The sequence below is a fragment of the Peromyscus leucopus genome, chromosome 6 (assembly GCF_004664715.2).
Source record: "Peromyscus leucopus breed LL Stock chromosome 6, UCI_PerLeu_2.1, whole genome shotgun sequence".
Lineage (NCBI taxonomy): Eukaryota > Metazoa > Chordata > Mammalia > Rodentia > Cricetidae > Peromyscus > Peromyscus leucopus.
The window spans coordinates 80,932,871-81,075,565 of record NC_051068.1 but is presented as its reverse complement, the minus strand read 5'-3'; the positions used below and the strand labels follow the sequence as shown (position 1 = coordinate 81,075,565).

Here is a 142,695-nt window from a genome sequence, read left to right as displayed (position 1 = left end):
AAAATTAGAAAATATATAATATAATGCCTACTGTACAGAACACAGAGGAAAGAAAAGAAAGTAATTGGTTTCTGTTCTATAAATTTTCTATAGGATCTTCTACCTCCCCTTAAGGAAAACTGATTACCTTAGTGGGCTTCTATAGAGAAAACGTCTATTGGCATTTTATGAGGCATATAAAAAAGATAAGAGACACTTCTTTGTTCAAACTAACACTTAGTGACATCACCTGGTAAATTTTCCTACCGTGTACCTGAGCTTTGTTCTTAGGTCTATTTTGATCTTCACTCCCAACTGTTGTGAAATTCTAAGAAGTCACCTATCAAGTGTTACAAATTCATCTATCTCCTCATCTAAGTCATTGCCACACTCTTTCAATAGTAAGTTGTCTGCAGTCTTAGTAGCCAGCAATGGCCCCATCTGAACTATTTCCTACACAGAAGCTCAAATTATATGTGTAAAGCATAAATGTAATCATATATATTTTTAATAAATGAAACTCTTCATTGAACTGCTGTTTTGAAAATAAAATTCAGATACTTAATCTGCCACATCCTACAGAAAATGTCCATTCTTAACCTCTTAAACCTTATCTCCTGACATTTTCACTCTTGTATTTTGTGATTTTGTTACAGTGATGTTTAATAAGTTGTATTAGACTTTTCCTATATCTGTTAAATTTTCTAACAGTTCCCTTTGTTTGGCTAATCTTTCCTTCCTGTAAACATTTCCCTAATCTCTCAAGGTTTAGAATTACTAAGTCTTTCCAAGTATGAGCTATCATCCTAATCTCTCATTTGAGTGAGAGCTGAACTTTTAGTTTTTGCTGCCAGGAACTGAATCCAGGGCCTCCTGCATGCTCACTCAATGTTCTGACACTGTGCTACTGTCTCAGCATTTGGAGCTGAATTTTTGGGTCACTTTTCTTTTTCTATCTTTTCTTTTTTCCTTCCTTCCTTCCTCCTCCCTCTGTCCCCTCCCCTCCCTCCCTTCCTTCCTTTTTTGTTTTTGTTTGTTTGTTTTTTGAGACAGGGTTACTCTGCATAGCCCTGGTTGTTCTGGAACTAGCTCTGCAGACCAGGCTGGCTCTGAACTCACATAGATCTGCCTGCCTCTGCCTCCTGATTGCTGGGATTAAAAGTGTGTGTTTTGGATCACTTTTAAGGAGCAGGACACAGCAGAATACAGATGTAGTTCCATTTAAATTTTGAGACATTGTCTCTTTTATGTGCTTATGTTACATATTCATAAAAAGTTCTCAGCTACTATCACAAATGTAAGTCTTATATTGCTAGCTCTTAATCACCTTTTCTTGAGATACATTCTTACTGTGTAGCCTAGACTGGCCTTGAATTTAGTTCATAGTGCAGGCTGGCCTTAAACTCAGTATGTAGTTCAGGATGGCCTGAATTACAATTCAGCAGTGATTCTCCTGCTTCAGCCTCTCAAGTGCTGGAATTACAGTTATGTGCCATCATTACTGACACATTATCACATTATAATTATTTATTTTTGTCTATTAATCACCATCTTGATCAAATTAGAAAAGGAGATGAAGATATAAATTAACTATAAGTAAAAATAAGACCATGTTCAATGAACTATCAGGAATTGTCCAGAGGAAAAAAAATGAGCCCTCATAAAAGAGGGAAAGCAGTTTTTGTTGTCTGATTAAGACTTGGACTGGGCCCCTAACTGGATCAGGCCCTCTGAATAGGTGAGACAGTCAATTGGCTTGATCTGTTCGGGAGGCATCTAGGCAGTGGTACCAGGTCCTGGGCTCGTTGCATGAGTTAGCTGTTTGAAACCTGGGACCTTTGCAGGGACGCTTGGCTCAATCTGGGAGGAGGGGACTGGACCTGCCTGGACTGAGTCTATCAGGTTGATTCCAGTCCTTGGGAGAGACCTTGATCTGGAGGAGGTGGAAATGGGGGGTGGGCTGGGGGAAAGGGAGGGGGCAGAAGGGAGAGAACAAGGAATCTGTGGCTATTATGTAGAACTGAATACTATTGTAAAATAAAATAAAAAAAAGAATGAGTATATAAAAAAAATTAAAAAAAATAAAATAAAATAAAAAGAGAAAGCCGACAGAGAAAAAAAAAAAAGACTTATTCTAAAACCAGAAAAAAAAAAAGACTTGGACTGAGAAAGAAGAACAAAGCGAAGGTAAAGAAGAAAAGGTTAAGAAGAGGAGGTCTAGGAGGTGACATGTTCGACTAAAATTTATTACAAGCTTTCATAGACTGTTTCAAGGAATATTAAGAGGGAACACACTTTTAATCAATTATGAGGCAAATACAACTTTGATATTGACACCGAACAAAAAAAAATTAGAAGCCAATTTCATTTATAAGCATAGACACAAGAATCTTAAAAAAAAAAAAGAAAATGGTAAAAAAAATGTAGTAGTAAGTAAAGCAACTAAAATGAATTTATCTTAGGAATGTATGTCAGTATTAAAATCAATAAATTAAATATATTAAACAATTAAAGTGACTAGGCATCATGGTACAGTACATAATCCATCACTCAGGAGGCAGAGACAGTGAGCTCCAGGCTAGCCCGGGCTATATAACAAGACTCTGTCTGAAAAACCAAACCAAAACACAGGGGAAAAGAATTAAAGAGAAAAATTATATATATATATATAAGTTTCCATTTGTTTCCCAGGCTCACACAGTGCCAAAGTTCTCTTTTCTCTGCCATTTGATAGTGAGCCTTCTGTGGCGTGTTCAGACACTAGTGTGGACCAACGATAGGCAAATGTTCAGAGTACAATGTGGGTGTGAAATATCAGACTCCCCCTCAACAGTACCCCGAGTTCTGGGATTTTGTATTGTACAACGATACCTGTCCTATCTGGTCTTTGAAATCATCATACAGCTACTGTTGGTAGAACTGTAATCTGATACCAGCTTTTCTATCATCAAGAAGCCACCAAATAACCTTCAAAATATGGTAATATGTGACATAGTCTAAGTGTCAAAGCGAATCATGATTTATTGATGACTTTCTCTGTGAAATCAGGAGCGAGATCATCAGACTCAGTAGTAGAGTACTTGTCTGGAATGCATGTGGCCCTGGATACAATCTCAGTAGCACAAAAAGAAATAAGCCATTACCATACATCTGAATGGGCAAAAAGGGAGACAAAGATGAGGCATAAAGAACGGATCAAATGCGAATAACTGTTTTGATTTAACCACAGCATAACTACAAGGATGGGAAATCCAAAATCATTACAAGTGAAATGTGAAAAGTAATAAAGTTTAGCAATGGTGTTTGGTATAAAACCAACACAGTAAACAACAACAACAACAAAAAACCCAACTATGTTTCTTTATATGCCATATACAGAAAAGAAAGAGAATTTATTTTAATGGTATCAAAAGTAAAAAAGGACACAAAATTAAAGTCTGCCAAAGAAATATAAGACAATCACAAAGGAGATAATCAAATTTTATCAAAATGTTAAATAACAGAGATCTATCTTAAACATATACAATCACAGGACCTCTATTGACATTACTAATTGGAAAACTCACTATTTTCTATGTATCTATTCTTCACAACTTAGGTCATAGATTAAATACAATTCTAGCTAAAAACTTCAAGAAAATTTTTTGGTGGAATCTAAATAGATAATTCTAAAATTTATGTGAAAATGCATGGGGCCCAAACCACTGAGATGTCCTTCAAGAAAAGTCACAATTTGGAGTTTGTTTTAAAATATTAATCCCCATTATACACTTACAATTATAATATTAAAAGTAAATATGACTAAGAAGTTGTACTGTTTGGGTTATTAAAATACAGATAACATTTGTTAGCAAACTGAGAAAGAGGCCTGCATTGAAAGATGCATAAGCATCTGCATATAACAACTCCATCCAAACAATGGTGTCAAAGACTTCACAAATTTCTATTCTGACTTTTAAGGCTAGTAGTCCTGAAAGTACCCTATTCCTGTAAAATGCCATCCCAAGAAAGCTCAACATTGACTTGAGAAGTTCCTAGCCAAGTCTTCATGATAGATGACTATTCCCCTGAACTATATCTTAGAGCATTAACTTCAGAAATTTTGCAATTATAAATCCATTCTCTGTTCTTTGAGATGTCAGTCTTCTAGCAATTTACCTCAGAGAAAACTACTACATAACAGACGTCTTTATCAACATCTATGCCCCTGCTAAGGATCAGAGAACATCACTGAAGAGGAGGTGGAAAGAATGTAGTATCTGGAGTATTGTGAGGAGTGCTGTGAAATTTTATCTTTGATATATAACTCACTATTCACAGTAGCTCTGACTGCCTGCACAAGATCAAGTCAGTTAATATCCCAGCATGGACGGAACAGGCAATCACAAGGTTCCATCTCCAACTAAGAAGCTATTGACAGTTGATATCTGCTGCAGGAGAGAGAGTTTTTGTGTATGCACCCATATATAGGTGGTACTTATTTAATTTAGCAGATTATTAAGAGAAAAAATAAGATGCTAAAATATTTTGAAACAGTTCAGCATCTGTTCACATAAAATATCTTCAGAAGATAGAAATAGAAAGAATATACATCAGTTGACTAAATACCACATACAATAGAATTATTGCCACAATTAAAATGAATGTTAAAAATTAAAGAATTTCCCTTAAAGTCAGGAATGAAGCAGGACTACCACTACTCTAACCCAACATTCTGCTTGGACTCTTAGTCATAACAATAAAGCAAAAGAATAAAAAAAGGAATGTAAATGAGAAAGGAGGAAATTATAGCTCTTTATCCATAATTGATAGTATCCTGCACTTAAAAGACAAAAGTACTTCATTAGTAAGTTCTTGTATATGACAAATACTGTTAGCAAGGCAACAGGATACAAAATCAATATACAAAAGTCAATAGCTTTTCCATACACCAATAACACATTCGATAAGGAAAAACAGAAAAATAATTCCATTCACAATATCCATGCCTACAAAAAACCCTCCAAGAAATAACTAAGAATGCAGTAGATATACGTAATGGACTTTTAAAACATGAAAGAAAAAATCTGAAGAAGACATTTGGAGGTAGAAAGATATTCCATGTTCATGGATTGGCAGAATTAATATTGCAAAAGTAGCCATATCACCAATAGAAATGTGCAGATTCAAGGCAAATTTTAGCAAAATTTCAGTGATTTTTTCCATAGGATTAGAAAAAAACATAAAATTCACACGAAAGCACAAAAGTCCCCAGAGCACCCAAGCAAAAATTTAGATAAGAAGTATAATGCCAGAAGCATCACAATAGCCAACCTAAAATTATCTCTAGAGTCATAATGACAAAAACAGAATAGGAGTTTCACAAAACAGACATATAGACTGATGAAATAGAATTGAGTACCCATAAGCAAACATATTCAACTATATCTATCTGAATTTCAACACATTTGACCAAAGCATACATTGGAAGAAAGACAGTCTCTGACAAGTGGTACTGGAAAAACTGGATATCAATATGTAGAGAACTGAAACAAGATCTCTATCTCTCTATGCACAGAAAGAAACTGGAAAATGGATCAAAGATTCTAATGTAAGACTTGACACTTTGAAAGTAGTAGAGAAAATAATAGGAGAAATACTTCAAGATCTATGCTTTGGCAATGGCTTCCTGAATATGATTCTAATAGCTCATAAAATAATGGCAATAATTGACTACTGGGATCATATCAGAGTAAAACCCTTAAGTACAGAAAAGAAAACAATTAATAGAGTGATGAGATGATATCCATAAAGAAGAAAATTGCCAATTATTCATCTGGCAGAAAATTAATAGAAAAAATACAAAGAATCAAATTATTAATCACAAATTAATTTTAATTCAGTAAATATAACTAAGTTGAATAGATAATTTTCAAATGAAGAAATATAAATATTTAGTAAATATTAAGAATATAAATGTTTTGTATATAGATGAAATATTCATCTCTTTAATAACCATGGAAAAATCAAAACTACATTGAGATTCCATTTCATTCCATCATGATGGCTACCATCAAGAAAACACAAAACAACAAATGTTCTTAAGAAAACAGGGGAAAAAAGAACTTTTATATAGTTTGTGGGAATGAAATTTAATATGCCCTGATGTGGCTGTGTATTTAGTCTCAGGACAAAGTTTATTCTTCAGGACACCTGCCTAACCACAATGGATCAGTAATAACTGATGTGGTTCCATTTTGTACTTGTCTTCTCTCTATTTACACCCATCTTTCCTTCCTAAGTTCCTGACCTGCAGAGTTCAAGGTCTAATAATAGATTTAAAAAGATTATATTTTTAGAAAATTTCATTCAGATTCCAAAATTATATAAAACTCAAATCTTGATGATAGAAAGGGTATGCATAATCCAAGTGAATACAGAATTCTAAAATTTTGGTTTTAAATAAGACTACAAGATAACCCACAACATATTCTTTGTCTAATTAAAGCTAATTGACTTAAAATGATCATTGAAAGCAGAAAGATGTAGGGATTTAGATGCTTGAGATATATCAATGCCTATTGCAAAAATCTCTACTCTCAAGGAGCTCATGTTTTTATGGAAAGAGACCAACATTAAAAATAAAGTATTCTGGATATTTCACGTGGCCAGATGTATAATTTGCAATGTTTTTAACATTGGACAAAAGATTAATGGAGAATATATAAGGAACCCCCCAAAAACAGCAAAATAACACAAAACAAAAACAAACCTCCCCCAATAATAAAAAAACACAGCTAGAAAAGGATTCTCCTAAAAACACAATTAAAAATTGGCAATAGGGGCTGGTGAAATGGCTCAACATTTAAGAGCACACACTGCTTATCAAGAGATCACAAGTTTGTTTGCTAATACCCATATCAAACAACTCACAACTGCCTGTAACTCCAATGTAAAAAATAAAGATCCAACTTAAAAATCATTAAATGGAATAAAACAAAGCATACCATATTGGCCACTGCAGCTGTTGTTATTTTTAAGTGACTTCATTATTGGTATACAGAAAAGCTACTAATTTTTGTTTCTTGATTTTGTACCCTGCTACTTTTCTAAAAGTGTGTGTTTTGGGCTTGAGAGATTGCTCAGTAGTTAAGAGCATGCTATTCTTGCATATGACCCAGATTCTCTTCAGAGTATTCTCATTGCTGCTCATAATTATTCTCAAGTCCAGTTCTTGGGTTCCGGTGCCCCCTTCTGGTCTCTGTGGGAACCAGGACATGTCTGTTGCTCATATATACATGCAAGCAAAAACTCATATACATAAAATAAAACATACAAAAAGTTTTAAAAACTGTATCTTGGATAAAAGGTTGATAGTGAATTTTTGGGATCTTTTAAGTAGAAGGCCATTTCATCTGCACATAGGGATTTGACTTAATCCTTTCTTGTATTGGTGCTTCATTTTATTTCATTTATTTTGTCTTATTGAGAACTATATTGAATGAAAATGAAGTGATTATGTACCTCTGTATCATTTGAAATTTCACAGGAAATGCTCAGTTTTTCCCTACTCTTAGTACAATGCTGGCCATAGGTTTGACATATTTATTATGCCTTTATTATGTAGATGTATGTTCTCTTTATTCTGAGTTTCTTCAGGTAATTTCATGAAGAAATGTTGAACTTTCCATACTGATTGAAATGATTATGTGATTTGTGTCTTTATATCTATTCATATACTGAATCACACTTGCATTCCTCCAATGAAACCAAAATGGTCTTCTGTGTGTGTGTGACTATGATTGCATGCATGCTATGGCATGTCTGTAGGTCAGAGGACATTTTTTTTGCCATTGGCTCTTTCCTTCTACCTTTACATGGGTTCCTTGTATTGAACTCAGGTAGGCAGACTTGTGAAACACGTCCCTTGATCTTCTTAATGTGTTCTTAAACTTGGTATGCAAGGTGCTACCAAATATTTTGCTGTGTAAAGGGCTTGATACATAAGCCTGGTAACCTGGGTTCAATCGTTAGAACTCACATAAATATGGAAGGAAACAACTGACTCCACAAAGCTGTCTTCTGATCTACATAATATTCCACATCACTCACATGCACATTATGTACACATATATGTGCACACACATACACACACAAATAATAATGAAGATGTTAAATTGGTTTGTAAGAGTTTTACTGAGAAATTTTGAGCTCATGTTTATCAGGGAAATTGGTCTATAGTATTCTATCCCATGACTTTACATGATTTTAGTATCAAAGTAATATTGGCTTTGTAGGATGAATATGATAGTGTCCCATCTATTTTATTGAAGAGTGTGATGAGCACTGGAGTTATCTCCTTTTTAAAGACTTTTCTAGAATTTAATCACCAAATAATCTGATATTTGGCTTTTCTTTGCTAGGATATTTTTATTTCTGTTTCAAGGCTTTCATATGTTTGTTTATATCTTCTTGATTTAACATGTGTCTGAGAATGTATGCCTTCAAGACTTTCCAGATTTTTGCAATCTAAATTTCAAAATATTTCCTGATTCCTGTATTTCATTGCAATCTACAGTGACCACTTCATTTTATCTTTAGTTTTATCTTTTTTAAAAATTATTTTATTTTATATGAATTTGGTTTTTTGCCTGCACGAATGTTTGTTTACAACTAAGCAAGTCCACAGGAGATATTGGAAGTGATACTTCAATCTGAATATAGTGGACACCCAAGAAGACACAAAGAAATAAACAAATCCAGGAATGTTAATCAAAGAAGTCTCCAAAAAAAAAAAAACCACTACAGAAAAATGAAACAACAGGAATTAATACACATAACCAATAATAACTCTTGGTACTAGCAGTCTCAGTTACCCAATAAAGAGCCACAGACTATAAAATTGGATTAGGAAAGAGGATCCATCTATTTTGCTGCCTCTAAGAAAGACACTTCACCATCAAAGACAGACCAACACAGTAAGAATGTGTGAGTCCAATAGCTGATCACACCAATAAACATACCAGTTGGACAAAAATAAAACAGAGAAACATTGGAGTTAATTGATACCATAAGACAAATGGACATTAAGAAAGTTCTGTAGAACATTTCACCCAACACATTCTTCATACAACTGCCAACTTACAGTACTGTACCCAACAAAACAACCTGTCACAACTGATGCAGAAAAAGCAAAAGTAAACTAAAGCCACAGTTACTGAATGGAGTAGGAAATAAAACACATCTTTCTGTTCTTTCTATTAAGAATCTCATTTTAGCTTTAACAATAGGCACCTTCTTAAAGTATAAGGATGGAAAAAAGAATTCTAGGCATATGGGACATTGGCAGGAATTGCTACCCTAAAAGATGATGAAATAGGCTTCCATTCAGCTAGGCAGTGTCTCTTTTTATTGTAAAGCTGTTGCCATTAATATTAAAGATCTCATTGAACAGTATGTGTTGACTGCAGTCATTTTGGTATGTTGTTTTGCTCTTTTGGTTCTTTGTGTAATAGGAATTATGACTTTAGTTTTCTTTTTACAGTATTTGCTATGCATATTTCTCTCTATCCCAAGCTACTTCTTCCCATATTCTGTTTATGATTGGTCATCTGGATATGGATTCTTCTTGCCTATTTGCATCATGGAAAGTCTTTCTTTCTGAATCAATTGTGGCAGATAGTTTTTCTGGGTAGAGTAGTGCCCACACACCAAAGAATATGTATTCTACTCAGCAGCCCATGGAAACTTTCCTAAAATAAACCACATTCTGGACACAAAAGATTTTTACCAAATTCAAAAAGTTAAATAAATTTCATGTATCACTTCTGACCAAAAAACAATGTAATGTGGCACGTCTCCTGTGAATCCCACAGATCACCCCACCCCCAGACCTCCCTTGCCTACCCATCTCAGCACTCTGTCCCAGCCCCTAACCTGGATGGGCACCCCTGCTCAACCACAGGCAATATCTGCCAAAAGACCAAGCAGGCTACCTACAGACCATCCCTACTCTCTCTTACCACAGACCCAATTCTCAGGGTCACCTCTAGTTCTGCAAAAGAACACCAGCTGCAGCTTTCCTTCTCTACTGTGCACTTCTGTAGATTCTTCAGGTCATATGCTCATGACTTCCCTCCCATTCCTCTCTTCCATTCCTCCCTCCCACTCCCCCAGCAAGCATGCCCTAGTAAACACATCAGCAAACAGGTCAAGAAAGCAAGCAACACTCAGCAAATGTACTCTCTGAAAATCCAAAGAGGAAGTATAAACCAAAGGAAAAAACACCCATCCAACAACCACAAACCCAGAAAGCAGCACCTAGACCTATAACCACCCAAAACCCAGATGCCTAGATGCCAGCATTAAAAACACAATGAATAACAGTCATGGCAATAGTCACCGCCAGAGCCCAGCTACCCTACCACAGCACGTTCTAAATATTCCAACATAGCTTAAGCACAAGAAAAAAAACTTTATAAATAACTATATGAAATTGATACATGTCCTTAACAAGGAGATGAATAAATTCCTCAAAGAGATCCAGGAAAACGCAAACAAATAATTGGAGGAAATGAATAACTTCATTAAAGAAAGCCAAAGAAAACAAGCAAACAATTGAAGAAAACAAAAATTGTTCAAGATCTGAAAATAGAAATAGAAGCAATAAAGAAAACAAATTGAGGGAATTCAGGAAATGGAAAATCTGGGTAAGTGAACAGGAACTACAGATACAAGCATCACCAACAGGATTCAAGAGTTGGAAGAGAGAATCTCAGGCATTGAAGATACAATAGAAGAATGGATTCATTGTCCAAAGAAAATGTTAGATTTAAAAAAAAAAAAACCTCCTAACACAAAACACCAAGTAAATCTGGGACACTAAAAAAGATCAAACTTAAGAATAATAGGAATAGAAGGAGAACAATCACAACTCAAAAACCCAGAAAATATATTGAACAAAATCATAGAAGAAAATTTCCCTAACCGAAAGAAGGACATGCTTGTAAAGTACAAGAAGCATATAGAACACCAAATAGATGCATTAGAAAAGAAAATACCAATGACATATAATAATCAAAACACTAAATACACAGAACAAAAAAATATTAAAAGCTGCCAGGGGAAAAGGTCAAGTAATATAGAAAGGCAGACCTATCAGAATTACACCTGAGCTCTCAGTGGAGGCTCTAAAAGCCAGAAGGGCCTGGAACAATGTCTTGCAGACTCTAAGAGACCACAGATGCCAGCACAGACTACTAGATCCAGTAAAACTTTCAATCATCATAGATAGATAAAACATATTTCATGACAAAGTCAAATTTAAGCAATATCTATCTACATATCCATCCCTAAGAAAGTACTAGAAGTAAAACTCCAATCCAAGGAAGTTAACCACATCCATGTAAACACAGGCAATGGATACTCTCTCACAAGAAAAATCCAAAGAAAGGAAACACACACACACACACACACACACACACACACACACACACACATACTACCACCACCACCATAAAAAAAGAACAAATAATCATTGGATATCTCTCAAAATCAATGGACTCAATTCACCTATAAAAAAATTCAAGATAACATAACAGATAGGAAAACAGGATCTATCCTTCTGTTGCATACAAGAAACACACCTCAGCATCAAAGATAGACATTACCTCAGAGTAAAATGTTGGGAAAAGATTTTCCAATCAAATGGACCTAAAGAAACAAGCTGGTATGGCTATCTTAATATCTAACAAAATAGACTTCAAATCAAAATTAATCACGGAGAAGGACATTTCATATTTATTAAAAGAAAAATCTACCAGGATGATGTCTCAGTTTTAAACATTCATGCTCCAAATGCAAGGGCACTTACATTTGTAAAAGAAACATTACTAAAGCTTAAATCATACCTTGAACCCTACACATTCATAGTGGGAGAGTTCAACACCCCAAACTCACCAATGAACAGGTTGTCCAGACAGAAACTGAACAGGGAAATAATGAAACTCGGGACATTATAACTCAAATGGACCTAACAGATATCTACTGAACATTTTACCCAAACACAAAAGAATATACCTCCTTCTAAGAACCTCATGGAAACTTCTCCAAAGTTGACCACATACTTGGTCACAAAGCAAGTCTCAACAATACAAGAAAATTGAAATAACTCTCTGTATCCTATCAGACAACCATGGATTAGAGTTGGAGTCAACAACAACAGAAATATAAAGGCTACAAACTCATGGAAACTGAACACCATTCAACAGAATTACCATCGGCAAAGAATGAAAAAGAATACCTGCTTATGTGACTTGTGAGTAGAGTGTATTGGATCTAAGAAAACCCACTGTTCTTACCATTTTCCTAAGCAAAGTTGAAAGAGAAATTGCCTCTGTTAGTACAAAACACAGTGCTTTTCTCCTGAGCAAACCCCCCAATTCCAGTCACATTGGTAAATGCAGTTCAAAGAGAAGTCACCTCTTTACTGAAAACAGTGTGCTTCTTGTAAGAGAATTTACTGTTGTATTCACATTCATAAATGCAGTTGAATGACATTTTGCCTCTTTGCAGAGAGAGAGAGAGAGAGAGAGAGAGAGAGAGAGAGAGAGAGAGAGATACAGAGAGAGACAGAGAGACAGACAGAGAGACAGACAGAGACAGAGACAGAGAAATTAAAGACTTCAAAGAATTCAATGAAAATGACTGCACAACATATCCAAACTTATGGGATACAATGAAAGTGGAGCTAAGAGGAAAATTAATAGAACCAAGTTCCTGCAGAAAGAAATTAATGCTCATATCAGTCACTTAAGAGCACACTTGAAAGAGCTAGAATAAAAAGAAGCAGACACATCCAAGAGTTGTAGCAGGCAGGAAATAATCAAAATCAGGGATGAAATCAATAAAATAGAAACAAAGATCCCTGGGCACCAGCCACTCCGGGAAGACCCGTCCAACTCGGCCCCAGGTTCTGGCCACCGGGCAGGTCCCCTTCTAGCCCCACCGGGAGGGATCCCCTTTTTCAAGCCCCCCGGCAGCCCCTGCAATCTCCGCGCCCTGCCCCCATGCCCATCTGCCCGAGACCCCAGCCACTTCCTGAGACTTAGAGACCGGCCCCCAGCTCCCATCCTGCCCCCGACTTCCCTTCTGGACCAGAGAGTTGGGCAAGAGAACTCCCTTTTGGATAAGAGAGAGAGTCTTCCTGAATCTGTCAGCTCTTTCTGAAACAAGTACACTGATAAGACCAAGAAGGAACCACAAGGAGATGGGCAGACGTCAAGGCAGAAGTACATACAACAAAATAAAGAGCAATACAGCATCACCAGAACCTAGCCCACCTCCAACATCTAGACCTGAACACCATAAGTTGGAAGAAGCAGAAGAAAGTAGCCTTATGAGTAACTTCATGAAGAAGGTAGAGGCTTGTGTAGAGGAAAAGACAAGAAAATTGGAAGAAGGCTGTAAACAACTAGAGGAAAGGGCAAACAAATTAGAAGAAAACAATAAAGCCCTCCAAGAAAACAATAAAGTCCTGGAAGAAAACAATAAAGCACTGAAAGAAAATCATGAAAAAGCAATGAAACAAACAAAGGAAACAGTCCAAGAACTGAAAAGGGAAATTGAAAAAATAAAGAAGACACAAACAGAGGGAATGCTGGAAATAGAAAACCTGAGTAAAAGATCGGGAACTTCAGATGCAAGTATAACCAACAGAATGCAAGAGATGGAAGAGAGGATTTCTGGCATTGAAGATACAGTAGAAGAAATAGTTTCATCAGTCGAAGGAAACACTAAAGCCAACAAAGTCATGAACCAAAATGTCCAAGAAATTTGGGACACCAGGAAAAGACCAAACCTACGAATTATAGGGATAGAAGAAGGTGAAGAATACCAACTCAAAGGCACAGAAAATATATTCAACAAAATTATAGAAGAAAACTTTCCCAACTTAAAGAAGGAAATGCCTATGAAGATACAAGAAGCCTATAGAACACCAAACAGACTAGACCCCAAAAAAAGTCACCTCGACACATAATAATTAAACAACTAAATGTATAGCATAAAGAAAGAATATTAAGAGCAGCCAAGGAAAAAGGCCAAGTGACCTATAAAGGTAAACCCATCAGAATAACACCCGATTTCTCAATGGAGACTTTGAAAGCCAAAAGGATATGGACAGATGTAATGCAGACACTAAGAGACCATGGATGTCAGCCCAGACTAATATACCCAGCAAAACTTTCAATCATCATAGACGGAAGGAACAAGACATTCCAAGACAAAGCCAGATTTAAACAATACCTATACACAAACCCAGTCCTACAGAAAGTACTAGAAGGAAAATTCCAACCGAAGGAAGTCAGATACACACTCGAAAACACAGGCAATAGATAAAGCCACAACAGTAAACCTCAAAGAAGGGAAGTACACACACACTACCACCAAAAATAACAGGGATGAAGAATCACTGGTCATTAATATCCCTTAATATCAACGGAGTTAATTCACCTATAAAAAGACATAGACTTACAGAATGGATACGAAAGCAGGACCCATCTTTCTGCTGCATACAAGAAACACATCTCAAATTCAAAGACAGACACTACCTAAGAATAAAAGGCTGGGAAAAGACTTTCCAATCAAATGGTCTTAAGAAGCAAGCAGGGGTAGTCATCCTGATATCCAACAAAATAGACTTCAAACTAAAATCAATCAAAAGAGATCAAGAAGGACATTACATACTCATCACAGGAAAAATCCACCAAGATGAAGTTTCAATTCTGAACATTTATGCCCCAAACACAAGGGCACCCACATATGTAAAAGAAACATTACTAAAGCTTAAACCATATATAAAACCCCACACATTAATAGTGGGAGATCTCAACACCCCACTTCACCACTGGACAGATCTCCCAAATCGAAAATTAACAGAGAAATAAGGAACTTAACTGATGTCATGACAAAATTTGGACCTAATAGATATCTACAGAACATTCCATCCTAACAAGAAAGAATATACCTTCTTCTCAGCACCCCATGGAACTTTCTCTAAAATCGACCACATACTTGGCCACAAAGCAAATCTCAACAGATACAAAACAATTGGAATAACCTCCTGTGTTCTATCAGACCACCATGGTTTAAAGTTAGATTTCAACAACAACAAAAACTACAGAAAACCTACAATCTCATGGAAACTGAATAATGCTCAACTGAATCACCAATGGGTTAAGGAAGAAATAAAGAAAGAAATTAAAGACTTCCTAGAGATCAATGAAAATGAAGACACCACATACCCAAACTTATGGGACACTATGAAAGCAGTGCTAAGAGGGAAATTCATAGCACTAAATGCCCACATAAAGAAGTTGGAGAAATCCCACACTAGTGATTAATAAAATAGAAACAAAGAGAGCAGTACAAAGAATCAAAGAAACAAAGAATTGGTTCTTTGAGAAAGTCAACAAGATAGACAAATCTTTATCCAAACTAAAAGGCTGAGAAAGAATATCCAAATTAATAAAATCAGAAATGAAAAAGGAGACATAACAACAGACACTAAAAAAATCCAGAGAATCATTAGGTGATACTTCAAAAACCTGTATTCCAAAAAAAAAAAAAAAATGGAAAATCTAAAAGAAATGGATAATTTTCTTGATATGTACCACTTACCAAAGTAAGTCAAGATCAGATAAACAATTTAAATAGACCCATAAGCCACAAGGAAATCAAAGCAGTAATTAAAAGTCTCCCAACAAAAAAAAGGCCCAGGGCCAGACAGTTTCAACACAGAATTTTACCAGACCTTCAAAGAAGAGCTAACATTAATACTCCTCAAATTATTCCATACAATAGAAACAGAAAGAAAATTGCCAAATTCATTTTATGAGACCACCACCACCTTGATACTGAAACCACACAAAGACTCAACAAAAAAGAGAATTACAGACCAATCTCACTCATGAACAAAGATGCAAAACACTCAATAGAATACTTGCAACCGAATCAATGAACTCATCAAAAATATCATCCACCATGATCAAGTGGGCTTTATTTCAGAAATGCAGGGATAGTTCAACATATGAAAATTTGTCAATTTGATCCACTATATAAACAAAGTGAAAGAAAAAAAAAACATGATCATCTCATTAGATGCTGAAAAAGCCTTTGACAAAATCCAAAACCTTTCATGATAAAAGTTCTGGAGAAATCAGGGACACAAGGAAGATACCTAAATGTAATAAAGGCAATATATTACAAACCATTAGCCAACATCAAATTAAATGGAGAGAAACTTGAAGCAATGCCACTAAAACCAGGAACAAGACAAGGCTGTATGTTCTCTCTATATGTATTCAATACAGCACTTGAAGTTCTAGCTAGAGCAATAAGACAACTAAAGGAGACCAAGTGGATACAAATTGGAAAGAAGTAAAATATCATTATTTGCAGAAGATATGATGGTATACAAAAGCAACCTTAAAAATTCTACCAAGGAACTCCTACAACTGATAACACCTTAAGTGAAGTAACTGGATACAATATTAACTAAAAAAAAATAACAGTAACCCTCCTATATACAAATGATAAATGGGCAGAAAAAGAAATCAGGGATACAACACCCTTCACAATACCTATAAATAATATAAAATATTTTGGTGTAACTCTAACAAAGCAAGTGAAAGGTTTCTAAGACAAGAAATTCAAGTCTTTGAAGAAAGAAACTGGAGAAGATATTAGAAGATGGAAGATTTCCCATGCTCGTGGATAGGTAGAATTAACATGGTAAAAATGGCTATCTTATAAAAACAATCAACAGATTCAGTGTAATCCCTATTAAAATCCAAACACAATTCTTTATAGACATTGAAAGAACAATACTCAACTTCACGTGAAAAAACAAAAAGCCCAGGATAGGTAAAACAATCTTATACAATAAAAGAACTTCCAGAGGTATCACCATCCCAGATTTCAAGCTCTACTATAGAGCTATAGTAATAAAAACTACATGGTATTGGCATATAAACAGATAGGTAGATCAGTGAAATCAAATAGAAGACCCAGACATAGATCCACACATCTATGGACACCTGACTTTTAAAAAGGAGCCAAAATTATACAATGGAAAAAAGAAAGCATCTTCAACAATTGGTGCTATTATAACTGAATGTCAGAATGTAGAAGAATCAAAGAGATCCATATCTATAATCCTGCACAAAACTCAAGTCCAAGAAGATCTAAGACCTCAACATAAAACCAGATACACTGAACCTGATGGAAGAGAATGTGGTAGATTGCCTTGAACACATTGTCACAGGAAAGAGTATAGATGGAAGTTTTCCCATGTCCTGTCTGATCCTGCAGCCACCCAGTCCCAAGTAAACACAAAGAAGCTTATATTAATTACAAACTCTATGGCCTATGGCTCAGGCTTCTTGATAGCTAGCTCTAAAAACTTAACTCAACCCATGCCTAATAATCTCTATGTTGCTACATGGCCATGGCATGACCGGTCTCCTGGCATCTTGTTGCTCCTTGGTGGCAGGCTGGCATCTCTTCTAACTCTGTTTCTTCTCTCACTATGTTTCGGATTTTCCCACCTTGCTCCATCCTGCCCTGCTATAGGCTAATGCACCTTTATTTATTAGTCAATAGGAGCAACTCATATTCACAGCACACAGTAAGACATCCCACAGCACTTTCCCTTTTCTGTCCAATCAAAAAGGTTTTAACTTTAACATAGTAAAATTACATATAATAAAAGTTATCAAGCAAGACTTACAGTTATAATATCTAATCTATTTGTATTTGGCAAAATTAAAGAAAGTATTTTATCATTATCCTATTATTGTGAGTCTAACATTTTATATATAATTTATCTTTTATCATAACCAAGGAAAATTATAACTATCTAGTCTTCAACTCCATCAAAGATCCAAGAAGGATATAATATTGCCTGAGTAAACAGGAAGTGCATGGCAAGAAACTTCCATAATTCTAGAAATGACAGAAACATCTAGATACCTGGACAGTCATCCAAAGTACCTTTGTAATTTTGTGGAATTCATCTTTATCCTACAGGCCTAGAGTCTCTGGCAGACTTTTTAGTGAAGCAAGAAATTTGAAGGATTGTCTTGCCTATTGGCAAAGTTCATCAATCACCTCTCCCTGTGTGCTGCAGAATGTCTGGTGGTATCCTCTGAAGGACCATCTCACCTTGCAAAGTTCAGTGATCACTTTTCTATGGGTCCTGCATTTCCAGTTTATATAGCATCTTGTCAAACAGTTGGGACAAGGGCACTTTCGTGCCCAAATGGCCAGTTTTGCCAAGAAGATAAATTCCATATGGAGTGTCTTTGATGCCCATCTTCCTCTTTGAAGTAAAATGGTACTGCCAGGAGCAGATGTTTCTCAATGTCCAGAAAAATCTAAGTTTTAAAACATTTTAAATGCCATATTCTGTAGGTCTTTGAAGTATTTAAAGATTATCTATCTAACTGAAATATATCTATGTATACCTAGAAAAATTAATTAACATGACTATAAGTTTGATTATGATATATAACTAATTATTAATCTGTATTTCTTAATTATACATTATAATTTTAAATGAGTTGCATAAACATAACACCTTAAACAAGAGTAGAAATATATATATATATTTATATATATATAGTAAAACAAAATTAACTTTAAATTTGTATCAATAAACTGAAATCCATATCAATTTAAAATATTTTGAGATAAACTTGTTTTTTGGATTAAAGTAGATTCAATAACCTACCCTTTTATCCTATCATTTCTGTTTCATACATTGCTATATCATATCCACCTTTCTTCTTTTAGAAAGAGATTAACTATGACCAATAACAATTTGGAACCAACCTTCTAAACAAAGATAAACATCCCTAATCCATTTTTTTGGGGGAATATGAGTGTAGTGTTCTAGGCTACTTCCTGCTGGTTGGGGGTTCTTTAATCTGTCCTGACTGGAATAGTCTGTGAAGCTGCATCATCTCAGCCAGTTGCCTTGAAGCTGTTTTGGATGTTGGATCATTTGGAGACCTCTCAGGGGGTATTCCTTGATGGAACCATATTACCCTGGAAGGAATCCACTTCTCAATTTCTGTGGAAACAAAAGTAGAACCTCTTTTCCAAAGCAATATAACATTAGGCCAAAATTTTGAAGTCAAGATACCTTTAAAATATGCATGTAGGTTTAACTTAGTAGTCCGTGCAATCAAATGTCTCTCTGCAGTTAAAAATCCCCCCAAAAAATATAATACTATGCAGTATCCACATTCTTTGTGCAATTTCCATCCTTATGTGACTTAACTTTCATATTATTCTTATTGTTTCTTTAAAGACTTTATTTTTAAAGCTACCTATTTCTTTATATAACTGCCTATATTCCTTTTCCTCTCTCTTGCAAGACTATGTACATGCTTATACATATTGTAAACTGTTTAGAAGATTATCCACCTGAATTAGTCCTATTGTGTATCTATAATTATTTTTTTATTCATTTTACATACCAACCACCTCACAACCCTCCTCCCACTCCCCCCTACTTTTCTCTCCTCCTCCCCTCCTCTAACAGGGTAAGTTCTCTAATGGAGGGACATCTAAGGCTGGTATATTCAGTTGAGGCAGGACCAAGCTCCTCCCCACTTTATCAGGGGTGAGTAAGGCGTCCAAATGTTGGTAATGGGGTCCAGAAAGTCGGCTCATGCACCAGGGATAGATCCTGATCATACTGCCAGCGGCCCCTCAAACAGACCTAGCTACAAAACTGTCTCCTGTATGCCGAGGGTCTAGTCTGGTCCCATGCCGGTTCCATAGCTGTTAGTATGAAGTTCATGAGTTCATTTGAGCTTGGTTCAGTTGTCTCTGTAGATTTTCCCATCAATATCTTGACCCCCCTTGCTCATATAATCCCTCTTCCATCTCTTCAACTGGACTGCAGGAGCTCAGCCTGATACTTGGTTGTGGATCTCTGCATCTGCTTCCATCAGTTACTGCATGAAGGTTCTTAGGGTATTCACCAATTTGATTACCAGGGTAGCCCAGTTCAGGCATGCATACCACTCACTATTGCTAGTAGTCTAATCTGGGGTCTTCCTTGTGGATTCCTGGGAATTCCCTAGCACCAAGTTCCTCCCTTACGACATAATGTCTCCCTCTATCAAGATATCTCATTTATTGCTCTCCCACTCCAACCCCCACCCCAGCTTGACCATCCCATTCCCTCATGATTTCATCATCCATCACTACCCTCTACTGACCCTGCCCCATCCTCAGTTTACTCATTTGGATCTCCTCTGTTTCCCTTTCCCAAGGTGAACCTTACTTCCCTCTTAGGGTCCTCCTTGTTTCCTAACTTCTCTGGAGCTGTGGGTTGTAGTCTGATTATCCTTTGCTTTACATCTAGTATCCACTTATGAGTGAGTACATACCATGTTTGTCTTTCTGAGTCTGGGTTATCTCACTCGGGGTATTTTCTAGTTCCATCCATTTGCCTGCAAATTTCATGATATCATTGTTTTTTTATAGCTGAGTAATACTCCATTGTGTATATGTACCACAATTTCTTTATCCATTCTTTGATTGAGGGGCATCAAGGTTGCTTCTAGGTTCTGGCTATTATGAATAGTGCTGCTACAAACATAGTTGAGCAAGTGTTATGCTTGAGCATCCCTTGGGTATATGCCCAAGAGTGGTATAGCTGGGTCTTGAGGAAGATTGATTCCCAGTTTTCTGAGAAAACACCATACTGACTTCCAAAGTGGCTGTACAAGTTTGCATTCCCACCAACAGTGGAGGAGAGTTCTCCTTATTCCACATCCTCACCAACATAAGCTGTCATTAGTGGTTTTGATCTTAGCCATTCTGACAGGTGTAGGATGGCATCTCAGAGTCATTTTGATTTGCGTTTACCTGAAGACTAAGGATGTTGAGCAATTCCTTAAATAACTTTTAGCCATTTGGGATTCTTCTGTCGAGAATTCTCTATTTAGATCTAAAGCCCATTTTTTAATTGGATTGTTTGTTATTTTGCTGTCTCGCGTCTCGAGTCCTTTACATACTTTGGAGATCAGCCCTTTGTCAAATGTGGGGTTGGTGAAGATCTTTTCCCATTCTGTAGGCTGTCATTTTGTCTTATTGACCATGTCCTTTGCTTTACAGAGGTTTCTCATTTTCAGGAGGTCCTATTTATTAATTGTTGCTCTCAGTGTCTGCGCTACTGATGTTATATTTAGGAAGTGGTCTCCTGTGCCAATGCTTTCTAGGGTACTGACTACTTGTTCCTCTATCAGGTTCAGTGTAGTTGGATTTATGTTGAGGTCTTTGATCTACTTGGATTTGAGTTTTGTGCATTGTGATAGATATGGATCTATTTGCAATCTTCTACATGTTGACATCCAGTTATTCCAGCACCATTTGTTGAAGATGCTTTCTTTTTGCCATGGTATAGTTTTGGCATCTTTGTCAAAAATCAGGTATTCACATGTGCATGGATTAATGTCAGGATCTTCAATTTGATTCCATTGGTCCACATGCCAGTTTTTAAGCCAATACCAAGCTGTTTTTATTACTATAGCTTTATAGTAGAGCTTGAAGTCAGGAATGGTGATGCCTCCAGAAGTTGCTTTATCGTAAAGGATTGCTTTAGCTATCCTAGTTTTTTTTTTTTTTGTTTCTATATGAAATTGAGTATTATTCTTTCCAGGTCTGTAAAGAACTGTTTTGGGATTTTGATGGGGACTGCATTGAATCTGTAGATTACTTTTGGTAAGATTACCATTTTTACTGTTTGTTCTACCTATCCATGAACATGGGAGATCTTTCCATTTTCTGATATTTTCTTTAATTTCTTTCTTCAAGGACTTAACATTCTTGTCATACAGGTCTCTCACTTGCTTAGTTAGAGTTACCCCAGTGTATTTTATGTTATTTGTGGCTAATATAAAAGGTGATGTTTCTCTGCTTTCATTCTTGTCCCATTTATCATTTGTGTATATGTTTTTTTTGAGTTAATATTGTGTCCTGACACATTACTAAAGGTGTTTATCAGTTGTAGGAGCTCCCTGGTAGAATTTTTTTGAGTCACTTATGTATACTATCATATCTGCAAATAGCAAAAGTTTGACTTCTTCCTTCCAATTTATCCCCTCAATCTCTTTTTGTTATCTTATTGTTCTAGCTGGAACTTTGTCATATTGAATAGATATAGGAAGAGTGTACAGCCTTGTTTTTTTCCCCTGATTTTAGTGGAATCACTTTGAGTTTCTCTCCATTTAATTTGATGCTGGCTATCACCTTGCTGTAAATTGCCTTTATTATGCTTACGTATGTTCCTTGTATTCCTGATCTCTCCAAGACCTTTCTAATGAAGTGGCGTTGGATTTTGTCAAAGGCTTTTTTCAGCATGTGATGAGATGATCATGGTTTTTTTTCTTTCAGTTTATTTATATGGTGGATTACATTGAAAGATTTTTGTATGTTGAACCATCCCTACATCTCTTGAATGAAGCCTACTTGATCATGATGGATGATTTTTTTAATTTGTTTTTCGATTCAGTTTGCCAATATTTTATTGAGTATTTTTGCATCGGTGTTAATGAGGGAGATTGGTCTGCAAGTCTCTTTATTTGTTGCATCTTTGTGTGATTTAGGTATCAGAGTAACTGTAGCCTCATAGGAAGAGTTTGACAGCGTTCCTTCTGTTTCTATTGTGTGGACAATTTGAGGAGTATTGGTATTAGCTCTTCTTTGAAATTCTGGTAGAATTCTTCACTGAAACCATCTGGACCTGTGCATTTTTTGGTTGAGAGACTTTGAATGACTGCTTCTATTTTCTTAGGAATTATAGGTCTATTTAAATTGTTTATCTGGTCTTCATTTAATTTAGGTATATGGTACCTATCCAGAAAATTGTCCATTTCTTTTAGATTTCCAATTTTGTGGAGTACAGGTTTTTGAAGTATGACCTGATGATTCTCTGGATTTCCTCATTGTCAGTTGTTATGTCTCCCTTTTTGTTTCTGATTTTGTTAATTTGGATATTCTTTCTCTGCCTTTTAGTTAGTTTGGATATTGGCTTGTCTATCTTGTTGATTTTATCAATGAACCAAATCTTTATCTCATTGATTCTTCATACTGTTCTCTTTGTTTCTATTTTTATTGACTTCAGCCCCAATTTGATTATTCCTGGTATCTAATACTCCTGGGTTAGTTTGCTTCTTATTCTTCTCAAACTTTCAGGTATGCTGTTAAGTCACTAGTGTGAGATTTCTCCATCTTCTTTATATAAGCATTTAGCACTATGAACTTTCCTCTTAGTACTGCTTTTCATAGTGTCCCATAAATTTGGGTGTGTTGTACATTCATTTTCGTTGAATTCTAGGAAGTCTGTAATTTTTTTCTTATTTCTTTCTTGACCCAGTGGTTATTCAGGTGAGAACTGTCCAGTTTCCATGAGTTTGTAGGCTTTCTGTAATTTGGGTTGTTGAATTCTAACTTTAAGGCATGGTGGTCTGATGAAATATAGGTTATTTCAATTTTTTTTTTGTATCTGTTGAGATTTGCTTTGTGAACAAGTATGTGGTTGATTTTAGAGAAGGTTCCATGGGGTGCTGAAAAGAAGGTATATTCTCTTGTATTTGGGTGGAATATTCTGCAGATGTCTATTATGTCCATTTGAGTTACAACATTTTATTTCCTTATTTCTCTGTTAAGCTTCTGTCTTGCAGACCTGTCCTTTGGTGAGAGTGGGAATTTGAAGTATCCCACTATTCATGTGTAGGGTTTTATGTGTGATTTAAGCTTTAGTAATGTTTCTTTTACATTTGTAGGTGCCCTTGTATTTAGGGTATAAATGTTCAGAATTGAGACTTCATCTTGGGGAATTTTTACTGTGACGAATATGTAATGTCCTTCTTGATCTCTTTTGGTTAACTTGAGTTTGAAGTCTTGTTTTGTTAGCTATTAGGATAGCTACACCAGCTTGCTTCTTAAGTCCATTTGATTGGAAAGACTTTTCCCAGCCCTTCACTCTGATGTAGTGTCTGTCTTTGAAGTTGAGGTGTTTCTTGTATGCAGTAGAAAGACAGATTCTGTTTTTGTATCCATTCTGTTAGTCTGTGTCTTTTTATAGGCAAATTGAGTCCATTGATATTAAGGGGTATTAATGACCAGTGATTGTTAATTTCTGTTATTTTTGGTGATAGTGTTGTGGGTTTCCCATCTTTGGAGTTTATTGGTGTGTGATTATCTACTGTCTGTATTTTCATGGGTACATGTAACTTCCTTAGGTTGGATTTTTCCTTCTAGTGCTTTCTGTAGGGCTGGATTTGTGGATAGATATTGTTTAAATCTGGTTTTATCATGGAATATTTTCTTTACTCCATTTATGATGATTGAGAGTTTTACTGGGTATAATAGTGTCTGCATAATGTCTGTCCAGGACTTTCTGGCTTTCAGAGTCTCCATTGAGAAGTCAGGTGTTATTCTGATGGGTCTGCCTTTATATGTTACTTGGCCATTTTCCTTTGCAGCTCTTAATTTTTTCTTTATTCTGTATGTTTAGTTGTTTGATTATTATGTAGTAAGGGAACTTCTTTCTTTGGTCCAGTCTATTTGGTGTTCTGTAACCTTCTTGTATCTACACAGGGATTTCCTTCTTTTTGTTGGGAAAGTTTTTTTCTATGGTTTTCTTGAATATATTTTCTGTGCCTTTGAGTTGGTATTCTTCTCCTTCTTCCATCCCTATTATTCTTACGTGTGGCTTTTTCATGGTGTCCTAGATTTTCCTGGATATTTTGTGTTATGACTTCTTTTGGCTTTAGTATTTTCTTTGACTGACAAATCTATTTCCTCTAGTGTATCCTCCATGCCAGAGATTCTCCCTCCCATCTCTTATATTCTGTTGGTTATGCTTGCATTTGTAGTTCTTGTTCATTTACTCAGATTTTCCATTTCCATCATTCCCTTGGTTTGTGTCTTCTTCATTTTTTTATTTAATTTTCAGGTCTTGTACTGTTTCCTTCACCTGCTTAATTGCTTTTTCTTGGTCTTCTTTAAGGGATTTATTGATTTCTTCCATTTTTTGTCTTTTATTCAATTTCTTTAAGGGAATTTTTTATTTCCTCTTTGAGGCCCCTATCATCTTCTTAAAGTCCTTTTCAAGGTTATTTTCTTCTGATTCTTCTACATTGTGATGTTCAGGTCTTGCTGATGTAGAACCACTAGGTTCTTTATGCCATATTGCTCTTTATGTTGTTGAATGTATTCTTGCATTGGCATCTACCCATCTCTTCCTATTGGCATCATTTGGTGCAAATGATGTCTATGTTTCAGGGAGTCATTCTTGGTGTAATTGGAGCTGGCAGAATCTGTGTCTCAGGGAGCAGCTCCTGTCTTGGAGGATGGGTGAGTTTGGGGAGTGGACTGGGGCTTGTAGGTTACAGGGTACAGTGGGGAATGATGGTGATTGGGCTTCCTGTAGGAGTCCCACATGCTGGCCTGTAACTGTTTGTGTTCCTGGGCCTAAGACCTAGAGGCTGGGGTGATCTGCTAGGAGAACAAAGACTCACTTCTTGGTCCAATTGGAGCTGGTTGAGTCTTTGTATCAGGGAACTGGTTGAGTCTGTGTCTCAGGGAGCAGTTGCTGTCTCAGAGGATGGGTGGGTTTGGGGGATGGTGGGTTGTGGGTTACAGGGTCTGGTGGGTGATGGTGGTAGTAAAGCCTGCTTACAGGGGTCCTGCCTGCTGGCCTGCAAGTGTTTGTGTTCTGTAATCATTCTTTGACCATTGATTTAAACTTCAGTGTGGCTAGGACCAAAGAGGCAGCCCTGCTGCTGGCTCTACCCCACTTGAGTTTTCAACATGGCAGAGGTACATTTACCTCAAGCTCTGGGAGCCATGCTCACTGCCAAATCTGGGAAGCCATGTGTCTATTCCTTCATTAAGCAGTGTGTAGCCTAGAAACCTTTTTTTTGTCTGTTCTAGCAAAAGCTAAATCTACCACACAGTGTGCTGTGTGGCTTGGAGATGCCTCTGTGTACCAAGGCTGGAATCTACCATGCTGTGCTCAAGCTTGAATACAGCAGCATCTCTGTACAGCAGCATCTCTGTACTGTGGCCCCCACAAGACATACAAACTAGGAAGCTGCTCTAAACTAGGAAGCTTAGCTCCATTTTAGTAAGTTCTCTCAGGTTTTTGGTGGAAACTCTTGCCATCATGTTTGCTGTGGATATAGCTCTATATAAATAAAACACTAGCCAGTGACCAGGCAGGAAGTATAGGTAGGACAAGAAGAGAGCGAATTGGGGGAACAGGAAGAAGGAGAAAGAGACACTGCCAGCCACCACCAGGACAAGCAGCATGTAAAGATGCCGGTAAGCCACGAGCCACATGGCAAGGCATAGATTTATAGAAATGGGATAATTTAAGATATAAGAACAGTTAGCAAGAAGCCTGCCATGGCCATACAGTTTATAAGTAATATACACTTCTGAGTGATTATTTTATATGTGGGTTGTGGGACTGCAGGGCTTGGTGGGATCTGGAGAGAAGCTCTCCAGCAACAAATGGCGCCCAACGGCTCGAGTTTCCACCTTAAACCTGAGAATATTTAATAACCAATTCTAAACAGAGCCAAAACCAGATTCCTGCTTCATGTCTCATATAGGCAGCTAGACACCGCAAAATGCGGGTTTCTACTAGTGGCGGGTTCCTGGCATGTGTGTTTGACCGGCAGTATGGCAGGAATGAGGCGTCTGCCAGTGGCGCATTACACTGTGTGGTAGATTTAGTTTTTACTAGTATAAGAAAAGAGGTTTCTTGGCTACACGCTGCTTTGATAAAAGCGTAGACCCACTATTTCTAAGACTTGATGACTCCTAGAGCTAGAGAAAACATACCACCGCCATGTTGGGAAGCTGAAGTGGGCGGAGCCAGCAGTCACAGCTCCGGTTCAGTCTTAGAATGCTACAGTTTAAAGCAATAGCTTCACAATAAGACTGTTCAGATGGAATAGTTTATAATACATGTAAAAATGTACATAGGCTTGAAAGAGACAAAAAAAAGATATATACCGTTATATAAACAAATAGTTTTTAAAAATAAAGTCTTTAAAAAGGAAAAAACAGTAAAGGTAATAAGCCACGTAAAGATGACTATCACACAGAGAATCTGGATTATGTTGTCTTTGATATTCATAACTGAAGAAAAACATTTGATTGTAAAAGCTGTTGAGTTATGCCAAAATGTAAATTTTAAAGGTATCTTGACTTCAAAATTTGGATATAAAGATATGTTACTTTGGAAAAGAGGTTCTGCTTTTGTTTCCACAGAAAGCCAGAGGCTATGGATTTGTTCCAGATTTAGATACATCAGGTTTGACCAGCCAAGACCCCCTGAAAGGTCTCCAATGACACCATGGCCCAGATGATCCAACATCCAGAACGGTTTCAGGCAACTGGCTCAGATGATACACCATTATGGACTACTCCATAATCCTAAAATTTTCTTTGTGTCCCCATAAGATACAGTGCCCCCCTCCAGCAGGAAGTAGTAAGAGAATCTATGCCCAAATTCCCAAATATACCAAGCTGGCTTTGGAGATGGAATGGGCTCACTCCCTATCTAAATCCAGACATATTCCTAAAATAAAATGGTTGAAAGATTCTTGTGTCCCAAATCAGAAGAGCCCTCTGATGTGGGACAGAGAAAAGCCAATATTTTTACTTAAAACAGGTTGATTATAAATACAATCTCTTTCTAAAGAAAAAAAGGGAATAGTTTAGATATGATAGGATGAAAGGGTAGATTAATAAACCTACTTTTAAAGAGTAACAACTTGTTTAAATGTTTTACATTGCTATAGATTTTAGTTTATTGATACAAATTTAAACTTAATTTTGTTATACTGTATATATATTTCTATTCTTGTTTGAGGTATTATGTTTATGTAACTCATTTAAAATTGTAATGGATAATTAAAAATAGATTAATAATTAGTCATCTATGATAATCATATTTATAGCCATGGTAGTTAAGTCTTCTAAGTATACATAGATATATTTCAGATAGATAGGTAGTCTTCAAACACTTCAAAGACCTACAGAATATGGCATTTAAAATGTTTTAAAATTTAGATATTCTGGACAGTGAGACACATCTGCTCCTGACAGCACTGGATTTACTTCAGAGAGGAGGATGGGCATCGAAGACACTCCATATGTAGTTTATCTTCACCTTGGCAAAGATAGCCATTCAGGCAAGAAACTGTTCTTGCCTGGACTGCTTGATCGACTGGACATACAAAACCCATGGAAGGATGACCAATGAACTTTGCTTGACAAGATGGTCCTTCAGGTTCCTGCTTCACAGAGAAAACTGCCAGACATTCTACAGGACACTTAAAAAAAAATGACGGAGAGACTCTAGGCCTGTGGGCTAAAGACAAATGCCCCAACTTTACAAGAGAAATTTAGGTGACTGTCCAGGCTGTCAGCTGTCTCTGTCTATCCTACAAGACTCCTGAAAGTTGCTTACATCCTTCTTCCATTTCTCAGGTAATATTATATCCTTCTGAAGTCTTTGATGTGGTTGAAGACTAGATAGTTGCAATTTCCTCAGTTATGATAAAATATAAGTTAGATATAAAACCTTAAACTCACAAATATAAGATAGATAGGACATCTTTAATATTGTAACTGTAATTCTTGCTCGATAATTGTTTTGTTATATGTAATTTTACTATGTTAAAGTTAAAATCTTCCTTTTTGAATAAAGAAGAAAAGGAGAAGTGCTGTGGATATCGCTCTATATAAATAAAACACTGGCCAGTGACCAGGCAGGAAGTATAGGCAGGACAAGGAGAGAGGAGAATTGAGGGAACAGAAAGATGGAGAGAGAGACACTGCCAGCCACTGCCAGGACAAGCAACATGTAAAGATGCCAGTAAGCCACGAGCTGCGTGGCAAGGTATAGATTTATAGAAATGGATTAATTTACGATATAAGAACAGTTAGCAAGAAGCCTGCCATGGCCATACAGTTTATAAGTAATATACACTTCTGAGTGATTATTTTATATGTGGGTTGTGGGACTGCTGGGCTTGGTGGGGCCTGGAGAGAAGCTCTCCAGCAATACATTTTGGGTGCTATATATAGATGGACATTTTCCTGTGTCCAGTCCAGTCATGCAGCCACTTCAGTCCCAAGCAAACACACAGAGGCTTATATTAATTACAAACTCTATGGTCTATGGCTCAGGCTTCTTGATAGCTAGCTAGCTCTTGCATCTTAGCCCATTCCTATTAATCAATGTGTTGCCACATGGCCGTGGCATTACTGGTCTGCTGTCATCTTATTGCTCTTTAGGTGGCAGGCTGGTGTCTTTTCCCACTACCTTTGTTCTCTTACTATCTCTCTTGGATTTTCCTGCCTTGCTCCATCCTGCCCTGCCATAGGCCAATGAAGCTTTATTTATTAGCCAATAGGAGCAACACATACTCAGAGCATACAGAAACACATCCCACAGCAAAAGAGCTTCCTGAATAGAACACCAATAGTGCAGACACTAAGATCCACAATTAATAAATGGGATCTCATGAAACTGAAAATCTTCTGTAAGGCAAAGGACACTGTCACTCTGACAAAGAGGCAATCCTATTGGGAAAAGACTTTAAAACTCCGTATTTGATAGTGTTCTAATATCCCAAATATATAAAGAACTTATAAAACTAGATATTAAAATATCAAATAATCAAATTAAAAATGGGTACAGATCTAAATATAGAATTCTCAATAGAGGAATTTATATGGTTGAGAAACACTTCAATGTTCAATATCCTTAGTTATCAGGGTAATGCAAATTTAAATTACTTTGAGTTGCCAACTTACTCCTGTCAGAATGCCTAAGATCAACAACACAGCTCATGCTGTCAAGGAATTAGAGCAAATGAAACACTCTTTCATTGTTAGTGGGAATGCAAACTTGTTCAGCCACTATGGAAATAAAATTGGCAGCTGCTGAGATCACTGGGGATCAGTCTACCTAAAGACCCATCCATGCCACTATTGCATATATACCCAAAGGTCACTACATCTAACCACAAGGGCACTTGCTTAATTATGTTCATTTCTCTTTTATTCATAATAGCCAGAAACTGGAAACCATGTAGATGTCCTTTAACTTAAGAATGGATAAAGAAACTGTACATTTACACAATATAGTATCATTCAGAATTAAAAAAAAATGACATCATGAATTTCACAGGCATATGGATGGAACTAGAAAAAAAAATCATCCTGAGTGAGGTAACCCAGATCCAGAAAGACAAACAGGGTATGTACTAACTTATAAGTGGATATTACTATTGAGTAAATGATAATCAAGTTACAATCCACAGACCAAGAGTGGTTGAGGAGTGAAAGGGATAGGGAGCGAGGAGGAGAGAATGTGGGGAGAACTGGAATTGGGGGCACCTGGGGAACAGTATGGAAACCTAGTGCAGTGGAAATGGCCTGGAATCTCTGAAGGTGACCCTAGTGAGGACTCCTAGTAATGGAGGATATAGTCTGAACTGAACATCTTTTTTAGCCAGGCAAGGCTTCCAGTGGTGAGACTGGTTATATTCGGGTGAGTTTTTGGTCATGGAGGTCCTGTGGAGATCTCTACACAACTCAGGCTGATGAAAAGACAGAAGGTTGTGGTGGTATTGTGTTCCCCAAAAAATTGTGCACCCTAATAAACTTATCTGGGGTCAGAGAACAGAACAGCCACTAGATACAGAGGCTAGAAATTGGTGCACTCACGCCTTTAATCCTAGCATTCCAGAGGCAAAAATCCGTCTGGATCTCTGTGAGTTCAAGGCCACATTGGAAACAGCCAGGCATGGTGACACATGCCTTTAATCCCAGAAAGTGAGCCTTTAATCCCAGGAAATGAGGGCAGAAAGCAGAAAGGTATATAAGGCGTGAAGCCCAGGAAGTAGGCTGGTTAAGCATTCAGGCTTTTGAGAAGCAGTTCAGCTGAGATTCATTTGGATAAGGACTCAGGGGCTTCCAGTCTGAAGAAAGAGGATCAGCTGAGGAACTGGTGAGGTGAGGTAGCTGTGGCTTGTTCTGCTTCTCTGATCTTCCAGCATTCACCCCCAAACCTAGCTTCAGGTTTGATCTTATTAATAAGACTTTCTAAGATTCATGCTACAGAAGGTTGCCTTCTGAAAATTGGCAGCTAGTCCCCATTACCAAGGATATCTTCTACTAAGTTCATTGACCATCAAGAGGTCCAGCTGGTGCAGGCTTGGGAGCCTTCACCCCTATATTCTAGGCTCTTTGGTGCAAGAATGTACTTTGCAGGCTATGAAAAGAAAACCTGGACAACAACCCAGTCACAAAACCCTCCACCTACAATGACTCTGTCCTGTCTGCAAGATGTGCAGAGGCAATGGTGGTGTCGAACATGTGCGAGTGGCCAACCAATGTTTGGTTTAACTTGAGGCCCACCCCACCAGAGGGAGTCCATGCCCTACACTGCTTGCATGCCTGAGAGTGAGTGACTAGACAGCACAGAGACCTAAAGGTAGAACCAAACATGATTGGCAAAAGAGAACAAATGAATAAATCAATGGAATGATTCCTAATGATATTTTCCTATACTCATAGACTGGTATCTTGTCCAGTAATCATCAGAGAGGCTTCCTCTGGCAGCAGATAGGAGGGGATGCAGAGACCCAAAGCCAGACATTATGTGAAGAGAGTCTAAACTGGAGGTCTCCATTGGGTCCCTCCCCTTGGAGATTTTGGAACCCTGCAGAAGAGGTGAAGGAAAGAATGTAGGAATTAGAGGGGATGGAGGATACCAGGAGAGCATGGCCCCCTGAATCACCTAAGCAGGGCTCACATAGACTGAAATAGCAAGTACAAGGCCTGACTGGGTCTGCAACAAGTCCTCCTCATGTCTGTTAGCTTTGTGTTCTTGTGAGACTCTTAACAGTGGGAGTGGGTATATCTTTGACTCTTTTGCCTGCTCTTGAGACTCTTCCTATTGGGTTGCTTTGTCTAATCTTGACATGGGAGCTTTTGCCTTATCTTATTGTATCTTACTTTGTCCTGTCTGTCTGGCATCTCTTGGAGACCTGCTCTTTTCTGAAGAGGAAACAGAGGGAGTAGCTCTGGGGGAGAAGGGAGGTATGGGGGGAGGCTAAGAAGAGTGGAAGGAGGGGAGACTGTGGTTGGGATGTATTGTATGAGAAAAGAATATTTTCAATAAAAGTTCATAAAATAAAATTAAAAACTATCAAACTTAAAATCAATAGCAAACACATCTCTACTAAGTACACAAACTCATGGAAATTAAGTATCCCATTTCTGAATGATGAATAGATCAAAGAAATGAAAAATACATGGAGTGAAATGAAAACAAACCCACAATACAACAATATCCTTAGAATACATTAAAAGCATTCCTATTTGCTGTGGGATGTTAATGTATGTCCTGTGGGAGCCCTTCTTGGGTTCCTTGTGGTGTTACCCAGCAGGTCTGCATAGAGGATGATTAGGACCATGGGCCTGAGTGCAGGTGTCTGAGATGGTCTGCACTTGGCTGTACTGGGGGATGGTCTGTATGTCAAGTTGCTCTGATTGGTCAATAAATAAAACCTGATTGGTCGTGGCTAGGCAGGAAGTATAGGCGGGACTAACAGAGAGGAGAAATAAAAGAACAGGAAGGCAGGAGTCACGGCCAGCCGCCTGCCAGGACAAGCAGCATGTGAAGATGCTGGTAAGCCACGAGCCACGTGGCAAGGTATAGATTTGTAGAAATGGGTTACTTTAAGATATAAGAACAGTTAACAAGAAGCCTGCCACGGCCATACAGTTTGTAAGCAATATAAGTCTCTGTGTTTACTTGGTTGGGTCTGAGTGACTGTGGGACTGGGGGGTGACAGAGGCTTGTCCTGACTGTGGGCAAGGCAGGAAAACTTAAGCTAAACCTATTAGGTAACTTTATAGCCCTAAGTGCCTACATTAAAAAAATCAGAAGGAGTATAGATAACTTTAAGATAAAACTCAAGATATTGGAAGAACAATTAACAAACCAAACCCAAATCCAATGGACAGAAAGAAATGAAAGTCTGAGCAGAGATCAATGAAATGAAAACAATACAAAGAATCAATACATCTCAGAGCTGGTTCTTGGAAAAGATGAACAAGATAAACAGACTGTTGGCCTAACTAACAAAATGGAAAAAAAGAGATAGTCAAAATTAACAGAATCAGGAATGAACAAGGAAACAATACAAAATACAAAGAAACCCAGAATCTTATGAGGAAATACTTAAAGGACCCATACTCCATTAAGTTGAAAAATCTAACATAAATAGATGAATTTCTTGATTCATTCAAATTATCAAAGTTAAAACAAGAAAACTTAAGATCCATAAAACATAAGGAAAATGAAGCAGTAATAAAAAAGCCAACAACTAAAAAGCCCAGGGCTACATGGATTTATAGCAGAATTCTACCAGACTTTCAATGAAAACACAATCAATACTACTTAAAATTTTATAGAAAAAAAATGAAAAGAAAAAAGGAAGAAACAAAGAAAGGAAGGAAGGAAAGAAAAAGAGTTCTTCCAATTTCCTTCTACTAAGCCAATATTACTCTAATAACCAAACCAGGTAAAGACATAATATCAACAACAAAGACAAAATTACAGACAACTGCTCCTGATGAAAATAGATGCACAATTCTTGAATACTTGCAAACCAAATACAGGCACTCATTGAGAAGTTCACCCACCATGATCAAGTTGGCTTTATCCAAGAGACATGGGGATAAAAATGGTTCAATATGTGTAAGCTAATAAATGAAAAAATATATAAATGTATTTAAAGAAAAAAAGCATGATTATCTCATTAGATGCAGAAAAAGCCTTTGACAAAACCCAACATGTTGCATGAAAAAAGTCCTAGAGAAGATAGTACTTGGAAGATAACAGCATAATAAAGGCTACATATGACAAACCTAAGTTCAGTATTATCCTAAATGGAGAAAAACAAAACAAAACTCAAAGTAATCCCATAAAACCAGGAACAAGGCAGGAATGTGTGAGAGCCCACAGTGACTCCAGCTTGTGGCTTGATGCCATCTTGACTCAAGGTCAGAGAGTTCAATCTTATCTTTGCCCCTTAAGGCTGGATAACAGGATGTTTGGCCAAAGGCGTGGTTACCAGATGTCTTGAAAATTTAGGAGGTGTTTATGTTTGTTATTTGAACCATGGTGTCCTTGAGAGGGGGAGGTCTTTTGCCCCCCTTGCTTTGGGTATAAAAAGCCTGTGAGAAATAAACTCAGGGCTACTGTGGTGTTGACTCAGCCATCTCAAAGCTATCCTGTGTCTCTGTCTTTTGTCTTTTTTTTTTTTTTTACATTTATGTCTCTATTTTTCCTATTATTTCTCAATTCTCATTCCCCTATTCAGGACTGTTTGACAGGTTGGGTGGGACCTGGCAGGAATTTCCATCATTCCTACCCTCTTTGTAACATGAAACAAATATATCTGAGAGAGGGTAGAAGATCTGCTGAGCTGCTTCCTGAATAAATAGGAAATTTAGAATGAAGAGTTGAAGGTAGTTATGGCTATCAAACCAGTTTCAAAATGAGGATTGTAATTAAAATTAAAAAAAAATTTGTATGAGTATTTTGCCAGCATGTATGTCTGTGTAATATATGCATGGCTGGTGTGCAAGGTCAGGGAGTGTTAGATTACCCAGGGACTGGAGTTACAGATGGTTGTGAGCTGCCATGTAAGTGCTGGGAATTAAATTCAGGTCCTCTGGGAGAGTAGCTACTGCCTTTAATGCTCAGCAATCACCCCAGACACATATTTATTATAGCTCCATTGACTAGATCAAGGAAAGAACCAAGTTGTTTAACAAATAATGAGTGGGTAATGAAAACCTGGTGCATATGTAAAATTGTAAATTATTCAGCTCTAAAGAACAATGAAATCACAAAATTTGAAGGAAAATGGATGGACTTAGAATGTATAATATTAAGCAAGGTCACTTACCTCAGAAGGAAAGAAAAAGACACATGTTCTATTTCATATACAGATCCTAGCCTATTACACACACACACACACACACACACACACACACACACACACACACACACACTATAGTAATATTAACAGCAAAGAAAACAAGACAGGGTAATAAAAAAGACAAAATGCTTATTGATGAGTTCATATACACAATGCAGTTTAAGTTCTTGGAATAATCTTCCAAGGTACAATATGTTCTGAATGTAAAGTAAGTCATTAAATGGGTAGTGTCCCCATGTGATCCCTTGAGGGACTGTTACTTTATAGTAACAGCCTAAATTTCAATTTGTGTTTTTCAATTTGATTATTCTTGTAGGTTATATATAGTTCCTCATAAGTACTTAAGATTGCTGAAAATGTTTAAAATATAATTTTGATAACTCCAAGCATATTTTAGAATACTGATTTATTGTCCCCAAATTTAAAAAAAGTAGAAAGCAGAAATCTGAGAACATTGAGAAATGTGGCTTTTCACTGGATCTTGTAATTATAAATTACATCACTGCTGATGAATAAACATACTTTTTAAATAAAAAAATCAAAAATTTTGAATAATGTGTCAAATATCATTGGCATGTTAAGAAAAAGATGAAAGGCTAAATGGACATTACATTGAACAGAATGACAATTACTGAAGATGTACAAGACTAACTTTAGACTTTTGTGATAATGATGAAATCTTCATATGAATTCAACTGAGAGTTGGTGTTTGAGACCAGAAACATATACTGTGAATATTGTTCTTGTTGTTGGCATAGGTGTGTATGCATGTGGTATGGAGGCCAGAAGGTAACCTCGGTGTAGTCCTCAGAAAATGCTTTGATTCCTTTGAGATTGGATGTCTCATTGGCTCAGAAATACTTCCGATTCTGCCTCCCTAGCACTATGTGTCACTATGTACAACACTTTTCACTTGGGTTCTGGGATCAAACTCAGTATCTTTTTAATAAAGGATTCAAGCCACCCTTTAAATATTATAGAATATATCAGAAGAAATACGCACTTGATAAATTCAGCTAATAGCAAACTCTTCACAAGAAATAGGTAGAAAAATAAATAGGAAAATAAATACATAGATTAAAATAGAAGTAAGAAAATGAAATTGATGAAAAGTATGTCTATCATGATTTTTATTGCACTTATTTTATTTAACAAACACTGTTAGGATGCTAAAACTGTGTTAGATTGTTGTATAGTAGTTTTCTCAATATGAACCTATAACTCTGAGGGAAAAAACACTTTAGGACAAGGTTGCTTTAAAGGGAAGTGAAATGTTCCATACTGTGGGGAAGCTCATTAAGTTTGGGACATGAACTCAAAATAAATTCAGGAAGTCCCTGAAAATGACCAGACTCATTAGGCCCTCCTCCAGCATGAGTAAGGTGTAAGAACTGCTTAAAGACACTCTGAGACAAGTGAGCTTCCCAGATTATTCCCAGACAAGATGAGCTACCTGAAAGAGGCAAAGACCAGCCTAGATGACTAGAATAGGATCAGACTACCTGAGCTACCTGAAAAGGATATTCTCAAATCTGTTGGACTGTCTGCCTTCAAGTTTTGTAGTGTACTCCAGGTTTCCAGTTTTCATGAGCTATTGTCAATGATGAGGTGGGGTTGGGTGATACTGCTTTGAGTCATTTCTGTTCCTCTAAATAAACTTCCCCATATATTTTTGTTAATAAGCACAATAAAATTCATTGGTTCACAATGTTGGACTTTAGTGGTATCCATACTTTGATCTGCCATCAATCAATTCTCTATCAAGTGTGAACAGATATTTGAACTTGAATGAGGTCACTAAGAAAATGAGTAGGTAGAAGTAGAGAAACAAAGAGACTGAGGCCTGGGACACTTAAAATATTAATTAGGAAGAGAAGGAATCAGCAAGGAAACAGATTCAGTCATGATTCACTGAGGCAGAAGTGTTGTCTTCTGTAAGTGAAATATGTATCAAATATTAATAAGACCTTTAGCAATTCACGCTACACATATGTTCATAGGAAAGCTTACACACATTCACAGCATTTTCAGTATCCCATATTGGAAACAATCCAAATGCATCAATTAGATGGATAAACAAAACCTAGTCCATTTTTAGATGAGTTCTATAATCAATCATGTTAAAAATGTTGGATTGTCTAGATTAAGAATTTCTTACTCCCTAAATAATTGAATACAAACTACCTTGTTATGTAGCTTACTTTATCTAGAAATATTTAAGATATAGAAGTGGTTGTGGTGAGATAATATATAAACATTATGCCATTTTATGTCCAAGACTTAGACAAACGGATTTTGATATCCTTGGGGTATTTGGGAACAAATCTTCCAGATACTAATATTCCATACAATGGAATATTGATAGGCAATAAAGGCAAAGTATTAATATATGTTAGGATATGAATACACCTTGCATATATTTGGCCAAGGGATAATTACAAAAGAAAATATATTGTATGATTCCATGTACATGAAATGCTCACACATGGCAATTTCTATTGAAGCAGGATGTTGCACAGGTGAAGATAAAGAGCAGGATGATAGCTAATAGCTACAGAATTTATGTGGGGGGAGTCAGTGTTCTGAAATTATTGATGCTTTCACCCTACTGAGTGTAACTTAAAGGGGCAAGTTTTATGGTATGCAAATTATACTTCAATAAAACTATTACTACAAAAAGCAGCAGAATCTAATTGATGTATTAATATTTCTGTTTATGTTTTCTTCTTGTTGTCCTTTCAGTTTGGGATCTTATTTCTAGAGATTTGTTGATTTTTTTAAACTAGCTAATCTTAATTTTTTATTCTCCATCCATTAAGTATATTTTCTAACTTTCCCAAATCAAAGATTAACCAGGAAAAAATGGATGCTTCTAGAGAAAAACTATTGTTTGAGACATTTAACATGTGACTAAGGTCCAGAACTGCTGTGGGATGTTCTGTATATGTGTTGCTCTGATTGGTTAATAAATAAAACACTGACTGGCCAGTAGCCAGGCAGGAAGTATAGGCGGGACAAGAAGAGAGAATTCAGGGAAGTGGAAAACTCAGGCAAAGAGCCGCTGCCGCCATGAAAAGCAAGATGTAAGGTACCAGTAAGCCACGAGCCACATGGCAAGGTATAGACTAATAGATATGAGTTAAGATATAAGAACAGCTAGCAAGAAGCCTGCCATGGCCATAGAGTTTATAAGCAATATAATTCTCTGTGTGTTTTACTTGGTTGGGTCTGAGCAGCTACAGGACTGGCGGATGAGAGAGATTTGTCCTGACCGTGGGCCAGGCAGGACTGGAAAACTCTAGCTACACAGAACTACCTTTCAGATAGATAATCTATGCATCACATGTATGTACCAAAAAGCGAAGAAGCTGCTGTTAAAGTAACATAAAATTTAAAAATGTAGTGTTCTGTGTATGTGTATAAAAGTGACTATGGCATATATATGTAGGTGCTGGAGGTCAGAAAGTGGCATTGGGTCTCCTGGAGCTCTAGTTACAGGTGTTTATGAACCACCTGACATGGGGGCTGGGAACTGTATTTGGGTTCTATGGAAAACAGCAAGTGCTCTCAACTGCTGAATCATCTCTCCAGCTTCTTAAAACATAATTTGTGAGCCAAAAATAAAATATATCATGAAAGAGCTTAAATTTCAAACTTATTTTTAGAATACATAACATTGTAAGAATGCAAAAAACATATGCCCTTCACGCTGAAAAATTTTCTTGATGGAATAAAAATAACAACAGAGAACAGGTTGTGTATCATTTTTATAGTTAAGATCAAGACAGAACACATAGAAACTCAATGGTAAAGATAAGTTTACAGCTGACTTCCTATCTTGGATTATAGGATTTTAGGATACAATAAGACCTGAGGAAGTTAGTTGAAGATATAACATTAATAGACACCTTGTACAAAATATTCAAATTTGGGGGATTTCATTTCACAGAAAAATACCAAAAATTCTCTTCCAAAACAAGTATGTCAAAATACTTCATGTAGATTATTGACAAGTCATAGGACTCAATCTTTTCTGTACCTCTCAAGTATATATATATAAAAACACTTTCAGAGTGCCTTTATAAGTGACAACAGTCCTTTAAAACTCAGTTGCCTTTTCAATTTTCAGTTGCCCATGATAAACTTCTGTCCAAAATATCGATGAAAAACTCCAAAAAGAAGTTCCTAACTTTTAAATGTATGCCATTTTGAGGAGCATGACAAAAACTTCAGTGTCCTGTTCAGAATATCAACAATCCTCTTCATTAAGTATATCCGCACTGTATATACTACTTGCTTGTCATTCATTTAAGTAGACGTTTAGTTATCAGAATAAACGTCATGATTTTATAGCAGTTGTATACAGAATTTGGTATCATCTCCAGTTTCAGGCATCCACTGGGGGTCTTGACCCTATCCACAGCAGGTAAGAGGGAACTACTGTAGTAATACAAGCCTTTAAATTCTAGACATTTTACTGTTTTTGGTGCATCTTCTTACGCATTTCTTCAAGAGCTGCTTCTTTCTCTTTTAGAATCTGCTTAAGTCTTCTTATTTTCTCATCTCTGATAGTTTCTTCTAATTCTGGTGGTGTCACTAGAAAAATATCTTCAGTATAGTTTTTATTAAAATAATTACTTGGTTCAAAAGATGTACTTGAACTTAATGTGCCTTTTTCCTGTTTCTCATGGGAGTAGTGTTCTATCTCAGTTATCTTGTCTTCCTTGGTTGTGCTATGTCTTGTGACACTGTTTTGTTGTGTTATGTCTGATGCTGGTAAAGTACTAAGCAGTTGGGAACTGGTAACATCTGCTCCATTCATGACCGTGTTACCAGCTCTCTTAATTTTTCTCCTTTTTGTGTAATCCATCTTCTTAACAGTTTTTGCTTTTCTTTTCTTAGGAAAACTCTGTTGCAATGTTAAATAAGACAAAAAATAATGTTATTGCTATGCCACATGCTCTCAAATCAAATATCAAACAAATAGCAATTAAATTTGATTCTACAAATTTTACTGGGGATATAACTATAGTAAAAATTGGATGCTACTAAGTGGCACAAAATGAAATGTCACAATCATAGTCCTAGAAAACAAGCTAGTTCATTTACATGGTCTTGCTTAAATTGGGTATTAGAAGTCATCCTAACCTACCACTAAAATGAAACAGTACCCGAGAGAAACAATTGATTTCATTTTTCATTCATTTGCAAAGTAGGCACATGTAGAAACTTCTCCTTAAAAAGGTTTATCTGAAAAGGTTGAAGTTCACAATACTAGATTATAATGTATGTAAGCATAATTAATAGTATAGTGCATTACTGACTATATATGCTGCTTATGAATGTATTAAGTGTTAATATTTCAATGAAGATCAGCATGCTCACATTTTCTTTTATATTTATTCCCTTTAGGTAATTCTTTAAAACAGGATAACTAGTTGAAAAACTTTTGACTATCTGTTACATTACAAAAGGAAAAAAACCAGGTGACTAAAAATACTTAGAACTCAAATTAGGGATATATTTTTATCTGTGTGTAAGATTCCTTTTGTCATTGTTTAATATGAGATATTTGCAAATTTGGTAAAAAAAAAATCATCATTCAATCTACTTCACATTAAAAACCAGATAAAAGATAAATATAACTCTGTATCTTTGTCATACCTACAAAAATGTCATACAGTTAAAAAAAATTACCTGTTTTATTTCTTCTTCCTTCAGCACAGAGTCTGCATCTTTGTAAGAACTACTCTTCATCAAACTGCTGAAGGAATCCAAACCTTTTCTAGAGCCCAGATGGTCAGGGATTCGAGTAAGACACACTCTCAAATCTTTAGTGAGACCAAATAGCTTTTTAAATTCAGCATCACTCTTCACATATGATGCCTTAGTGGTGCTTCCTTGAGAATACTTCTTGTTATTTCTTTCTTGAGAATCTTTCTTTAACATTGATGCCATCTCATACTGGGTCTGGAATTAAGAGAAGAAAACACAAACAATATTGCTAATTACTCAAGATTACTCTGTCAGACATGCAACTAAGCAATTAGCTATTCTCACACAAAAGAACAATTTATACTTTAAAGATTTGCACTTCATTTATTTTTACCATGCATTAAAAAACTGAATTTAAATGAATACAAACTTAAAATATCCATACAATTACTCACTTTATTGTACAGAAAAGTAACAAAGGTCTATTCTCAAGTAAATGAGGAGAGACTAGATATGACAACAACTTTAAAATAATCTGGGCTGGGCATGGTACCCTATAAATCCCAACACTCTGGAAGCAGAGGCAGGACGATGGTGAATTCAAGGCCAGCTTGAGATACATATCGAGGCACTAAAAAACAAAATAAATCAAAACAAAAACTTTACATAACGTGTGAAGAATGTAGTCTTCTGTAAGTTTAATGTTTCCAACCAATCTCATTTTAATTAGAATTTACCTCCTTAGTCTTTAAAATTCAGTGAGTTTTGTACTGAAGGGGACAGACACTAACATTACTAAGCAAGCAAGCACAGAAAAAGTGGCTACACATGTCCTAACCAGTTAATGGTAGCAGGTATGTTATAGAATTAGAGGAGTCAGAAAGGGCTAAAAAGAAATACACATCTTCAAAAGGCCACCCCCCCCAAAACAAAATTTAAAGCTCAAACACTCAAAGATGTTGATAAAATTCTATTTGATGGAAAGGTTCTGACATCTTCTATTTCACCCATTTCATGATACTTAAAAAAAAAAAAAAAAAAAAAAAAAAAAACTATGGATTTTTTTTCTCATGACCATAACCAAAAACAAAGCAAGAAAAAAAATGTAAAGCTCTACCCTCAAGTTTCCACCTTTAAATCTTGTCTCTTCTATGATGTTTATTTTTTTATATACTAAACATAGGGTATTAAGATTATATGCAGTATACACATGTATACATAGTCATCCAATCTTACTAATCCTTGAAGACATATCACCCTCCAATTCTTCTGCACTTAATTCTGCCTTACAGATTTGCCAAGCTAAATAATGAAAGAGGAAGATGCTGCTTAGACTCTATCAACCGTACTCCTCTAATATTTATTCAGATGAGAGTTTTAAGTAAGCACATGTGGGTGGGGTGTGTGTGTATGTAGGAGACAGCAATCAGACAATTTTGATGATTAAGAAATATTTTCCACAGAGATATATAAAATGAACACCCTGACACAGGAAAATTACCTGTAATTCTTGGTCTCTGAAAACACACTGTTGTGAAGTAACAGTTGCTGCATCAACAGAGGAACGTATTTTCTCTATGCTCTGGATGAGATTTCCTTTTCTGGGGGCATTCTGTCCTGTCCTAAATCCATCTGGAAAGACTGGGTTTGTAAATACAGTCTTACTCTGTTTAAGGTAGATATTGGATTGGTTCATAGTATGTAGGTTTGTCATAGAAAAGGATGGTCTCTTCACTTTTTCCTTCTTCACTGCTTTTAGATTGGTCACGGAAGCAAGCTGGGTATTTGAAAGTGATTTTGTCTCCAACTGGAAAGATTTACTTTTAATCAAAGCACTATGTACCTCTTTGGATGTTTCTGTGCCTGGACTTGAACTTACTACCTGTGATGAATCTTTCCTTAGTGGAATATTCTGTTGGTCATTTTGTGATGGCAGACCACATTTCCCCTTTTTAGTCAACAGATAGACTTTCCCATTCAACATTACCAAAGCATTATCTTTAATAGGCACATTTGTGGGTTGTGTCCCATTAGAACTGACGGTATTCAACAGAGGTGTATTTACAGTATTATCTCCCATTTTTTTTCTACCTATAAGAGTTTTTAAAATCTTTGAAGCCACATTATTTGATGACTTAACAGGAACAAGGGACGGAATACCAGGCTGTAGACTCTCTTGAAAATTCCATTTCATCTGAGCAGCTTGAGAATGCTGACAACCTTTTAACTGTGTCTCTGTAGCAATATTCAGTGGAATTTTCATGGTATTTGATATCGTTGGTTTGGGGTAAATAGTCTGAAAGTTCTTGGTAACTCTATTTTTCACTGAATTTACAGGTGATACAAAAATAACTGTTGGTATTTGGGAGGGTTCAACTGTTCCTGAGGTACTTGTGGCTGCAGTTGCAAGTGTCTTTTGCTGAACTGAAGGAGAAAAGGTTGATGCAGGTGTAGATTTCACTTCAGCATGGGCTGGAATCTGTAAATGATGCCCAGAAGGCAAAACTGAAGAATTCACATTCACTGGAAAACTTGGGGTATTGACTACAAAGTAAGATGAATCATTTTGTGTTGAGGGAGGAATAGCAAATGTTTGCATGGTGAGTCCATCATTTTTCACTCCATGACTCTCAACTTTAGAAACTGGTGGTGTAAAACTTCCAGTCCCCACAGAAGTAACTCTACCTTTTCCTGAGGCATCTACTGTTCCTGTAAAAAAATATTTTGTAGTATTGGCTGGCTGGAAAATGGGCAATTGAACTGACGCACTTGTGGAAGAGCTGGAAATCTGAGTTTGAAAAGTAACTTGAACTGGTTTTCCTGTATCCCCTTTCAAAGCGTCAGATACCACTGGAGCCTGAACTACTGGGGTAATATTTCCAGAAGATTTAGTAATTGGAAGTAATTGCAGAAGATTTTTTCCATCCGTGCCAATCTTCTGAACTACTTGGTACATGCAGCCTGAAACACTTAAAAAAATATTTTGAGTAAATAAACACAACATACTACAAGTTATATACATTTTATTTAAAACAAGTATTTGCAATTACTTTAGGTACTAAAATTTAGTAACAGTATGTAATTTTAAGTTTGCAATGTAAAAGATAATGGAATAGACTTTGAAGAAAAGATAAAGATATAAGCAACTTTGATTCAGATGTCACAAGTAGGTTATGAAATCTTAACATTTATTTCAAAATGAAAAGCTTTCTAAAGTTGTACTCAAACACAGTGCTATTAGACAAGACTCTTCACAATATTATCATTCTCTTCTCCTTTAATTTCTATTCTCTTCCTTTATTTTACCAAGCAGGACTGTTATTTCAACTCTAATTTTGCTACTTCTATCACTCTCCCACCTCCAATTTGTTCTATCTTCTTCCTTGACAAATTCTGCCAACTTTTTTCTCTTGTTTGAGATCTCTCATGTGGTGATATTTCAGTTTGTTGATTTAATGAACATACTCATGTAGAAACCATTTCCTTCTTGGATTATTGTTTCCATGTATGTGATGTACATGCTCCACAGCCCTTGAATACAACAATTATTTCTAATACTTTTACTATAAAACAATCTGAACATAGTATCATGGAAATCTTGGTTGAGAGGTTTTCCATAAAGGGATAGCATACTTGAGAGGAATATATTTTTTAGATTAGTCCATTGCAATCTCCATTCTTAAGAGCTGTTATTTAAATTCAAATTGTCAGGTTTATACAAAGCCAAGATACATTCTCTGCATAATCCATTTGGAGGTTACTTATCAAATTATATTTAAAACCACCTTTCAGATCCTAGAAAGTATAGTGCTCTCATGTAATGAGAGGCAATCACATTCCTCTACCCAGGTACTTCTCTCCTATACAACTCTACTTGGAGCTTAAATATCAGCATAACTGATACTTCCTAAGAGACACATTCTCTAGCCAACTTAACTATCTTTGTCCTTCCTTCATAATAAACTTATTGCAGTTAATTTCCTTCATGCCACATATTCTTGTCATATACCTATGTTTATATCTACAGATGATTTTTCATGCTAAGGTCTAAAAACGTAAACCATGAAGTCCACAAATTGATATGTTCTTAGATGACTAAGAATAAATGAAGAAAACCTTAAAGACACACATTAATTCTTAAAGTGTAAAGGTCTATTTTACAACCTACAGGTGTGATTTTAAAATCAAGTATAAATGAAAAAAACACACCCAAAATTCTATGTATCCTCACTACAACTGAAACATGTTATCCTCGAAAGTTTTGAAACAGAATTCTGTGTATGAAAACTTATACTAACTTTTAGTAAGTTTAGAGAAGTATAAACACAAGGAGAAGTCTCAGTTCTTGCTTTCAGGGTTTGAAGACCCACCTGCACTATCTCTGCAAAAAGTACATTGTAAGCACAACATGAATTTATTCAACATTAAATGAAAATGTACTCAATGAGAGATGAGCATGGTGTCTCATTCATGGAATCTTAACACTTAGGGGGTGGAGGAGATTGAAGGTGAACCTGAGCAAGAGAACAACACCAAGTCTCAAAACCAACTAATGAAGTACAGAGTTTTATGGTTCAAACACCAGGTTTTGTTAGCGAAAATGGGTCAGGCTAAACCTGATCCATTCTGGTTTTATGGTAACTCACAGGCATGTAGTTTTCAGACTTTAAAAGGATGAAAACACTTCAAAAAGGAATTCTGTACCAAGTTCTGTTAGGAGATTAAACTGCAGTATCCAAAAATATAAAGTTTGATTATCACACAGTGGCTGCTGAGCTGCAATAGAGCTAAGTAGTTCCAAGAGAGACTAAATGGTTCTCAAAGTCTAAATATTTACTATCAGAACTCATAAACGATGTAGTTACTGAATCCCCCACTAAAACCAGGTATATAAACACAGACAGGTAATTATCATGAAATAAGATAAGTGATAGATTTGAAGAAATAAAGAAGTGCTTGCACCTGAACCTTTTCCTAAAAATATTCTCATTCGAAGACTTTCAACCATCTTTGACAACTCATCCTAGCTAGAGAATATTAGTCTTTTTACTCTGTACTCTTTTCCACACATATATCATCAATAAAAAATTTTGTATCTGTAGGGATACAAGATATATATCCAAACTCTCCCTGGACGTTTTACTCAGAATCTTGTGGGCTCCTGAAACTCAAAATGGCCAGAATGTCTTCCTTTCTATACTCTCATAATTCCTTGGCATCTCATTTTAGGGGCCTGTGTCGGAGTACATAAATCCTGTTTTCTGACCCTGCTGTAGTGAATCCACTATTAAAAAAAAAAATCCTGTTGACATTAATGAAATTTTCCTTATCATTAAATTCATTCCTAAAATTCTACTAAAACTTCATTCTCAATGACACCTTTTTTTTTTTTTGGTTTTGGTTTTGAAGAGAGAGTTTCTCGTGTAGCCCTGAATGTCCTGGAGCTCACTCTGTAGACCAGGCTGGCCTGAGAACTCACAGAGATCTGCCTGCCTCTGCCTCCAAGTGCTTGGATTAAATGTGTGGTATCACCGCAGCCTGGTGCAAATGACACTCTTACTATACCTCATGAAGCTTTTCTCTTTCATGGTTCCTACTGTGTATAATATGTTCTCTTGACTTTCTTAATGTCTCCTTATTAATGTTCCTGTATTTTAAGTATTCACCCTCGATTATTCCCCCAAATATTGTTATTGCCCAATTCATTTTTAACACCATTTTTCTCCTTCAAGATATTTTCCCCTTAAAGATTGAACTCATTTTCATGGCTTCAACTACTTCCCTCAATCATCTCCTTTGCAATAATGACTATTATAGTTATATATTTTTACTCCTAGCCCCACTATTAATCCTCACCCCCTTATTTGTGGTCTTTTATCAAACATTTTAATTTAAATATCATCATTTAAAATCCAACAAGGTAAAATTAATCTCTATTAAAACTAGTACTATAGTCTACTTTCCAATCATGGAAGAGTGCTGATTGCAAGCTCACATAGATTAATTATCTAATTAGCTTTGACTTATTATCCTTCGTATAAATTTTTAATTCATAGCACCATGAATACATGGTTATAAAAGATAAACAGCTAAAAAACATATCCTAAAATGAATGAAACATCCAGATTATAAAGTTTTCATTCTTTTACTAGATCTTTCCCATTTTGTTTCCACTTCTTTCTTACTAAAATATCTAATATCTCAATTAGCTCCCACCATCTTGTGTCTCGAATTCTTCATCTCATCCCTGTATTCTGCTCTGGTGTTTAGCCTTTCTGATTCTAACTGCTGCTGACTAGCATGTAGCTATGTAAGATTAATGCTGGTTTTATAATGCTGCTTCATACTCAGTTTTAAATTAATATTCATCATTGCCAATCCAGTTTGCAAAAAAAAAAAAAAAAAAGAAAAGAAAGAAAACTATAATCAATAGCTACACCACCTTTAACTCTAACTTCTCTACATGAAATCTCTGCTCTTATCAAAGAAACTCCTTTATGTCATGTACATTATTTAACCAAGTATTCTTTGGTCCATCACAACAACATAAAATGAAGTTCTAATTCTAGCTCTTCCATAAAATATCTGACAGTCATACCAACTCAACTTTTGTCAGCTTTGGACTATAAAGCATTATTGATATTATTCCAATTAATATTGGAATATAATGCCTTTAATACTACCTACTTTAAAAAAAGGAATTAAATATTATTTTTCATAGTAACACTGAAATTCCTTATGATGAGAAACTCAATAATTCTACAATTATTTTTCAAATACCAGGAATAGTAAACCCTCAAAAATATATATTAAAAAAAAACCCAGCATAGTTCTTTCCAATTGCCAATCCAAGAAAACTAGTTTGATACTTGTATCATATTTGATGTAAATATATTTCATTTATTAGAAAAATATGCCTAACAAACCAGAAGCTTCAACAGAAATAACCTATATTTTATAATTATTTGTATTAATACAGAGCAAGTATATTTCAAATGGCATGTAACTGAACAAATTACACTTTTAATGTCTCACATGTTATATTATAGGCTAAATGGTTTCCATATTCTTGCTTTACAAAGAAATACACTTTATATAGTACATTTTATATATCTGTCTACCTATATTTACAACTGCCACTTCCCTGCCAAAGCAACAGAAAAAAAAAATGCAGCTTCTTTCAAGTCTACATATCATTAGAAAATATATAACCTACCACAGACTGTAAATTCTTTAAGGATGGATTATCCTATTCATAGCTCCACTGTGCCCAATAGAGCAAATTAACAGGCTAGCTAAATTGATTCCTACAAGCTATTGAAAATGATTTGATTTACTGACAAATGAGTTCTTAAAACTAAACTCAAATGCAGACTTCTAAAGAGAAAAGTAATAAATTGAATAAAATTCATACATACTCTTTCAACTGATATACATGTTTTCCAGCGTTAGTAGGAATCTCCAATTTATTTAATAGTTTAACCAAAATCACACTCAGACTCCACTTTCTTTAAAATATTCCATTTTCTTAGAGATCACATTCTGTGGCCTAATGTCGTCACTAAAACTAGAAACAAGATTCTTCATCCCATAATCCAATTTGGACACTCAGAATTATTAGTGCACCAGCTACATTAAACCACCTGGTATTTGAACCGAGAAACTACACTGAAAAACAAAACAAAACAAAACAACACTAAATTTTAAGACTTAAAAGAGAAAAAAGAAATACATTAGAAAGATTACTTCTAATTCTGGCTCTTCTACTTACTGGCTAACTGATTTTAGAAAACCTACTTAACTATAGCAGCACACGTCTGTAGTTCCAGCTAACTTCGGGGGCTGAAGTAGGTGTGGACATGAGTCTTGGTATTTAAGACAGTCAGGTCAACACAGTGATAGCCAATCTCAAAATTAAAGAGTCTTGCTAAATGTGCTAACAAAACTATGTAATCTTTGAGATTTTTTTATTTTATTTTATTTTTACTATTCTAATATGGATATGCATCATTCATGTATTAGAAATGGAATGATGAACACCATGGAACATTTTATAATTTTGAAAATAATGTATTTTTCAGCTGTTAGGAGACCATTTCCCTTCCCATTCTACTCTAAAGTTGTGAAGATAAAACTTCACAACTAAAGGCTTCAAGCAATGAGACATTTTCTTTCCAATGGAACCAAGCCACATTCTGACAGTAGTAATTTTAACTGGGCATTTGTGTGTTTGTCTTATCTAATTCCAAATACTGACCAGAAAACTGGCATAACATCTTGAAAGAGATGGTAATTTGCTGATCAGGTCTGCCTATTGTCCATTCCACTTCTTTAAATCTAGTCTGTATTCTCTACCACTGAATCCAGGCCCTCAGTATTTCTCAAAAATCACCTGAAATCTAATCCTTATTCCAAATCAGCACTGTCATTAGTTATCCAAACTTCACACCTAACTACATCAATCCTATTCTTAAAATTTCCTGATCAATCAATCTCCAGAAGATGAAGTCATTGCCAGACTGAAGCAACCCTTAGGAGCTATTTTCCCACCTGTGGTATACAAGTGAGTAAGTTCTCAGTGCAAACCTGAATGAGATGGATACTACTGCACAAATATCCAGATTTTGCTCTGCACTCATAAAATCGAGTTTCCTATTTTTATGCCCAGTTAAATCAGATAAATTAAATAAACATCCTTTATCACAATACTGAATTTTCATTAAAAGAATAGTAACTCAGCCGGGCAGTGGTGGCGCACGCCTTTAATCCCAGCACTCGGGAGGCAGAGCCAGGCGGATCTCTGTGAGTTCAAGGCCAGCCTGGGCTACCAAGCGAGTTCCAGGAAAGGCGCAAAGCTACACAGAGAAACCCTGTCTCGAAAAACCAAAAAAAAAAAAAAAAAAAAAAAAAAAAGAATAGTAACTCAAGAAAACTTCAAACATCTACAGAAAAGAAAATCCTATCAATTTTACAAGGAAAACAAATAACAGTGCCTGTATATATATATATATATATATATATATAATATTCCAATAAAACAAAGAAGCAACATTAATCAAATTATTTACATAATTACATTTCAACATCAGGCATGTTATTATTAAAACAAAGTATAATCTAATATGTAACCAGTAAGGAAAGTGTCAAACACCTCAGGAAACCATCTGGTGGTAAATGCCCCAAATATGTTATGATAATATTAGACAATTTAAAGAAATAAAAGCATGTAAGTATAACAAAGCACCAACACATAAACCAATGAGTTAATGAATTTGAAATGACTTTTATGAAAGTAACCAAAACATAATCGAATTAAAATGTTCTTCAGAGTTCAAAATTTGCCAAATTAGTAACTGTTTAAAAGAGAATTCCAGTGGTCCAAAACTTCTATGTATCACTTAATCTTACTCCTAGAATTGAAGAAGAATGCTGTCTTAAAAACCTGCTATAAGCTATATATTACATCAGGTATCACAAATATACAGGCACTAAAATATAGGAAAAATTAGTTATTAAAAAGTAAAGTAGTTCTACCTTTGCCTATAGCATACAATGTTCCCAAATTTCCACAAAATATACATACTACCAAAGAGCTGCCTCTTAGTAATATATAATGGTTCTTCAATATCAACAGCTCACTATTTACTATTTGACTTTTTTTTTTTTTGTACCTACATAGTAGTAACTTCCTATAGACCCAGTTACTGGGAAGACTGAGGCAAGATGACCACTTGTTTTTCAACCCAGGGATTTAAGGGAAAATTGATTAAAAACAAACTAAAAAAATCCATTGTTTTTTCATCGCAATTAGGATTTGTATCTACCTGTAACTAAAAGAAACCTACTTCAGACTAAAAACGGGACACAAAGTTATATTCTTATAATAGTAGCAAATATTAAAGTAATCCTTTATTTCTTTCTTACACTATTTCTTGTTTCTTCCTCTGTTATCAAAATATTCTTAGGCGCTATTATTCTGGTCAGAGAGTGGCGCATTAGTCTCATAAATACTAATATATAATAACGAACAAAGCTGCAATAAATACCAGGCAGTCTTTTTCTTCAACTGCAAATCTCCTTTCATGACTTTTGCTCTTAGATTTCATGCTGTTCATTTACCTTCTTAGCGACATTTACTAATTTTTGCTTCTCATCATGATTCTCAACAACCATGGAAGTCATAAATTAAAACATTTTTCCTAAAGAACATTTTGTTGTTCTTGCATTTATTTCACCTGGATTAACACAAACTTAAAAAGTTAATGGTGATCTGTTTTTTAGCCAGAGAAGTCTGTCGCAGCCTGTAATCCTAACACTAGGCAAGCCCAGGCTGGACTGAGGACAGCCTCTGCTATATAGTTTCCTATCCAGCCAGAGCCACAATGATAGCGTAGGAAATAACAGCCAAACTTTTTGTCCCTTGTGGAGACAACCAATGAGATGCACTCTCTTTACACCAGTTTCAAATGCGCTGCCTGGAAAAGCTGGCTTAACGTTTAAACTTTTCACTCTTCTCCATATTAGTTGAATTTTTTCAAATTCTAAAGTCCCTTCTTCTAGAACAACGTTCTCTAAGTACATTAAAACGTGACTATTTCACTTGAAGGTCCAGCGCCCCAGGGCTGCATTTGCTAATCCAAATTGTGTGTTTTGCTGCCTGTGCTTGAGATTCTTCCAGAAGGATTCTGAACACCTGGAACGTCGCCATGTTGCTTTTCTTCCGTGGGTATCTACTCCGTCCGCCTATGAAATTCAAGCCGCTGGCGTCCTGCGCGCCTGAGTCCAAGAGAGGCTAACTGCGTCACCATCTGAGGGCGTTTTGTGTTTCCTGGAGGAATGTGCGCCCGGAGCTCTGGAGCGCCAGGGTGAAGGCACTGCGCTCGCCCGGCCCCGCAGCTACCCCCGCTGTGTGGCTGAACGTCAGCCAACGCGGCCCTCTGACATCCTAAGACACAGGGTGCGGGCGGGCGCGTGAAGGGCTGGGAACTGGTACTTACCAATGCGAGCCTGAGCCTGAATTTTCCTCTGCCGTTTTCAGAAAGGCGTTCTGGAGACTATTAGACATTTTAGACGGGTGGGAGGGGACGGGGCAGGGAGTAGTGTGGGGACAGGGTCCCCAACCCAGGCGCGAACCAGAGAGTGTGTGGAACCGCAGCCACTGAGGGGCGTGCTGCGGGCGGCAAGGTGCGTGACCGAAGGCACTGAAAAGGGCTGCCTTCCCGGCTTCGGAGGGAAGTGGCTGTGGACGCCGGAAGACACAATACGGCGACCGCGCCCTCCCAGATGCAGGCAGGTTCAGACCAGTCTCTGGGCCACGTGACGCGTCAGAGCCAGTCAGAGCGGACGCGGGGGGCGGGCCATCGATGGCACCGCCCCCCGCACTGCCGCCGCGGAGAAGACAGCGAAGGCCGGGCGCTGGGGACCGCGCCCAACTGAGCGGGCAGCTAGAGCGAGAGAACCTCTGCCCCGACCTACTGCTTTGTCACGTACGGTTACCAAGGAGAATGGATCGCTGTGGCCCCGCCCTTATGACGTGGCCCAATCGCCAGCGGAGGTTGATGTCTCTTCTTCCGGATCAAAGGAGGAATCAAAAGAGAAAGTTCTCTCGCTGCCTACGCGAAATAAAATATTTCCGGGGTCAGTTGTAGATCGACTGTTCTTGTGCGTGCACTTTTGCATGCCAAAGGCGTCTCACGTCTTCCTTTGCTGCTTGCTTCAGTAGACATGGGCAGGCATGTTTGGTAGTTGCCACAAATTATTGAAAAGCTTTCTATACCTTCCCGTGGCTAGAATTTATTGTCTTTTTTTATTTTGAGTTTCTTTTTTTCTTTCTGTTTCTTGAAGTTTTGCCTCTGGATTATTCGATTAACGATTTCCTCCATGCCCACACTCATGTCTCAGTTAAAACCGTATTTTACTGTCGTATATTTGATTCTTCAAGTCTCTGTATGTTTGTATCTTTGAAATGCTTGTTTAAATTTTCCGAGAATAGCGCTCAGAAATCTCTAGAATCGTGCAATTAAGCGACTATTGTGCAATCACTTCGGATCACACTGATTAATGGGTAGAAGAAATTCTTGTTAGGTTCAGTTAGGTGTAATGTTGTGAAAGTGGTTTCGAAGATACAATTTTATTTGGTATACACAATATTGTATGCTCCGCTGTTCAAATTAAGGACACTTAAGAGGTAGACAATTTGGAGGTTTGCATAGTTATTTTAAAATGGAATTACTTACCAGGCTTAGTGACACTCACATATAATCCCAACACTTGGAAGGTAGAAGAAGGAGGATATGGAGTTTAAGGTCATCCTTGGCTACTCAGCAAATAGAAGACCAGCGTGTACTACATGAAAATGTCTCACAAAAAGGAAAGAAAGAAGAAAGGAGGAAGGGGTTTACTCATTTCCCTAATTGCTAAATGTAGTGGATATTTAAGAACTTCATGCCTTGATGTTAACAGAAAGTGGTATTTTCCAACTTCTGAATAACACATTTATTTTTCAATAAAATACCTCCCATACTAAAGACAGAAAAGAAAGTGGGCAGCCCTTAATGCTCTCTTGCTTCTGGCCATCTTTTGTTTATGAAGTCAAACTTTTAAAAACTAGCCCTTTGCCAGGCATCGTTTTGTCCAGCACTGAGAAAGAAAAAGCAGGTAGGTCTCTGAATTTGAAGTCAGCCTGGTCTCCATTGTGAGTTCCAGGTTAGCCAGGGCTACACAATATGACCCTATTTTAAAAGGTTGGGCTATCCAGACTTTGGAAGGCAGGAAGTTTCTGTGAAAGGAAAGGAGAAAATTTGGCGGGGGGGGGGGGGGGGGGGGGGGGGGGGGGGGGGGGGGGGGGGGTAAGGGAGGGAGAGAGAGAAAGAGGAGGGACATTCGGCTGAGATGTAGAATCTCAAAAAAGTCTCAGTCCAAATCTGAAATAGTCTTCAAAGTTTTTCCCATGGCTTTGGTCGACATGAGGCTTTATATCCATGATAATCAGTTACTGCACCTATGCTGTGACCAAAAGAAAACTAGGGTTCCATACCCATGTGTAAGAAGGAATTCTGTAATCAAGAGGCTGATTGCTGAGGCATGTCTATTGGCAACAGTACAAGCAGCTAGAATAAAAAAGACCATGATCATATCTGAAGAAAATTTTAGGAGCTGGATCACAGCATCTCATGTGCTCATTAAACAACTCATGCAACCATTTATAGCAATTAATGCTGTATATCTCACACTTAACATCTTTAGTCGGCAACACTATTAATTATTCTTTCACTCTTGATGTCTTGGCAATATACTTCAGTGTGTTTCTTCCTACCTTTCGATCTACCCAGTGTGCTATGAAGGTCCATTCCTGTATTTATTAAATAAGTGAATTCTCATTCACTGTTCCTCTTATTTTCACAAACTGTTTCTCTTCAGCTGATTATATCCCAGCTCATGATTTTAATTACTACCTCCAACCCATTATTATGCTACAAAATGCATACATAATAACATGTTCCAGGCATTGTTCAGTGCTTTATAAATAGATACTCATTTGCTCCTAAAAGTTAGTAAAAATATTATACTGAAATGAAGAAACTAGCCCTATGTCAGGCAAATACTCTCTGGAAGTCACATAGTTGGTGACTAGTGGAGTTAAGTTCCAAATTCAGGTTGTTTGTTGGAAGATTCTACATATCTTGTTCCTAACTTACAGATCTCTATCTTGTTTTTAGTTCTCAACAGATTTTGATGTAGCTGGATTTTCATGAGCACTGTTGAGATCTATTGCATACTATAAAATCATCTTGAAATGAAATATGTTAAAAATCAAACCTTTTTTTTTTTTTACTACAATTTCATTTTTGTTTCATCACAAGATAGCAGAAGTCACTGAAAGACAGTGGATTCTAACAGGATAACAGATTATATTTGAAAACAGGACACATCCTTTTGCTGTATCCAAGAAACACACCTTAACATCAAGGATAGACATCACCTTAGGGTAAAAAATATTTTAAAAAATGGACCTAAGAAGCAAATTGGAGTATGCATTTTAATACCTGACAAAATAGACTTTAAACCAAATCTCATCAGAAGAGATAGGGAAGGATACTACATACTCATCAAAGGAAAATCTCCACCAAGATGACATTGCAATTCTAAATAATTATGCACCAAACACAAGGGCACCTAAGTCCATAACAGAAACACCACTATAGCAAAAATCAAGTATTGTCCCTCACACAGTGATAGTGGGTGACTTAAGTACTCAACTCACACCAATAGAAAACTCATCCAAATTAAATTGAAACAAAGAAACATAGAAGATAAATTACATCATTAGTCAAATGGAACTAATAGATATTTACAAAATATTTCACCTAAACATAAAAGATAATACCTTCTCAGCAGCTCATGGAACTTTCTCCAAAAATGAACCACATACCAAGACACAATGCAAGCCTCAACAGATACAAGAACATTGAAATAACAACCTGCATCCTATCTGACACCACAAATTAATGATGGATATCAACAACAAGAGAAACAACAGAATGTTTACAAACACATGAAAACAGAAAAATTCACAACTGAATGAAAAAAAGTGGGAACCCCAGTGGACCTATGCTGGTCAGGTTCAGGCTGCATCAGTCAGAAGAATAGATGAGTGACTTACCTGCCCATAGAACTGTATCACTCCCTAGTGTCTGTTCCCAAAGACCAATCCCACAACCTTGCCTTTCCAGCACATTGCCTGATCTGTTGCCGGGCTCTACTCCCAACCCCAGTAGCTTATAATCACAAGAACAGGTGTAGGCAGAGGAACGGCCCTTCACCCCAACTCCAAATTTCAGCTGCACAGATGCAGACCACATCAGTTAGAAGAATAGGTGCAGGCCACACCAAGCAGAAGAACAGAGACCCCCTATGCTGCACCAAAGACCAAGCTAATGGCCAGAAGGCCAGCTCCCAACTTGGACAGAGACTCCCTACTAGATCAGAGGTCATTCCAGCTGTCAGAAATCCAGACCACAAACTCTAGAAAAATAAGAGTGAACAGAAACCATGGAACAAAACACCCACTCAACAAAGACAAACTCAGAAATCAGGAACTAGAGCTAATCATTCCAAACACAGATACCTAAATGCCAATGTAGGAATGCAAGCAACAATAGCCAAGGAAATATCACACCACCAGAGCTCAGCTATCCTATGACAGCAAGATCTGAATATTCCAACACAGCTGAATTACAAGAAAATGACATTCAAAACAACTTTATGAAGATGATAGAGGTACGTAAAGAAATGAAAAAACCCCCTTAAAGAAATCAAGGAAAAGACAGTCGAAACCTTGGAGGAAATCAAAAATCACTTAAAGAATACCAGGAAAGGAGAGAGAGAGAGAGAGAGAGAGAGAGAGAGAGAGAGAGAGAGAGAGAGAGAGAGAGAGAGAGAGAGAGAGAGAGAGATGAATAAGGGAAGGAAACCTGAAAATTGAAATAGAAGAAATAAAATACAAACTGAGGGAATTCAGGAAATGGAAAATCTGGGAAAGCAAACAGGAGCTACAGATACAAGCATCACCAACAGAATGCAAGAGATGGAAGAGAGAATCCCAGGTGTTGAAGATATGATAGAAGAAATAGATTGATTGGTCAAAGAAAATGTTAAATCTAAAAGATCCCTAACATAAAACCCTTGGCAAATCTGAGACACCATGAGAATAATAATAGGAATAGAAGAAGGAGAAGAATCTCAACTCAAAAACACAGAAAATACATTGAATAAAATCATAGAAGAAAATTTCCCTAACCTAAAGAAGGACATGCCTATAAAGGTATAAGAAGCTTAGAGAACACACGATAGATTGGATCAGAAAGAAAGTCCCTAGGTCACATAATAATCAAAACACTAAACATACAGAACAAAGAAAGAATATTAAAAGCTGCAAGGGAAAAGGCAGAGTAACATATAAAGGCAGACCTATTAGAATTATACTCAAATTTTCAATGGAGACTCTAAAAGCCAGAGGGGCCCAGACAGATGTCTTGGATTCTCCAAGAGACCATGGATGTCAAACCAGACTACTATAGCCAGAAAAACTGTCAATCACCATAGATGAAGAAATCAAGATATTTCATGACAAAGTCAAATTTAAACAATATACATCTACAAATGTAGTTCTACAGAAGGTACTAGAAGGAAAACTCCAACACATGGAAGTAAACTACACCCACAAAAACACAGGCAATGGGTAATCCCACACCCACTGAACCCAAACAAGGGAAATACACCACACTACACACACACACACACACACACACACACACACACACACACACACGCACGCACACACACACACACACACACATACACACACACGCACACACACATACACACACACACACACACACACACACACACACGCACACACACACACACTACCAGCAACAACAATAAAATAACAGGAATTAACAATTACTGGTCATTAATTATTAATATCTTTCAATATCAATGGACTAAATTCACCAATAAAAAGGCACAGAATAATAAAATGGATACGAAAACAGGATCCCTCCTTCTGCTGCATACAAAAAACACCTCAACATCAAAGACAGATATTACCTCAAAGTAAAGGGTTGGAAAAAGATTTTCCAAACAAATGGATCTTCCAAACAAGCAAGCTGGTGTTGCTATCCCAATATCTAACAAAATAGATTTCCAACCAAAATTAATCAAAGGAGATAGAGAAGGACATTTCACATTCATTAAAGGAAAAATACACTGGTATGATATTTTAATTCTGAACATCTATGCCCTAAATGCAGGGGCACCCACATCTGTAAAAGAAGCATTACTAAGATTACATCAGACATTGAACCTCACACATTAATAATGGAACACTACAAAAACCATGCTCACCAATGGACAGGTTGTCCAGACAGGAACCAAACAGGGAAATGACAGACCTAATAGACATTAAGACTTAAATGGCCCTAACAGATTTCTACAGAACATTTCACTCAAACAAAACAAATATATTTTCTTCTCAGAACCTCATGGAACATTCTCCAAAGTTGACCATATACTTGGTCACAAAGCAAGTCTTAACAGACACAAGAAAACTGAAATAAACCCTGTATCTTGTCAGACCACCATGGATTAAAGCTGGATTTCAACAACAACAACAACAACAACAGAAAGATTACAAACTCACAGAAACTGAACAACTCTTTACTGAATTGCCACTGAATCAAGGAAGAAATAAAAAAGAAATTAAAGACTTGCTAGAAGTCAATGAAAATGAATGTACAGTATACCCAAACTTATGGGACACAATGAAAGCAGTGTTAAGAGGAAAGTTCATAGAACTAAATGCCTACATAAAGAAGTTGGAGAAATCTCACACTAATGACCTAACAGCACACCTGAAAACTCTAGAACAAAAAAAAGAAGGAAACACACCCAAGAGGTATAGGCAGCAGGAAATAATCAAACTCAGGGCTGAAATCAATAAAACAGAAAGAGAACAATACAAAGAATCAATGAAACAAGGAGTTTGTTCTTTGAGAAAACCAACAAACTAAATAAAAGGCAGAGAGAATATCCAAATTAACAAAATCAAAAACTATAAGGGGGTCTTAATAACAGACACTGAGGAAATTCAATGAATCATTAGGTCATATTTCAAAAACCTGTAGTTCACAAAAATGGAAAATCTAAAAGAAACGAACAATTTCCTCAATAGATACCATGTACCAAAGTTAAATCAACATCAGAGAAACAATTTAAATAGACCTACAAGTCCCAAGGAAATAGATGCAGTCATTAAAAGTCTCCCAACCAAAAAAAGTCCAGGGCCAGATGGTTTTGTGGCAGAATTCTACCAGACTTTCAAAGAAGAGGTAATACAATTCTCCTCAAACTATTACACAAAATAGAAACAGAAGGAACATTGCCAAATTGTTCCAAAAGGAACATTTTATGAGGCCACAGTTACCCTACGACGCAAAACACTCAAAGATTCAACAAAGAAAGAATTATAGGCCAATTTCTCTCATGAACATTGATGCAAAAATACTCAATAAAATACTAGCAAACCAAATCCAAGAACACATCAAAAAGATCATCCATCATGATCAAGTATGCTTCATTCCAGAGATGCAGGGATGATTCAAAATATGAAAATCTGTCAATGTAATCCACCATATAAACACACTGAAAGAAAACAACTACATGAAAGAAAACAACTACATTAGATGCTGAAAAGCCTTTGCAAAACCCAACACCCCTTCATGATAAAAGTCTTGGAGAGAACAGAAATACAAGGCACATACCTAAACATAACAAAGTCAATATACTGTGAGCCAACAGTCAACATCAAATTAAATGCAGAGAAACTCAAAGTGATTCCACTAAAAACAGGGGCAAGGCTACACTGTCCTTGCTCTCTGCATATCTACTCAATATAGTACATAAAGTTTTAGCTAGAGCAAGAAAAAACTAATGGAAATCAAGGTGATACAAATTGGAAAGGAGAAGTCAAAGTAACGCCATTTGCAGATCATATGATACTACACATAAACAACTCCAAAAATTTTAGCAGGGAACACCTACAACTGAAAAACACCTTAAGTCAAGTGATTGTATACAAAATTAACTAAACAAAAAAAATATGTAGCCCTCCTATATACAAATGATAAACAGCTTGACAAAGAAATCAGGGAAACAACACCCTTTACAATAGCCACAAATGGAGCCCACCAGCACCGATTGGACTAAGAGGTGAGTCATTGTCCACACAGCTGAACACAACATCCTCTAGGCTTTGGGCCCAGGGGCTCAAACCTGCACCTCCACACCATTACCCATTGCAGTCCTGTTTCAGGCCAGTAGGTAAGTCTCCTTCAGACATATCAGACTACCACCATCCCCCAGCAGACCCTGTAACCCACAAGCTCCACCATTCCCAAACCCACCCGCCCTTAGAGACTGCAGCTGCTCCATGAGACAGAGCCCGCAGCCTGCAGTGCAGACTGGATTTAAGAGCTGCTCCATGAGACAGAGTACATCAGCATCAATTGGACCAAGAGCCCCAAATAGACCAAGAGCTCCCATTGGACCAAGAGTATCTATCAAACCAAAAGAGGCTCCCTCAGACACAGATATCACTTGCACCCGGTGGAGAAGAGATGGGTCGACGCCAGTGCAAAAATACAGTCAACAGTATAAAGACCAATAAGACTCCATCAGAACCTAGTGGTTCTAAAACAGCAAGAACTGAACATCCCAATGCGGAAAGAAAGAAACAGAAGAAACCGACCTTAAAAATGACTTTAAGAAGATGATAGAGACATTTAAAGAGGAAATAAAAAATTCTGTTAATGAAATCCAGGAAGAGACAAACAAAAAATTGGAAGAAATAAATAAATTCCTTAAAGAAAGACAAGAGCCATGAAAAAGCAATTAAACAGGTGAAGGAAAGAGTTCAAGACTTGAAAAATGAAATCAAGACAATAAAAAAGACACAAACTGAGGGAATGATGGAAATGGAAAATCTGAGTAAAGGAGCAGGAAATACAGATGCAACCATAACCAATAGAATGCAAGAGATGGAAAAAAGAATCTCTGGCATTGAAGATATGATACAGGAAGTAAATTCATCAAAGAAAATATTTAAACCAACAAAGTTTAACACAAAACATCCAGGAAATTTGGGACACCGTGAAAAGACCAAACCTAAGAATAATAGAAATAGAAGGAGAATGATACCAACTCAAAGGTACAGAAAATATATTTAACAAAATCATAGAAGAAAACTTTCCCAACCTAAAGAAGGAAATGCCTATGAAGATACAAGAAGCTTACAGAACACCAAATAGACTGGATCCAAAAAAAAAGAATCCCCCTGACACATAATAATCAAACCAATAAACATACAGAATAAAGAAAAATATTAAGAGCTGCAAAGGAAAAAGGCCAAGTAACATATAAAGCCAGTCCAATCAGAATAACATCTGACTTCTCACAGGAGACTCTGAAAGTAAGAAGGTCCTGGACAGATGTTATGCAGACAGTAAGAGACCATGGATGCCAACACAGATCCAGCAAAACTCTCAATTGCTATAGATGGAGTAAACAAAATATTCCATGATAAAACCAGATTTAAACAATACCTATCCACAAATCCAGCCCTACAGAAAGGAAAATCCACCCTAAGGAAGTTAGATGCACCTATGAAAACACAGGAAATAGATAATCCCATACCAACAAATACCAAAGAAGGGAAACACATAACACAAGCACCAAAAAATAACAGGAATTACCAATCACTGGTCATTAATATCCATTAATATCAATGGACTCAATTCGCCTATAAAAAGACACAGGCTAACAGAATGGAAACAAAAACAAGATCCATCCTTCTGCTGCATACAAGAAACACACCTCTGCTGTGGGATGTCCTGTATGTTGTGAATAAATAAAACGCTGATTGGGCAGTAGCCAGGTAGGAAGTATGGGATAGGCGGGACAAACAGAGAGGAGAGGCTGGGACATGGAAGCCTGGAGGAGACGCCAGCCTGCCATCCAGGGAGCAGTATGTAAAGGCAACAGGTAAAGCCATGGAACACGTGGTGACAGAGATTAACAGAAATGGGCTGAGTATAAGTGTAAGAGCTAGACAATGGTACACCTGAGCTAATGGCTGAGCAGTTTAAATAATATAAGTGTCTGTATGTTTATTTTATAAATGGGCTATAGGACTGCCGAGGATTGGTGGGACCCAGAGAGAAAAACTCTAGCCACACACCTCAAAGAGAAATACTACCTCAGAGTAAAAGGCTGGGAAAAGAGTTTCCAATCAAATGAACTTAAGAAGCAAGCTGGTGTAGCTATCCTAATATCTAATAAGATAGACTTCAAATTAAAATCAATCAACAAGAAAGAGGAGGGTTTATATGAGCGAGAATTGTTGAAACCAAGGTTGGATAAAGCACAGGGACAAATAGCCAAAAGGAATGGAAACACATGAACTATGAACCAAAGGCTGAGGGGCCCCCAACTGGATCAGGCCCTCTGAATGGGTTAGAGGGTGAGAGACTGAGACAACTAGGTCTACGACCCACCAGCTGCAGCACACAGGAGAGCTGTTCCTATATCCCACCTGGGCAGCACACTAGAGCTGACCCTGTTTTCTGAGGTTCAGGTGAGCCAGCCCTGAGGGTGTGAGAGCAGAAGAACTGGCCCTCCTCCTTGCTGCAGGCTGCATTGGGTGACCTAGCCTAGGAAGTCCTGGGGAGCTCACCCAGGTAGTGACGATGAGGGAGAGCTGGTAAGCTGACCAACCCAGCTACCACCCAGGCCCAGAACCAGGCTATGAGTTGGCCCACCCTAACATCCACTGAATCTATGAACTGTTGGAGCATGCGAAGGGGATGAATCTACAGATCCAAAAACAGCAGGATCTCCATGACACAGGACAACAGGACATCCAGGAGGAGCCCCGGTGAGAGCTCATTGTCAGCGGTGTACCTGAAACCAGAGGCCTCCAGTCAGACCAGTGACCCAATGAGCCACACTGCAGCTTCCATGACAAGATTAGTCTTTAATTCCTTTTTTAACTTTTGTTTTGTTTGGTTTGGTTTGGGGTTTTTCTTTTAAATTTGCTTTTGATTTCGGGGGAGGTTGCAAGGGCAGAGGGTAGATTCAAAGGGACAAGGGAGATAAATGGGATCAGAATACCTGATGTGAAAACCACAAAGAATCAATAAAAGTTTTTTTTTTTAAATCAATCAAAAGAGATTGGGGAAAACATTACTTATTTATCATAGGGAAAATCCACAAAGATGAAGTATCAATTTCTGAACATTTATGTCCCAAATACAAGGGCACCCACATTTGTAAAAGAAATATTACTAAAGCTTAATTCACACATCAAACCCCATACACTAATAGCGGGATACTTCAACACTCCACTCTCACCAATGGACAGGTCTGCCAAACAGAAACTTAACAGAGAAATAAGAGAACTAATAGATATTATGACTCAAATGGACTTAATAGATAGCTACAAAATATTCCACCATAATACAAAAGAATATACCTTCTTCTCAGTACCCCATGGAACCTTCTCTAAATCGACCATATGCTTGGTCACAAAGCAAATTTCAAATGATACAAAAAAATTGGAATACCTCCTATATTTTATTGGACCACCATGGCTTAAAGTTAGATTTCAACAACAAAAATTACAGAAAGCCTACAATCTTATGGAAACTGAAAAATGCCCAAAAGAATCACCAACGGGTAAAGAACGAAATTAAAAATTTCCTAGAATTCAATGAAAACAAATGTACAACATACCCAAACTTATGGGACACTATGAAAGCAGTGCTAAGAGGAAAATTCATAGCACTAAATGCCCACATGAAGAAGATGGAGAAATATCATACTAGTGACTTAATAGCACACCTGAAAGCTCTAGAACAAAAAGAAGCAAACTCACACAGGAGGAATAGATGTCAGAAAATAATCAAATAGAGGGCTGAAATCAATAAAATAGAAACAAAGAAAAAAATACAAAGAATCAATGAAACAAAGAGTTGGTTCTTTGAGAAAATCAACAAGATAGACAAGCCATTATCCAAATTAACCAAAAGGCAGAGAAAAAACATCCAAATTAACAATATCAGAAATGAAAAGGGAGACATTACAACTGACAATGAGGAAATCCAGAGAATCATCAGGTCATACTTCAAAAACCTGTACTCCACAAAATTGGAAAATCTGAAAGGAATGGACAATTTTCTGGATAGGTACCATATACCAAAGTTAAATCAAGACCAGATAAACTATTTAAATAGACCAATAACAACTAAGGAAATAGAAACAGTCAGAAGTCTCCCAACCAAAAAAAGCCCAGGACTAGATGGTTTCAGTGCAGAATTCTACCAGATTTTTGAAAGAAGAGCTAACACCAACACTCTTCAAATTGTTCCACACAATAGAAACAGAAGGAACATTACCAAACTCTTTTTATGAGACTATAGTTACCTTGATACCTAAGCCACAAAAAAAAAAATGCAACAAAGAAAGAGAATTACAGATCAATCTCTCTCATGAACACTGATGCAAAATTACTCAATAAAATATTGGCAAACTGAATCTAAGAACACATCAAAACAATTATCCACCATGACCAATTAGGCTTCATCCCAGGGATGCAAGGATGGTTCAACATATGAAAATCTCTCAAGGTAGTACACAATATAAACAAACTGAAAGAAAAAGACCACATGATCACCTCAGTAGATGGTGCAAAAACCTTAGACAAAAATCCAACACCCCTTCATGATAAAGGTTCTACACAGATTAGGAATACAAGGAACATACCTAAACATAATAAAGGCAATTTACAGCAAGCTGACAGCCAAAACCAAATTAAACAGAGAGAAACTCAAAGCGATTCCATTAAAATCAGAAACAAGCCGGGCGTTGGTGGTGCACACCTTTAATCCCAGCACTCAGGAGGCAAAGCCAGGCGGATCTCTGTGAGTTCGAGGCCAGCCTGGGCTACCAAGTGAGCTCCAGGAAAGGCGCAAAGCTACACAGAGAAACCCTGTCTCGAAAAACCAAAAAAAAAAAAAAAAAAAAATCAGAAACAAGACAAGGCTGTCCACTCTCCCACTATTTAATCAATATAGTACTTGAAGTTCTAGGTAGAGCAATAAGACAACAAAAGAGAGATCAGGGGGATAAAAATTGGAAAGGAAGAGGTCAAACTTTCACTATTTGCAGACAATATGATAGTATACATAAGTCACCCCAAAAATTCTACCAGGGAACTTCTACAGCTGATAAATTCTTTCAGTAATGTGGCATGATATAAGATTAGAAAAAAAAAGTCAGTAGCCCTCCTATATATAAATGATAAATGGGCTGAGAAAGAAATAAGAGAAACATCACCCTTTACAATAGCCACAAATAATATAAAATACCCTAGAGTACTCTAACTAAGCAAGTAAAAGATCTGTATGATAAGAATTTTAAGAAGAAAGTAATCTAAGAAGATATCAGAAAATGGAAAGATTCCCCCATGCTCATGGATAGGTAGGATTAACACAGTAAAAATGGCAATCATTCCAAAAACATTCTACAGATTCAATGAAATCCCCATCAAAACCCCAACACAATTCTTCACAGACTTGGAAAGAACAATATTTAACTTCATATGGAAAAACAAAAACCCCAGGATAGCTAAAAGAATCCTGTATAATAAAGCAACCTCTGGAAAAATCACAATCCCTGACCTCAAGCTCTACAATACAGTTATAGCAATAAAAACTGATTGGTACTGGCATAAAAACCAACATGTGGACTAATGAAAATGAAATCGAATTAAAGACTCTGACATTAATCTGCACACCTCTGAACATATGATTTTTGACAAAGACGCCAAAACTGTACGATGGAAAAAACAAAGCATATTCAACAAATGATGCTGGCATAACTGGATGTCAACATGCAGAAGATTACAAATAAATCCATATCTGTCATTATGCACAAAACTCAAGTCCAAGTGGATCAAAGACTTCAACATAGATCCAGTTACACTGAACTTGAGATAAGAGAAAGTAGGTAGTCTTGAATGCATTGGCACAGGAGACCACTTCCTAAATATAACACCAGTAGCACAGACACTGAGAGTAACAGTTAATAAAGGGAACCTCCTGAAATTGAGAAGCTTTTGTAGGGCAAAGGAGACAGTCCATAAGACAAAATGACAGCCTGCAGAATGAGAAAAGATCTTCACCAACCCCACATCTGACAGAGGGCTGATCTCCAAAATATATATAGAATGAAAAAAATTAGACATCAAAATGTAGAAGGCTGCAAATAGATCCATATCTGTCACCGTGCACAAAACTTAAGTCCAAGTGGATCAAAGACCTCAACATAAATCCAGCTACTCTAAACCTGCTAGAAGAGAAAGTAGGAAGTAGTCTTGAATGCATTGGCATAGGAGATCACTTCCTAAATATAACACCAGTAGCACAGACACTGAGAGAAACAATCAATCAATGGGACCTCTTGAAACTGAGAAGCTTTTGTAGAGCAAAGGATACAGTCAACAAGGCAAAGCGACAGCCTACAGAATGAGAAAAGATCTTCACCAACCCCACATCTGACAGAGGACAGATATCCAGAATATATAAGGAACTCAAGAAATTAGACATCAAAACGACCAACAGTCCAATTAAGAAATGGGCTATTGAACTAAACAGAGAATTCTCAACAGAGGAAACTCAAATGGCTGAAAGACATTTAAGGAATTGCTCAACATCCCTAATCATCAGGGAAATGCAAATCAAAACAACTCTGAGATATCACCTTACGCCTGTCAGAATGGCTAAGATCAAAAACACTGAAGACACTTTATGCTGGAGAGGATGTGGAACTAGGGGAACTCTCCTCCACTGCTGGTGGGAATGCAAGCTTGTACAACCACTTTGGAAATCAATATGGCGCTTTGTTGGAAAATTGGGAATCCATCTCCCTCAAGATCCAGCTATACCACTCTTGGGCATATACCCAAGGAATGCTCAATCATACCTCAAGAGCACTTGCTCAGCTATGTTCATATCAGCATTGTTTGTAATAGCCAAAACCTGGAAACAACGTAGATGCCCTTCAACTGAAGAATGGATAAATAAATTGTGGCACATATACACAATGGAATACTACTCAGCAGAGAAAAACAATGACATCATACGGTTTGCAGGCAAATGGATGGATCTAGAAAAAATCATCCTGAGTGAAGTAACCCAGACTCAGAAAGACAAGTATGGTATGTACTCACTCATAGGAGGATGCTAGATGTGGAACAAGGATGACTGGATTGCTACTCACATCACCAGGGAGGCTACCTGGAAAACAGGACCCCAAGAAAGACACGAGGATAGCCCAATGACGGAGAAGCGGCTGAGATCTACATGAACAACTTGGGCACGGGTGGGAGTAATGAAGGGCGAGGGTCGAGGGAAAGAGAGCAGGAGATCCCAGCTGGATCAAGAACAGAGAGGGAGAACAAGGAATAGGAACCCATGGTAAATGAAGACCACATGAGAAAAGGAAGAAACAAAGTGCTAGAGAGGCCCACAGAAATCCACAAAGATACCCCCACAATAGACAGTTGGCAATGGTCTAGAGACAGCCTGAAATGACCTACTCTAGTGATGGGATGTCCAAATACCTTAATAGTCATGCCAGAAACCCCATCCAAGGACTGAGGAATCTGGATGCAGAGATCCACCGCTAGGCCTCGGGTGGAGCTTCGGGAGTCCAATTAGTGAGAAAGAGAAGGGTTTATATGAGCGAGAATTGTTGAAACCAAGGTTGGATAAAGCACAGGGACAAATAGCCAAACGAATGGAAATACATGAACTATGAACCAAAGGCTGAGGGGTCCCCAACTGGATCAGGCCTTCTGAATAGATCTCTGAAGTATTCAAAGGCCACTTGGCCAAACATCCTAATTGTCTTGCTAGAAACCCCATCCAATGACTGAGGGAACCGGATGCAGAGATCCACGGTCAGGCCCCAGGTGGAGCTCCAGTAGTCCAACTGGTGAGAAAGAGGAGGGTTTGTATGAGTGAGAATTGTTGAGACCAAGGTTGGAAAAAGCACAGGGACAAATATACAAACAAAAGGAAACACATGAGCTATGAACCAATAGCTGAAGAGCCCCCAACTGGATCAGGCCCTCTGGATAAACAAGACAGTTGATTAGCTTGATCTGCTTGGGAGGCATCCAGACAGTGGGACCGGGTCCTGTCCTCAGTGCATGAACTGGCAGTTTGGAACCTGGGGCTTATACAGGAACACTTGGCTCAGCCTGGGAGGAGGGGACTGGATCTGCCTGGACTGAATCTACCAGGTTGAACTCAGTCCTCGGGGGAGTCTTTGCCCTGGAGGAGATGGGAATGGGGGCTGGGCTGGGGGAAGGTAGGGGGGTGGGAGGGGGAAGAAAATGGGAATCTGTGCGTGATATGTAAAATTAAATTTAATAAATAAATTTAAAAAATGAAAAAAAAATACCGAATCATCCAATTAAAAATGGGCTACAGATAAACAGAGAATTCTCAACAGAAGAATCCCAAATGACTGAAAGACATTTAAGGAATTGCTCAACATCCTTAGTCATCAGGGAAATGCAAATCAAAAGGACTCTGAGATGTCATCTTACACCTGGCAGAATGGCTATGATTAAAAACAATGAAGACAGCTTATGTTGGAGTGGATGTAGAGCTAGGGGAACACCCCTCCACTGTTGGTAGGAATGCAAACTTGTAAGGCCATTTTGAAAATCAGTATGGCTATTTCTCAGAAAATTGGGAATCAATCTTCCTCAAGACCCAGCTATACCACTCTTGGGCATATACCCAAGGAATGCTGAACCACACCACAAGGACACTTGCTCAACTATGCTCATAGCAGTATTATTCATAACAGCTAGAACCTGGAAACAGCCTAGATGCCCCTCAACTGAAGAATGGATAAAGGAAATGTGTGGCACATATACACAATGGAGTACTACTCAGCAGTAAAAAAAAAACAACTATATCATGAAATTTGCAGGCTAATGGATGGAACTAGAAAATATCATCCGAAGTGCGGTAACCCAGACAGAGAAGGACAAACACTGTATGTACTCACTTATATGTTGATACTAGATGTAAAGCAAAGAATATCCAGACTACAACCCACAGCTCCAGAGAAGCCAGCTAACAAGGAGGACCCTAAGAGGGACACATAGACAGCCCAGTGAAGGAGAAATAGATGAGATCTACATGACCAAATTGGGGGTAGAGGGGAATGGAGGGCAAGTAATGGAGGATGAGAACATAAGGACATGGGAGGTTCGAGCCAAAACAGGGACAGAGTGGAAGAGCAAGGAATGAGATACCATGATAAATGAAGAAATCATGGGAATAGGGAGAAACAGTGTACTAGGGATTTTTCCAGGAATCCACAAGGAAGACACCCCCCCCCCTTTAGACTAGTAGCAATAGTCAAGAGGGTGCCTGAACTGGTCCACTCCAGTAACCAGATCAATGAATACCTTCCCTGTCATCATAGAGCCTTCATCTAGTGACTGATGGAAACAGACGCAGAGATCCACAGCCTGGCACCAGTCGGAGCTCCAAGAGTCCAATTGATGGGAGAGAGAGAGAGAGAGAGGAGGGATTCTATAAGCAAGGGACACTGAGATCATGATGGGAAAACTTACAGAGACGGCCAGCCAAACTACTGGAAATCCATGAACTATGGATCAAAAGCTGTGGAGCCCCATGGGATTGGACTAGGCTCTCTGGATACCCAAGATGGTTGTTTACCTTGAACTTTTTGGTGGTCCCCAGGCAGGGGGATCAGGATCCGTCCATGGTACGAGTGGGCTTTTTGGGGCCTAGTGCCTAACGTGTGACACCTTGTGCAGCCTTGGTGCAGAGAGGGGGTGCTTGGAACTGCCTCAGCTGAATGTACTAGGCTCTGCTGACTCCCCTTGGGAGACCTTGACCTGGAGGAGGTGGTAATGGGGGAATATTTTGGGGGAGAAGGCTGGGGAGCAGGAAGAGGGAGGAAGGGGGATCTGTGATTGGTGTGTAAAATAAACAGAAAATTTCTTTAATAATAATAATAGTACAATAGTCATGATTAATTTAAAATAGCTTTGTGTAATTTTAACCATGCAAGTGAAAGACCTGTATGATAAGAACTTCAAGTCTTTGAAGAAAGAAATTGAAGAAGATATCAGAAAATAGAAAGCTCTCCCATGTTCATGGATTAACATAGTAAAAATGGCCATCTTATGAAAAGAATTCCATGGATCAGTACAATTACATTCAAAATTCCAACACAATTCTTATAGAAAATGAAAGAACAATACTCAACTTCATATGGTTCTGGGGTCTAGCCTCGGCTCGGGTTCAGGTCCTGAGACAGGTAATGGGTGTTGGCCAACAGCCAACATCAAATTAAATGGAGAGAAACTCAAAGCAATTCCACTAAAATCAGGAACGAGGCAAGGCTGTCCACTCTCCCCATACTTATTCAATATAGTACTTGAAGTTCTAACCAGAGCAATAAGACAACATAAGGAGATTAAGGGGATACAAATTGGAAAGGAAGAAGTCAAGCTTTCCCTATTTGCAGATGACATGATAGTATACTTGAGTGACCCCAAAGATTCCACCCAGGAATTGATAAAGCTTATAAACACCTTCAGCAACATAGCAGGATACAAGATCAACTCAAAAAAATCAGTAGCCCTCCTATATACAATGGACAAAGAAGCTGAGAAGGCAATTAGAGATACATCACCCTTTACAATAGCCAAAAATGACATAAAATACCTTGGGGTAACACTAACCAAGCAAGTGAAGGACCTATATGACAAGAACTTTAAGTCCCTGAAAAAAGAAATTGAAGAAGATGTCAGAAAATGGAAAGATCTCCCATGCTCATGGATAGGCAGGGTTAACATAGTAAAAATGGCAATCTTACCAAAAGCAATCTACAGATTCAATGCAATGCCCATCAAAATACCAACACAATTCTTCACAGACCTGGAAAGAATAATACTCAACTTCATATGGAAAAACACAAAACCCAGGATAGCCAAAAGAATCCTGTACAATAAAACAACCTCTGGAGGCATCACAATCCCTGACTTCAAGCTCTACTATAGAGCTACAGTAATAATAACAGCTTGGTATTGGCATAAAAACTGACATGTGGACCAATGGAATCGAATTGAAGACCCTGACATTAACCCACACACCTATGAACATATAATTTTTGACAAAGAAGCCAAATGTGTACAATGGAAAAAAGAAAGCATCTTCAACAAATGGTGCTGGCATAACTGGATATCAACATGTAGAAGGCTGCAAATAGATCCATATCTGTCACCGTGCACAAAACTTAAGTCCAAGTGGATCAAGGACCTCAACATAAATCCAGCTACTCTGAACCTGCTAGAAGAGAAAGTAGGAAGTAGTCTTGAATGCATTGGCATAGGAGATCACTTCCTAAATATAACACCAGTAGCACAGACACTGAGAGAAACAATCAATCAATGGTACCTCTTGAAACTGAGAAGCTTTTGTAGAGCAAAGAATATGGTCAACAAGCCAAAGCGGCAGCCTACAGAATGGGAAAATATCTTCACCAACCCCACATCTGACAGAGGACAGATATCCAGAATATATAAGGAACTCAAGAAATTAGACATCAAAACGACCAACAGTCCAATTAAGAAATGGGCTATTGAACTAAACAGAGAATTCTCAACAGAGGAAACTCAAATGGCTGAAAGACATTTAAGGAATTGCTCAACATCCCTAATCATCAGGGAAATGCAAATCAAAACAACTCTGAGATACCACCTTACACCTGTCAGAATGGCTAAGATCAAAAACACTGAAGACACTTTATGCTGGAGAGAATGTGGAACTAGGGGAACTTTCCTCCACTGCTGGTGGGAATGCAAGCTTGTACAACCACTTTGGAAATCAATATGGCGCTTTCTTAGAAAGTTGGGAATCAATCTCCCCCAAGATCCAGCTATACCACTCCTGGGCATATACCCAAGAAATGCTCAATCATACCACAAGAGCACTTGCTCAGCTATGTTCATATCAGCATTGTTTGTAATAGCCAAAACCTGGAAACAACGTAGATGCCCTTCAACTGAAGAATGGATAAATAAATTGTGGCACATATACACAATGGAATACTACTCAGCAGAGAAAAACAATGACATCATGAGGTTTGCAGGCAAATGGATGGATCTAGAAAAAATCATCCTGAGTGAGGTAACCCAGACTCAGAAAGACAAATATGGTATGTATTCACTCATAGGAAGTTGCTAGATATGGAACAAGGATGACTGGACTGCTACTCACATCACCAGTGAGGCTACCTGGAAAATGGGACCCCAAGAAAGACACGGAGAAATGGATCAGATCTACATGAACAGCCTGGACATGAGTGGGAGCAATGAAGGGTGAGGGTCGAGGGAAAGAGAGCGGGAGATCCTACCTGGATCAAGAACAGAGAGGGAGAACAAGGAATAGGAGACCATGGTAAATGAAGACCACATGAGAAAAGGAAGAAACAAAGAGCTAAAGAGGCCCACAGAAATCCACAAAGATACCCCCCAAATGACTGCTGGCAATGGTCGAGAGACAGCCGGGACTGACCTACTCTGGTGATGGGATAGCCAAACACCCTAATAGCTGTGCCATAAACCCCATCCAAGGACTGAGGAATCTGGATGCAGACATCCATGGCTAGGCCCGGGGTGGAGCACTGGGAGTCTAATTAGTGAGAAAGAGGAGGGTTTATATGAGCAAGAATTGTTGAAACCAAGGTTGGATAAAGCACAGGGACAAATAGCCAAATGAATGGAAACACATGAACTATGAACCAAAGGCTGAGGGGCCCCCAACTGGATCAGGCCCTCTGAATAGGGGAGACAGTTGATTGGCTTGATCTGTTTGGGAGGCATCTAGGCAGTGGTACCAGGTCTTGGGCTCATTGCATGAGTTAGCTGTTTGAAACCTGGGACTTATGCAGGGACACTGGGCTCAATCTGGGAGGAGGGGACTGGACCTGCCTGGACTGAGTCTATCAGGTCGATCCCAGGCCTCGGGGGAGACCTTGATCTGGAGGACGTGGGAATGGGGGGTGGGCTGGGGGAAGGGGAGGGGCAGGAAGGGAGAGAACAAGGGAATCTGTGGCTATTATGTAGTACTGAACAGTATTGTAAAATAAATAATAATAAAAAAATAGAAAAAAATAGATTTTCTAACCCATATCTTATATTGCATTTTTTTCATTGGGTCATACTAGATGCTATCATTTATTCTATATGTTTGGTGTCCAGGGAACTTACTCCCAACAGTTGGTACTATTTGTATTTCTGAGTCTTTTCCCATATTCTGTATATGCATGCCTTACTTTCCTTTCCAGAACTGTGAGACGTAGTTAATGTTCCAAGTGTTGTTTTCTCATATGTACCTGTCTCTATTCAGTCAGTAAAGTTTTCAGGATTAGGAGTTGTAGTTAGTAATTCCAGATAAGAGATTTGAGAAATATTAACCCCCTGTTGAATCTTAGAGGGAAAAATATTGAGAAATAACAGAATTTCAACAACAGACAGTTGTTGCATGTGTGACTGACAAAATAAAACTAAAAACAACCCAAAAAATCAACAATATAATAAGATAGAAAGGATTCTGCAAGCTGCACAAAGTTTGCAAATTTCTACACTGTCCCATGGACTACTGGTCCTTGACAAGAGATAGTTCGTTTCTACAGGTGCCTTGCTCTGGGGTAACCCATAGTCATATGGACAGGTAGTTATGTGTTGATCTGAGACTAGGCTGCAAGGTTCCCAACAATATGGAAAAAACAAAAGATAGCTACTACAATCCTGTATAATAAAAGAAGTCCTGGAGTTACTACCATCCCTGATTTCAAGGTCTGCTACAGAGCTACAGTAATGAAAATCTCATGATGTAGGCATAAAAACAGACAGGTTGACCATGGAATCAAATAGAAGATCTAGACATAAATCCATACACCTAAAGATACCTGATTTTTGACAAATAAGCCAAAATTATTCATTGGAAAAAAGAAAGCATCTTCAACAAATGGTGTTGATCTAACTGGATTTTGGCATGTAGAAGAATGTAAATAGATCCATATCTATCACCCTGTACAAAACTCAAGTCCAGTTGGATCCAAGATCTCAATATAAAACCAGGTACACTGAACCTGACAGAAGAGAAAGTGGAGAATAACCTTGAATGCACTGGCACAAGAGACAACTTCCTGAATAGAACACCAAGTGCAAGGTCACCAAGATCAACAATTATTAAATGAGACCTTATGAATCTGAAAAGCTTCTGTAAGGCAAAGGACACCATCAAAAGGACAAACAGTCAAACTAAAGAATGAGAAAAGATCATCAATCCCAAATCTAACAGAGGGATAATTTCCAAAATACATAAAGAACTCAAGAAACTGGATATCAATAAACCAAATAATCCATTTTTAAAAATGGGGTACAGATCTAAACAGAGAATTCTCAACTGAGGAATCTTAAATGGCAGAGAAACACTTAAAGAGATGTTCATCATCCTTAATTATTAAAAAAGTGCAAATCAAAATGACTCCGAGATTCTATCTTACACCTGTCAGAATGACTAAGAACAAAAACACAAGTGACAACTCATGTTGGTGAAGATGTGCAGCAAGGGGAACACTCCTTCACTGCTGGTTGTGCTGGTTTGAAAGAAAGTAGTCCCCGAAGGCAGTGGCACTAATGGCAAGTGTGGCCTTGCTGAAGTAGGTGTAGTCTTGTAGGAGTAAATGTGTCACTGTGGAGGCAGACTTTGAGGTCTGGCACAAGCCATGCCCAGTGAGACAGTTGCTTCCTGTTTTATTTGGATCAAGTTGTAGCCAGCACCATGTCTGCTTGCATGCTGCCATGTCTTGCCATGATGATAATGGATTAAACCTCTGCAAACGTAAGCCACACCAATTAAATGTTTTTCCTTTTGAAGAGTTGCCATGGTCATGGTGTCTCTTCACAACAACAAATCCCTATCTAAGACACTGGTGGGAGTACACATTTGTACAACCACTTTGGAAATCAATATGGCAGTTCCTCAGAAAACTGGGAATCAACCTACCTCAAGACCCAGCTATACTACTCCTGGGCATACACCCAAAGGGTGCTCCACCATACCATAAGGACACTTGCTCAACCATGTTCATTGCAGCTTTATTAGTAATAGCCAGAAACTGGTACAAATTAGATACTCGTCTACTGAAGAATGGATAAAGAAAATGTGGTACATTTATACAATGGAGTATAATTCAGCTGTTAAAAACAATGACATCATGAAATCTGCTGGCAAATGGATGGAACTAGAAAATATCATTCTGAGTAAGGTAACCCAGACCCAGAAAGACAAACATGGTATTTACTCAGTTATAAGTAGATATTAACTGTAAACTAAAGGATAACCATGCTACAATTCACAGACTCAGAGAAGAGAAGTAATAAGGAGGACTCAAGGGGGGACATGTGACTCACTGTGAAAGGGAAACAGAATAGACATCACAGGTGGAATGGTGGCATAGGACCAGGAAGGATCAGGTGAGGGAAGGATAAGGGACAGAGTACTGGGAAAGACAACTAAAATATGGGGTATCTCTGGAAGAGCTAGAAACCTAGTGCAATGGAAACTCTGAGACTCTATGAGGGTAATCCTAGCTAACACTCCTAGTAATTGGGAATATGGAGCTTGAACTGGCCATCTCCTGTAACCAGGTAAGATTTTCAGTGGATGGATTAGACCCCAACCCAGACACATAACCTTCAACCTGCAATTTGCCCTGCCTACAAGATATTCTGGGATAAAGGAGGCACAGAAAATATGGGAAGGGCCAATCTATGACTGGTGAAGCTTGAAACTCATACGATAAGAGGAAGACTATCCCTGACACTGCCTGGAGGGCCAGAACTCAGAGGCTGGATAGCCAGAGACCTAGAATACAACAAAACGTGGCTGGCAAAAAATAGTCAGTGAAATTATTCTTAATGATATTCTGCTATGCTCATAGATTGGTGCCTAGCCTAATTGCCCTCAGAGAGGCTTCCTCCAGCAACAGATGGAAACAGATGCAGAGAACCAAAGCCAAACATTAGGCAGAGCTTGGGGAATCCTCAAAAAAGGGAAGAAGGATTATGAAAGCCGAAGGGGCTAAGGACACCACAAGAAAACCCACAAAATCAACTAGCCTGGGTTCACAGACTCACAGAAACTGAACCAACAACCAGAGAGCTTGCATGGGACTGACCTAAGTCAGTAACAAAGTGGGCTCAAGGGAGGACACATGAATCTCACTGTGAAGGGGAAATAGACTAGACATCACCATTTACTAGGGGAAGGGGTTTGGATGGGAGGGTGGGGATGGGCACAGGAGGGATCTTGTTGGGGGAGAATAGAGGAAAAGAATACTGGGAGAGACAACTGGAATGTGGTGGGGGGCATCTTTGTTATAAGCTAGAAACCTAGTGCAATGGAAATGCCCAGGAATCTATAAGGATGACACTCCTAGCAATGGGGGATATGAAGTCATATCCTGTAACCAGGCAAGACTTCCAGTAGAGAGATTGGGATACCAACCCAGCCACAAAACAGTCAACCCACAGTTTGTTCTGCCTACAAGACATGCTGGGGTAAAGGTGGTGTAGAAATTGTGGGAGTGACCAACCAATGACTGGCCCAAGTTGAAACCCATGCCGTAAGAGGTAGCTCATCCCTGAGGGCCAGAACTCAGAGGTACAATGCCCCAGGGACCTAGGATAGAACCAAACATGACGGGGGAAAAAAAAGTCAATGAAATGATTCCTAATGATATTCTGCTACTCCCAGACTGGTACCTAGTCTAACTGTCGTAAGAGAGGCTTCAGTCATCTAGTAACTGATAAAAACAGATGCAGACCCACAGACAACATTAGGTGGAGCTGGGGGAATTCTGTGAAAGGGGGAGAAAGAATTGTAGGAGCCAGTGGGGTCAAGGAAAGGACACCACCACAAAACCCACAGAATTTACTAACTGGGCTCATAGATGTTCACAGAGACTGAAACAACAACCAGGGAGCCTGCATGGGACAGACCTAGGCCCTTTGCATATATGTTACAGTTGTGTAACTTGGTCTTCTTGTGGGACTCCTAACAGTTGGAGCAGGGGCTTTCTCTAACTCTGTTGCCTGTTTTGGGGATGCTTTCCTCCTATTGGTTTGTCCTGTCCAACCTTAATAGGAGGGGAGGTGCCTAGTTTCACAGAAACTTAGTATACTATATTTGGCTGATATCCATGGGAGTCCTACCCTTTTCTGAAGTGAAATAGAAGAGGAGTGGATGTGGAGGTGGGGCTTAGGGACTGGGAGGAGGGAAGGGAGACTGTGGTCAGAATGTAAAAACATAAAAATGAATAAATACAAACAGCAACAAAATGGGTCAAGACAGATGTTAAGAAAGGAAGTAAATACTTTCTGGAATTGAATGAAAATGAAAACACAACATACCCAAGCCTATGGGACACAATAAATGTGGTTCTAAAGGGGTAAATTTATAATACTAAGTATCTACATAAAATAAAACAGAAAATCCAGAGAGATATCAAATAAGCAACTTAACATCCCACCCAATAGATCTAGAACAAAAAGAAAAAAAAGTACCCCAAAGGAATAGATAGTAAGAAATAATCAAATGCAGGTTAAAAATCAGTATAATTTAGAAACAAACAAAAATACAAAAAAATCAATGGAATGAAAAGTTGATATTTTGATAAAAAAATTAATGAGTTTGATGAACTCTTAGCCAAATTAACTAAAAGACACCGAGATGCTGTGGGATAATGCCCTTGTATGCTGGTTTAATAAAATGCTGATTGTCCAGTAGCTAGGCAGGAAGTATAGGCAGGGCCAGCAGAAGAGGAGAATGCTGGAAAGAAGAAGGCTGAGTGAGGAGTTGCCAGCCAGACACAGAGGAAGCAAGATGACAAGGCAGAACTGAGAAAAGGTACCAAGTTGCATTGTTAAACACAGATAAGAATTATGGGTTAATTTAAGTGTAAGAGCTAGTCAATAAATAAGCCTGAGCTAATGGCCGAGCAGTTATAAATAATATTAAGCCTCTGTATGTTTATTTGGGTCTGAGTGGCTGCAGGACCAGGCAGGACCAGAGAATCTTCCAACTACACAGAGAAAAGATCCAAATTAATAAAATCAGAGACAAAAAGGGTGATATCACAACAGACACTAAGAAAATCTAGAGAATCATATGGACATATTTTAAAAATCTATACTCCATCAAATTTAAGTCAAGATCCAAAAAGCAATGTAAACAGATGTATAATCCATAGTGAAATAGATACAGTAAGTAAAAGTCTCCCAACAAGGAAAAGCTCAGGACTAGGTGAATTTAGAGCAGAATTCTACCAAAGTTTTAAAGAATAATTAACACAAACATTCCTCAAATTACTCTGCAAAATAGAAAGAGAAGGAACATTGCACAGTTCTTATGAGACCACAGTTACTCTGATACCTAAACCATATAAATACTCAACAACAAAACAAAAAACAGAATTATAGACCAATCTACATTGTGAACATACATGCAAAAAATAACATAATACTTGCAAACCAAATACAAAAACACATCAAGATTATCATCCCAGAGATGCAACAATGATTCAACATACATAAATCAATAAATGTAATCTACCATATAAACAGACTAAAAGACAAAAACCACATGATCATTACATTAGATTCAGAAAAGGCCTTTGAAAAACATCAACAACAAAACAAAACAAAAAACAGCCCCTCAGTGTGGTGATGTACTGTGTACCCTAATAAATTTGCCTGAAGATCAGAGAACAGAACAAGCCACCAGATTAAACACAGAAGCCAGGCAGTGCTGGCACACACCTTTAATTCCTGCACTCCTCCTACATGGATCTCTGTGAGTTCAAAGCCACCCTGGACCACAAGAGATTGATTCAGCCTAGGAGAGAAACAGAGCCAGGTAGTGGTGCACACACCTTTAATCCCAGTACTTGAGGGCCACATACCTTTAATTCCAGCACTAGGAAAGTTGAGACAGGAAATAATATGGTTGGGTGGAGAAAGGTATATAAGGCAAGGGGAGACAGGAACTAAGGTCTTTCAGCTGAGGACAGCTATTCATGCTGAGGAGTTTTAGAGGTAAGAGGTGGCTTGTTCCTTTGTCTCTCTGATCTTTCAGCATTCACCCCAATATTAGACTCTGGATTTTTTTTATTTTTATAAAAAGACCATTTAGCAATTTGTGTTACACTTCAGGATAAAAGTCTTTGAGACACTAGGGATACAAGCCCTCAACATAATAAAAGTGATATACAGGAAGTCCATAGCCAACATCAACCTACTTGGAGAGAAACACAAAGCATTTCTACCAAAATCAAGAACAAGATGAGGTCTTCCATTCTCTTCATATAGTCAATATATAGTACTTGGTTTTAGCTAGAGAAATAAGACAACTGAGAGATATCAAGGGGATATAAATAAGAAAGGAAGAAGTCAAAGTATCTGTATTTGAAGTATTTAATTTGATTACATACAAAAATGACCCTAAAAATTCTTTTTTTTTTTTTTTTTTTTTTTTTTTTTTTTTTTTTTTTTGGTTTTTCGAGACAGGGTTTCTCTGCGTAGCTTTGCGCCTTTCCTGGAACTCACTTGGTAGCCCAGGCTGGCCTCGAACTCACAGAGATCCGCCTGGCTCTGCCTCCCAAGTGCAGGGATTAAAGGCGTGCGCCACCACCGCCCGGCGACCCTAAAAATTCTACCAGGAAATTTCTACAGCTGATGAGCACTTTAAGCAAAGTAGCAGGATACAAAATTAATGCTTAAAAATCAGTAGCCCTCCTACACACAAATGATAAATGGAATAAGAATGAAATTAGAAAACAGTATCTTTCACAATAGCCCCCCCCCCAAAAATCTAACCAAGTATGTGAAAGACTTGTAAATTAAAAAAAACTTCAGGACATTTTGGAAAGAAATTGAAGAAGATATCAGAAGATGGAACTCTCCTCCATGCTCATGGCCAAAAAGTACACTGGAAAAAAGACAGCATCTTCAGTAATAGTACTGGTCATACTTGATGGCTCCAAGCAGAACAATGCAAATAAAACCATACTTATCACCCTGCACACAAATTGATTAAGGACCTTAACATAAGGCCAGATACACTGAATCTGATAAAAGAGAAAGTAGAGAACAACCTTTTTTTGGGGCACTAATTGGTACAGAAAAGGACTTGGTGACCAGAATATTGATAGCAAAGGCACTAAGAACAATAATTAACAAATATTACCACATGAAATTGAAAATTTTCTGAATAGCAAAGGACACTATCATTTTGACAAAGTGGCAGGCTATAGAATGGGATTTTTTTTTTTTACCAATTACACATCTGAAAGAGGACTAATATACAAAATATATAAAGAACTCACAAAACCAGACATTAAGAAAACAAATAGCCCAATTAAAAATGGGGTGCAAATGTAAAGAATTCTCAAGAGGAAACTCAAATGGCTGAGAAGCACTTAAAGAAATGTTTAACATTGTGCATAATCAGGGATGCAAATCAAAACTACTTTGAGATTTCATCTTATACCAGTCAGAATGGTCAAGATTTTACAAATAAGGACATCTCATCTCATGCTGGCAAAGATGTGGAGCAAGGAGAAGACTCATCCACTGATAGTGGGAGAACAAATTGTACAAGATTGAACATACTCAAAGCACACTTCACCACACTGTAGGAACGCATGCTCAATGACGTTTATTAATGTTCTATATTCATAAAAGCCAGAAATTGAAAACAGCCTAGATGTCTGTAAAAGGATGAATTGATAAAGAAAACATATGTTTACACAATGGAATATTATTCAGCTGTTTAAATAATGAAATGGTGAAATTCTCAGGTAAATGGATGGAGCTAGAAAAAAATCATTCCTAGTTAGGCAACTCAGATTCAAAAAGACAAATATGGTATGTATTTGCTTATATGTGGATATTGGATCTTAAGTCTTTAGGAAGCAAACTGTAATCTGTAGAATGACAGAGGTTAAGTTTAGAATAAAGGACAAGGTAAGATGAATGGATTTCCCTAGGAATGGGAAATGGAATAAATACATAGTTTATGAATGGACAAAGGAGGGAGGAACTGGAACATGAGGACCAAGCATGGAGTGGAGAAATAGGAGAAAGAAGGAAGTATGGGGAGGGGCAACTAAAACTAAGGGCTATTTAAAGGCACAGATTAACATTAATTCATAATAGTGGGTGATTTCAATACTCCAGTTTCTCCAAAAGACTGGTCGTCCAGACAAAAATTAATAGAAACATTGGAATTATTTGATATCATACATCAAATAGATTTAACAGATATCTACAGAATAAGTCATTCAAAAATCAAATAGAATACACATTCTACTCATCAGCAAATGGAAGCTTTTCTAAAGTAGACCATATTTTAGTACACAAAGCAAATCTTTAGGAATTAAAAAAGTTTGAAATAACTCCTGTATTCCATCTGACCATAATGTAATAAAACTTAAAACTGACAGTAAACAAATCATAGAAAATACACAAATTTATGAAGGTTAAACAATTCACTGCTGACTGGTGAATTGATAAAAGAAGAAATCAATAAAGAAATAAAAAATTTCCTTGAAGTAAATGAAAATAAATAGTCAATACAACAATGCTTCTGGAACATGGAGGAAAGAGTCCAGAAAGGGAAGTTTACAGCTCCGAGTGCCTGCACCAGAAAGTCAGAATCAGGACAATGAATGACAATGAGACAACTCAAAAAAATGAAAGAACAAGACCAAATGGAATCCTAACCCATCAGACAGCAAGATATGAGAAAAGTCTGAGCAAAAAAAGCAATAAAATAGAAACAATAAAAACAATATAAAGAAGTGACAAATTTAATCCCTGGTATTTTGAGAAGATAAATCTGATTGACAGACCCTTAGCCCTACAAATCAAAATAAAGGGAGGGCCTAAATTAACAGAATCAGAAATGAGCAGGAAAACATTAAAACAGATATCAAAGAAAATTCAGAATAGTATAATGAAGTACTTTAAAAACCTGTACTCCATTAAGTTGGAAAATCTAAAAGAAATGGATATATTTCTAGATTCATGCAAACCAAAAAATTAAACCAAGAAAAATCAAACAACCTAAACAGATCCATAACAAATGAGAAGATTGAAATAGTAATAAAGAGCCTTCCAGCTCAAAAAACATCCAGGGCCAGATGGATTCACAGCAGAACTTTACTAGACTTTCAAAGATGATCTACATCCAAATTTTCTTAAAGTATTTTTTAACAAGTAGAAAAAGAATGAACACTCCTAAATTACTCCTGCAAAGCCAGTATCATTCTAATAGTAAAACCAGATAAACATTCAACAACAATAAAAACAAAACTATAAGCCAATATCCCAGATGAAAATCCACTAAAAATATTCAGCAAAATGCTTGAAAACAGAATACAGACACGTATTAAACAAATTATTTACAATGATCAAGTTCGCTTTACCCTTGAAGTGCAAAAATGGTTCAATTTAAGAAAGTCAATAAAAGTAATATACCACACAAACTGACTTAAACACAAAAATCACATGATCATCTCAAAAGATATAGAAAAACCTTTGACAAAATCCAAATCCTTCATGACAAATATCCTACCGATATTTATGTAAGACTAGAAGGATCATATCTCAACATAATAACAGCAATATATGAGAAACCAATAGCTAATATCATCCTAAATGGAGGAAAACTTGAAGCAATTTGACTGAAGCCAGGAATGACAGAGTTGTCCATCATCTCCACTTCTTTTCAATATTGTGCTTGAAATACTAGAGGCAAGAGAAGGGAACCCAAGGGATACAAATAAGGAAAGAAGTCAAACTACATTTATTTGCAGACGACATGATAGTATTCATTAAAGATCCCCAAAATTCTATTAGACAATAGAAAGACATCTCTTGTACATGAACTGATAGCATTAATATTGTGAAAATGACCATTTTATCAAGCCTTTTGCATATTTAATGCAATCACAATCAAAATCCCCATCTTCATTCTTCACAGAAATAGAAAACAAAAGCTATCTGAAAATTCATAAAGACACAGAAAAGACTCCATATAGCTAAACAATTTGGAGCAAAAAGAACAATGTTGGATTACAATTCAAGACTAAGATATATTACAGAGCCATAATAATAAAAACAATATGGTATTGACATAAAAAGTAGACCAACTAGACAAAATTGAAGACTCAAACATGAATACATGTAACTTCAGCCATTTTATATTTGACAAAGATGCCAAAGACATAAGCAGGACAGGAGAAAGTATCTTCAACATATGGAGCTGGGAAACTGGGTGTACAAATACAGATGAATGAAATTAGGCATTTATATATCACTTTGCACAAAAACTAACTCCAAATGGATCAAAAAGCTACACATGAAACCTGACACACCAAAACTACTAGAAGAAAAATAGGCAGTACTCTACATGATATAGGTGTAGGAAAGGACTTTCTGAATAGTATTTCATTTGTTAAAGAATTAAGATCAACAATTGACAAGTAAAACAAAAAAATTTTTGTACCAAAAAAGAAACAATCAACCAGGTGAAGAATAAGCTCATAGAATGGGAGATTCCCTTTATCAGATATGCATCTGACACAGAATTAATATCCAGAATATATAAATAACTCAAAAGACAAAGATTAATATAGTAAAATATTTTAAGGTGTATTGCATTTGTTTAACTCTGTGAAGTTGTGTTGTTGTGTCTATATAAAACATCTGATAGTCTAATAAAGAACTGGCCAATAGCAAGGCAAGAGAAAGGATAGGCAGGCCTGGCAGGCAAAGAGTATATATAGAAAAAGAAAACTGAAAGGAGGGATCTAAGATCTAGAAGGAGCCAAAGAAGGGGAGGACATCAGGAGCAAGCCACCTAGCTACACAACCAGCTAGCCATGGAATAAGAGAAAGATTTGTGGAAATAAGAGAATGGGAAAACCCCGGGTGGGGGGGAGCAAAAGGTAGTCAGGATAATTTAAGTTGAGAAAAGCTGTCAAGAAACTAAACCAAGGCTGGGCATTTATAATTAAGAATAAGCCTCCACATGTGAATTTATTTGGGAGCTGGGTGGGGGGCCTCCCAAAAGACAAAAGACCCAAAACCCCTAACAACAGACTAAAGTAAATGACACATTTAAAACATGGACCTGGTACCTGAACAGAGAGTTTTCAAAAGTAAAAAATCTCTAAGAAAAATCCCCTGCCCCCTAAAAATGTTTATCATCTTTAGCAGTAAGGAAAATGCAAGTTAAAATAGCTTTAAGATTTCATTTTACCTCAGTCATAATGGCTGAGGTAGTTTGAATAAGAATGTCCCTCAGGCTCATATATCAGAATGCTCAGTAATCACAGAGTGGCACTATTTGAGGATTAGAAAGATTAGGAGATGTAGCCTTGTTGGTGAAGGTGTGCCCTTGTTGAAGGAGGAAGTGTGTCACTGGGGTGGGCTTTGAGGTTTCAAAAGTCCACGATAGACTCAGGATCTCCCTCCCTCCCTCCTCCTCCATCCCTACCTCCTCTCACACCTCTCTGCCTACAGATCAGAATATAACTCTCAGCTACTGCTAAGCACATGCTCCACATCATAATAGATTAAACCTCTGAAAATTTAAGCAAGACCACAATTTAATGTTTTCTAAGAGTTGCCATGGTTATGGTGTCTCTTCACAGCAACAGAACTAAGACAGAAGTTGGTATTAGGAATGGAGTACTTTTGTGACAGTTCTGACCATGCTGTTGTTCAGAGGAATATGAAAGACTTTGGGAATTTGGACTAGAAAATCAACTGACAATTTAAGGAGAAGGGGCATAGAAGATAGTGCTGAGGGAAATTTGAACTGTGGGTCTCCGCTCAAGAAGTTTCAGAGGGGAAGAACATGAATAAGTGGGCTAGAGAATACTCATGATATTTTGGCAAAGTATGTAGCTGGCTTTTTCCCTTGCCTAAAAATCTGCCTGGGGCTAAATTGAAGAGTTTTGGATAAACAGTCTTAGAGGAAGAGATTTCATGACAGCCTAGTATTGACTGTGTCATATGGTTATTAGTAGTCACTCTTAGGCATTTCTGTAATGAAAAGTAGCAAGCTGTGTAGTTGGAGGTTTTCTGTGTCCTGGCCTGCCGGCAGTCGGGGCAAATCTCTCCCACTAGTGTCCCCCAAGTAAACACACAGAGACTTATATTGCTTATAAACTGTATGGCTGTGGCAGGCTTCTTGTTATCTGCTTTTATATCTTAAATTAACCCATTTCCATAAATCTATACCTTGCCATGTGGCTCGTGGTTTACCGGTGTCTTACATCATGCTTCCACAGTGGCTGGCCGAATCTCTCTTTCCACCTTCCTGTTCCTCCAATTCTCCTTTCTGCTAGTCCTGCCTATACTTCCTGCCTGGCTACTGGCCAATCAGCATTTTCTTTATCAGTCTATCATAACAATACATTCACAGCATAGAGAACATCCCATAGCAAAGCTGGACAAAGACAAATACAAGATAGATAGTTTGAGGAAAAATGGAGCTCCAGAAGTGTAATGGAGCTAAGTTCTGTGCTTAGGAGACAGAATGTTTAAAGAAAGGCCTGATGCTAAATGTAATAAAGGGATTGGTGATCTCAGGGCAAGACCCCACCCAGCTAAGCTTCCAATTTGTGAAAAGTAATTTTAAAAAAAAGCTTAAGCAGTGAAGGAAACCAACAACATTAGAAATCTGATGCAATGTAATGGAAGGAGGGAGCCAAGTTCCAGCCCTAGCAAGCAGCAGAACTTAACAACTTTGGCCACATAGTTCTGGCTTTAGAGTCAAAGATACAAGAAAGAGGTTGTGGAATTTCCCTCCATTTCTAGGAAAGCCCCTGAGGTGAAGCATGTGTCAGGGTGTCCCTGCATGGAGGCCCAGAGAAGCCATTAAGTGAAGCTGTGAAGGCAACGCCTGGCTTGTGTTGGAGACCTTGAGCTGTTAGAAATGCCAGAGTTGTGGGACACCTGCCAAGAAGAGCTGCAGACTGGAAGCAGCCCCAGTCCACAAAGATGAAAGGAGTTGGAGATTTGAAGGGTGCTTAGACATCAGACAGAGAGATGCAGAATTGAGTTTGCTCTGCTGGCTTTCGTTCTTGTTTGTTCTGGTATTTTCTCACTATACTCTCCTTTCTCCCTTCTGGAATGGTACTGTATATTCTGTATGTTGGAAGTATATGACCTGCTTTCTGTTTTTGATTTTACAGGGGGTTCCAGTTAAACAATTGTTGTCAGTCTCAGAAAAGACTTTGAATTTTATACTTTTAAATAGTGTTGAGACTGTGATAGACTGGGTGGATTTTTTTTTTTTTTCGAGACAGGGTTCCTCTGTGTAGCTTTGGAGCCTGTCCTGGATCTTGCTCTGTAGACCAGGCTGGCCTCGAACTCACAGTGACCCGCCTGGCTCTGCCTCCCGAGTGCTGGGATTAAAAGCATGCACCACCACCGCCCAGCGACTGTGTGGATTTTTAAAGATGGGCTGAATGCATTTTTGCTTAATGATAAGGCTACAAGCCTATGATGATAATGAATTAACCTGCTGAAATTTTAAGCAAACTACCAATTAAATGCTTTCTTTTATAAGAGTTGCCTTGGTGGTTGTTTCTTTTCACAGCAATAGAACAGTGACAAAGACAATGGCAAATATTAACAAAAGAACTGACAATAAATGATGGACGGGTTTGGGGAAAAGAGAATCCTCATTCGCTGCTGGTAGGATGGCAACTGGTCTAATGATTATGGAAATCATTGTGGAGAATTCTCAAAAAGCTAAAAATAAACCTACTATGTGACTCAGCTATACCACCCCTTGACATATACCCTAAGGACTGGGCATACTACTCCATAGGTACTTGCTCAGCCATGTTCATTGCAGCTCTAGTTATAATAGCTAGGAAATGGAAACAAACTAAATGTCTTTCAGCTGATGAATTCATAATGAAAATGTAGCCCATATACAGTATGGAAAGCTACTATAAAGCTGTAAAAAATGAAATCATGAAGTTTGCAGGTAAATGGATAGAACTAAAAAGAACATATTGAGTGAAGTAAACCAGACACAGAAAGACAAATGCACACGTTCTCACTCATCTGAGACTCCCAGCTCCAAATCTTCAAATGTGAGTACATACCCTGAAGTAATTTCAGAAACAGGGAAAGTAAAAACAGATCATTGCTGGGATGGGAGCCATAGTGAGGTAATAGCAGGGTACAAGGATCTGATTGGGGAATGGGAAAAATGGGCGGGGCTTTAACTAGGGAAGGGAGATGGAGATAAGTGCAGGAGAGGAGAGTAGCATAACAGTAAAAAGTAAGGTGTCTGGAAAAGTTACAAGGAATCCTACTCTTAACAACCTATGATATAAATAAAAACATAATATATGTATGGCTGTGGATAAATACACACATACAGTTTAAATTAAAGTTTCTCATCTGGGTTGATAATATTCCCTCTAAGAGTCAAGTATCATCTAACAAAAAACCCAACATCAGGAATGAGAAGGCTTCTTTGAGTTGTTGGTTAAGGTTGTCCAAGAGGTTTCCAAAACATTACAATTTATAGCAATTGCCCTTGGATGCTTGACAAGGTTTGACGGTACATGTCCATTGCTGAAGACACTATGCACTACAGACACATGGCCCAGAGGCCCCTTAACTGGAACTGTTCTGAAACTTCCTCCATGGTCTTAGCTTTCATGGTATTAGAAGCTATAATGCAAGCTTTCAAAGCATGGAAGCAACCAATAGGCTCATCCAGTTAGGACAACAATGTCCATAAGCCTAAGGGTTCAGTAGTGGCATGCATAATACTTTGGTGGTAATCAACTGCTCTCTAATTCAATTTAAAAAGCACTCAACAAGAGCTAAATAATGCCTGGTACTGGAAACCTGTATAACTTCCAGGCTAGTAAAATCATGGATCTTGGAAAAGAATCTACAACCATCATTTTGCTGGACTAGTATAAACCCTAACCATACTCTATAAACATTTGTTGTTATACCCACAGATAATTGTAGTCTTCATCCCTCATCAAGAAAAATTCTCTTTGCAATAGATGGAAACAACTATAGAGAATCACAATCAATAATATGCAGAACTGTGGAGCCCAGCCCCAGTGGATACTTCTACAAAACACTCTCACCTAAGGTTCAGGGAACATTGCAAAAGATAGGGTAGAGAGTTTGTAAAAAACCAGAGGATCAGGAAATTTGCTGTGAGAGTGTATGTTCCAGGAATGTCAGAAGTTACACCCATAGAGTACCTCCAATAACACTGCCTAAACATGAGTGGAAAAGGAACAACAACAATAGACATGCTAAAATTGATGGTGAAAATCCTAGGAGGCTTTGACCTACACAAAACTCTAGGCAACTAATGAGTGCTGAGAATGGGAAAAATAGTCTTCCTGAGGGAAGAGCACACAAGTGTTTTATCCAATACCAAATTGTCAGCACTGAAAAAATACACACATACACACATAATTATACTGACTGTGAAGAGTATATTTATCTATTTAAGTACATATATGTACATAAAAATACATATGTAACAATTAAAGAAAAAAGAGGCTATGAATTTGAAAGAGAGGAATGAGTAAATGGGAGACTTTTAAGGGAAGAAATGTAAGGGGGAACATATACATATATGTATATATAATGATATTATAATCTCAGAAAATAAAATGAATAATTTAAAAAAGAGATACTAACAATGGCTACCAGAAAACATGGATACATCTTGATACACCAAGTAACCTAATGATGAATACCAATGTCTTGTAAAATAGAAACCAAGTAAGTTCCAAATCTAAAGAAAACAAGTAAAAAAACAGGCAGAAACATAAGAAATAGATATAAGATAATGATGAAGTAAAATAGAGGTAATTCTTTGAATGTGCAAAATTTTAAATCTTCAATGCAAACTAAACAAAAAGATTAAAAATAACAAAAACAAAACTATAAGTGAAAATAAAAGATATGGCAAATACTATGCAAAAATTAAAATGATAATTAGAAAATAATTTGAAAAAGTATACATTATAAACTTGAAAGTCTAGAAGAAATTGATAAATTCTTTAATAAATATGACTTAAAAAACCAATAGCCTGTACAAAATACAAATAGAAAACCTAACAGATTAATCATGGTCAATGTTGAAGAATGGATAGTATTTCAACAAAGAAACACCCAACATAGATTTTTATTATACCTTTAAAGGACTAACATCAGTACTCACCAAACCATTCTATAAACCAGAAATAAAAACAGTATTTCTAAACTCATTAAAAACAACCAAAACCAGATAACCACACAACAAAAACAAGAAACCCAAGTTCAATATATTCTCAATAGATTACTCAATAGATCCTCAATAGATTACTTACAAGTCACATTATAAAGAGCATATACCATGGTCAAGTTGCTTGCATTCAAGGAATGCAAAGGAAGTTTGACCAATAAACAAATGCAATACAAGTATGATGAAGCATAAATCACATGATCATGTCAATAGTTATAGAAAATTAGTTTTCTTCAATGGAGTCTCACTGCTCACTGGGTATACAAACCACACTTAAGGATAAGCCCTATACCCAGCAATAGATGCCAACACAAAATGAACTCAATGAGAGGTAAGAGTCCTGTGGGCAGGCAGTTCCAACACTACTGTTACCCATTGGACCCTGTAACCTACAAGACCCACTCTGCTGCCCAGGTTCATCCGGCACCCATCATCTTCCCCCTGGCCAACCATCACCCACAAAGTCAACAGTCCCTAAAGGCACAAACACCACCTGCACCTATTGGAAGAAGAGCCCCTAGAGGCAAAAGTACCACCTGCACCACTTGGAAGAAGAGCAGCCCTCTCCAGCAACATCAGTAGATCCTACAGGCACAAGTGCCACACACACACCCACACCAGTTGGAAGAACAGGCACAGGCAAAACCTACACCAGTTGGAAGAACAGACTCCATAGGCACAGGTACAAACCACACCAGTTGTTAGAACACAGCCCATAGGCACAAATAAAGCCCACACCAGCCAGGAGAACTGGTTGATATGCTGGATCTAGGCACCCAAACCCCACAAACCTCAGCTGAGACAATCCTACTTGACCTGACAACCAGCCAATTACCAGAACCTTTGGCCATTCAGGATGAAAGACAATAAAGGAAATAGACAATAAAAGGACAAAAGACTCATCCAACAAATACATCACAAGAATCAACACCTGTATCTATAACTATCCCAAACCCAGATGGGTAAATGGCAGTGTATGAATACATTCAACATCATAAAGAGTGGTATAGGACCACCAGAATATAGTATTCTACAATAGCAAGATCTGAACATCTCAATACAGATGAAGCAGAAGAAAATGACCTTAAAAATAACTTAATGAAGATGATAGAGGCCCTTAAAGAGGAAATGGAAATTTTCCTAAAAGAAATGGAAAAAAATGGACAAACAAAAAATTGGAAGAAATCAATAAATCCCTTAAATAAAGCCAAGAAAACAAAACAAAACAAACAAACAAACAAACAAACAAAAAATCAAACAGGAATCCACAATGATGAACCCAGCTAAGACTCCTAGAAATGCTGGAGAAGGTGCCTGCCCTGGCATTCTCCTGTAATCAGATTGGTGACTACCCTATTTGTCATCATAGAACTTTCATTCATAACTGATGGAAGCAGTTGCACAGACCCATAGCCAAGTATTGGCCTGAGTCCAGGAGTCATGTTGAAGAGAGGGAGGAGGAATTGTACGAGCCAGGAGAGTCCAGAACATAATGGGAAACCCACAGAGACAGATGAACCAAGCTCTGAGATACACCTTCAGCAACATAGCAGGATACAAGATCAACTCAAAAAAATCAGTAGCCCTCCTATATACAATGGACAAAGAAGCTGAGAAGACAATTATAGATACATCACCCTTTACAATAGCCAAAAATGACATAAAATACCTTGGGGTAACACTAACCAAGCAAGTGAAGGACCTATATGACAAGAACTTTAAGTCCCTGAAAAAAAGAAATTGAAGATGTCAGAAAATGGAAAGATCTCCCATGCTCATGGATAGGCAGGGTTAACATAGTAAAAATGGCAATCTTACCAAAAGCAATCTACAGATTCAATGCAATCCCCATCAAAATACCAACACAATTCTTCACAGACCTGGAAAGAATAATACTCAACTTCATATGGAAAAGCAAAAAACCCAGGATAGCTAAAAGAAACCTGTACAATAAAACAACTTCTGGAGGCATCACAATCCCTGACTTCAAGCTCTACTATAGAGCTACAGTAATAAAAACAGCTTGGTATTAGCATAAAAACTGACATGTGGACCAATGGAATCGAATTGAAGACCCTGACATTAACCCATACACCTATGGACATATAATTTTTGACAAAGAAGCCAAAAGTGTACAATGGAAAAAAGAAAGCATCTTCAACAAATGGTGCTGGCATAACTGGATATCAACATGTAGAAGGCTGCAAATAGATCCATATCTGTCACCGTGCACAAAACTTAAGTCCAAGTGGATCAAAGACCTCAACATAAATCCAGCTACTCTGAACCTGCTAGAAGAGAAAGTAGGAAATAGTCTTGAATGCATTGGCATAGGAGATCACTTCCTAAATATAACACCAGTAGCACAGACACTGAGACAAACAATCAATCAATGGGACCTCTTGAAACTGAGAAGCTTTTGTAGAGCAAAGAATACGGTCAACAAGGCAAAGCGACAGCCTACAGAATGGGAAAAGATCTTCACCAACCCCACATCTGACAGAGGACTGATATCCAGAATATATAAGGAACTCAAGAAATTAGACATCAAAACGACCAACAGTCCAATTGAGAAATGGGCTTTAGAACTAAACAGAGAATTCTCAACAGAGGAAACCCAAATGGCTGAAAGATATTTAAGGAATTGCTCAACATCCCTAATCATCAGGGAAATGCAAATCAAAACAACTCTGAGATACCACCTTACGCCTGTCAGAGTGGCTAAGATCAAAAACACTGAAGACACTTTATGCTGGAGAGGTTGTGGAACTAGGGGAACTCTCTTCCACTGCTGGTGGGAATGCAAGCTTGTACAACCACTTTGGAAATCAATATGGCGCTTTCTTAGAAAATTGGGAATCAATCTCCCCCAAGATCCAGCTATACCACTTTTGGGCATATACCCAAGAAATGCTCAATCATACCACAAGGGCACTTGCTCAGCTATGTTCATATCAGCATTGTTTGTAATAACCAAAACCTGGAAACAACCTAGATGCCCTTCAACTGAAGAATGGATAAATAAATTGTGGCACATATACACAATGGAATACTACTCAGCAGAGAAAAACAATGACATCATACGGTTTGCAGACAAGAAGTCTACCAGGTCGATCCCGGTCCTCGGGGGAGACCTTGATCTGCAGGAGGTGGGAATGGGGGATGGGGTGGGGGGAGGAGGAGGGGGGGCGAGAGTGGGAGAACAGGGGAATCTGTGGCTATTATGTTGAACTAAATGATGTTGTAAAATAAATTTACTTAAAAAAATGTAGGTCAAGACAAAATTTAAAAAAAAAATCTAAAAATAAAAGAACTCAAAGTAAAAAAAAATAAAAATAAAAAATAAAAAAAATAAAAAAATACATCTACTTATTGTTGCATGAATCTTAAAAGTTCTTATTAATAAAATCAAACCCGAGGCAAGTTATTGGGGTCCATGCTGGTAGATCAGAGAGACAGAACAAGCCACAGCTATCTCACCTCGCCGGATCCTCAGCTGGTCTTGTCTTCTCAGACTGGAGGCCTCTGAGTCCTCATCCGGAATGGGTCTCAGCTGAATTACTGCTCAAAAGCCTGAATGCTTACCCAGCCAAAATCTTTTAGTTTCTGGTCCTCACGCCTTATATATCTTTTTGCTTTTGTACCACCACTCCCTGGGATTAAAGGCTGGCTTTCTGGGATTAAAGGCGTGTGTCACCACGCTTGGCTATTTCCAATGTGGCCTTGAACTCACAGAGATCCAGAGGGATTTCTATCTCTGGAATGCCAGGATTAAAGGTGTGAGTGCCACCATTTTCTAGCCTTTGTATTTAGTGGCTGTCTGTTCTCTGACCCCAGATAAATTTAGAGTACACAATATTTTGGGGAACACAATACCACTACAACTTATACTAATTCAACATGGTGTTTAAAATTTTATCAATAAGAAAAAGAAATAGCCGGGTGTGGTGGCGCACGCCTTTAATCCCAGCACTTGGGAGGCAGAGGCAGGCGGATCTCTGTGAGTTCGAGGCCAGCCTGGGCTACCAAGTGAGTTCCAGGAAAGGCGCAAAGCTACACAGAGAAACCCTGTCTCGAAAAAACCAAAAAAAAAAAAAAAAAAAAAAAAAAAAAGAAAAAGAAAAAGAAATAAAGATATAATATGGATTCAAATATGAATGGGATAAATAAAAGTATCCCCTTCAACAGATATTCTGCACTTAGAACACTTTCTACTAAAAGAATTTTGTCACTCATAAAAAATTCTGCAAATTAGCTGGATTAAAAAATATGTATACAAAAAGTAGGTTTTCTATGTACCAATGAAAAAGAAATCAAGGAAACCATCCTAATGATAACAGTATATCACTTAAATGAAAAACAGTATTAAACCTAACCAGAGAGGTGAAATACATCTACAGTGAAAATTATTAAGGACTGTAAAATATATTGAAGATACTAAATTATGCAGCCCTGGAATAGCAAATAACCATTGATCTGCAGACTATTATTGTGGAAATGGGCATAACACTGAAAGTGATTTACAAATTCATTGCAACCTTATCAAAACAGTAATAACATTCTTCATCACCATTGAAAAACAATATTAAAATTCAGATGTAAGCACAAAAGATCTTGAAAAACCAAGGAATCCTAAAGAAAATAAATGATGCTGGCATTATCACAATACTTAATTCAAAATATACTGTGGTGCTATAATAACAAGATCATGAGCTGGCTTAAATACAGACATGCAAACAGTAAAATAGAATATAAGACACAAACAGCTACAATTAACTAATTATGGCAAAGTTGCAGAATCTAAACCTTGGAGAAAGGACAGACTCTTTAATGCATGGTGCTACAAACACTGGATGTTTACATGTAAAAGATTAAAAACATTCTGTATCTCTCACCCTATATGACTATCAATTCAAAGTGGGCCCAAGACCTTAACAAAATAATGCATGAACCTCTGAGATTACTATGAAAAGATAGAAAAAGCACTTCAAGATGTTAGCAAAGGAAACTATTTCCAGAATGTAATTCCAAAAAAACAGAAAACAAAAATAAGAATGGACATACTGATAACAAAATTCAGTAAGTTCTTCAGAGGAAGAGAAACAATGTTGAATTATCAAGTGTGGCTGAAAAGATAGTTCAGATGCTATCTTACTCTTCTGCAGGACCTGAGTTTAGTTCCCAACACCCATGTCAGGTGGCTTATATCCACTTTAACTCCAGATCCAGGGCATCTGATTTCCCCTTCTGGCATAAACAGGCACTTACATACACATGCTCACACACAGGCACAGACATACACACAGACACACAGAGACACACACACACATACACACTCACTCACAAACACTAATAAAAAAATCTTAAAAACCATCCTACAAAATTTGAGAAGTCTTTGATAGACTTTTTTTTTGCAGAGTATTGATATACAGAATACATGAAGAACTAAAATGAGAACAACAACAGCAACCCCAAACACCCCAATCAAATGTGGCAAAGGAGAACTATGAAAATAGTTCATCAGGTAATGGTGCTTGTGTGAAAAAATGATGATCTAAGTTCAACTTCTGGACCCATAGTGAAAGGAGAGAACTGATTTCTGAAAGTTGGTCTCTGACATCCACATGTGTGTTGTGACACACTTGTGCCTAAAACTAACTCTCACTCTCTCTCTCTCTCTCTCTCTCTCTCTCTCTCTCTCTCTCTCTCTCTCTCTCTCTCTCTAACACACACACACACACACACACACACACATTATTTAAGAGACAAATGCTCTGGATATCTAGCTCCCCAAAGAAGAAATAGAAGTGACCAACATATACATGAAAAAAAATGCTCAATAACTTTAGCTATCTAATAAATGCAAATAAAAATTACAGAGAAATATCATTTTATCAAATGAAAGCTTTACATACATATTTAATTGATTTTTTGGCACAAGCACCTGCTCAAGTCAGCATGAAAGAGAGAAGTAACAGAGCTTGCCAGCACCGAATGGACTAAGGGGTGAGTCTTTGTCCTCATAGCAGAACACCCCAGCCTCTAGACTTTGGGCCCAGGGGCACAAAACTGTGCTCCCACACCAAAACCCAGTCTCAGTTTCAGATTAGCAGACATGTCTTCTGCAGACAGGTCAGACTACTACCATCCTCCACCAAACCCTGCAACCCACAAGCCCCACCTCCCCAAATTCCTCTCACCCTCCCAGACTGTAGCTGCTCCCTGAGACAGAGACCACCAGCACAAATTTGACTAAGAGCTGCTCCCTGAGACACATAGTCCATCAGTACCAATTGGACCAAGAACCATGATTAGACCAATAGCTCCAATTGGACCAAGATTATCTCTTGGACTCCCAAGACACAGACACTGCTTGCACCAAGAGAAGAAAGTGATGGGTAGATTCCAGAGCAAAAATACAGTCAACAACATAAAGACCAATATGGTACCTTCAGAAGCAAATGGTTCTACATCAGCAAGACCTGAACATCCCAAGACAGAAAAAACAGAAGAAATTGACCTTAAAATGACTTTAAGATAACGATAGAGGTCTTTAAAGAGGAAATGAAAAATTCCCTTGAAGAAATTGAGGAAAAGACAAACAAAAAATGGAAGAAATAAATAAATCCCTTAAGGAAAGCCAAGAAAACGCAATTAAACAGGTGAAGGAAACAGTTCAAGACTTGAAAAATGAAATAGGGGCAATAAAGAAGACACAAACTGAGGGAATGCTGGAAATGGAAAGTCTGAAAAACAAACAGGAACTACAGATGCAGGAATAACCAACAGAATACAAGAGATGGAAGAGAGAATTGCTGGCATTGAAGATACGATAGAGGAAATAGATTTATCAGTCAAAGAAAACATTAAAGCCAACAAAATCATAACACAGAACGTTCAGGAAATTTAGGACACCATGAAAAGATCAAACCTAAGAATAACAGGGATAGAAGGAGGAGAAGAATACCACCTCAAGGGCACAGAAAATATATTCAACAATATCATAGGAGAAAACTTTCCCAACCTAAAGAAGGAAATGCCTATGAAGATACAAGAGGCTTATAGAACACCAAATAGACTGGATCCAAAAAAAGTCCCCTTGCCACATAATAATCAAACCACTAAACATACCGGAATAAAGAAAAAAAACATTAAGAGATGCAAGGGAAAAAGGCCAAGTAACATATAAAGACAGACCCAACAGAATAACACCGGACTTCTAAATGGAGATTCTGAAAGCCAGAAGGTCCAGAACAGATGTTATGTGGACACTAAGAGACCATGCATGCCAACACAGACTATTATACCCAGCCAAATTCTCAAATGACATAGATGGAGTAAACAAAATATTCCATGATAAAACCAGATCCAAACAATATCTTTCCACAAATCCAGGCCTACAGAAAGTACAACAAGGAAAATTCAACCTAAGGAAGTTAGATACACCCATGAAAACACAGGCAATAGATAGTCCCACACCAACAAATACCAAAGAACAGAAACATACAACACTACCACCCAAAAATAACAGGAATTAACACTCACTGGTCATTAATATTTATTAATATCAATGATCTCAATTCACCTATAAAAAGACATAGGCTAACAGAATGAATATGAAAGCAGGATCCATCCTTCTCCTACATACAGGAAACACATCTGAACTTCAAAGACAGACACTACCTCAGAATAAAAGGCTGGAAAAGACTTTCCAATCAGATGGACTGAAGAAGCAAGCTGGTGTAACTATCCTGATATCTAATAAGATAGACTTCAAACTAAAATCAATCAAAAGAGATTGGGGAACACATTATTTATTTATCATAGGGAAAATCCACCAAGATAGTCTCAATTCTGGACATTTATGCCCTAAATACAAGAGTGCCCACATTTTAAAAGAAACATTACTAAAGCTTAAATTGCACATCAAACCCCATACCCTAGTAGTGGGAGACTTCAACACCCCACTCTCACCAATGGACAGGTCTGCCAGACAGAAACTTAACAGAGAAATAAGGGAACTAACAGACATTATGACTCAAATGGATTTAATAGATATCTACACAATATTCCACCCTAACAAAAGAATATAACTTCTTCTCAGCACCCCATGGAACCTCCTCTAAAATTGACTGCATGCTTGGTCACAAAGCAAATCTCAACAGATACAAAAAAAACTGGAATAACCTTCTGTGTCTTATCAGACCACCATGGCTTAAAGTTAGATTTCAACAACAACGAAAATTACAGAAAGTCTACAATCTCAAGAAAACTGAATGATTTCCAAAAGAATTGCCAATGGGTCAAAGAAAGAAAGAAAGAAAGAAACTAAAGCTTTCCTATAATTCAATGAAAATAAATGTACAACATATGCAAATTTATGGGACACTATGAAAGCAGTGCTAAGAGGAAAATTCATAGCACTAAATGGCCATATAAAGAAGTTGGAGAAATCTCATACTAGCGACTTAATAGTACACCTGAAAGCTATAGTACAAAAAGAAGCAAACTCACACAGGAGGAATAGATGCCAGAAAATAATCAGAGGACTGAAATCAATAAAATAGAAACAAAGAGAACAATAAAAAGAATCAATGAAACAAAGAGTTGGTTCTTTGAGAAAATCAGCAAGATAGACAAGCCCTTATCTAAATTAACCAAAAGGCAGAGAGAGAGCATTCAAATTAACAAAATCAGAAATGAAAAGGGAGACAAAACAACAGACAATGAGGAAATCTAGAGAATCATCAGTTCATATTTCAAAAACCTGTACTCCACAAAATTGGAAATTCTAAAAGAAATAGAAAATTTTCTGGATAGGTACCATATACCAAACTTAAATCAAGACCAGATAAACTATTTAAATAGACCAATATACCTCAAGGAAATAGAAACAGTCATTAAAAATTTCCCAACCAAAAAATGCCCAGGACCAGATAGTTTCAGCATAGAATTCTACCAGATTTTCAAAGAAGAGCTAATACCAATACTTTTCAAATTGTTCCACATAATAGAAACAGAAGGAACATTACCAAACTCTTTATATGAGGTTACACTTACCCTGATACCCAAACCACACAAAGATGAAACAAAGAAAGAGAATTACAGACCAACTTCCCTCATGAACATTGATGCAAAAATCCTCAATAAAACATTGGCTAACCAAATCCAAGAACACATCAAAAGAATTATCCACCATGACCAAGTAGGCTTCATTGCAGGGATGCAAGAATGGCTCAACATATGAAAATCTGTCAATGTAATACACCATATAAACAAGCTGTAAGAAAAAGGCCACACTATCATCTCATTAGATGCTAAAAAAAGCTTTTAACAAAATCCAACACCCCTTCATGATAAAGGTTCTACAGAGATCAGCAATACAAGGAACATACCTAAACATAATAAAGGCAATTTACAGGAAGTAAACAGCCAACATCAAATTAAATGGCAAGAAACTTGAAGCAATTCCAGTAAAATCAAGAACAAGATTGTCCACTCTCCTCATACTTATTTAACATAGTACTTGAAGTTCTAGGTAGAGGAATAAGACAACAAAAGGAGATTAAGGGGATACAAATTGGAAAATAAGAAGTCAAATTTACACTATTTGCAGATGATATGATAGTATACATAAATCACCCCAAAAATTCTTCCAGGGAATTCCTACAGCTGATTAACTCCTTCAGTAATATGGCAGGATACAATTCTGGCTCACAAAGATCAGTAGCCCTCCTATATACAAATGATAAATGAGCTGAGAAAGAAATCAGAGAAACATCACTCTTTACAATAGCCACAAATAATATAAAATACCCTGGAGTAACTCGAACTAAGCAAGTGAAAGACCTCTATGATAAGAACTTTATGTCTCTGAAGGAGGAAATTGAAGAAGATATCATAAAATGGAAAGATCTCCCATGCTCATGGATAGGCAGGATTAACATAGTAAAAATGGCAATCTTACCAAAAGCAATCTACAGATTTAATGCAATCCCCATCAAAATCCCAACACAATTCTTCACAGATGTGGAAAGAAGAATACTTCACTTCATAAGAAAAAACAAAAACAAAAACAAAAAACCAGGATAGCTAAAAGAATTCTGTATAATAAAGCAACCTCTGGTGATATCACTATCCCTGATCTCAAGCTCTACTATAGAGCTATAGTAATAATAATAGCTTGAAGCCGGGCGGTGGTGGTGCACGCCTTTAATCCCAGCACTCGGGAGGCAAAGCCAGGCAGATCTCTGTGAGTTCAAGGCCAGCCTGGACTACCAAGTGAGCTCCAGGAAAGGCGCAAAGCTACACAGAGAAACCCTGTCTCGGAAAAAAAAAAAAAAAAGCTTGGTACTGACATTAAAGCCATATGTGGATCAATGGAATAGAATTGAAGACCCTGACATTAATCCACTCACCTATGAACACCTGATTTTTGACAAAGAAGCCAAAACTGTACCATGGAAAAAAAAAGCATCCTCAACAAATGGTGCTGGCATAATTGGATGTCAACATGTAGAAAATTACAAATAGATTCATATCTGTTGCCATGCATAAAACTCAAGTAGCTTGGTATATAAAATGAATAGAGAATTTCTTAATAATAAAAATTAAAGAAAAAGCTATGTAAACCAGATGTTCATGTACAGAAGAATAAAGCCAGACCCTTACTGTGTTACTAGTATTCTATCACTGTGACAAAACTACTTGAAAAATACAACTTAAAGAAAAGAAGATTTGTTTTGATTTACAATATCAGAGGTTTTAGTCCAAAGTCACTTGGATAATTGCTCTAGATGCTTTTAGTTCTAAGTCAAGGCACAGCGTCAGGACAGAAGAGTGTCATAGAGGACAGATGATCACCTTAATAGGTTTCCTGGGCCCACACTACTTCTTAGGGTGACTTGATACTTGGAAGAGAAGAAGCCAAAGGACTAAATGACAGAAAATACAGGGGTTTCCCTTCACCCGAGCCATAATGCATACAGTAGGAGTCCTCATAACATGGGTCTCCATCAGCAATGGCACCATAAATCTACACTGGAAAATGCATACATGGCATTAGTGTCTCTTCCTTTAAATGCACTCTGATTTTTAAGCATCAAACATTTCAGAGAAAGCATGGCACTTTAACTTTCTAGCTTAAATTGTGCTTAACAAAATGCTATGTCTAAACCAGAGAGAATAATATCATCATTGTAACCAATTATTTCTTTCCTTCTTTCTTTTTTTTTGTTTTTTGTTTTTTGAGACAGGGTTTCTCTGTGTAGTGTTGCACCTTTCCTGGAACTCGCTTGGTAGTCCAGGCTGGCCTCGAACTCACAGAGATCCGCCTGCCTCTGCCTCCCGAGTGCTGGGATTAAAGGCGTGCGCCACCGCCGCCCGGCATAACCAATTATTTCTCTAATTGCCTGGAATAAGTTTCTTGGCTAATGAGATAATAAAAAGAAAAGCATCCATGAAGGGCACATGCTGAACACAGCAAGAAAGGATATAGCCTAGACTCACGAGCTCTTCTCTAAATCCAGACTCTGGCACTGAAATCCAGCATCTGGAGACATAATTAACTTCTCAGAAGGTCAGGCAATTCAGAAAAAGTACCATATGGAGGAAAGGTTATAGAAAAATTCTCAAGAAAGATCTTTGCAAAAAGTTCTGTGAAATGTTAGGGGACATTATGGGTATTCCAGGAACAAGACATTTGGAAATTTTACAATAAGACTAGGTTTTTGTTTTTAAACTGTGGGGCTTCGGGATTGATTTTGCAGACCATTTCTGCACTATCCATCTGAAGCATTCTCTTCATGTTATTTTCCATCATTAAATTGAGATAAGTCAACTTACATAGAGAATAGTCTCATCTGGCCTCATGGTTTTATGCCAGGGTCACTTAGTCCTATTGGTCTGGGCCTGGGAGGTTACAGTATACCATTCATGAGTAGACCTAGTCATGGCAGCTGGGAAACAGGATGAATGAGACAGGAAGAGGACATGGCTCTCATATCACTTTAAAGGAATGCCATCATTGACCTAAGTTACTTACATTAGGCACCAATTCCTAAAGGTTCCACCACAACCTAACAGTCCTACTGCCATGTTACATGGACTTTAGCAACATTCTAGATCAAACTCTGCCTTTTGCCATCTTGTCTTTCCTGACCCTACATCTGTCTCTTACCACACACAATGACTGTCCAATTTCCCTTGTATATGGCAATGAAAAAGTCTCTAAAGTCTGTTCTCTGAAAATGTAGAAGAGGAACAATGAATGAGGAAAAGAGGCACTGGCCCATTAAATTCTCTGTAAGTCATTTCAGCCATAGGGAATTAATATTAACTCTAGGGATACAGAAAATATAAAAGCTCTTCCCATTTTTTTTGTGCATGTCTGTGATCAGAAGCAGCAGTTAGAACTGAAATCCTTATTATTTGAAGGACAGGTTCCTTTTCTTCTGCTGGCTTCAACAAACCATGTGCTATTTGTTCCTAGACCTTGGGAGCAGTTGTCTGCAATGGGTCTAAGAGTAGGGGTTAGGTAGCTGCTATTGTACTAATGTATTAAAAGATTAAATGGGCAAGGTGGTGGTGGTGCATGCCTTTAATCCCAACACTTGGGAGGTAGAGGGAGGTGGATCTGTGAGTTCCAGACCAACCTGGTCTACAGAGTGAGTTCTATTACATCCAGAACCAACCACAGAAACCCTGTATGAAGCCTCTAAACAAACCAAAACCAAAACCAAATCCCACAACCACCCAAAGCAAAACAACCAAACACTACACAACAGTTTTCAGTTAGACTAGAATCTCAAAATAAATGCATGAGCAAGATACTATTGGTAAAAAATCCCACCCACCCTCCAAGACTGCAACTGTTCCCTGAGACAGAGCCTGCCAGCACCCAACTGGAATTAAGAGGTGAGTCTTTATCCTCATACCTGAACACCCCAGCCCTTAGACTTTGGGCCCAGGGGCACAACCCTTCGTCCCTACACCACTACCCATTGCAGTCACAGTTTCAGGCCAGTTGGCAGGCAGAGCTACTGCAGACAGATCAGACTACCATCATCCCCCACTAGACCCTGTAACCCACAAGCTCCACCCCCCCAATCCACCCACAACAAGATTGCAGCTACTGCCTGAGACAGAGCCCACAAGTGCCAAATGGACTAAGAGCTCCTCCCTGAGACAAAGAGCCCATCAACACTGATTAGACCAAGAGATCCCACTGGATCAAAAGTATCGATCAGACCAAGAGAGGCTCCCTAGGACACAGACACCACTTGCACCAAGTGGAGAAATAGATGGGTAGATACCAGTGCAAAAATACAGTCAACAACATAAAAACCAATATGGCTCCATCAGAACCTACATCAGCAAGACCTGAACATCCAAACACAGAAGACACAGAAGAAATCAACTTTAAAAATGACCTTAAGAAGATGATAGAGATCTTTAAGGAGCAAATGGAAAATTCCCTTAAAGAATTTGTGGAAAAGTCAAACAAAAAAAACAAAAAGCGGGAAGAAATCAGTAAATCCCTTAAAGAAAACCAAGAGAAAGCAATTAAACAAGTGACGGAAACAGTTCAAGATTTGAAAACTGAACTTGACACAATAAAGAAGACACAAACTGAGGTAATGCTGGAATTGGAAAATCTGAGTAAACAAACAGAAACTACAGATACAAGCACAACAGAATGCAAGAGATGGAAGAGAGAATCGCTGGCACTGAAGATACAAAAGAGGAAATAGATTCATCAGTCAATGAAAATGCTAAAGCCAATAAAGTCATGACCCAAAAGGTCCAGGAAATTTGGGACACCATGAAAAGACCAAACCTAAGAATAATAGGAATAGGCCTGCAGAGGTAGACCAGCCTGGCAGCAGCAAGAAGCAGAGGCAGGTAGGCCCATGGCAGCAGCCGGCAGAGACATACAGTCCACAGAGGGAGTCGGGCCCGGCAGCTGGGGCCAACAGGGTCATACAGGCCCGGCGGCGGCCTGCAGAGGTAGATGAGCCTGGCAGCAGCGACAAGCAGAGGCAGGGATGCCTCTAACCCCAACACCCCGGGAAGAAGCTATCTCTGTGGGACTGAACCAGAACGAATCTGAATACTCCGTCTGAGGAAAACCCAGGGCCCAGCTGCTGATCCTGCGAAACCCAACAACTTGGAGGTGTTGGTGAGACTACCCTGCTCAGCTGAAATCCACCAGGGAGAGGATTCAGATCCCTACAGTTTGAAGTCTGAAGAAACAAGATCAGCTGAGAAGTTGACGAATGAACAAAACGTGGCCTGGGAACACAGAAGAAGGCGCTGCCCAGCCACCAAAACATTTCACCAGAATCATAAGTATATACTTCACCGACTGAGATCAGTTGCCCCTGAAGAAACAGCCCAATAACACCAATTTAACCAAGAACTCCTACTGAACCAAGACTAAAATTTAGAACAAAGGAGGCACTCTCAGACACAGATACCACCTGCACCAAGCAGAGGAAGAGATGAGTAAACGCCAGTGCAAAAATACATACAACAACATAAAGACCTATATGGCAACATCAGAACCTAGTGATTCTACACCTGCAAGACCTGAACATACCAAGACAGAAGAAACAGAAGAAATCAACCCTAAAAACGACTTTAAGAAGATGATAGAGGACCTTAAAGAAGAAATAAAACATTCCCTTAAAGAAGAAATAAAAAATTCCCTTAAAGAGGTAATGAAAAACTCCATTAAAGAGGAAATAAAAAACTCCATTAAAGAAATGGAAGAAAAAACAAACAAAAAATGGGAAGAAATCAAAGAAAGCCAAGAAAAAGCAATTAAACAGATGAAATAAACATTCCAAGATCCGAAAAATGAATTTGAGACAATAAAGAAAACACATGCTGAGGGAATGCTGGAAATAGAAATCCTGACTAAACGAACAGGAACTACAGAAACAAGCATAACCAACCGATTGCAAGAGATAGAACAGAGAATCTCTGACACTGAAGACACAATAGAGAAAATAGATTGGTCAGTCAAAGAAAACACTAAAGACAAAAAAGTTGTAACACAAAATGTCCAGGAAATTTGGGACACCATGAAAAGACCAAGCCTAAGAATAATAGGGATAGAAGAAGGAGAAGAATACCAACTCAAAGGCACAGAAAATATATTCAACAAAATCATAGAAGAAAACTTTCCTAACCTAAAAAAAAAAAAAAAACCCTCGCCACATAATAATCAAAACACTAAACACACAGAACAAAGAAAAAATATTAACAGCCACAAAGGAAAAAGACCAAGTAACATATAAAGGCAAACCCATCAGAATAACACCAGACTTCTCAATAGAGACTAGGAAAGCTAGAAGATCATGGACAAATCTTATGCAGACACTAAGAAACAACGGATGCCAACCCAGACTATAATACCCAGCAAAACTCTCAATCACCATAGGTGGAGTAAACAAAATATTCCAGGATAAAACCAGATTTAATCAATACCTGTCCACAAACCCAGCCCTACAGAAAGCACTAGAAGGGAAAATCCAACCCAAAGAAGCTAAACACATCCATGAAAAATCAAGCAATAGATAATCCCACACCAACATACACCAAAGAAGGACAACACAACACAACCACAAAAAATAACAGGAATTAACAATCACTGGTCATTAATATCCATCAATATCAATGGTCTCAACTCACCTATAAAAAGACACAGGCTAACAGAATGGATAAGAAAACAGGACCCATCCATCTGCTGCATACAAGAAACATACCTTAACTTCAAAGACAGACACTACCTCCGAGTAAAGGGCTGGGAAAAAGCTTTCCAAGAAAATGGACCTAAGAAACAAGTTGGTGTAGCTATCCTAATATCTAATAAAATAGACTTCAAACTAAAATCAATCAAAAGAGATCAAGATGGACATTAAATATTTATCATGGGAAAAATCCACCAAGATGAAGTCTTGATTCTAAACATTTATGCTCCAAATACAAAAGCACCCACATTCATAAAAGAAACACTACTAAAGTTTAAAATGCACATCAAACCCTACACATTAGTAGTGGGAAATTTTAACACACCACTCTCACCAAAAGACAGATCTACCAGACTGAAACTTAACAAAGAAATAAGGGACCTAACAGATGGTATGACTCAAATGGACTTAATAGATATCTACAGAACATTCCATCCTAACACAAAAGAATATACCTTCTTCCCAGCACCCCATGGAACCTTCTCAAAAATTGACCACATGCTTGGCCACAAAACAAATCTCAACAGATACAAAAAAATTGGAATAACCTCCTGTATCTTATCAGACCACCATGCCTTAAAGTTAGACATCAACAACAACAAAAATTATAGAAAACCCACAAACTCATGGAAACTGAATAATGCCCACCTGAAACATCAATGGGTCAAGGAAGAAATAAAGAAAGAAATTAAAGATTTCCTAGAATTCAATGAAAATGAAAGTACAACATACCCAAACTTATGGGACACTATGAAAGCAGTGCTAAGAGGAAAATTCATAGCTCTAAATGCACACATAAAGAAGATGGAGCAATCCCATACCAATGAATTAACAGCACAACTGAAAGCTCTAGAACAAAAAGAAACAAACTCACCCAGGAGAAATATACGCCAGGAAATAATCAAACTGAGGGCTGAAATCAACGAAATAGAAAACAAGAGAACAATACAAAAAATCAATGAAACAAAGAGTTGGTTCTTTGAAAAAATCAACAAGATAGACCAACCCCTAGCCAAATCAACCAAAAGGCAAAGAGAGAGCACCCAAATTAACAAAATCAGAAATGAAAAGGGAGACATAACAACAGACAACTAGGAAATCCAGAGAATTATCAGATCATACTTCAAAAACCTGTACTCCACAAAAATGGAAAACCAGGAAGAAATGGACAATTTTCTGGATAAATACCACATACCAAAATTAAATCAAGCCCAGATAAACCATTTAAATAGACAAATAACCCCTAAAGAAATAGAAACAGTCATCAAAAGTCTCCCAACCAAAAAAAGCCCAGGACCAGATGTTTCAGTGCAGAATTCTACCAGACTCTCAAAGAAGAACTAATACCAATACTCTTCAAAGTGTTCCACACAATAGAAACAGAAGGAACACTATCAAACTCTTTTTATGAGGCTACAATCACCCTGAGAGCCAAACCACACAAAGATGAAACAAAGAAAGAGAACTAAAGACCAATCTCCCTCATGAACATTGATGCAAAAATACTCAACAAAATATTGGCAAACTGAATCCAAGAATACATCAAAACAATTATCCATCAAGACCAAGTAGGATTCATCCCAGGGATGCAAGGATGGTTCAACATACGAAAATCACTCAATGTAATACACCATATAAACAAACTGAAAGAAAAAAACCACATGATCATCTTCTTAGATGCTGAAAAAGCCTTTGACAAAATCCAACACCCCTTCATAATAAAGGTTTTAGAAAGATCAGGAATACAAGGAACATTTCTAAACATAATAAAAGCAATTTATAGCAAGCCAACAGCAAACATCAAATTAAACGGAGAGGAACTCAAAGCGATACCACTAAATTCAGGAACAAGACAAGGCTGTCCACTTTCCCCATATCTATTCAATATAGTACTAGAAGTTCTAGCTAGAGCAATAAGACAACAAAAGGAGATCAAAGGGATACAAATTGGCAAGGAAGAGGTCAAACTTTCACTATTTGCAGATGATATGATAGTATACATAAGTGACCCCAAAAACTCTACCAGGGAACTCCTACAGCTGATTAACTCCTTCAGTAAAGTGGCAGGATACAAGATCAACTCAAAAAAATCAGTAGCCCTCCTATACACAAATGATAAAAGGGCTGAGAAAGAAGTCAGAGAAACATCACCCTTTACAATAGCCACAAATAATATAAAATACCTTGGGATAACACTTACTAAACAAGTGAAGGACCTTTTTTGATAAGAACTTTAAATCTCTAAAGAAATAAATTGAAGAAGATATCAGAAAACGGAAGGATCTCCCATGCTCATGGATAGGTAGGATTAACATAGTAAAAATGGCAATCTTACCAAAAGCAATCTACAGATTCAATGCCATCCCCATCAAAATCCCAACACAATTCTTCACAGACTTGGAAAGAAAAATACTCAACTTCATATGGAAAAACAAAAGACCCAGGATAGCTAAAAAAAATCCTATATGATAAAGCAACCTTTGGAGGCATCACCATCCCTGACCTCAAACTCTACTATAGAGCTATAATAATAAAAACAGCTTGGTACTGGTACAAAAACGGACATACAGACCAATGGAGTCGAATTGAAGACCCTGACATTAATCCATGCACATATGAACACCTGGTTTTTGACAAAGGAGCCAAAACTATACAATGGAAAAAAGAAAGTATCTTCAACAAATGGTGCTGGCATAACTGGATGTCAATATGCAAAAGATTACAAATAGATCCATATCTGTCACTATGCACAAAACTCAAGTCCAAGTGGATCAAAGACCTGAACATAAATCCAGTTACACTAAACTTAATAGAAAAGAAAGTAGGAAGCACTCTTGAACGTAATGGCACCTGAGACCATTTCCTAAATAAAACACCAACAGCACAGACCCTGAGCACAACAATTAATAAATGGAACCTCTCGAAACTGAGAAGCTTTTGCAGGGCAAAAGACACAGTCAATAAGACAGACAGCCAACAGAATGGGAAAAGATCTTCACCAACCCCACATCTGACAGAGGATTGATCTCCACAGTATATAAAGAACTCAAGAAACTAGACTTCAAAATACTGAACAGTCCAATTAAAAAATGGGCTAAAGAGCTAAACAGAAAATTCACAAAACAAGAATCACAAATGGCTGAAAGACATTTAAAGAAATGCTCAACATCCTTAATCATCAGAGAAATGCAAATCAAAACGACTCTGAGATACCACCTTACACCTGTTAGAATGGCTACGATCAAAAACACCAATGACAGTCAATGTTGGAGAGGATGTGGAGCAAAGGGAACATTCCTCCACTGTTGGTGGGAATGTAAACTTGTACAACCACTGTGGAAACCAGTATGGCGGTTTCTCAGAAAATTAGGAATCGAACTACCTCAAGACCCAGCCATCCCACTCTTGGGCATATACCCAAGGAATGCTGAGTCATACCATAAAGATACATGCTCAGCTATGTTCATAGCAGCACTATTTGTAATAGCCAGAACCTGGAAACAACCTAGATGTCCGTCAACGGAAGAATGGATGAAAAAAAAATGTGGTACATATACACAATGGAGTACTACTCAGCAGAGAAAAACAATGAAAGCATGAAATTTGCAGGCAAATGGATGGAACTAGAAAAAAATCATCCTGAGTGAGGTAATCCAAACCCAGAAACACAGTCATGGTATGTACTCACTCATAAGTGGATTCTAGATATAAAATAAAGAACAATCAGACCACAACCCATAGAACCATGGAGGCTATATATATAGCATGGAGGTCCCTAGGACCACTGTGGCTTATAATAAATTTCGGTTTTACTCAATTATTGAAAAAAATAGCCAAATGAATGGAAACACATGAACTATGAACCAAAGGCTGAGGGGCCCCCAGCTGGATCAGGCCCTCTGAATAGGTGTGACAGTTGTTTGGCTTGATCAGTTAGGGAGGCAACTAGGCAGTGTGACCAAGTACTGTGCTCATTGCATGAGTTGGCTGTTTGAAACCTGGAGCTTATGCAGGGACACTTGGCTCAGTCTGGGAGGAAGGGATTGAACCTGCTTGGACTGAGACTACCAGGTTGATCGCAGTCCTTGGGGGAGGATTTGCCCTGGAGGAGGTGGGAATGGGGGGTGTTTTGGGGGTAAGGGGAGGGGATGGGAGGGGGGAGAATAGGGGAACCCGTGGCTGATATGTAGAACTGAATGGTATTGTAAAATAAAATAAGTAAAATTTAAAAAAAAAAAGAATAATGGGAATAGAAGGAGGAGAATAACACCACCTCAAAGGCACAGAAAATATATTCAACAATATAAAAGAAAACTTTCCCAACCTAAAGAAGGAAATACCTATAAAGATACAAGAAGGTTACAGAATACCAAATAGACTGGATCAAAAAAAAGTCCCCTTGCCACATAATAATCAAACCACTAAACATACAGAATAAAGAAAAAAAATTAAGAGCTGCAAAAGAAAAAGGCCAAGTAACATATAAAGCAGACACATAAGAATAACACCCAGCCGGGCGGTGGTGGCGCACGCCTTTAATCCCAGCACTCGGGAGGCAGAGGCAGGCGGATCTCTGTGAGTTCGAGGCCAGCCTGGGCTACCAAGTGAGTTCCAGGAAAGGCGCAAAGCTACACAGAGAAACCCTGTCTCGAAAAACCAAAAAAAAAAAAAAAAAAAAAAAAAAAAAAAAGAATAACACCTGACTCCTCAGTAGAGACTCTAAAAGCCAGAACATCCTGGACAGACCTTATGCAGACACTAAGAGACCATGGATGCCAACCCCAACTATTATTCCCAGAAAAACTTTCAATCAACATAGATGGAGTAAACAAAATATTCCATTATAAAACCAGATTCAAACAATGTCTTTCCACAAATCCAGGCCTACAGAAAGCAGTAGAAGGAAAAATCCAACCTATGGAAGTTAGATACACCCATGAAAACACAGGCAATAGATAGTCCCACACCAACAAATACCAAAGAACAGAAATATACAAAACTACCACCCCAAAATAACAGGAATTACCAATCACTGTTCATCAATATTCATTAATATCAATGGTTTCAATTCACCTATAAAAAGACATAGGCTAACAGAATGGATACGGAAACAAGATCTATCCTTCTGCTGCATACAAGAAACACATCTCAACTTCAAAGACAGACACTACCTCAGAATAAAAGGCTGGAAAAAGACTTTCCAATCAGATGGACTTAAGAAGCAAGCTGGTGTAGCTATCCTAATATCTAATAAAATAGACTTCAAACTAAAATCAACTGAAAGAGATCGGGAAGGACATTACATATTTATCACATGGAAAATCCACCAAGATGAAGTCTCAATTCTGAACATTTATGCCCCAAATACAAGGGCATCTACATTTGTAAAAGAAACATTACTAAAGCTTAAATTGCACATCAAACCCCATACACTAGTAGTGGGAGACTTCAACACCCCACTCTCACCAATGGACAGGTCAACCAGACAGAAACTTTACAGAGAAATAAGGGAACTAACAGACATTATGACTCAAAATGACTTAATAGATATCTACAGAATATTCCACCCCAATAAAAGAATATACATTCTTCTCAGCACCAAAATCTTCTTCTTCTCCAAAATAGACCACATGCTTGGTCACAAAGCAAATCTCAATAGATACAAAAAAAATGAAATAACCTCCTGTATCTTATTGGACCACCATGGCTTAAAGTTAGATTTCAACAATTACAGAATGCCTGCATTCTCATGGAAATTGAATAATGCCCAATTTAATCACCAATGGATCAAGAAAAAAATAAGAAAGAAATTAAAGATTTCCTAGAATTCAATGAAAATGAATGTAAAACATACTCAAACTTATGGGACACTATGAAAGCAGTGCTAAGAGGAAAACTTATAGCACTAAATGCCCACATAAAGAATTTGGAGAAATCTCACACTAGCAACTTCACAGCACACCTGAAAGCTCTAGAACAAAAAGAAGCAAACTCACACAGGAGAAACAGACCCCAGTAAATAATCAGATTGAGGACTGAAATCAATAAAATAGAAACAAAGAGACCAAGAATAAAAAGAATCAAAGAAACAGTTGATTCTTTGAGAAAATCAACAAGATAGACAAGTCCTTATCTAAATTAACCAAAAGGCAGAGAGAGAGAGAGAGAGAGAGAGAGAGAGAGAGAGAGAGAGAGAGAGAGAGAGAGAGAGAGAGAGAATTCAAATCAACAAAATCAGAAATGAAAAGGGAGACATAACAACAGACAATGAGGAAATCCAGAGAATCATCAGGTCATATTTCAAAAACCTACACTCCACATATTCAGAAAATCTGAAAGAAATGGACGATTTTCTGGATAGGTACTATATACCAAGTCAAATCAAGACCAGATAAACTATTTACATAGACCCATAACCCCTAAGGAAATAGAAACAGTCATTAGAAGTCTCCCAACCAAAAAAAAAGCACAAGGCCAGATTGTTTCAACACAGAATTCTACCAGATTTTCAAAGAAGAGTTAATACCAATACTCTTCAAATTGTTCCACACAATAAAAACAGAAGAAACATTACCAAACTCTTTTTATGAGACCACAGTTACCCTAATACCCAAACCACACAAAGATGAAACAAAGAAAGAAAATTACAGACCAATTTCCCTCATAAACATTGATGCAAAAATATTCAATAAAATACTGGCTGACCGAATCCAGGAACACATCAAAAAAAATTATCCACCATGACCAAATAGGCTTCATCCCAGGGATGCAAGGATGGTTCAACATATGAAAATCTGTCAATGTAATACACCATATAAACAAACTCAAAGAAAAAAAACCACATGATCATCTCATTGGATGCTGAAAAAGCCTCTGACAAAATCCAACACCCCTTCCTGATAAAGGTTCTAGAGATCAGGAATACAAGGAACATACCTAAACATAATAAAGGCAATTTACAGCAAGCCAAGAGCCAACATCAAATTAAATGGAGAGAACCTCAAAGCGATTCCACTAAAATGAGGAACATGACAAGGCTGTCCACTCTCCCCATACTTATTCAACATATTACTTGAAGTTCTAGGTAGAACAATAAGACAACAAAAGGAGATGTAGGGGATACAAATTGGAAAGGAAGAAGTCAAACTTTCACTATTTGCAGATGATATGATAGTATACATAAATCACCCCAAAAATTTAACCATGGAACTTCTACAGCTGATAAACTCCTTCAGTAAGGTGTCAGGATACAGATTAACTAGAAAAAAATCAGTAGCCCTCCTATATACAAATGATAAATGGGCTGAGAAAGAAAGCAGAGAAACATCACCCTTTACAATAGCCACACATAATATAAAATACCCTGAAGTAACTCGAACTAAGCAAATGAAAGACTTCTATGATAAGAACTTCAAGCCTCTGAAGAAAGAAATTGAAGAAGATATCATAAAATGGAAAGATCTCCCATGCTCATGGATAGGCAGGATTAACTTAGTAAAAATGGCAATCTTACCAAAAGCAATCTACAGATTCAATGCAATACCCATCAAAATCACAACACAATTCTTCACAGACTTAGAAAGAACAATACTTAACTTTATATGGAAAAAGAAAAAACCTAAGTTAGCTGAAAGAATCCTGTATAATAAAGCAACCTCTGGAGGCATCATAATCCCTGATCTCAAGCACTACTATAGATCTGTAGTAATAAAAACAGCTTGGGACTGGCATTAAAACCAACACGTGTACCAATGGAATAGAATTGAAGACCCTGACATTAATCCACACACCTATGAACATATGATTTTGACAAAAAGCCAAAACTGTATGATGGAAAAAAGAAAGCATATTCAACAAATGGTGCTGGCATAACTGGATGTCAACATGCAGAAGATTGCAAATAGATCCATATATGTCACCATGCACAAAACTCAAGTCCAAGTGGATCAAAGACTTCAACATAAATCCAGTTACACTGAACTTGATAGAAGAGAAAGTAGGAAGTAGTCTTGAAGCATTGGCACAGGAAACCCCTTCCTAAATATAACACCAGTAGCACAGACACTGAGAGCAGTAATTAAGAAATGGGACCTCCTGAAACTGAGAAGCTTTTGTAGAGGAAAGGACACGGTCAATAAGACCAAATGACAGTCTACAGAATGGGAAAAGATCTTCACCAACCCCACATCTAACAGAGGGCTGATCTCCAAAATATATAAAGAACTCAAAAAGCTAGACTTCAAAATATTGAACAATCCAATTAAAAATGGACTACAGAGCTTAACAGAGAATTCTCAACAGAAGAATCTTAAATGGCTGAAAGACATTAAAGGAATTGCTCAACATCCTTAGTCATCAGGGAAATGCAAATCAAAATGACTCTGAGATACCGTCTTACACCTGTCTGAATGGCTAATATCAAAAACACTGAAGTTAGCGTATGTTGGAGAGGATGTGGAGAAAGGGGAACACTCCTCCACTGTTGGTGGGAATGCAAACTTGTACAGCCACTCTGGAAATGAGTATAGCAGTTTCTCAGAAAATTGAGAATAAGTCTTCCTCAAGGCCCAACTATACTACTCTTGGGCATATACCCAAGGAATGCTCAATCTTACCACAAGGACATATGCTCAACTCTGCTCATATCAGCATTATTATTATTTTTTTTTTTTGGTTTTTCGAGACAGGGTTTCTCTGTGTAGCTTTGCGCCTTTCCTGGAGCTCACTTGGTAGCCCAGGCTGGCCTCGAACTCACAGAGATCCGCCTGCCTCTGCCTCCCGAGTGCTGGGATTAAAGGCGTGCGCCACCACCGCCCGGCCCAGCATTATTTTTTTATTCTATAATTTAATTTAATTTTACGTATCAGCCACAGATTCCCCCATCCTCCCTTCCTCCTATGCCCCCCTGCCATCTCCCCAGCCTACCCCCCATTCCCTTCTCCTCCAGGGCAAGGACTCCCCTGGGGATTTAGCTCAGCCTGGTAGATTCAGTCAAGGCAAGTCCAGTCACCTCTTCCCTTTACGCAGGCTGAACAAAGTGTCCCTGCATAGGCCCCAGGTTCCAAACAGCCAGCTCATGCACTGAGGACAGGTCCCAGTTCCACTGCCTGGGGGCCTCCCAAACTGTTCAAGCTAATCAGCTGTCTCACTTATCCAGAGGGCCTGATCCATTTGGGGCTTCTCAGCTATTGGTTCATAGTTCATGTGTTTCTACTAGTTTGGCTATTTTTCCCTGTGATTTTTCCAATCATGGCCTCAACAATTCTCGCTCATACAATCCCTCCTCCTTCTTGCCAATTGGACTCCAGGAGCTCAAACAATGACATCATGAGATTTGCAGGCAACTGAATGGATCTAGAAAATATCATCCTGAGTGAGGTAACCCAGACTCAGAAAGACAAACATGGTATGTACTCACTCATAGGTGGATACTAGATGTAAAACAAAGGATGACTAAACTGCTACTCACAACTCCAGGGAGGCTACCTAGAAAAGAGGACCAATGACAGCGAAATGGATGAGGTCTACATGGACAACCTGAACGTTAGTAGGGGTAATGAAGGGCAAAGGTCGAGGGAAAGAGAGCTTAGGGGAGCAGGAGATCCCAGCTGCATCAAGAACAGAGAGGGAGAACAAGGAAAAAAAGACCATGATAAATGAAGACCCCATGGGAATAGGAAGAAGCAAAGTGCTAGAGAGGTCCCCAGAAATCCTCAAAGATACCTCCACAATAGACTACTGGCAATGGTCAAGAGAAAGCCCAAACTGACCTACTCTGGTGATCAGCTAGCTGAACAACCTAACTGTCGTACTAGAACTCTCATCCAATGACTGATGGAAGCAGATGCAGAGATCCATGTCCAGGCCCCAGTGGAGCTCTGGGAGTTCATATCAGCAATATTTGTAATAGCAAGAACCTGGAAACAACCTAAATGCCCCTCAACTGAAGAATGGATAAAGAAAATATGGCACATATACACAATGGAGTACTACTCAGCAGTAAAAAAAAAAAATGACAGCACGAAATTTGCAGGCAAATGGATAGAACTAGAAAACATCATCCTGAGTGAGGTAACCCAGACTCAGAAGGACAAACATAGTATGTACTCACTCATAAGTGGATACTAGATGTGAGGGACGGACGGCCAGACTGCAACCCACAGCTCCAGAGAGGCTAGCTAAGAGGGAAAGACCCTAGGAGGGACACACGGATGACCCAGAGAAGGAGAAGTGGATGAGATCTACATGAGCAGACTGGGAGGGGGGTGGCAGAGGGCGAGGAGTGGGGCTTGAGAACATAGAGAAATTGGAGGGTTGAGTTGGAACAGGGCATGGATGGAGATACCATGATAGATAAAGAATTCATGGGAATAGGAAGAGTCAGGGTGCCGGGGAAGCTCTCAGGAATCCACAATGATGACCCCACCTTGGACTGCTGGCAGTGGTCTAAAGGGTGCCTGGACTGGTCTACTTTGGTGAAAGGTCTAGTGAATACCCTAAGGTCATCACAGAGCCTTTGTCCAGTGACTGAAGGAGTCAGATGCAGAGATCCACAGCCAGGCACCAGGCTGAGCTCAGGGAATACAATTGATGAGAGAGAGGAGGGATTCTGCAGGTGGGGGATTTTGAGTTCATGATGGGAAGATGTTCAAGGATGGGAAGATGTGCAAGGAAGATGTGTGGAAGCCCGTGAACTATAGACTAGTGGCTGTGGAGTCCACATGGGACTGGACTAGGCCCTCTGGACATGGAAGACAGTTTTTTGGCTTGAACTGTCAGGTGGCACCTAGACAGGGGGATCTGGACCCATCCCTGGTGCATGGGCAGGCTTTTAGGAGCCCAGTGCAGGTGGTGTGACACATTGTGCAGCCTTGGTGCAGTGCAGAGGACCTTGAACCTGCCTAAGCTCAGTGTGCTGGGCTCTGCTGACTCCCCATGGGAGACTTTGATTTGCGGGTTGTGGGGATGTGGGGTAGCTTGGGAGTGGGGCTGAAGATGGGAGGAGGGAGATGGAATCTGTGGGTAGTATGTAGAGTAAGTAGAAAATTTCTTAAAGAAAAATGGGGAAAAAATTCTATTGGTGCAATTGTTATCAGGCTAGAGAGGTTGATACATACCTATTGTTTAATATTTTTTTCATTGCTTTCTAATCCTTCATCTTCCCAGAAACCACCTCTACAACTTAATTTTATATATGAATCTTGCATATTGTAACTTCATTAAACTCACTTATCAGTTCGACTACTTTTTTAGTCTCCACCATAGTCTTGACTGTTTGTGTTTGATTTGCTGAACTAAAACAGACCTTGTTGTCATGCTTCAGATTTTAGATGGAAACTCTTGCAGTCTCTCACCACTAATTATAAGGTTAGCCAATTCGTTAATTTTGTATTTGCTTTTTTTTTAAAATTAGGTAAGAATTTTCTTCTACTTGATGGAGGTATCTTCTTTCATGAAAGTTTTGAATTTTTCCAAATGCTTTTTCTATGTATGTTGAGGTAGATGATAATGTGAACTTGTTTTTCTAATGGTGTGTTAGATTCATTTACTTTCAGATATTAAATCATCCATATATTATTGCAATAAGCACCTCTCAGTCATGATATCCAGTGCATTTAGTTGATTGTTTTTTACATCCTTTTTTGTTGTTGTTTTGTTTTGTTTTTCAAGACAAGGTTTCTCTGTAGCTTTGGAGCCTGTTCTGGAACTTGCTTTGTAGACCAGGCTGGTCTCAAATTCAGAGAGATCCACCTGTCTCTGCCTCTAAGTGCTGGTACTAAAGGTGTGCACCACCACTGCCTGGCTTGACATGATTTATATAGATTTTTGTACTATAATCATAAGAGATTTGGTATGGATGTCTCTTTTGATGTCTGGTCTAATTTGATTATCATAGTAAAATTTTGATTTCACACCTAGTGGCAAAGAAGTAAGTAGTGTTCTCCATATTTTCTTTTTAGGAAGGTTTTGTGAAAAATCTATGTTAACTTCTTTTAGAAACTGCTAGAGTTCATAAGAAAACTTTCTGTAACTGGAAAATGTCCTTCTTTACCTTTAGCAACATGGTTTCTTACAGACTTAATTGGTTGCCAGTTGCATGGAGTTATTTTCAATGTCTTGACTTCCAACATTTTTGTTCTTTTGAATACAAACTGCATCTCTTATACACAGTATGTAGTTAGATCATTTTTTCTAGCATGGCATTTTTTCTTCAATTTGCTTACTACTCATTCACATTTAATATTAGTAGCTATGTAATTGGTTTTATACCTGCCATTTGCCTTTTGTTTTCTATGTGCATCAAACTTTTTTGATACTCTATCTCTCCACCACTGCTTTCTTTTGCAATGGGTGATTTTCTAAGTTAGTTTTCATATGTAAATATGTGTGAATGTCTATTTAATTTTAGTTTCAACTCTTCTTAAAGAAACCCATCCCAGCTTTTCTTTAGCACATCAAAAATGCCTGCATCACCATTCTTGCACTTTAGGGCCATGACTGAGCAAAAGTTTACTTGATCACAATCACTACAAAATCATTCTGATAACCAAGAAGCATGGGCATCTTTGAACTTATAGCCCTCTTATCTTGGCCTCCTGAGTGCTAAGTTTACATGTGTGGTGCCATAGCCACCTGAAGAAGATTATATTCTTCTGCTACATTTGCCCCTCTAAATTCTGATATTTTCTTTCATGTATCTTGGTGCAACTAAGGATTTTTCACATTCTTCTGAGGTCCCCTTCATTCTTTTTTCTTCATTCTCTTTTAAACTATGATTTGGCTTTTCTGTTTAATGATTCATATTCAGTTCCTCATATCCTTTCTTCTAGTTAATCATTTCCTGCCTTTAAATTTCAGTTATTGCACTTTTTAGTTTCATTAAAATATTTGAGAATTTTTCTTTATTTCTATTCTGTATCTGATGCAAACCCATCTAGTCTTGAATGTGGGAAAGAGTAATCAGTGTACTGATCTTCCAGTGCACCTTACTTAAGGCAGAGATTATGTTGTAGGGATGAGAAGCAGAAGAGAGGATCCATGATTTAACTTCATTCATGCAGAATTTACCTGCACTAGCAGGTAGCTAGAGGCAAGAAGCAAAGAGTTTACTTCATCTGTGAGCTGCTATAGCATGTATTTTGTAGTATCTTTTTTCATTTAAAAATGACTCTCTCTCTCTCTCTCTCTCTCTCTCTCTCTCTCTCTCTCTGTGTGTGTGTGTGTGTGTGTGTGTGTGTGTGTGTGTGTACGTTTTTGACTGAATTGTGTTTTATAGAAGGTAAATTTATGACATAATCTTGGTTATTAAAGGCTATATCTAAGCAAAGCTTTGAATGTTTCACCTAGTTTCTTCTATTTACATTGAAATGTGAAGGAAAATTGGAGGACCTATTATGTGAAAAGATATCAGGACTTAAAGATTAAAAAAAATTTCAGTGTTTTGTACATGTTGAGAAAGTATGTTCAGGAAAGAATAAGATAGTTCTGACCAAAGATTACATCTGGACAGAGATTATCCATGGATTGAATCAACCATCTCAGCTGGAGCCAAGTATGTACTTGGGATTACAACAGCAGAAACGATGCTTTGTAGACTAAAAGGCTCAGGCCATACAAGGAGGCTTCCAGACTTCTTTTTTGGAAATACAAAAGTTTACTATAGAACTAGTCAAGTGAATATATTCATATTAGGAAAAAATAAACATAAAGACAATTTAAAGATCTTTGGGTCCTACCACAGACCCAGAGCCTGTGGCCTTAGGACTTAAGATTGGTAACTACTGACTTTCATCTCTTCTTTGTCAGCAGACCAGACTAGTTCCTACAAAGAACCAGAGGGGATGAGCCACTATAAAGATACATGGAGGTGGCAGAGTGTAAGGAGCTGTGGTGATATTTTATTTGTGCTTTAATAAATAAAGTTTGCCTGGAGATGTGGGGGGGAGGCCAGCCATTTTAAGTAAACAAAGATGTCAGGCAGCACATGCCCTTAATCCTGTCACTTAGCAGGCAGGATCTCTGTGCGTTCAAGGCCACACTAGGGAATAGAGCCAAGGGTGGTGACATACGCCTTTAATCCCAGTACCAACCATAGAGACCTGGATGTCTGTACAGACAGACAGACAATGACAGAGCTGTGTAAGAAGAGGAAGTGAGGTAGCTGTGTTAAGAGCCAATGAAAGAGCAGAAAAGCAAGGCATATAAGCCTGGGTAGACAGGAAGTCATGCACCTTGGAAGCTGCTGTGTTAGTAAGGTGAGGGTAGCTTGTGGCTTTTCATATTTCCCTGATCTCTCTAAGGCTTTAACCCAAATTTCTGGCCCCGTGTTTTTTATTTATAACACTATTTAAAAAATTGGCTACAAGGAACCATGTAGATTTGGGGTGCTGACTAGTTTTATGTCAACTAGACACAAGCTAGAGTCATTTGAGAGGAGGGTGCCTCACTGGAGAAATGTCTCAGTAAGATCAGGCTATTGGAAGACCTTTAAAGCATTTTCTTAATTATCAATTGATATGGGAATGACCAAACCATTGTGGGTGGTAGCACTCCTGGGCAGTTGGTCCTGGGTTCTATAAGAATGAAGGCTGAGAAAGCCATGGCAGGGAGGTGGGGGAAGGGGGAGTAATGCCAGTAAGTAGCATCATTCCATGGCCTCTGTATCAGCTCCTGGTACAGAGCTTCCTGCCCTGTTTGAATTCCTATCCTGACTTCCTTTGATGATGAACTGTGATGTGGAAGCATAAGACAAATAAATCCTTTCCTCTCCAAGTTGTTTTAGTCTCAGTGTTTCATCATAGCAATAGTAACCCAAACTAAGACTTGTTGCCAAGATGTAGTCTCATGGGTATGGCACTGCCATTTCACTGGGATAAGATGGCAGAATATCAATCCAAAGAGGATGATTTCTTAGTCTTAAATTCTAATGGAATTTGTCTTGCTAGGTTTGGGTTCATTGGGGATATATCATGCTTTTTTATTTCCAATTTCTCCACTTTGGAATTTATGTCCCATCATTGTATTGTGAACATATACAGCTTACCTGTTTCACAGAATTACAGCTAGAGATTGCTCCCATGATAAATGACACTTCATTTTAGGTTGTTAAGACTTGTATTATCAGCTAAAATATTATCTATTTTGGAAAAAAAATGTATGGTGGTAAAAAAACAATGTGTACTCCACAGTGTGATGGTTAGTTTTTGTCAACTTGAGACAAACTTGAATCACTTGGGAAGAGGGAACCTCAAGTGAAGAACTGGACCCATCATATTTGCCTGTGGGCATGTTTGTGGGAGCATTTTATTCATTGCTGATTGATGTAGATGGGCCCAACCCACTGTGGGTAGTGCCATCCCCAGCAGGGGGAACTGAGTTAAGAAAGTTAGCTAAAAAGGTAATAGAGTGAACTAGAAGCAGGTCTCTGCTTCAGTTTCTGCCACAGGCTCCTGCCTTGATTTTCCCCAACAGTGGATTATTATCTGGCAGCTTAAGATAATAAACCTTTTACTATTACAAGTTAATTTTGGTCAGTGTTTAATCACAGAAACAAAATGCAAACTAAAACACACAGCTAGTGGATACAGTATTATATAGATGTGTGTGGTCTCCATAATTATGTTGTTAAATTCTCAAGTATCTGATGATTTTTGACTTGATATTCTATTAATGAAAATGGGATATTGAAATTCCCTACTATCATTGTATATAGACAAATTTATCCCTTTATGTCCAGTAGTTTGTTTTTTTTAATTGGGTACATCAATATTCAGTGAATATATAATTGTTACATCTTATTGGGAGACTGTTTCTTGTATTAATATATAGTAGCTTTGTCTCATCTATTTGTTTTAAGTGTACTTTATAACATATAAGTCATGTTAGTATTCTCATTGCTGAGACAAATTATTTCATAAGAATCAACTTAAAAGTGGAGGAATATATTTGAGGCTACAGTCTATTATGGTAGGGAAGACATTGTATCAGGGACAAGTATTGTTTGTGGCAGCAAAGCATGAGACTACTTCCTCATATCTGAGTGGAAACAGAATGCAGGTGCTTATCTGGCTTTCCTCTTTCCCTTTGTTTGATTTATTTATTTTGGTGTTTTTCGAGACAAGATTTCTCTGTGTAGCTCTGGTGCCTTTCCTAGAGCTCACTTTGTAGCCCAGGCTGGCCTTGAACTCATAGATATCTGTCTGGCTCTGCTTCCGAGTGCTGGGATTAAAGATGTGTGCTACCACCACCCGGTGGCTTCTTTCCCTTTGATTCAGTCTGGACTACCAGCTCATGGGACAGTGCCACTCACATTCAGGGTGGGTCTTCCCTTCTCAGTTAATCTATTCTATTACTGTTCTTATAGACAAGCCCACAAACAAAAAGATCCCCTTGGTAATTTTAAACCTAGGCAAGTTGACAAAAAAAAATTAACCATTATAGAAGTATTTTTGTCAGATACTTTTTTGAAAAAAAAATCTGTCAAAATGTTTGCTTAGAATTTCTACTTCTAGTCTCTGTGCCTTTACCAGCAACATGTGGTTTCTTGTAGACAGCGAACAGTTGGATTTTGTATTTTAATCTACCTAGCCAGTCTGTGTCTTTTAACTGAAGAGCAAAGACAATTTTTATTTAGCAGTATTATTAAGAACTATGTCTTAATTTATGTTTTTTTTTTTAATTTTGCCTTTTTGGTTAATTCAGGTACTCTCTGTTCCTTTCTTTCTCCCCTATTCACCTAAGAGCTTGGCCGGTTTGCTGAATTGAATATGTTTGATTCTTTCCTATTTTTTATTAGCTCTACTAATTCCATGAAATTAGTTTTTCCTGGACTCTTTTGCTTATGCCTATCACCCTGCCCCCACTGGTTTGTATAATTCATTTAAGTATCTTCAGTAGTTGTTGGTTTAGTGGTCATGTCTTCAATTCATGCTTATATCTTCGGTTATACCTCTTTTGGTTTTAAAAGCTGATTTTGCTGAATACAGCAATCTTGGCTGACAGTTATTTACTTTAATGTGCTGAAATACCTCATTCCTTATTTCTTGACTTTTGTGGTTTCTGCTGAGAAGTCTGATGTTTGCCTCTGTAACTAGCCATTTTTTCTTATAGCTTTCAATATTCTTTCTTAGCTCTGTACTTGTGATATTTTAACTTTGGTCTGATATGGACAAGTTATTTTCTAGTCATGTTCATTTAGTGTTACAATTGACTTAGGTACTAAGGTGTTCATATATCTTCCTAGACTCACTGAACAGAATTCTCTATGTCATCAGTTTTTATTTTAGCTTTTCGTCTATACCAAGGATTTGGGGGTATGGTCTCTTTACGTGTTTCAGTTGTTGAAAATTCTGTAATCATGATTTTTCTTTATTGTTGTCTGAATAAAATAGTTCACTGTCATTTCTCTTATTGACACTTTTGATGACGAGCAATTTCTTCACCTTTTCATTTATTTCCAAGATGTCTAAGTAGCCATTTTTCTTCTTTCTTCTTCTCCACCATCTCTATCTCTGAGGAATTTCTCATGCAAAGCCTGTATTGATATCTTTTGTTTTATTCAGTGTTTGTTTGAATCCTGTTTGAGGATACTGAATATTTTCAAATTGAACTGTTGATTATTTGTCCAATAATTCAAAAATATTAATACCTTTGTATTCAGTTATGGAGGAGTTATAAAATTTTGAGAGTCAAAATGCTTGCTTCTCATTGTTTTGGTGTTTCTATATTATTTATGTATACTCTGAGGCAGATACCTCCTCTTCGCCATATATGCGGTTTTCTCAGTGGCAAACTTTTCTTTTGTAGTCTCATTCCCCACTACCACTTAGTGGAGAAAAAGAATAAAATGGCAACATTACAATATTTTTAACTAGATATTTCAATATAATAAACAAAATACACAAAATGGAATCAATGGGTTTTAATCCAATAAAAAACATAAAGAAGCTAGAGGACTTACAAGAGAAACTAATTTTTTATTAGGGAATATAAAATGTTAGTAAGTAATAAGAAGTGGGGATGAGGAAAGAAAAAGAGAAGAAGGGATGAAGGTATGAGAAATGAAAATGCAGAGGAATAAAACAGCATAATAATTACAAAGCAAGGTAGAACAATTGAAAAGACTATTGATATTTCTTTCTTGCTGAAAATAAAGGATGGAGATGCCTCCCCCCCCCCAGGCTTATGTGGGTCAAATGGGTGTTTAGTCACTTACTCTCTTCTGTGAAGTCCAAACACTTTAAACAGGTTAGTTCAGAAACAGCTATTTGCAGGCTGCTCTCTATCCTGCCTTCCCCTTGGAAGTATGCACATTATTATGACTGCTGGTAGGCTGAATTCTTGCTAATGCTCTTCAGATATAGGCCCATCAATATAGCAAGTTTGGAAGCTGCCATCATGCTATTCCAAACAACTGAACCCAAAGCCCCACCAGTTTACTGTCCTCTGATGTCAGAGGCACTCTGCCAGTATATGCCTAGGTGTAAGGAATGTCCATGTAATAACTGTTTCCACCAAATGTCTCCATGTCTCTTGGAGTGTGGAAAACAAGCAAACAAGAAGACAATCTGGGATGAGATATGAGTCATGAATTATCCTACATGCCCTGGCCATTCCAGTCTCTGTCCTAGTCATCCACTGTATTCATGCACAGCTAGTCTGACATGGGTGAAACTTTGGCTGAGCTGCAAATTCCAAATGCCTGTGCCACCTGCTTCCCTATGTAGTGATGCCACTACCTACTGCCACATGGATCTGTGTCCCTAGGCCTGTGTCCAAGTCACAGACAGTTTCCTGGGCCTACACTGATACTCAGCGTGGTCACTCAGGCAGTAGAGAGGAGAGATTCTTTGGTGCTTGGAAATACAAAATGCAGAAGCCTGTGCTACCCTCAGCTGAAAGGCTTAACAATAATACTTCTCTTAATGTAGCTAAGAGCAGTGGTGAATAAACTTTGAAGTATGAAGGGGTAGGGTGTGCTTTCTCTGGTGTCTGATTGTTGCACAGATGACAAATATTCTACATTAAATTACATTTTCAGAGGGTCAGATTGTGTGCCTGTGCAATGTTGCAAGGCTTTACTTCCCTCTGAGAGGTTTACCTTATTTATCATTTTACTTTCCTCTGAATATTAATGCTCATTATTTCCACTATAAACATTTGCATTAATATTTATGGCCTGTAAATAGCTACTATTTAACTCTTATACTCCTGTACCTTTCAAAGTCACCCATCTTTTCCTTTAATTGTGTAACTGATGCTTATTTTCAGACTCAGGGAGATTCATAAATGTTCTGGGTGTTTCTAATCTGCAAATTTCTGAAAGGTATTAATAATCCTCGAAGACCTATTCATTTCCCACTTAGCTTTCCACCACTGGAGGATTAATCACCTCTCACCACATTGGATTGATCAACTTTCTCACACATAAGCTTTTGGAGAACAAACTATATCGAAAGCATATCAGAAGATTTAACATTTTATATGTGAAATTAATGACATATTTGGATTATATAAATACACATTCACAACTATAAAGGTAATGAGGCAAACCAATGATCATGTTAGCAATATTGGCATAACCCTTTTGGTAAATTAATGATTAATGTTAGGTACCAGCTTGACTGGGTAAAGGGATTTCCAGATAGATGGCAAAACATTTCTGGAGTGTCTGTAAGATTATTTCAGAAAGAGATGTCCGAATACCATTCTTACTTAGGAGAAGAGCATCACCCAATCCATTTAGGGTCCAAATGGGACAAAAAGATACAAAAAAGGCAATTTATCCCCAGTTCAGCTATAATTCTCTTCCCTCCAAACAGGGATGTCCTGGTTGTTGGTCTTTTGGACTCAGTGAATCACACTAGTGACTGTCCTGATTCTTAATTTGGTAAACAGAGTATAGTAGAAGTCTTAAATATCCACAATTGCTTGAGTCAATCTTAAAGATAGAGATAAAGAGAGAGTTTTATAGATGTGAAAAATGATAGAACTACTCATTTGCTCTCTAGCTTTTTGTCTGATTATAATAGCTATTCCTCCTAAATATTCTTCTACTGTAATACTGCTATCTATCACAAAATCCACACCAGAGTTAAGGCAATGCTGGCACATTGCCCTCAAGTCTTCAAGACTATGAGATAAATAAACAAACGTTTTTTCCAAAGTTAGTATACCTCAAAAAATTTATGACTGTGATACAAAACAGATTAAATACATCTATCACCTTGGACTTCAAAGCATTTACAAAAGCCCTTTTCTGTAAATGGAAAGGCATTTCTGAAAAATGCTTTTTTCTTCATTCCTGTCCATAATGCTCACCAGAAATTTGCTTTCAAATAACAACAGCAATATACTTTCATGATTCTTCAGCACTATATTACAATTTAATGTGGTGAGATTTTAAAAGTGTTTTTATTAGATCCATCTGTCTATCTATCTATCATCTATCTATCTATCTATCTATCTATCTATCTATCTATCTATCCTATCTATGTGTGAGAAGGGTGTAGCTGGAAGCTTTTCTGTGTCCCACCCAGTCCACAGCTGCTCAGACCCAAGTAAACACACAGAGGCTAATATTATTTTTAAACTATGGCCATGGCAGGCCTCTTACTAGCTAGCTCTTACATCTTAAATTAACCCATTTCTATAAATCTATACTTTGCCAAGTGGCTTGTGGCTTACCGGTACTTTACATCTTGCTTCCATGGCAGCAGCTGGCAGCATCTCCTCTGCTCTTTTTTCTTTTTCTGTCTGTTTGGATTTCCTGCTTGCCTCTAAGCTGCCTTGCCGGAGGCCAAGTGGCTTTATTTATCAACCATTCAGAGCAACATATATTCACAGCGTACAGAAAGACATTCCATCATTTCCCCTTTTCTCTCTATTCAAAAGGAAGGTTTTAACTTTCACATAGTAAAATTACATATAACAAAACAGTTATTAAGCAAGAATTATAGCTACAATACCTACTCTATTTGTATTTGGCAAAAATTAAAGAAAATAGCCTATCTATCCCATATTTGTGAGTCTGAAGTTTCATATCTAATTTATCTTTTATCATAACCAAAGAAAATTATAACTATCTAGTCTTCAACTACATCAAAGACCTCAGAAGGATATAATATTAACTAAGTAAAGAGGATGTGCATTGTAAGCAACTTCCAAAAATCTAGAATGACAGAGACAGCTGGCTGCCTGGACAGTCACCTAAAGTTCTTCTGCATTGTTGGGGCATCCATTTTCAGCCATAGGCCTAAAGTCTCTCAGTTGTTTTTCTCTGTGTCCCGTGGAATGCCTGGCAGTTTCTTCAGTGGTCACCTTCCTATGGGTCCTGCATGTCCAGTTTGTATAACATACTATCAATCAGTCGATGCAAGGGCACTTTTTTGCCCAGTGGCTAACTTTTGCCACAAAGAAAGCTAATTCCATAATGAGTTTCTTCAATGTCCATTATCTTTTGTGATATAGATTGGTGCTGCCAGGAGCAGACATGTCTCATTGTCCAGAAAGTTTAAGTTTTTAAAACATTTTAAATGCCATATTCTGTAGATCTTTGAAGTGTTTGAAGATTACCTACTTAATTGAATTATACCTATGTATATCTAGAAAACTTAACATGACTATACGTTTGAGTATGATAGAAGACTAATTATTAATCTGGATTTCTTAATTATCCCTTACAATTTAAAGGAGCTGCACAAACATAATACCTTAAACAAGAGTAGAAATATGCATACAGTCTAACAAAATTAAATTTGTATCAAAAAACTAAAAGTCTATATTAATGTAAAACATTTTAAACAAGTTGCTCTTTAAAAGTAGGTTCAACAATCCATCATTTTATCCTATCCTATCTATATCCTATATTTCCATTTCAGTGGGGGGACATGCACTTGCCTCAGCAATGCATGTATGGAGGTCAGAGGGCAACTTTTTTAAGTCAGTTCTCTCCTTCCACCATGTGGGTCCCAGAGTTTGAAGTAGAGTTCTAAGCTTGACAACAGTCACCTTTAACTGCTGAGCAATTTGAACCATCTCACAAGGCAAAGTTGCACAGATTATAATACCTTTTCCTTCTACAAGATATCACAATGGTCCACTATGTTGATGATAATATTCTGATTGGACTTAGTGGGCACAAAGTAATGACCACTCTAGATATATTGGTGAGACATTTTAATGTCATATATTGGGAAATATATCCAAGTAAACGCCTGAAGCTTTCTAACTCCACGAAATTTCTAGATTTCTGGAACTCTGGTGAATAAATCATTTAATATGGTCCTCGATATAACCAAGGAAGAGCCACTACAACTCTTATTATGCCTATTTAGATTTTAAAGGCAACATATTTCTCATTTGGTGTATTACCCTGGCCTGTCATTTACCAAGGGACTAAAATAGCTACTAGCTTTGAGCAGTGCTTAGAGTTGGTCTTTGATTGAGTACTCTCAGGATGATAGAACAACAGAAATTCATTTCTTACAGTTATAGAAACTGAAAAATCTAAGAACAAGTCTTCCTCGCTGTCTAGTTAGGCCCACTTCCTGGTAAACAGACTCTGTTGTTCTTGTTTTTGTTTTTTTTTGTTTTTTTTTTTTCATTACAACCTCAACCAGCAAAGAGAAGGACTAGCTAGATCTCTGGGATCTCTTTTATAAGAGCACAGATCCCAATTATGAATGTTCTGTGCTAATTAACTAATCACCTTCCTCAACTTCCACTTCAAACACTGTACCAATGGATTTAAACATATTGTTTTGAGGGATGGGTCACAAACATCTTTACCATAGCAATCTTCTGCAGCAGATGCAAGTTGATATGCAAACTTCTACCAGTGGAGCTATGGTATCAAACAAAAAACAAAAACAAAAAAACCCAAAACCTAATAGTGCTTAAAGTTTCACTGGCAAACAGAAATGCTGCCAGAAACCTCAGGAAGGCTTTGTAAGATAAATAACAATTCAGGCCTTTAGGATTTCTGAAATCTTTGCCTGATACCCACTATAATTTTAAGAAATAGCTCTTGGATTTTTATTGTGTCAACAAGCTACCATGTGATCTGACAAATTACAGTAATTGGGCATATCTGATATACAAAGCCATAAAATTCTAAGCCATAAAATTCTAATTACTAAATACAAATGTAAATTGAGACATGATCAATCCCAATCAGACCCTGAAGTTGACAGTTAAACATGAGAGTAGCATAAACACTCGTGGTTTCCACTCCCAAAATTCTGACTTTCTTCTCCCAGGTGCACCTGTGATATCCCAGGGCGTTTCCTATGATCAATTCTCAGAGGAAAAGAAAGCTCAAGCCTCATTTACATAGTGTAGTTCTATAGAGAGAGGGAAAGGAGAGAGGGAGGAAGGGAGGGATGAAGAGAGAGAGAGAGAGAGAGAGAGAGAGAGAGAGAGAGAGAGAGAGAGAGAGAGAGAATCTGTAGGTACCACTTAAGATATGAGAGCTACAACTTTATAATCCCTTTACAGGACATTCCTGAAAGACAGGAGTGAATGGGCTGAACTTTGAACAATCTACCTTGTGCACTTTGCTTAAATGTAAAAATGGATAGATAAGGAATTATATAATGATTCATGGATTAAATCCAATTATTTGGATTCATTATCAGGTACCTGGAAGAAATGGAATTAGGAAATTGATGACAAAACACCAGAGGAAAAGGTATGGGGATAGAGATACCCAAATGACCATAAATATAAATTTAGTGTAAAACTTGAAAAGCTCTGAGCAGAAGTCTCAGTATACATGCTTTAGTTTATTTCTAAATCAGTTACAACTTAGACTGGATAATTTATGAAAACTACAATTCCCTGTATTTCCAGAAGCTAAGAAGTTGAAGATCAATGTGGCAAAAATTTGTTATCTGATGAAGGCTGTTGTCTAATTCCAAAGTGGAGTTTTGCTCCTATGCCCTCACATGGAGGTGTGTGGAAGAACAAGTCTTTTGTGAGCCAGAGAGCTCACAACCTAACCACACTCGAAAGCCCCTACTTAATAGCATCACATTAGGTCTTAGTTTTCCAGGTATGAATTGTGAGGGAACACAAATCATTCAAATCATTGCATCTGGATCATAAGCAAATGAAAAGATTCCTATCACCATGGAATTAATAAGTTAAAACAAAATTATATATCACTTTACACCTATTACAATGGCCCAAAATCAAATGGCTAGCACAAATGATACTGAAAATATGGAGAAATACTAGTAGTATGCATACAAAATTTACATTCACTTTAGAATAAATTTTGACATGGATTCAGGGTTTTTTTTTTTTTTTGCCAACCTAAGCATACCACTCAAAAATCATTTTCTTCTGGGTATTTACATAAGCAGATTGAAAACTTCCATCTACAAGCCATGTAGCAATTTCCTCTATGATTAAAAGTCTCTATCATGCAGGTAAATTTCTTAAGAAATAGGATGTGGAAAGGAAGGTAAAATAATAGGATATTTTAAGATAGGATATTTACAAGGTTAATCCACAGGATGTTCCAAGGGGGATGGAAATGTTTATTCTTCAGAGAAGCTCTCAAACTCAGAAAGCAAATAACTTAAAGTTAGTTTCAGCAAGTCCATGAAGCTTATCAGATTCACTAATCACCTACTTCCCTAAGCATATATAAGTAGTAAAGATTCCTGAAAGCCACTTTCAGACAAATGGAGCTTCCTAGAAAAGGTTCAGATGGGCAAAGCTGCCTGGAAGTGTCAGAGACCAGCCTAGCTTCCTGGAGGTAGCAGAGAGCAACCCAGCAGCCTGGAAAAGGTTCAGATCATCTGAGCTACCTGGAACTTGTTGAGCTGCCTATTGGCTGTGCAGTGTGCTCCAGCTTTCCAGCCTTCATAAGCTCTCACCTGTGTTGAGGTAGGCTTGTGTTGATGCTTCTGTCCTTGAATCATTTTCCTCTTGTGAGCAATCCCACACCCATACTCCTGTAAGTAACCCTAATGAAATTCACTGCTTCACCAAGCTGGACTTTTGTTCTTTGATCTGTTATCAGTTTCCTATCTGCTATACATTTAGGTATCTAAATGAGTAGACATTTGTTCATGTCTTCCCATGAATAATGTCAAACAATACCACACAGAAACTTGAGTATATACTTTTATAGTAACTTTACTTGTAATTGACAAAACTCCAAAGCAACCAGGATGTGTTCCAACAGGCAAATGACTAAAAATTTATGATACTGCCATATGATGGAATTGTTAAAATAATTCAATTATAATATTAAATTATAAAGAGTCATGGAGGAATCAAATAGCCATTGTTAGCTGGAGGCTACCTGAAAACCTGTGTACTGAATAATTCCAACTATGTGAAATGCTGATAAAGGCAAAATTACAAAGGCTTTAAAACAACTGTGATTGCCATGCTCAACAGAAAGGAAGAATGAGTAAGTAGGGCATAGAAGATTTTAGGGCAATGAAACAATTATACTGTATGATTTTGTAAAGTAAATATACATGTTACTTACCCTTATAAATGTAAATATGTTCAAAGATTGGTCAAAATCCACAGCACATATAACACCAAGAGTAACCTTTTTGAATGTATCATCATTGGCTTATCAATTGCAACAAATAGAAAACAGGAATATAAGATGCTCACAATAAAGGAGAAGATATTGGAGGTGAGGGAGTACATGAAATGTTTCCACTTTCCTGTGTCTCTAAAACTACTTAAACTATTCATTTAAAAAGTGATAGAACACCTCTCAGGAAGTACATGAAGAGTCAATTAAATCAATTAAAAATTTTGTGTTGATTATACATTTTTATTTATCCACAATGTTGTAAAACAATGCTCTCTATCTAATTCCAAAATATTTTCACCAATAGGCAACCACCTTTTACCCTTCTTCCAAGCTCTCAGCAATCACTGATCTCCATTCTACTTCAGTGGAATAAGGTATACCAGATAGTGCATATACACTAAAACTGATGTTATATGTTTTGTGTCTGCCTAATCTTCTTAGCATTGTGCTTCTGAATTCAGGCAGTTGTAGCATGTACCAATACACCATTCTTCTTATATATTACACATTCCTAATGCACTTCACCTGATGATGGACATTCGGGTTGTTTCACTTTGGAAATGCTGCTGCAATGAACAGACTTGTGAAAAACTTTGTTTGGGAACCTGTTTTCAGCCAGACACGGTGGTGTACACCTGCAACCTCAGCAAGAGAACATGGAGGCAGGAGGATCGGAAGTTTGTGGTTATGTTTGAGTATATAGAAAGTTCAAGACCAGCCTGAGCAACACAAAACTTAGTCTATACAAAAACATACATAGAAGTAACATTATATGAACTGAATGGTTATATTTGCGCGCACGCACACCACACACACACACACACACACACACACACACACACACACACACACATCAGACAAAAACAATTAGTTGAAAAAGAGGCCAGGAATTTGGAGAGAGGAGAGGGGTATATGGGTGGGCTTGGAAGGAAGAAAGAGGAGGGAAAATGTTGTAATTATAGTCTCAAAATAAAAGCAAGCAGGCAAGAACTCTGTTTTTATGTCTCTGGAACTGCTGGGTCATATGGTAAATTTGTCATTTATTTTTTTGTGAAACTGCTAACCTGTTTCCAACAGTAGATATATAATTTATGATCTCAGCCAAAATGTATAACTGTTCAAATTCTTTCCCATGCTTGCCAATAGCTGCTGTTGTGCAATATTTTAAAATTATAGTCATCCTAGTGAGTAAACTATTAGTAAAACTGTCTATGTGTGGTATTAATTGCATTTTCCTATGACTAAGTATTTTGTTTTCATCTGTTTATTATTTATGTAATTTCTGAGGAAAAATGTCCACTAACATCCTTTGTCCATTTATGACTTGGCATTTAAATATTATGTAGTTATTCATATTTCCATTGACACAGTAATTGTATGTGTATGGGGCACAATGTGATATTTCAATACATTATGCAATGTGCAATAATCAGAGCAACTGGGTTATCTTCTCTTCAGACATTCATCGTTTCTTTATAGTAGGACATTCAAAATCGTTTCTGTTAACTGATTTTTATTTATTTATTTATTTTGCCTTGGCAATAGATTAAGACACACGCTTTTCCACAGGAGGTTCTCTTGACCAATGAAGATCCGAGAGCCTCCGATGCTCACTCTAGCTGCACAGACAGCTGGTCCTTCAGTGCAAGCGGTACTCACCGGCCTCTTGTCTGCCCTGCTCCTTGCGCGCGTCCCGCCAGCCATGACAGCCAAGCAATACAAAGTGCTCTGGGGAGTGAGCTCCGGATCTAAAGACCTACGACCGCTGGCGTACCGAGTTCCCCGGGGCAGTCCTCTGGCTAGCACCTGAGCCTGCTACTGTAGCCTCGGCTGTGACGTCAAGGCCGGAAACTGTGGTTCCCGCGAGACAGCAGCTGAAGTCGGTTGCCCGGGAAACACGCATAAGTAGATGACTGGTTCGGGATGGAGGCGGAGACATCCTTGAGGTCTCTGCAGCCAAACCTTTCAGCCCCGAGCTGGAACAGAATCTGAGCTGATGCAGGCTCTAAGTCAGCCAGGTGGGGCAGTTTTGAGACGTAATCATAGAACAATCATTTAACTTTGTGAAACTGATTTTTTTTTCCCACTTAGTAAGTTGGAAAAGGTGAGCAAATACAAAGTAGCTTTCTTTTTAGACTCATCTAATTATATTTTATATCAAAATTACTAACAATTTATCTACATGTACCTTATGATTAGGTTTTATTTCTCCATACATGTACCTTAAAATTTTTTCAAGAACAAAACGTGGTTGAAGACGTAAATTGTTTTGAGACAGGGTCTCATGTAACCCAGATTGGCCAGGAATTGGTTGGGGCTGAGAGTGACCTTGAACTCCTGATTCTCCTGCTTCTACTTCTAGAGTGCAGGCATTAAAGGCTTGTGTGCTACTATTCTTGTTTAGTCACCACTGGAGAAGCCAGGGCTACTTCCACATCTGGCCGGCATAATACCCACTGAAGAACTTTTATAACATGTCCAATTTCTTCAAATATGAAGGATGCTTCCTATTATGTGCTTGATCAGGAACAATATATTTAACTCACAGGCATTGTTTAAAATAATTTGTATACTATTGAATGTAGCAGCTTTTAAGTAACCTGAGGTATAATTGCACATTAGAACTTTTTTTCATGTTTGGGCTTTTAATGTTTCTTTTTTATTATAGACATTATTGTCACAGCAAGGTTCTACTCTGTGCCCTAGTTATTAAATACAAACTTTTTAGTGGTATTTTTTTAACCATTCAAAGTGTTATCATTACAGATTATCCTATTAAGCTTGGCATCTTAGTAACTGTTCTGTTGTTATGAAGAGACACAATGACCAAAGCAACTTTTATAGTAGAAAGCATTTAATTGGGGGCTTGTTGAGGTTTCCCAGGTTTAGTCCATTGTTATCATGGAGAGGAGCATGCAGCCTGCAGCAAGGCACCAGAGCAGTGGCTGAGAGCTGCATCCTGATCTATGGGCAGAGAGAGAAAAAGAGGGACTCTGGGCTTGGCATGGGCTTTTGAAAACTCAGATACTAACCCCAGTGACACACTTCCTCCAACAAGGTATAGTTCTTAATCCTTTTAATCCTTTCAAATAGTGTCACCCCTTGGTGACTAAGCATTCATGTATATGAGTTTGTGGGGCAATTTTTATCCAAAACACCACTGTTGGCTTGACCCCCGGGGGGCCCCCCCCGTTTCAATTTCCTGAAGCCCATCCTCATCTGCACACTTCTACTGTCAGTATTACCCTTTTACGTTTAAACCATGTGTGATCTACTACTCTCTCTATGACTGTCCTTTCAAGCCTCTTTCCCCCTCTGTCCTGGACACCTGCCTAGTTTCCTGCATCTACAGTGGTGGTTTGAAAGAAAATAGCCCCACTGCCAGGATACAAGATTAACTCAAAAAAATCAGTAGCCCCCTATATACAAATGATAAATGGGCTGAGAAAGAAATCAGAGAAGCATCACTCTTTACAATAGCCACAAATAATATAAAATACCTTGGGGTAAACTCTAACCGAGCAAGTGAAAGAACTATTTGATGAGAACTTTAAGTCTCAAAAGAAAGAAATCGAAGAAAATATTAGAAAATGGAAAGATCTCCCATGCTCATGGATAGGTAGGATCAACCCAGTAAAAATGGCAATCTTACCAAAAGCAATCTACAGATTCAATGCAATCCTCATCAAAATCCCAACACAATTCTTCACAGACTTGGAAAGAACAATACTTAACTTTATATGGAAAAAGAAAAAAAAAAAAAAAAACCTAGGATAGCTGAAAGAATCCTGTATAATAAAGCAACCACTGGAGGCATCATAATCCCTGACCTCAAGCACTACTATAGAGCTATAGTAATAAAAACAGCTTGAGACTGGCATTAAAACCGATATGTGGACCAACAGAATCTAATTGAAGACCCTGACATTAATCCACATACCTATGAATATATGATTTTCAACAAAGAAGCCAAAACTGTACCATGAGAGAAAAAGCATCTTCAACAAATGGTGCTGACATTACTGATGTCAACATGCATGCAGAATAGATCCATATCTGTCACCATGCACAAAACTCAAGTCCAAGTGGATCAAAGACCTCAACATAAATCCAGTTACACTGAACTTGATAGAAGAGAAAGTAGGAAGTAGCCTTAAACGCATCAGCACAGGAGACCCCTACCTAAATATAACACCAGTAGCACAGACGCTGAGAGAAACAATTAATAAATGGGACCTCCTGAAACTGAGAAGCTTTTGTAGAGGAAAGGACATGGTCAATAAGACAAAATGACAGTCTACAGAATGGGAAAAGATCTTCACCAATCCCACATCTGACAGAGGGCTATCTCCAAAATAAAGAGAGAACTAAAAAAGCTAGACTTCAAAATACTGAACAATCAATCCAATTGAAAAATGGGCTAAAGAGCTTGACAGAGAATTCTCAACAGAAGAATCTCAAATGACTGAAAGACATTTAAGGAATTGCTCAACATCCTTAGTCATCAGGGAAATGCAAATCAAAACGACTCTGACATACCATCTTACACCTGTCAGAAATGGCTAAGGTCAAAAACACTGAGGACAGCTTATGTTGGAGAGGATGTGGAGCAAAGGGAACTCTCCTCCACTGTTGGTGGGGCTGCAAACTTGTACAGCCACTCTGGAAATGAGTATAGCAGTTTCTCAGAAAATTGGAAATAAGTCTTCCTCAAGACTCAGCTATAACACCCAGCTATATACCCAAGGAATGCTCAATCTTACCACAAAGGACACATGCTCAACTATGTTCATATCAACATTAGTCATAATAGCAAGAACCTGGAAACAACCTAGATGCCCCTCAACTGAAGAATGGATAAAGAAGATGTGGCACATATACACAATGGAGTACTACTCAGTAGTAAAAAACAATGACATCATGAAATTTGTAGGCAAATGCATGTAACTAGAAGACATGATCCTGAGTGAGGTAACCCAGATTCAGAAGGACAAATATAGTATGTACTCACTCATAAGTGGATACTAGATGTGAGGGAAGGTATGGCCAGACTGCAACCCACAGCTCCAGAGGGCTAGCTAGCAGGGAAAGACCATAGGAGGGACACATGGATGGCTCATCAAAGGAGAAGTGGATGAGTTCTACATGAGCAGACTGGGAGTGGGGAGTGGCAGAGAGCGAGGAGTGGGGGGTGATAATATGGGAATGGGATGGTCAAGCTGGAACAAGAACAGAGTTGGAGGACAGGGAGGGAAATAACATGATAGATTGAGAACATCATAGGAATAGGAAAAGGCAGGGTGCTGGGAGGCTCTTCAGGAATCCACAAGGATGACCGCACCTGGGAGTGCTGGCAGTGGTCTAGAGGGTGCCTGGACTGGTCTGCTCTGGTGACAGGTCTAGTGAATTCCCTAACAGTCATCATAGAGCCTTTGTCCAGGGACTGATGGAGGCAGATGCAGAGATCCATAGCCCGGTGCCAGGGCTGAGCTCCAGTAATCCAATCCATGAGAGAGGAGGGATTCTGCAGGTAGGGATGTTGAGATCATGATGGGAAGACATGCAGAGATGACCACCACACTGGTGGAAGCCCATGAACTGTAAACTAGTGGCTGTGGAACCTCCATGGGACTAGACTAGGCCTTTTGGATATGGAAGACAGTTGTTTGACTCAAACTGTTTTGGGGGGCACCCAGGCAAGGGGATTATGATCTGTCACTGTTGCATGGGCAGGCTTTTGGAAGCCCGGGTGCCTGTGATGTGATGCCTTGTGCAGCCTTGGGGTGCCTGGATGAGGGGGAGGGGGAGAGGGAGAGGGAGAGGGAGAGAGGGAGAGGGAGAGGGAGAGGGAGAGGGAGAGAGAGAGAGAGAGAGAGAGAGAGAGAGAGAAGAGGGAGAGAGAGAGGGAGAGGAGAGGGAGAGGGAGGAGAGGAGAGGGAGGAGAGGGAGAGAGGGAGAGGGAGGAGAGGGAGAGGGAGAGGGAGGAGAGGGAGAGGGAGAGAGGAAGAGGGAGAGGGAGAGAGGGAGAGGGAGGGAGAGGGAGAGGGAGAGGGAGAGGGGCTGGGACCTGCCTAGGCTCAGTGTGTAGGGCTCTGCTGACTCCCCATGTGAGATCTTGATTTGGGGGATGTGGGGAAGTGGGGTGGCTTGGGAGGCGAGGGCTGGAAAAGGTGGGAGGCAGGGAGGAGAGATCTGTGGGTGGTATGTAGAGTGAGTAGAAAATTTTCTTAATAAGAGAAAAATTTAAAAAAAAAGAAAATAGCTCCCCAAGACTCACAGGGAGTGGCACATTTAAGGAGGTGTGGCCTTGCTGGAGTAGGTGTGGCTTTTTGCAGAAGCATGTCACTGGAGGTGGGCTTTGAGATTCTCAGAAGCTCAAGCCAGGCCTAGTGTGTCTCAGTTTTTTTCCTGCTGCCCTCAGATCAAGATGTAGAACTCTCAGCTACCTCTCCAGCATCATGTCTGCCTGCTGTGGTAATAATGGACTAAACTTCTGAACTGTAAATAACCCCCAATTAAGTGTTTTCCTTTATAAGAGTTGCCATTTGTCATGTTGTCTCTTCACAGCAATAGAAACCCTAACTAAGACATCTACCCTCCTTGCTTGCCTGCAGACATGCACAAATAGAAAAATTAGAACTATGATCTACATTTCACATAGAACATGCAGTGTTTATCTTTCTAGTTTGGGCTACATCATTATAATATTTTTCAGTACCATCCATTTTTCTGACAAATTAGATAATATCAATCATATGACTGAATAAAATTCATCTGTGTGTACACACCACATATTTCTCTGTTGGTGGGTACCTAAAATTATTCTGTTAATATTGTGAAAAACAGCAGCAGTAAACATGGATTGCAGGAAACAAGATTCCTTTGACTCCATGCCCAGAAGTGATAGAGCTGGGTCACATGTTGCTGCGTTTTAGCTCCACACTGATTTCTATTGTCATCTCACCAATTTATACTCCATCTTAAGTGAGTAAGTATTCCCTTTCCTCACATACTCTCCAGAATGTGTTTCTCATTATTTTCTTGGTGCTAGCCATTCAGGCAGGGAGTGAGTCTTGGAATAGTTTTCACTACATTCCTGATAGATAAGGATCTTGGGCATTAACAAAACAGTATTTATTGGCTATTTGTATTTCTTCTTTGAAAACTTTCTGATCAGCTTCCTAGCCCAGTTTTTGATTGAGTTGTTTATTTTTCTGGTATTTGTCTTTTGAGCTCTTTTTACATTCTAGGTAGCAATTCTCCTTCAGCTAAATAGCTAGCAAAGATTTCCTCTCATTCTTCTGACTTGGTTAACTGTTTCCTTCACTATACAGAAGACTTTTTAATGTTATGATAATTAGTTGATATCCTATTGGTTGATAATTGGCCTAATTACTGACTCAATTGGATCCTATTCAGAAGACTTACCTACCTTAAATATTTCCCCCACATTTCTCTTCTAGTAGTTTCATATTTTTTAGGTCTGATGGTAATTAATGTCTTAGATTCATTTGGAATTGTTTTGTGCAATGTGCAAGATAAGGATTTCATTCTTCATACATAGATATTTCGTTTCCCTGCATTTTCCTGCATAATAAAGTTGAAATGTTGCCTTTCCTCTACTGAGTATTCTTGGCATCTATCAAAATATCTGAGTCTTCCATTCCATTGATCTATATGACGTTTTCTGCCAATATCATGCTGTTTTATATTTTCCTGATGAACATAAATGCAAAATTCTCAACAAAGCACTTATCATTTTTAACTTAACAACATACAAAAGGATCACTCATCACCGCCAGGTAGTTCTTTATTGAGGGATGAAGAGTTGGTTCAAAACATGCAACCTGTATATCACATAAATGGACATGGGACAAAAATCACATCATTCTTTTTTTGATGGGTGAATAAAAAAATGTTTATTTTTTTTCTTTGTATTTTTAAAACATGTTGATACAAACTAGTATATTCTTTTTTAATTTTTAATTTACTTGTTTTTAATTTTTAAAAGTTGTTTTATTTTTTATATATTTTTTTTTATTTTACAATACTATTCAGTTCTACATAATAGCCACAGATTCCCTTGTTCTCTCCCTTCCTGCCCCCTTCCCTTCCCCCCAGCCCACCCCCCATTCCCACCTCCTCCAGATCAAGGTCTCCCCCGTGGACTGGATCGACCTGATAGACTCGTCCAGGCAGGTCCAGTCCCCTCCTCCCAGATTGAGCCAAGCGTCCCTGCATAAGTCCCAGGTTTCAAACAGCTAACTCATGCAACGAGCCCAGGACCTGGTACCACTGCCTAGATGCCTCCAAAACAGATCAAGCCAATCGACTGTCTCACCTATTCAGAGGGCCTGATCCAGTTGGGGGCCCCTTAGCTTTGGTTCATAGTTCATGTGTTTCCATTCATTTGGTTATTGGTCCCTGTGCTTTATCCAACCTTGGTTTCAACAATTCTCGCTCATATAAACCCTCCTCTTTCTCACTAATTAGACTCCCAGTGCTCCACCCGGGGCCTAGCCGTGGATGTCTGCATCCAGATTCCTCAGTCCTTGGATGGGGTTTATGGCACAACTATTAGGGTGTTTGGCGATCCCATCACCAGAGTAGGTCAGTCCCGGCTGTCTCTTGACCATTGCCAGCAGTCTTTTGTGGGGGTATCTTTGTGGATTTCTGTGAGCCTCTTTAGCTCTTTGTTTCTTCCTTTTCTCATGTGGTCTTCTTTTACCATGGTCTCCTATTCCTTGTTCTCCCTCTCTGTTCTTGATTCAGCTAGGATCTCCCACTCTCTTTCCCTCGACCCTTGCCCTTCATTGCTCCCACTCATGTCCAGGCTGTTCATGTAGATCTCATCCATTTCTCCGTGTCTTTCTTGGGGTCCCGTTTTCCAGGTAGCCTCACTGGTGATGTGAGTAGCAGTCCAGTCATCCTTGTTCCACATCTAGCATTCTCCTATGAGTGAGTACATACCATATTTGTCTTTCTGAGTCTGGGTTACCTCACTCAGGATGATTTTTTCTAGATCCATCCATTTGCCTGCAAACCTCATGATGTTATTGTTTTTCTCTGCTGAGTAGTATTCCATTGTGTATATGTGCCACAATTTATTTATCTATTCTTCAGTTGAAGGGCATCTAGGTTGTTTCCAGGTTTTGGCTATTACATGCAATGCTGATATGAACATAGCTGAGCAAGTGCTCTTGTGGTATGATTGAGCATTTCTTGGGTATATGCCCAGGAGTGGTATAGCTGGATCTTGGGGGAGATTGATTCCCAATTTTCTAAGAAAGCGCCATAAGTCCAATTGAGAAATGGGCTTTAGAACTAAACAGAGAATTCTCAACAGAGGAAACTCAAATGGCTGAAAGACATTTAAGGAATTGCTCAACATCCCTAATCATCAGGGAAATGCAAATCAAAACAACTCTGAGATACCACCTTATGCCTGTCAGAATGGCTAAGATCAAAAACACTGAAGACACATCATCATTTTTATAGATGAAGAAAAGGTTTTTGACAAAACTCAATATCCCTTATGATAAAATTTTTTAAGACACCCAGAGGAGAAGAAACATTCTTAGAGGCTAGAGAGAGACTCAGTGGTTAAGATGTCGTACTATTCTTCCAGAGGATCTAATTTCAGACCCAAATGCCCTTAATAAATGGCTCACAACTCGCCATCATTGCTAGGAGTCTTAGCAGGGGACATCCTAGAGATTTCCCTAGCACCAGTTTTCTCCCCAATCCCATAATAGCTCACTCTATCAAAATATCATTTTCATTATTCTCCTTCTCTGTCCCTCCCCCAAATTGACCACCTGGAACTCTCATGTTCCCATGCCCCATCCTCTGTCCTCGACGGCCCCCTCCCAGTGTACCAAGAGATCTTAATCATTTCCCTTTCCTGGGTAGATCCATCCGTGGTCCCACTTAGTGTCCTCCTTTGTACCTGGCTTCTTTTGGGTTGCAGATTATATCCTGGTTATTCTTGCTTTGTATCTAATAGTCAACTTATGAGTGAGTACATACCCTGTTGGTCTTTCTGAGTCTGGGTTACCTCACTCAGGGTGTTTTTTCTCTAGTTCCATCCATTGCCTGCAAATTTCATGATGTCATTGTTTTTTATATTTGAGTAATATTCCATTGTGTATATGTGCCACATTTTCTTTACTCACTCTTTGGTTGAGGGGGCAACTAGGCTATTTCCAGGTTCTGATTACTGCAAATAATGCTGCATAAACATAGTTGAGCAAATGTTCTTGTGGTGTGGTTGAGCAACTTTTGGATATATGCCCAAGAGTAGTATTGCTGGGTCTTGAAGTAGGTTGATTCCTGATTTTCTGAGAAACCACCATACTGATTTCCAGAGTGGCTGTACAAGATTGCATTCCTACCAGCAGTGCAGGAGAATTCCCCTTGCTCCACATCCTCTCAAAATAAGCTGTCACCAGTGTTTTTTTTTTTTATTTAGCCATTCTGACAGGTGTAAGATGGTATCTCAGTTTCATTTTGATTTGCATTTCCTTGATGGCTAAGGATATTGAGCAGTTCCTTAAATTCTTTCAGCCATTTGAGATTTTTCTGTTGAGAATTCTCTGTTTAGATCTGCACTCCATTTTTAATTGGATTATTTGGTATTTTGATGTCTAGTTTCTTGAGTTCTTTATATATTTGGATATCAGCTCTCTGTCAGATGGGGGGTTGGAAAATATCTTTTCCCATTCTGTAGGCTGTCATTTTGCCTTATTGACTGTGTCTTTTGCCTTACAAAAGTGTCTTAGTTTTATGAGGTCCCATTTATTAATTGTTGCTCTCGGTGTCTGTGAATATATTTGGGAAGTGGTCTCCTGTGCCAATGTGTTCAAGGCTACTTCCCACTTTCTGTTCTATTAGGTTAAGTGTATCTGGATATTAAAGTTTTTGATCCACTTGGACTTGAGTTTTGTGCATGGCGATAGACATGGGGTCTATTTGCAATCTCTACATGTTGACATCCAGTTATACCAGCATCATTTGTTGAATATGCTTCTTTTTTCCACTATACAATTTTGGCTTGTCAAAAATCAGGTGTTCATGGTGTGTTGATTAATGTCAGGGTCTTCAGTTCATTTCCATTGATCCACATGTCTGTTTTTATGCCAATACCAAGCTGTTTCCAAGCTGTTTCTATTATTATAGCTCAATAGTAGAGCTTGAAGTCAAGGATGGTGATACTCTGGAAGTTCCTCTATTGTATAGGATTATTATGGCTATCCTGGGTTTTTTGTTTTTCCATATGAAGTTAACTATTGTTCTTTTAAGTCTGTGAAGAATTGTGTTGTGATTTGGATGGAGATTTCATTGACTCTGTAGATTGCTTTTGGTAAGACTGCCATTTTTACTATGTTAATCCTACCTATCTAAAAGCATGAGAGATCTTTCCATTTTCTGATATTTTCTTCAATTTCTTTCTTCAGAGATTCAAAGTTCTTGTTATTTTTCTTGTTTGGTTAGAGTAACCCCCGAAGTATTTTATGTCATTTGTGGCTATTGTAAAGGATGATATTTCCCTGATTCCTTTTTCAATCCATTTATCATTTGTATGGAGGAGGGCTATTGATTTTTTTAGTTAATCTTGTGTCTCTCCACATTGCTTAAGGTGGTTATCAGTTGTAAGAGTTCCTTGGTAGACTTTTTGGGGTAAATTATGTATACTATCAAATCATCTTCAATAATTTCTGCAAGGGAAAGTTTGACTTCTTTCTTTCCAGTTTATATTCCCTTGATCTAATTTGTTGTCTTATTGCTCTAGCTAGAACTTCAAGTATTATATTGAATAGGTGTGGAAAGAGTGGACAGCCTTGTCTTGTTCCTTATTTTAGTGGAATTGCTTTGAGTTTCTCTCCATTTAGTTGATGTTGGCTGTTGGCTTGCTGTATATTGCTTTTACTATGTTTAGGTATGTTCATTGTATCCCTGATCTCTCCAAGACTTTTAATCATGAAGGTGTGTTGGATTTTGTCAAAGGCTTTTTCAGCATCTAATGTGATGATCATGTGGTTTTTTTTTCAATTTGTTTATATGGTTAATTACACTGACAGATTTCCATATGTTGAACCATCCCTGCATCTCTGGGATGAAGCCTGCACTCCTCCACTGCTGGTGAGAGTGCAATATTGTACAGCCACTCTGGAAATCAGTATGGCAGTTTCTCAGAAAACTGGCAATCACCCAATCTCAAGATCCAGCAATACCACGCCTGGGCATATACCCAAAAGTTGCTCAACCATACACAAGGACATTTGCTCAACTGTGTTCATAGCAGCATTATTAGTAATAACCAGAACCTGAAAACAACCTAGATGCATCTTAACCAAAGAATGGGTAAAGAAAATCAAGTACATTTACACAATGGAGTATTACTCAGTGGTTAAAAAATAAATAAACAAACAAACAAATAAATAAATATAAATAAATAAAAACATCAAGAA

The 142,695-nt window shown here is 37.9% G+C and overlaps 1 protein-coding gene across 3 annotated transcripts; it reads right to left on the bottom strand.

Moving 5' to 3' along the window:
- Positions 1–38,832: 38,832 nt before the first annotated feature.
- Positions 38,833–132,007, bottom strand: Lrif1 (ligand dependent nuclear receptor interacting factor 1). Of its 3 annotated transcripts, XM_028859843.2 has the most exons (4): positions 51,797–52,111; positions 42,301–43,768; positions 40,782–41,054; positions 38,833–39,993 (listed from the first exon to the last, which is right to left on the bottom strand). In XM_028859843.2, the coding sequence occupies exons 1-4, from the start codon at positions 51,862–51,864 to the stop codon at positions 39,559–39,561; spliced, it is 2,244 nt and encodes a 747-aa protein (XP_028715676.1). In that variant the 5' UTR covers positions 51,865–52,111; the 3' UTR covers positions 38,833–39,558. The 3 variants fall into 3 exon arrangements, with proteins under 3 accessions (XP_028715676.1, XP_028715678.1, XP_028715679.1); XM_028859845.2 differs by lacking the exons at positions 42,301–43,768; positions 51,797–52,111 and adding an exon at positions 131,885–132,007; XM_028859846.2 differs by lacking the exon at positions 42,301–43,768 and having other exon boundaries at positions 51,797–52,072.
- Between the last annotated feature and the right edge of the window lie 10,688 nt (positions 132,008–142,695).

Coding starts and splice junctions, on each gene's coding strand:
- Lrif1 (XM_028859843.2), bottom strand. CDS start 51,864: ATGTCTAATAGTCTCCAGAACGCCTTTCTGAAAACGGCAGAGGAAAAT. Junction 43,769..51,796: donor TCAGGCTCAGGCTCGCATTG/GTAAGTACCAGT, acceptor TATTTTTTTAAG/TGTTTCAGGCTGCATGTACC. Junction 39,994..40,781: donor AGGAAGAAGAAATAAAACAG/GTAATTTTTTTT, acceptor ACATTGCAACAG/AGTTTTCCTAAGAAAAGAAA.